The 121896-nt window shown below is 39.9% G+C and overlaps 6 protein-coding genes across 7 annotated transcripts; 3 read left to right on the top strand and 3 right to left on the bottom strand.

Annotated features, from left to right (window-relative positions):
• Window positions 1-36849: 36849 nt before the first annotated feature.
• Window positions 36850-57739, bottom strand: hykk.2 (hydroxylysine kinase, tandem duplicate 2). The gene is made up of 5 exons (XM_012922081.4): window positions 57655-57739; window positions 40653-40961; window positions 39658-39800; window positions 39315-39495; window positions 36850-39076 (listed from the first exon to the last, which is right to left on the bottom strand). Exons 2-5 carry the CDS (start codon window positions 40954-40956, stop codon window positions 38610-38612), a joined length of 1095 nt encoding a protein of 364 aa, XP_012777535.1. The 5' UTR covers window positions 40957-40961; window positions 57655-57739; the 3' UTR covers window positions 36850-38609.
• Window positions 57740-66519: 8780 nt separating this feature from the next.
• On the top strand, window positions 66520-83163 carry nmur1a (neuromedin U receptor 1a). Of its 2 annotated transcripts, none has more exons than XM_076874391.1 (3): window positions 66520-67825; window positions 78627-79565; window positions 81325-83163. In XM_076874391.1, exons 2-3 carry the CDS (start codon window positions 78653-78655, stop codon window positions 81702-81704), a joined length of 1293 nt encoding a protein of 430 aa, XP_076730506.1. In that variant the 5' UTR covers window positions 66520-67825; window positions 78627-78652; the 3' UTR covers window positions 81705-83163. The 2 variants fall into 2 exon arrangements, with proteins under 2 accessions (XP_076730506.1, XP_004562099.2); XM_004562042.3 differs by lacking the exon at window positions 66520-67825 and adding an exon at window positions 70195-70286.
• Window positions 83164-105437: 22274 nt separating this feature from the next.
• On the bottom strand, window positions 105438-111929 carry dynlt2b (dynein light chain Tctex-type 2B). Its single transcript, XM_004561977.3, has 5 exons — window positions 111561-111929; window positions 110891-111024; window positions 109135-109204; window positions 108674-108737; window positions 105438-108598 (listed from the first exon to the last, which is right to left on the bottom strand). The coding sequence occupies exons 1-5, from the start codon at window positions 111605-111607 to the stop codon at window positions 108551-108553; spliced, it is 363 nt and encodes a 120-aa protein (XP_004562034.1). The 5' UTR covers window positions 111608-111929; the 3' UTR covers window positions 105438-108550.
• A 439-nt stretch (window positions 111930-112368) lies between these two features.
• LOC101484538 (receptor-transporting protein 3) lies at window positions 112369-114600 on the bottom strand. The gene is made up of 2 exons (XM_004561976.2): window positions 114361-114600; window positions 112369-113374 (listed from the first exon to the last, which is right to left on the bottom strand). Exons 1-2 carry the CDS (start codon window positions 114504-114506, stop codon window positions 113041-113043), a joined length of 480 nt encoding a protein of 159 aa, XP_004562033.1. The 5' UTR covers window positions 114507-114600; the 3' UTR covers window positions 112369-113040.
• An 828-nt stretch (window positions 114601-115428) lies between these two features.
• Window positions 115429-117300, top strand: LOC101484078 (receptor-transporting protein 2). Its single transcript, XM_004561974.3, has 2 exons — window positions 115429-115739; window positions 116122-117300. The coding sequence occupies exons 1-2, from the start codon at window positions 115591-115593 to the stop codon at window positions 116447-116449; spliced, it is 477 nt and encodes a 158-aa protein (XP_004562031.1). The 5' UTR covers window positions 115429-115590; the 3' UTR covers window positions 116450-117300.
• A 113-nt stretch (window positions 117301-117413) lies between these two features.
• On the top strand, window positions 117414-121617 carry LOC101483807 (5-hydroxytryptamine receptor 3A-like). The gene is made up of 9 exons (XM_004561973.5): window positions 117414-118202; window positions 118532-118695; window positions 118892-118936; window positions 119063-119169; window positions 119460-119629; window positions 119719-119885; window positions 120104-120314; window positions 120785-120970; window positions 121055-121617. The coding sequence occupies exons 1-9, from the start codon at window positions 118196-118198 to the stop codon at window positions 121348-121350; spliced, it is 1353 nt and encodes a 450-aa protein (XP_004562030.3). The 5' UTR covers window positions 117414-118195; the 3' UTR covers window positions 121351-121617.
• The last annotated feature ends 279 nt before the right edge of the window (window positions 121618-121896 follow it).

A 121896-nucleotide genomic window follows, 5' to 3' on the forward strand; every position in this document is an offset into this window, starting at 1 on the left:
TACACAAAAATGCTGCTGCGCACATATAAATCAATCAAAAGCTCTCTTTTCCAATTTCTTCCTTATAATTTCTACCTCTGTTTCTTCTATAATCAATTATTTCTGCAATTCAAGTTTGTCTTTAAATGTCTCTTTAAGTTGTATTTAAAAAGAATGACAGTCACAACATCTTTCTTAGGATAAGGTTTTGTCTCAGCTGTTAATGAAAAAGCTTTAAACCTGACATAGTGTAAATATTTATACATCACAGGGCTTTCTGGGTCATTTATGGTGAAAAAGACGTATGCTGTCGTACACGATCGTGTTCCTAAGACATAAAAGCAGCGATAATGATGTAATAATGATATGGTAAGAGACAGGCAGTTGGGCAAACAGTCTCATTTTCCAGGGGAGATTTGCATGGCAGCTCTGTGACCATGGTGGTGTGGGCTCCAGTGTACTGACCATTTGAAGAAGGAATGTGAAGGCAGGCCACGACTGAAAAAAATCACCAAGTACACAGAACTTTTTGCAGAGGGCAGAGAAAAGTAAAACAACCCAACACTTGAATCTAAAATAGGTTCAAGCTAAATATTTTATTGGTAATGAACAACACCTTCTGTCCTGGACTTGTGACTGAAGTCTGAAATCCTGCATAAAGTTATCGAAAAGGGAACTCAAACAGCAAACTTGTGGCTTTGCTGACAGACTATGAGAACAGGGAGGCATCCTTGCCCCACCACCAGGAGATGTTCCAGGGTAATGTATGAAACACCAGTGGATGTTGACGAAGCCTGCAGAAGCAGTGCAATGTTGATTTTGGTGCAATGGCCCTACCATATTATTACAACTTCTGTATTCATAGCGTGAGGCACACTGGCCCCCAAAAGCATTTTTTCCACACATCACTGGAAAAGGAGAGCCTGGAAAATGAAGATTTTTTTTAAACATTACAGCTCCTGCAAAATCCGGAGACTTATTCAGTCCAATAATATTCAAAATATCTAGGAGAGCCATAGTTTAAGCTCATTTGTGTATATGGAACTGGCAGAAATCAGTGTCTCTCGTGGATTTGTCTGCAGCGGATGCCAATGCACTTGCTCCAGGGGCCCAAGTTTGCTAAAGCATTTGGAATATCTGTTATTTCGTGATGAAGGAAGGGAAATCTTCTTCAGTATTTAGATCACGGCACGACTTTCCTTCAACAACACGAGGTATCATCATGTACCCAGTTTTCTTTAATACAACTAAGTTTCAGGAAGACGCAAGCAAAACTTCAGAAGACCACTGCGTTACATTCAGCGGCAAGATTAGATGTTATTCACGAGCACTGTGGTACGTAGCTAAATTATTGATATAACACCCTCACTTTTGCTTCCTTCCCCAGTTTTTCACTTAATTAAATGACACCAGAATTTGAAAACAATAAATAAATAATCAAGTTAGAGTTCTGTATCTGAAAACACAGACTGACAGCCAGTTCAAGTTAGACTGGCTGAACGCCCATCTGGCCAATCGCAGTCAATCCATCAGAGTCAAAGAGGCAGCTTCTTCTCATGTATCACTGTGATGTTGCATAGTGTTGTTATATCCAGCAAAGGAGACATATGAACTGTTATCCACTGATTTTATTTTTTTTAAAAAAATTACAGTGAAATGAACCCATCATTTCTTCCTCTGGAAAATCACAATATTTTCTTTAGCACATCAAGTGGTTTATTAAAGGGAGTTTTTGGTTTTGCTGCTTAAATGCAGTGATAGATGCAGGGGTTGGCTTTTCTCCAAGCATGACTTATCAGATCTCTTAAGTAAATAAAAAATAAGCCAATAAATTATTAAAAGATCAAAAAAAGTACATAAATAACATAAACTGAAAATTAAACTCTTGGTGGTGTTTGCTTATTTTTTATAGTTAGCTTTAATTTGAGAGCTGATCTGATATCAGCAAAAAAGTAAAGGATGATTAAATTTTGGGAAAAAAAAAACATTTAAGAAAATTCAGCTTCCTTAAAAAAAGAAAGGAGGCGAAAACTCAAAAAGGAAAAACAAGCTTCAAGTGCTACTTAACAAGCAACATGTTGTTAAATTAACAAGAAAAGTTAAAAATTGTTGTTTTCTGTGTGTCCTAAAATATGCTCAGGCAGCTGTGAGTATGCACAGATCTCCAGTCATTTCTAACAGCTTGTTGCATTTAGTACACACACCTCTGAAGCTTCCATCTTTCCCAAAAGCATCTCATGTCTAAATAAGGACTAAATATAGATTTCACAGTTTATTCCAACAGCAAGCCGACAACATTCATCCCTGTCCCCTGTGTGTGTGTATGCTGTGTTTAGATTGCTGCATTGCTGTGCACCTCAACAGTTAATTAGTTACAAGGTGAGTATTTAGCATGTAGACACAAGGCACAAAGATGCCCTGGCATGCAGTTAGCATCGACGTGCATGCATCAACCGCTATCCATTGCTACTGTAACAGTGCAATCCCCAATACAGCCATGCTTTATTGATGCATTATGTCTTGTACAGACTATAAACAAATGCAAAACTCATAGGCTGCCAGACCCTGTGAGTCCTTGTATCCAAAGCTCAGACAATAACTTTCAGTGAAAGCATTGTCCTTAGTGCAATAAATCAGTATGTAAACACAGCCAGTAGTATCGTAGCAGTGTTTCAACACCGCACTGTATTTATGAATTGGGTCTTTAAGGAGTTAACAAGATTCTGTCTGTACTGTATGTATACAGCATGTGATGTGCTGGTGTGCCAGGAACAGGCTTACTGCTCCATTCTTCATACATGAAAGCAGAGTGAACTCGGTTACGCTTTAGGGGATGAATGTGTGTTCTGAATGAAACTGGAGCAGAAATAAAGTAACACATGTCATAGCTCTGGCTTTTAAAGCACCTTAAAACGAGTCAGTTTGATTAATCGCTGATTTTGGGCGGTGGTTCTCAAACGTTTTCTGGCATGGCCACACACAGATTTATCAACCATCAACAATTTCAAATGGATCAGAGTTGAATTTTAATTAAAGGTCAGCACAAAAACATCAGCAAACTCTTGTTTGGTTATTTTCTTTAGAGTACTTTCACTCCATGTTTATCATCTGGTTTTGTGACCCATATGAAAAGCGTTCCCCCGCCCCACAATTTGAGAACCTCTAATCTAGCGGTACAGTTCTCTTCTTGTGCATGAAGTCCTTGGTTCAAATGTCGAATGAGCTCTTAGGAAATGCAGTTTGTATGTCTACAGGCGTGGCTCCTCCAATCTGCACGTGGAAGTGTTTTGGGGGCAAAATAAAGAACCAAACTGCCCCTAATGCATCCATTGTTGTGCGAGTGGGGCACGCGTGATAGATAAAGCACCGTGAAAAATTGGGAAATGTAACTGAGTGGTCAATACAACTAGAAAAGTGCTATAAAAATTCCAGCCCATTTTACCACAGTACAAGTTGCAAACCAGATATTTTCTAGTTAAGTATTTTCAAGTGTGTTGAAAATTGCAAGTAAAATTCACAGCAATTTGAGGATTTCATTACAACAAAGAGCTGCAATGGTGTGTGAATAAAATTGAAGAGGGCAGTTTAAGGAATTCACTATTTATGATGACTCCCGGGGTCATGCCAAACCGGTCTCCATAACGCACATGTATCTTTTGTTTAAAAATTCAGCCTCTTTTAAAAGTTCACATGACGCAGTATGAGTATGACACACTGGCTCAGAGAGCGGTCTGATCTGGCTGCTCCACTTTGACCTTTTTTGTGAGTGAGGGAAACACGCCACCTTTCATTCCCAGACACTTCGTTAAGTCAACTTCCTTTCCCTCCTCAGACCCGTGTTATTGTAAAGTGTCACTTGGTGCTGTCAGAGACAGGAGAGTTCAGTCCGTTACTGCGCACGAGGGTATGTGCATGCCTGCTTTGTGTGTGTGTGGGTCCCACATTGTGTCCATATATCTTTCAAACTGGTTTGTGATTAGTTGTGTGTGTCTCTATGTGCAGGAGTGCGTTTGTGTGGTCGCAGAGGGCATCTGTGTGAGAGCTAGCTATGACATACTACTGCCACTCAGTGGATTGTCACCAGAATGCAGCATGAATGGATGGAAGAGCGAGGCCTTCTTCACCGAGGCTCCGCTGCATAGTTTGGAGCAGCTGTTACCAAAAAAATACAAAATAACAAAACAAGAAGTGTATTAAGTCATTTCTGTGGATAAATCAGAAAATAAAACAGATTTAAACACAGATGAAGAGCCAAATCCACTATGGGAAAGATTCCTTTTAACATCGTTTTTTGCTCACAAATGGACATTTAACCTTTCTGTGTTCAATTTTAAGCGGTTGATGGAGGCAGTATAAATATACAAATCACTAATCCTGTAAAGGCAAACACATTGATTCTGGATGAGAAGATGCTTTGGTTCTCTTTTACACTGGCACGGCTAATATAAAGCAAAAACCAGCACATGCAGCACAGTTTCCTAAAAGATTTCTGGAGGTCATTATTTAACCCTTCATGTCTTAGTTATTTCCTTCGTTATCCATTTGGGATTATTATTGATCTTCTCATCAAACTTTGGGCAAGGAAGAAACAAAGTGGATATAGTGAATCTATTCCTTTTCGAGCTCTAACACCTTTACACCACATTATCTGTCACTATTATACAACTTCTTGCTGCATGCATTAACAGGGCCCTTTTAACACGCTGGATATCTGGTTTCATTTCCACGGCGGAATTTTGATAACACTCCAATTATCTCAAAGAGCTTGAGCAATTATCAGAGTGTAACACCACTGAGGAAAACTTTAGATGATAATAAGTGTGCTAATTTAAACTACGACTGCTGAGGAAACTTTGCTTTGAACCTCGAACATGCTTTCCACCACAAGTCATCCGCACAGTGAGCCCGTGGGTTGCTGGTGGGGAAGGTTATGAGAGAAGAAGGATTCACGGGCACACCGAGGTGATGACAAAGGAGGACGGGCGAGAGAGAAAGAGACGGAGACATAAAGGGAACACTATAGTGAAAAGGATGACAATGTTGATAAAGTGAAATTGGAGATCAAGCCAGCAGATGGAGGCGCAAAGAATGTGACCTGCCAAGTCGCTCGTGGCACTCCAGACCCGGATCGACGGATACATACAGTCAGGAGATAAAAAGGGAGGGAGAGTGGGAATGACAGATGCATGGTGGGGGGAAAGCCAGGGAGGGGGAAGGACGAGACAGCAAGACGTGAGAGAGAGAGAAAAAGAGAGAGAGAGGAAGTCAGACTTACACAAAGGGAGAAATGAGCAGGAGATGAGCGCGCAAGCAAATGGGGGATATCTGCGAAATCGAAATAAAAGAGTACGTGGAAATAAAAAGAGGGCAGATAGTGAAAACGAGTAAGGATTTAGGAGAGGGAGCTCAGAAGTAGTGGAAGAGGGAAGCAAGGAAACAGGGGAGAGGCCACAGCTTGCCTTCCTCCGATTCAGATGTGGAACAATAGCTGCCCATCAGTCTGTCAGCACCTAGAGGCGCAGAGGGAGTGAGAAGTTAGGAGTGACACAGTGCTAGCATCAATGAGCTATTGTCTGTGCATGAGTCTCCGCTGAGCCAAATCTCACTTGGTTTCCTATTAAAAAGTTCTAACACTATGAGTAATGGCTTGAACCAAAGGGACACTGTTCTCCCGTAAAGCCTGTAAACAGAGTGAACGTGAAGATGCGAGTAAACTGCGGACACGTGTGAACGTCTCTCAACGTGACCGGGGCTCAAACATGCATTTACCACCATCTGACAGTTACACACACACACTGACGCGCTCATACGCACACACAGAGAAACAATATTTATGTGTGTGTGTATTAAGTGCATACACACACACACACATAAATATTGAACAATGATGTCCTCTAATGATTTCCATTACCTCCCTCCAAGCGCAGGCTGTTTCGATTTAAACTTTTACTGTTTCTTGACAACACGCATTAAACAACAGAGTGGAAAAGCACCGAAATAAACATCCAGACATTCAAAGTAATTGTCATGTGCGTGTTTATGCATGTGTCTGTGCTTTCCCCTGGGCTACCAATGTACTGCTAACATACACACTGGACTTTACACACAAAAAAATCGTCTCGTTAGTAGCCAAGTGTCAAGTGCAGACGCAGCTCCAGCATTCGAGCACTGACATCTGCCTAAATACTGATGTATGGGAAACATCTAACCTTCTTATCCACATAGAAATATTACACAAAACTATTAAAGCATCACGTTGATTGTTTTCAATCCTCTTTCTGACCTCCACGGAAAAGGAAGCGGCGCTTTACTTAGCTACACAATAAAATCAAAATCCCATAAGGATAACGTTTTGCACAAGTGCAACCTCTTTGTTAAAAGAGGTCACAAGTCTGACCTGCTAATCTAGCCATGGGCATCACTGGCAAGAGTCTTTTCATTTCTTGTAATTTGGCAACAATAGGAAAGAGAGTCAAATGCTCTGGCTTTAAATCTGCTGTAATTCAGCACAACACTACCACAAATGCAAATATCAACATATCTTCACAAAGACCCAAGTCAAGTTTATTTCTATAGCAGTCAACCAAAGTACTGAACATCTAAAATAATCAAGTAACATTAAAAAACATAAACAACCTCAGTAAAAGCAGCACAAACAAAAGTACTCTGAACTCATTTTGAAGAGACAGTTTGTTCCACAGTTTCAGAGCAGCGACTGCAAAGGTGCGGTCTCCTCTGTACTTTAATCTGGAGCTCAGGACAGCCAGGAGCGTTTACTCAGGAGACCTCTGTGATCTAATGGGAGAAAGATCCGAGAGGTGAAAAGGTGCCAACCCCTCCACCCATGCTTTAAAAACCAATAATCACATCTTAAATACTGTACCCAAAACTCTCTCCCTTAGGTTTGCCACATTCTTTTAAAGGACCTTTGCCGTCACGCTGGGTAAGCACCACTTTCAGCACACAGGTTTAATCTTGTAGTACAAAAGCAAAGTAAAAAGCGAATAAAAGGAGGGCATGAAAAAAACGTGAAGTCAAGCAAAACGTAAAATTTGCAAAAGGGGACACAAGCTGAAGTTGTGGCTTACCCACCACACACCAACTTCCTCCCAGCGTCCTGATACAGACTCTCTTTAAAACAGGATCATCATCTATGGGCATCCAATATTGTCACAGCCAGAGCATCAGTGTGCAAATGCCTTGTAAATATTACTGTCCCACAAAGGGCACCCTGACCAAATATGTTGTTCTAGCTTATGTTACCTTTACCTTAAGATCAATAAAGGTCAGTAAAACTCAGCATTTTAGTCCTTATACTTGTATTACAAAGGTTACAAACAGTTAAAGAGGACAAGCTCAATTTCAAAGGTTTTTTTCTTTTTCATAAAGAGAACATAAAAGATTTAAAATAGGTTTTGACAGCTGTAAAGTCTCATCCTTTAGGGAGTTAATGGTTAAATCAGTGTTACAGTCAAACCCTCAGAAATCTTCTCGTTATTGGATCCTTGGGAGGAACGATAAATCTTTTTTATTAGTCCTTTAAGCTATATTTGTTGCACAATCCTAAATCAAACATCTCACTTTTGTTTCACCACTTTGTTCATTTATTTGCACAAAAAGCAGGTGAGCGGTTGGTGTGGGAAATGTTGTGATTATTTACTTCCATTAGAATTAAGCTGTTTTTTAGACACGCTGATATTTGTGTAATTAAAGTAAACTTACAATATGTAAAGTATACGAGCACAGAATTCGATTTACCCTCTAACAGCTCCATCAGCAGACTAATAAGTACAAAATCTCAGAGAATTTGACAAGGTAATCATAGAGAACACCAGGCAAACCCATGCAAGCCAGCAGTTTATTTGACTTCAGCCCACTACATGTAAAAACATGGCTTTCCTGTGACCTACTGCTAATATGGTGCAGTTATTAGTTTGGCTTCAGCCCAGCTTTGCACGAACCCACTCAGCTCATTTCTACATGCTGATCTGCTTTCAGTGGGTTGTATTCAAAGGCAGGGTCAATGTGTTTCTGGTTAGGAAGGGAAACACGGAGAAAAGGAAGCAAGAGGACGGAGCGCCCGGTCGATGTAAATGTTCCTCTAAATCAACATGGCCGAGCACACTTTCCTCAATGATTTTGACATTCAGTACTTTAAACAGTGTAAAACAAATATCTGCAAACAATAAAGGAGCACTTTGGGGTTCATCAGTCCTGTAAGTGAGTATGATAAGCTGAGTGAAGAGAGTAGTCACTGACTGTTCATGTGATTTGTGTGTGGTTATGCTGTATTGAGAATTTAAGGTAAAACTGTGGAGCATAGGGTATACTACTATGTTTGTGTGGTATTCAGCCGTGCATCTAAGGAGAGGTGTGGTACTGGGAGCGAGGAGGAACGTGAAGCAACAGCAGTTCCTTACATGTCCTTTTTAGCATAAATGCATGTTAAAAGGCTGGTGTAAGCAGCCAATCAGTTCACCAGGCATCCAACCAGAAGCATGCAGTAACAAACAGCCACAAACCTCATCCCCCCCCATATTTCCGCCTTACAACTAACAGCAGCTCTCTTTGATTCCATATCAGCTTGTTATCTGCCCACTTTTACAAGCAAATGGGAAATATTACAAGCACTCTTTCCTGGCTCGACATTACTTATGCTCTTTGAAGTGCATGTTTTCTCCCCAAAAAATATCCTTCTCCTTAAAGCGTTTAAGAGTCAAAAAATCAGCTGTTTATTCAAAGCAAGATAGAAAAAAATGTAACCAGTTCCTTTCATTGCAGATATATGCATCTCAGAAACATTGATGACAAATCTATGAAACATTATGTGGCATTTTTGCCATCAATCCAGCAATAGACAAATGATAAATAAATCAAAATCTTTCAAATAACTGGTACATGGTAATACTTAGAAGAGAAAAATATCACCTAGACAATTTGTTTTACCTTTATGACACTAAAACATTGCATATTTCAGTGTTGGGAGAACTACTTTTAAACTCGAGTTGAAGCTAGAAGCTATTCATCCATTCATAAGCTCAGTTTAATATCTTAGCACAAACTATAGACGGCTATACCCCTTTTAACAGGAAGATGTCATGTGCAGTGTGAGGCACACAGAAATGCGCCTAAATATGCAGGACTCACACAAAATTAAACTTAAATGCTGCTTTATTGCTGAATTAACAAATACATTAACCAAGGAAATTACAACAAACCTAAACTGAGATATACTAAACGGACAGAACACATAGCCAGAGGATGAGGACAATCACACAAGGAAACAGAGAGAAATGCAGACAATTTATAGGGAATCAGGGCAGAGAGGTAACACCAGGAGTACCAGGCTGGATAACCTAACTGACAGGACGCACACAGGAAAAATGACTATCAGAATAAAACAGGAAACAGACAAAGACCAGCCACAGGAAAACATAGGAAACACACAGACTCAGACTGACTAAATACAGGGAACAGAGAGAGGAGACAGACACAAGACTTGGAGGACACAGAGCAAAGGGGAAAAATAATACATAATAACTGGCACAGGAAACACTAACTTAACCACATAATTAGGGCTGCCACGATTAGTCGACTAGTCACGATTACGTCGACTATCAAAATCGTCGACGACTAATTTAATAGTCGAAGCTGAAGCTTTGTAAGATCCCAAAAGGTGCAGGAATAAGTAGGTGGATTTAAGAATGTAATAACGGGCTGAAACAGAAGATGGCAGCACTGCATGTACAAGGATGCCAGCTGCCGTTAAACCCCGAAGAAGAAGAAGCTGTGTCCGGTATCGTAGCTGTGTCTAAATTCAGGAACCACATCCTCCTGTGCCCGTATTTGTAGGCCGATTACGTTACAGCGACATGATGAAGACTGTCCAAATTCAAAGACTCCAACAAATGCGGCCATCGTTTCCCCATATTTGAAGGATGGGTCGGGTGTATACTTCGTGGCCCAACCTATCCCAGAATTCATAGTGCGGCCCAGTTCAGTTTCCAACAATGGCGGCAGCTAGTTAGTTTTAATATTACTCGTATTATTCTTTCTGGGTCACAAAATAAACGTTTAACAGATTTTCAGGCGAGAATGTAGCTGTGGAAACTTCAAACATCTGTTCAGTTTACCAAGACACCGCATATTTTCAAAAGCGCTCCGACGTTTTCGGAGACGTCTGTTACCCACTAGCTCGATAGCTAGCCGGGGGCAAGGCTCACTAGAGCCGGTGAGAACACCGGACTCCCGGCACATCGTTTTCAAACCCACCGCCGTGTTTCGCTACTCAGGTTAAACATGATATATAAGTCACTTAGATAACTTATAAGAGCAGATGGATGCTGGTGCAATAAGCTGGACGTTTTACCTCCAATGGATGCATGATCTGATTATCTCAAAAAATGCAAAACACGTAATTAAAATATAAAGATTACAAACAAGAAAAACTCAAAACTCTGGGTCACAGACCCAGGTACCATGACAGAAGAAATCTCCAGCAGAACCAGGCTCAGAGAGGGGGAGCCAGTGTGGGGGTGAGAACTATAAACTATAAAATTATAACGTTTTCAAGTTCATGCATTTTTAAAAGAAGAAAACAAAAATCACACCATTGCTTAGAAAAACACCATTCTAACTGAAAAATGTTCATATATGTTTCCTTAGGTCATTGGTGTGAAATCACCTTGCAGCTGATTTCCATATTTTCAGTTAGAGCAGAGACCATACACACAAGTCAGTCAACCATTCTGCCCCTGCAGACGTTCCATCCCTACATTCTTAGCTGTCTGACAGACCTGCAGTGTAGCAGGAATGGTGGGATGAGCGTTCAAGAGCAACAATGGTTTTCATGGTCACAGACCACTGCATGGGACCCTATAAATGTCATTCCGCCTGGTGGGAGGAGGGGACGAGGATAGGGAGGCAAAAGTAGAATCACCCTGGCGATAACATTTTCCACAGGCAGTGCACTGTAACCACCTGCAGGTTCAAATCAAATCAAATCCCACCATCTCTCATTCCAACTGTCTAAAGCAGTGTTTGAATTGTGAAAGACTGGTTCAAACCCAACGTGCCTTCTGTCTGCAGAATTACAGGAGCATTCATAGAATTTGGGAATATATGAAAGTGGAAGGTAGGAGTGGAGGGGTTGCTTCACAGGCAGGGCTTCTCAGTGGGAGTACGGTTCCAAACCACGCTGGTGTTGCACAGCCTGCATTGTGGACAGCCTGATCCTGGTTAGTGTTGTTCATAATTACAGCTAGCATGAATCAAACTGAGCAGGAGAGTTCAGTAAGATAACCTGGCATCTGGCATAATTCTGGCTTTGGAAAAATGGGAAATTTCATTTTGGAAACTTTGAGGGTAGCTCATGTTTCTGTTTGTGGAGATGTCTCAACGTTGAGTGACGCTGTGGGTAAGGGGAAATCGAAACCAATCTTTTTATTTGATATATGGCCACCTTAAGATTTTCTGGCATGATGAAAGGAGTTAGCAAAGATGCATGTGTCCAAACTGTGAACACACTGGAAAATATGGAGAGAATTTAGGATGCCTTATCAACAGAAGTGCTTTTTGAGATCAAAAGTGTTACTTTGGCAGGCTTTTTCCAAGTCTACAGTATGCTGCGTGACACTGCACAGCGAGTGTTTGAAATCGGCTGGTAGTGCAATGAAAAAAAAAGTCAGCCTGGCGAGATGCCAGGTTTAGGAAGAGGGCTTCATTTCTGCGTGTGCATAAATGCATCTGCTGCCAGCGTTCAGTGTGTTTTTATGTTTATTTATCTACCACTCAGCCTGCCGCTGAGCGTTGATCCACAGCAATCATTATCAGAGGTGTTAATGGTTACTGATAATACCCAGTTATAAACAGTACACAGTTAGCTGCACTGCTCCTACACAAAAACAAACACAAAGAGAGGCTTGAGCATGCCAAGGGAACACATACACACACAGGGACTGGCAGAGCTAATCTAAGCAGCAGGGCTTCTGACTAGGCTTCCACAGGCGATGTTGGTGTCTGTGGCCCAGTGCCCCGAGGGCATCAGCCTATCACTCTGCCTGCAGGGCCTGGCTGGACCTCCGCGCGTCAAGGGCACATGCTCCTCTCCACTATACCCAGCCATCACCTACTCTCTGCTGAATTATTGATGAGCTCCCTTGCCCCGCAGAGCTCTTTGACATCTTCTGCAGTACAGAGTGATTCTACTGTAACAGTGTGCAGCTAGACTGAATTAGAGTTTGGAGATTATAGCATTGGGCGCATGTATGTGCAGACTGAAGGAATGTATACTGTAGATGCATGGGCAGATAGAAATATATGTCTGAATGAATGCATGAGTGGCTTTTGGCTTCTGCACTCTGCTCAGTGAGCCTGTTTAGTAAAACAGTGTGTGGTGTGAAATCACACTGTGGGTCAGGGATGTAAAATGTTGCACCCTGCTCCTGTTTCTGAAGCCACTCTTTTGAGGACCTGGAGAAAATCCCAGTTCCATATCAGCACAGAGGGAAGGTGGAAGGCTTCCTGCGGGATTTGCAAAGGAAACCGGACTTTGTACTTGGGACTGAATCCTGCGATGAATAAAAACAAAGAAAACCTGAATTTTGCTATGTAAAGGTATTGTACATTTGTCTGAGAACGCAAACTTGTGAATGCATTGTACTGTGTGGAAAGATGACATGTAATGTTCTTGTCTGAGAATAAGTTAGCTTCCAGCCAAAAACACTGCAACCTTAGGAGCCTTTAACTGGCAGGAATACCATAAACCCTCCTTTTATAAAGCTATAAATCAATTTGAGTAGACTGTACTTTTCAAATAAACACCGGACTCAGGAGAAGAGGGTGGGGGAAGTGCGGTGGTGGGGGGGGTGGGGTGCAGGAGGGGTCAGATTTTGGGCAGTCAAGTCCTGGCAATGGATTATTGCTGTGACGTCATGAGTTTGAAAATCATCCGCATAGCTGTATATTTGGGGGGTGAGGTGCACAGTTCTGCAGCACTATATACATATGAACAGTATTCAGATGTACAAACATAAAAATATCAGGAAAAAATAAATAAAATAGATAAATAAATAGTGTTATATATTTAAGGTGTGGGTTATTGCACGTAAGTTAAGTATTGCACAATGGTGATGGTAGTTGTGTAGTCTGCATATAGAGGGAAGTCCTTGGATTCGGGGGTGAAACTGTGCTGTCAGTGCATGTGTGAGTTCAGGGTGGTTATGGCTTTTGGGAAGAAAAAAAGCATGAATACTCCATTACCTTTATGCTCAATTTAAACTTGTAGCCAAACTATTCAGCTGCTCTATTCCCTCCTGAGCCCACCATGCTCTCAGAATCTCTTAACAAGCCATATTACATAGAGATTTTCCTCTTCAAATGAGAGATAGCTTATCAGCAGGGGATCGGTTTAAGATTAGAAGTAAATGGGGAACAAGGAGTGGCTATAACTCCAGATAAGTAGAAAACATATTTAAAAAAACAGCTGAAATCACTAGGATTACAGAATGACAAGGAATACAAGAGTTTACTCTCAGAGCGAGTAGCTGGTGTGAGCATAAACAGGATTAAAGGAATTTAACTAAGAGGACTTGAGGCTCAGTGGCATCATTGTTTTGCTTCTGACAGTCAGTGAGGTTACGGTCATATGAAGACAGCGGCTGAGATTATGTGCTGCGGTACACAAACATCTATACCCCGATTTGTAAAGAAGGTAGGGGATTGCTTCTGGGCAACAAGGACAGGTTTGCATACTGCTGCTCCAAGCTCAGCTAATTCTGCCTGTCTCTCTGATTCCCAGTGCTGTTTGTGGGCAGGGAGCCTGGAGACTGAAGCTGTCAGGGTCTCGCATGAGACGCCAGGCTCTCTCTCCCCTGCACTCGCCCACCCGCATTTTCCCTGGCTCCCTTCCTCTGTCCTCTCCACCTCCACCACCACTACCCCTGCCGCTGCCTCAGCCTCCTTAGCCAACAGGCCAGCACGCCTCCTCCAACCGCTGTTTTGACAAGTGCTTTAGACATAATGTCACAGGGAACCCCCAGCCTGCCAAAAATGCTAACTAACCATAACACTAATTAGTCAGCAGGAGAAATGGTAGCTTGAACAGTGAGCAGTGCTGGTGGCGGCCATTGTGGGGAGACTTGGACCCTATCCTGATTGACAGAGGGAAAAACCAAGACCAAGAAGAGAGGTGGGAGTGGAGTCAGGCGGAGGGCCAGAGTGGAATTTCAAGGAGTCCATTTCCCCTGTTCACGGACGGCGAGGTTGGAGCAGGGCTTTCAGGAGGTGGGTTGGGTTTCTCATGATCTGTCCCTGGTGTGTTCCCCGCCCACCTATCTCTAAAGCCATCAGTGTCAGTGGGGTTGCTTCTCCCATAGCTGTTTAATGGTTTCATCACCCATGTCCCTAAGAAACTTCATAAGACAAACAAAGTCTTTTCTCTTGTTACTCACAGGTTTCTGTGAGCGTTGATGCAGTAGGATTTGATGGCCAAATTTTTAGGCCTGCCGGAGAAGATGGATACAGTATCAAAATTATTTAATCGTTAGCAAACTTTTGATGAATGACCATGTAATCGTGCCAGTTGGAAGAGTTTAAGTCTTGCAGATGGTAAAGGTATTACTGTGAAACGCAGTTTTATGGAGTGACCAGTTGCATTTAAGAAAGTTATGTAACCTAATAACAAAATAAACATAATTCTGAAGTAAAATCAGTTACAGTTGAGGGAAAATATTATTTTAAATTGTAATTACATTTACTGTTCAAAATGGTTGCGATAACAAAGGAGTTACATAAGATATCATTTTTGCACGAAACCTAAAGAAAACTTTCATAACATATTTCCAGTGAATGTGGGTCAGCAGTGTACATGTTAGTGTACTGCGATGGCCTACACAGAGGTATTTCTATATATGCAGAGCCTTCATTCATTTGGCATCCACTTGAATCGTGTAGTAGGCAAAGCACACTGTGCTAAGTGAGTCTGCCATACCTGCAAACAGCATATTTTCACCACAGAAGTAGAGTGAGAGGCAGAGCCTTCAGCTGTCAGTCCCCTCTCAGCTCTTGGTCTGACTTTGGGAGGGAGACCCTCTCTCAAATTTACCCATTAAGCTTTAAACTTTCCTTCTGGTAAATTCATAGTTGGTGACCACAGATGGGCAGTAACGCATCACTCTGATTACTTTTTTCAAGTAACGAGTAAAGTAAGGGATTACTATTGCAAAAAAAGGTAATTAGATTACTGTTACTTTCCCGTAAGCACGCTGCGTTACTGAGTTACTAAACCGTGATTTTGTTTGCGAGAGTGTCTCATGACAATGAAGTACGCGAGTGCGACGTTCGTGGCAACAGGTGTGTGCAGATCAACAATGGATCATATATCGAGTGCGGGAGAGAGTATGAGCGTGCAGCGTTTTACAGCTTGGAAGTACTGACCTTCGAGTTTGATTCCGTAAAAAGTGACAAAAACATTAGCGTCCGCTGTTCACTGCGTGAGAAGAAAACTTCTTTGTGAAATTCACAGAGAAACTCGCAGATCCTTCCACTGATATGACCGCTGTGGCACACCTGCACCAGGGCAAATCGCAATTAGTAATCAGTAATTAGTTACTGATTACTTTTTTCAAGTAACTTGACCAACACCGTTGGTGACAATGAACTATCAATTTTGCTGCTAGTTCAGATTGACATAAATGAGCAACTCTCCTCTCTTTTCACCCCTGATGCATTTTCTAACACTACTGCATGTCAGTAACTTTCTTCAGTTTCTTCTAGTCTCTCTATTTTTTTCACCTCACCCCCAAGCTGCCACTTCCCGAGCCAGGTTCTGCAGGAGGTCTCTTCCTATTGAAAATTTGTTTTTCTTTCCTGTGGTCACCAAATACTTTCTTGTAGGAGATCATTGGGTTTTCTCTTTAATACTATAGGGTCTTTACCTTACAGTATAAAGTGCCTGGAGACCACTGTTGTTGTGAGTTGGCACTACACAAATGAAACAAATATCGCATACCGTTCGATCTTGTAAACTTAACTATATTTTCCTTCTAATGTTTGCAAAAGGCTTTAACATGGCCCCGTTTACTAGTGTGAGCAGTAAAATGCCCGGTGTCAAACCAGCATTAAAAGATAAACGGTTATGGATTTTTCAGCTTTATTTTCCAGTTACCATTAAGTAAAACAACAGTCACAATCATCCATCACACTTTGACTGGGTATCTAGTCATTTGTAACTAATAGCATTTCCAGCAAAATTTTGTACTTTTTTATTGCTCTGAAGAAGATACCAGCGTGCTACAATCAATAAATCCACCCAATAATCTCTTAAATAACCTAAAGAAAGAGAGCATTGTATTTTACTTGTTTATCTAAAACACATGAAGAGTTGAGGATTCGGGGAGAATCCCCTGCAGCTGCTTTCAGAACAATAAACACATGTTGTCAGCAGAGTAATGATAGTCTGATTGGCCCCTGACGCCCACAAGAGGAGGACAGCAGAGGACGACACTGTCTCTTAATAATGTCTCCAAGCTTTAAAAAAAAACCATGTGGTTTACCAACAGAATTTTCTCCCTCAGAGTCATCTTCATGGGCACACTAACTTACGTGCTTAGATTGGCTTAGTGCACTCTGTGAGGGAATGGAGACAAGAGTCAAAGCAGGCAATGAACTCTGTAACATGTGACTCATAATGTGCCAAAAAGTAAATCAGAAAGCATTTGCTTTAAAAAACAAAATCTTGTTAAAATATACACAGGACAGTGAGTTCCACCAGTATAAAATACATTACATTCAACAAGCCACAAACTTTTGATACAGTCATGCAAGCGAGAACAAGCAGGGATGGTGTGTGGTTTCTTGTAACACTCTATCCATCAGACTCTGACTAAGAGAAAACGTAATGAAGCAGGGAACATGATGTTTAATGTTTAAAGCTATGGGAGGTTTGTGTTCGTGGTCTGGTTAAATATCATGCAACCACTACCGGACTTTATTGTTGATGGCACCAGATCGGTTGTCAGAATGAGCCACAGAGCCTTTCTGTTCCTCATCCGACTGTCTCATCAGTGTCTCTTCCCGACTCTGATTTTGAACATCAGAAGCTTAACATAAACCTCCCCAATCACAAATGGGAACAAGGCGCCGGACTCAATTATGAATGAAGGAGGAAAAGCTATGTAGTGTTAATTTTGCTTACAGTGAACAATGTGAGCAAAGTTACATTGTTCACTGTAAGGTAAAACTGGGTCATTAATACGATATAATTGCCCTTACAGGCATGCATTAGACTGCATCACAGCTTCTTGAAGCTTCTTTCACTTTACATGTTTGCAGACACACACCATATTCATTCGTTCTATCTCTATAGAGTTATGAATAGTAGGAACTGAAAACCCCTGGCATTGTCCCTACAAAGTTAGTGAATTGTATGGCTGTTGTGGTTATCGCTCATAGGCCAAAGTTTTGGAAAACTGGAATTGTATTACTTGCTATTATTCTTTGCACTATAGCTCCTAAACATACCTGACTTTATTGTTGGCATTTTTTTACAGGGACAGGGAAAGCACATCCTCCGCCAAGGCCAGTGCACTACAGCTGAGATTGTGCTATTGGGTAAAAGTGTTGTGCATTATATGATGTAACAATTCCTGCAGTATTGGCTCTTCTTGTTCTCATTTCAATTCAAGTTAAAGAGTGTAATGTTGAATTCAAACATTTTGTTACCCAATAGTTCTCAGGGCATCTTTCCAGCAACTCTTTTTCTAGATATCACCACTAAGTGCAAATGTTCAGTACAGATTGATCAGGTGTCAGGCAGTCTTTCAACCAATTATGTAGATCAGATGTTCTTACTGGATTGCTGTTGCTTTGAAACTTCTGAAAAAGTAAAACTTCAGCTTTGAATGACCTTTGACACACTTGGACATCCTCCATGTCTTGTTGCCCTTTGTTGCTGTTACTGTGAATCAGTCCCAGGTGAACACAGTTCACCAACCCTTTGGGCCACTGAAAGCTGATGTAGTCCCATCCTAGCTGCAGTCTAAATCCATGTTAGCATAACTGTTATTCAGGGATGCTACAACAAGCTAAGAGGACGTTAGCTAGTGCAGTTAGTAGTTGCAGTTTTATGCATTTTCATCATGAAAAAAGGAACCATATTATATTGATGTAAGTGCCCCACACTAAACAGGCCACTTCACACAGATTGCCCTTTCTTTTTTCACTTGCCCTGTATGTGCCCCTATTAAAGCATGTAGAGAATGAAAATAAAAACGCTGATCTTTGATATATAATATATTTTTACTGTTTTCATATTTTGTCCTCCCTCTTTTAAAAGCTCTGTTAATTATCCTTCACTTGATTAAAGTCAGATTACAGTGGCAGCAGGCTAAGGAGACAATTCCAGCTATCCAGCTCTCCAGCCGCACTTTCTGGTTCTTCTTAGGGAATCCTGAGGCATTCTCAGGCCAGATGACATGCAATCTCTCCAGTCGGTTGTGTGTCTGTCTCAGGGTCTCTTTCCAGTTGGGTATGCCTGGAAAACCTCCAAAGGGAGGTACCCAGGAAGCATCATAACCACATGCTCAAACCTTCCCATCACTCGTGAATAACATCCCAAGATACTTTAACTCCTTCGCTTGAGGCAGTCTCTCTGGCCAAGCCAAGAGGGAACTTCTTTGACACCTGTCAAAAGCCGTTTTCCATGGCTTCTCCAAACTCCTCCCACACTCAAGTGTAGGAGAGATTTGAAAACACCATGAAGGCAGTAGCGGAAGCATACCACTGTGGAAGTATAACCCTGTGCTTCCACAACTGCTGAAGCCACAGCCCTATTGGTACTCTAATATCCATCTGGTGCTTCAGAAGACCCCTCGGCCCACCAAGCCCAGAAAGTCCTCAAGTTGCTATCTATGTTCGCAATCCCTGACATGTATCTCTTGCATGCTGGACATGGAAGTTAAAGATTCCATGGATAGGTTCCTCCACCAAGTGTTCCCAGTTCATCCTCACTACTTATTTGATTTCTCCAGATCTGTCCACACAGCTCCCAGCATCACAGGGACACACAAACCCCTCCAACACAATAAGAGAGGGTTTGATCCATATAAATGGATTTTGACTGTGACTTTTTTTTTTCTGGAGATACCATTATGAATCCTTTTAATCAACCGGGCAGTCATAAGATTCATCCTGGTACTTCACCTTGGAATATCCAAGCATGTCCTGGAAAGTGATTCAGGCTTGTCAAATACTACAGTAGCTTGGAGTGACTGAGTCTTTAGATGTAGCAAGAAATGGGTCAATGCTCGCCTAGGAGCCAACTGGTCCACAGGTTCAGTCCTAGGATTGCAGATTAAAACCCTACATAGTATTTTTGTGCATTTCTACTCAGGTTATATGGAAAATGTAAAACAATCACTTAGCTTCAGTACCAATTCGCTAGTCTATGACTTGAAGTGAAACGATAACCAAGTTTCATTATACTGGTGCTCAACTCCTCGTGCTTCTAATGTCTTATCCTTGGGAGCTTTTCTGATAATGTTTACAGCAGATAGTTCTATTGTTTTCTCAGAATGATTGGCATTGGTAAGAGTAGCATTATCCTTTTGTATAAGTGGGATGCAAGCACTGTTTTCAAAGACTTTCAAACACTTCCTGTTACTGACAGAAGATGAAGAGATGGATAAAAGCAGCCTGGGCCAAAAATAATAAACATTGTTATGGAAGTAATCCACTATCAGCTATAAAGCAGGTGAAATGTTACTTTACTGATGCTGCCACTAATGATTTATTTAGTATTAGACTAAATAAGTTTGTTTATAACTTAAGTTCCTTGTGGCCACACACAAATTCAAATGCACTTTTCTATAGAAAATCTGCATGCTGAAATTACATACATGCTGGTAATGCAATAACCTACTGTGCTACCAAAAAAGTGGTAGTGCTTCTTGCAAATTAATTAAAGGTTATGGCCATCAAATTTTATAATGGCGCACTGAAAAAGACTGCTTGGACTGGTCTTACTGCTCATGCATGTAGTCTGCACAGTGTAGTCTTCCTTCTGCCTTTGTCAAAGTCTTATGTCTTTGTTGTTCACTATGTTCTTATTTTGCATATTGAAAGGAATAAGAAATGATCAAATGATACATCAGGTTGCCAGGGACAGGTTTCAGATGCTGCGTGTCAAGATTAAGTCAGTCTCCTGTCTCCTCCTAGGTTTTTGTCATAAATTAAAAAAACTGAGCTCTATCTCTCTTGTGGTGAGCTGCTCTGTAGCAGTCACTGGAGTCGTGCAAGCTGTCAGTTTGCATGACTACTGCAAAGGCTCTGATGTACCACTATTGCTAATTTAAAGCTCCCATAGGATAGAAGAGCACTTGTTGTGTGGTCACATCTTCAGCTATGCTCTTCCAGGACATGACAAAAAAACACACTGGCATCGTTGCTGCCTGAGACACTACTTAAAATGCTGCTTTGTCAGTAATTCATACAGCGTTAGGGTAGCATATTACAAAGAACTCCATTACTATAATCATGAGCTTGTCTTGAATCTATTAAACACGTAACTGAGCATTTTCACCACTTTATTTTCTCTGAAGTGGTCTTTGGGATGATTTTCACTAAATCCTGCTTTGTGGTTATGGGCTATTAAATAGTATAAAGGAAAGATCGTTTATATTGTCCTTATTAGTGTTAATGTGAAACATGTTAGGTTTCACATTACCCTGTTAATTGGCAATTATGTAACAGTGTGTCTCAGGTGATGTTGCTGGTGAAAAACTAAAGCATTAAACCAACAAAGCAACAAAGCTTGTCAGTAGGAAGGGTTGTCAACACAGCAAAGAACAACATTACTGTCAGCAAAGAAACAAAGAACCACTGAAAACTATGCTGAAGGCAGCTCACTGGACAAGAAACAAGCTTTATCTTTTTTTTTTTTTGTTGCAACGATTAAAAAAACATGTCTCACAATAGAACTCCAAAGCATCAGATCATTCACATGTACACAAAGCAATCGATTTCCTGTCACCTGCACCCTGATTGGACTCCAGCAGATGTGTTCCATATGGAGATGTTAGGCAACCTTTTTACAACGTAAACAACTGTAGGCAAGGGGTACAATGGTGCAGTGGTTACCACTATCACCTCGCAGCAAGAAGGACCCAGGCCAGCAGTTTGTGCGTTCTCCATGTGCCTGTGTGGGTTCTCTCCAGGTACTCCAGCTACCTCCCACAGTGCAAAATACATGCCTGTTATGTAATGCTACAGTCACACTAGGGAAAACAGTGGTTAGAGACCGTGCTCTGACCATGTGCAATAAACTTGTGATCTCATTGCCTTTGAAATGGTTGCTCTGAAGATGAGGACCAGGTCTGAGACCACTTACAGTCAGCTGCCATCTTCAAAGCAACTTTGGTATGTCAAGATGGTGATAAAACATCAGTCTGCTTTCAGTTTGAATTGGGTCAAGTTGGTAATTACACACAATCTGCTTTTGATAATTGGCAAAACATTGCAAATTCTTTCTGTCTACATATAGAGAAATTCACATTAACTATTTACAGTCAAGTCACAGCCAGAACATCATAGATCTAGAAAGAAATCCAAACATTCCTCCACAAATGATGATGTAGTTTCCGCAGGATGGCCATTTAAGTGACAAGGGTGCTCACTAATACAATATAATCAAAATACAAAAAAGTATAGGCAACTTAAGTCGAGTCCTCTACTGCAAAAAGAAGCATCACAGACGAGTTGTGCTCATCAGAACAAATAGATTCAACTCTAACAGGGATTAAAGTTATTCCAATTTGAACTCCACTTTGTTTGAAGACATGTTGCCTGCAACCACGCTTTCTGTGCAGTCGCTCACCACAGGTACTCACAATCAATTGCTGAATGCCAAAAAGTTCAAGGCAGTCTGTAGGCAGTCAGAGATTGAGCTCCTATTTTTGCTCCAGTGTGTCTGAGCCATTAATTGATGATTCTAAATGGGCTGTGCGTTTGTGAGCGTGAATATTTGTTTGCCTCTCTGGCGAGGTTGACTGGCAAAGTGCCTCTCACTGGGATTGACTTAAGCAGAAAGAAAACGGCCTGATGGATGGACAATTGTAAGTCAAAACGTCAACTTTTCGTTGTGACTAACTGAATTGCAAATTTTAATCTTGTTTATAAAACCACATGATTATGGTAAATACAGCTCTAACAACTTTCAAATTTCTTAAATCAAAGGAAGACAGTTAAAAGTAATGAGAATGACAAAATCCATGAATATTAGCTGTTTTCATGCTGCATTATCACACTTATGCACACAGGATAAGACATGCTGAGATTTAATGATCCCTTTGGGGAAATTAACCATACAAGTATGTTTAAACTTAAAAGCAAATACATAAACACCCACACACACACACACACACACACACACACACACACACACACACACACACACACGCATAAACATAGTTCTTATTTCTGTTTGCCTGCTTCTGATCCAGCAGGCCAAGAGACGCCTCTGTGTCCTCTCTAAAAAGTCAGTTTATACAGCTTCTGATTCATGGCGCTGCTGCATGCAGCCAAAACAACGTCTCTGACCTCTTTTCCCACAGTTCTCTCCTCTGTCTGTCAACAGACGTTGAATAGCGATCTCTTTTTTTTTTCTTTTTTTTTTTTACAGTTGGTGCAATAGCAACAGACCTACGTGTGTCACACTGTGTTTAAAAAACACATTTTGGAGGATATTTTGGCATGTTTTGGTGCTAGAGTGACAGGATTTTATACATACCACCACACAAACACAGCCTGAAAGCTTTGATGACTTTAACACCATTTATTATGTATACTGGTAAGTTACCAGAGCTGATCTAAATTGCACTGATGCAGTAATATCTGTGCAGCAGTTTCCTTGAAGCTAACTATGAGGCAAACTGAAGATGATTTTGTTTTAAGGAAAAGCTCACAAATGATCATAAAATCGGCTCAATTTTTGGACCCGAGTATGAATCAGGAAAAGTAAATGAGTATGGGAACAGAAAGAATATCCGCAGAAGGGAGCCTCACAAACAGTAATAGGCAATGATGAAAAAACAGAAACAGGTTTTGAATGAGAAGCAAACACAAGCTCCCGCAGGAATAGAGAAGCATTACTACTGTGAAAAGAATGCACGTAATTGGGAACAGGCATATCAGATCTAACAGGTTAAATGCTCCAAGACCCAACCGGCCTTGTAAAAGGATGTCAGATGTGTTCAGTAAGCCATATAAAAAGGGTTACAGTGGGCAAAAACACAGGTCAAGCAAACCCTAAAATGAGCAATCAGTCAAAAATATCAGCAAAAGAGAATTTTCATGCTTAAACAAGAAAGGACAATGGGAGAGGTCTGAAGCAGTAAAGCTAAAAAGCAACATGGACCAATTGGCAAGACAGAAAAAACACCCATACATACTGGGATTACATGCATTTGACCATTTATACAGGGGATGCATCATAAAATTTCTAATCTTCAAAGCTTGATTTATAGAAATTATATCTTATGGAAAAATCATCTGGTGATTACATGAGTAAATGAGCATTTGGCTGTGATTTGAGAGTGGAGAAAGAAGATTTCCCACCAGCAAACACTCGCTTACTTATGCTCAACACCCCTCCTGAGTCCTCCAAAGTGCTCACTCTTAAGCATTGTCTTAATCTGATGCCAATTGTTTCCCAACTTCTCAGGATCCTATTGGAGTTCTCTGCCATGTATTCTTTGGCCTTGCTCTTCTTCTCCTCCCCTTCGGGTTGACGTCTGGGCTTGTCTGGTGATGTTGTTGCCTGGTTTCCTCAGTTTATATCCTGTCCATCTACAGCTTCTTGTCTGTCCCTTCTTTTACATTTGCTTGCTTCGCATTTTCGAATAAGAATGATTGATAGATCATAAAAAACTTTCACTGGGTGGCTTCTGGTGATAGTCTGTATCTTATTGATGGTAGCCACTGTTGTCCTCCAAGACTGACAGTAAGGCCAAATCAGTGAAATTCAGGTTTATCAGTTGTGTCCACTGAATTCGGTTTCTTCTTCCTTTTATGGTTTTCTTCATTACCCAGTCAAACACTAATAGGAACAGGAATGGTAAACGTGGGCACCGTTGTCTCACCTCTTGATCAGGTTAACCAGCTTCACTGGAACTCCATAGTTTCTTAGCAGTTCCCACTAGTCTGTCCAAAATTATTCTGTTTGGGATTTTCCCTGGAATTGAGGGTAATGTAATTACAGATGGCCCCGCCCCTCCCTGAGCCTGTTTCTGCTGGAGGTTTCTTCCCGTTAAAAGGGAGTTTTTCCTTCCCACTGTTGCCAAGTGCTTTATCATTGTGGTCAACTGATTGTTGGGCTTTTCATCGAATTATTGTAGGATCTTTACCTTTAATATAAAGCACCTTTGACTATTGTTCTGATTTTGGCCTATATAAAAAATTTAATTCAATTCAATTTAATTTAATTCCTTAGCAGTTCTTGGAAAAGACTGATAATAGCACTTCTTTCGAGTCTACTGGTATTTCTTCTTGTTCCCAAATCTCTGGGAAGAGTGGGTAGAGCGTTCCCAATGTGGTATTGAGACCTGCTTTTGGTACTTTGGCTCTTATGTCTTCAACCTCATTATCCATGTTGTGATGAAAAGAATAATAAACATGGTGTACTCATCAATTCAATATGTTCACCTTCAAAGTCAGCTTTCAGTATTAATTTTATCTGCACTTGTGAAGGTTGTTTTTTTCATGTATCAGATAAAAATGTCTTGTGATGAGAGCAGCTATAAAACAGTGTCATGGTCCTCCAGTCTTCACTGTGCATCCCAACCATTTCTCTCCCCTTTGTTCTCTCTCTGTGTTTGTGTGTTTGCTGCACTGAGTGTTGGTGTGTTTACCTGCCGTACAGGGGCGGGATCCTCCTGGATGCACCTGAATCATTCAAGAACCTGTGGATCATCTTTCAATCAGCTGTTTGGTGTTTAAGCTGAGACCTGTTTCTGTTCGGGACACTGAGAGGATTGGGCACTTGGACCCTTCCTCACATTGGATTTTGTACATCTTGGACTTTTCAACTGAGCACTTCAAAAAAGACTTTATATATTGCGCTGCACCAACACTATATATAAACTCACTGAACTTTCATTCCTGAGTCCTGCATCTGAGTTCGGCCAGACAAACCGTGACAAACAGAATTTTTAAACAGAACTGTTTTCTTCTATTTCAAATTTAGTTTAAATAAAATCTTGACCAGGGACCCCATGTCCATGTGTATTCGGTTATTTTAAGTGAAAACCCTCAAAACACCAAAGCGGTATGAAATCCTTTGCAATGATCGGCATATTTTTGTAAATCAGAATGTCCTGCAGGGTCGAGGCTAATTAATTTGGGTATATTTCACAGGAGAACCACATGGGTACTACCCAATGCTGGCCAAACAGCAGAGTGAGGGAAGCCAAGAGTGGACCTCAGAGATTCTGCATGTAGATGGGGCATGAGAGGGTCATCAGAGGTTATGCCGACCTCACAGTTTGGATGTCTACACCTCCCACTCATTCATTTCTCTTTCTCCTGATCTCTTGCCATCACTTTCCCTTTGGTGGTGAGTTCTTTCCGTCTCTGTCTCCACTGTCATTTACTCTCAGACTATCCATCTGTAAACAAATGCACGCATATGTGTCCATAATTACAAGCGCGCACAGCCAAACATCACACCATCACATCAAGGCTCTCATCAGAAACATGTGTCCTGGGTGGAGACTCCTTAGATCCCCCAAACTAATACCAAGTGCTGAAAAACTAATGAACAACAAAAATGAAAAAGTCTTAATTCTGTTTCCTCAATCTTGCCAGCAGATGTGGGGGGAAAAAACTCAACCCCGCATCACCTCAATTTCTCCCCTCAAAGAGTGAGCAGACTTTGCAGAATTACTGGAAATTACATGTTGAATTAAAAGCCCATATTATCTAAAAAACAGAGGGCCTGTGACAGAGACAGTGTATTATGGAGTGCCGGCAAACGCTCTCTGTTTGCTTAACTGCTCTTGCCACCCTGCATAATCTTGCATTACTTTATTGTTTCAGTAAAATAGCTTTTCTCCCTAAGCTTTTCTCTTAATCTCTCAACTCCTTTTTAAATGGATGGCAAAAGTGAAAGAGATAAACACGCTTTCCAGCAAGACCATTAGGCTTATTTTTCTTTTCTTTCTTTTTTTTTAGGTCCAACAACTTTTTGGACTTTTTAACTCTTTTACTTTCACACGACTTTTAGTTTAGTTTGTCTGTAGAAATTCTCCCAATTAAGGTCATGAGTGGCCATCCAGACTGCTGATCACACAGAGGCACTGACTTTAAGCCACGCAGATACATACTCACATTAACCTGAACTAGATGGTGGTGCTTGATTTGTGCAGCCCACAACTCATGTTTCAGTTAATTCAGAGTCCACTGAATCGCAAAGTGTGTTTACATTCACTCCAGTGATGCATCTAAAACTTCAAGTAAGGTGATACTGCAAATAGCGTTCAGGTAAACGCCCTCGATTGTGAGAGCAACGTGCGCTGGGTTTGTTGCCGTGATTTCAGCACACATGCAACTTAACTCATGACATAAAGCAGACGCTCGACATTGTGTTTAATAAAAAAGCGGAATGGCTGGAGGTGAAGGAAAAGGAAACCTTGCTTTCCGTGGTGACAGCAAACCAGCTGTTACAACAAAGCACACGTCTCTGTAAAACAACCCGAGCAACAAACAGCAAAACTCTTCAATTTTCCCGTGAAATGGATTGTATTATTAACAGCAGACTTGTACCTCACAGCTGTGTAAACCTGAGGTATTAGAGGAGTGCTGGTAGTAACTAAAAGCATCAAGAAAATTTTGAGTTAGTTTTACTTAACTATTAATTTCTTTTCTGTGGATACTTTACCAGATTTCCCATTGGAAATACACTAATATGCTGCATTTATCTGACAGCTGCAGCCCAAAGTAAAGCTAGTAAAGCTAAGTACACAATGATAATCAGCTGCAATGTTTCTACATCAGCTGACCTTTAACCGTCAGTGTGAGATGCTTTGTGAATAGCTTTTATCATTACGAAGGTTTCCTGTGAGATATTATATATAAAAAATTATAATTCCTTTGTTTTTTATTTATTATTTATTATTTTGCTCTTGTTTGTTTTTCAGATATGCATTTCCTGGATTGTCACAGTTTACTTTGATTTTGGACACAGTGTGTTTTGGGTCACTGCTCTTGGCACTCTCTGTTGAACATGGTCCTCAACTCGAGCTGCCTGGCACGATGTCAGTGTCAGACAGTAAAGAAGATTCAGCTGTGCTCCAAGGGAAATGTTCGCAGCCGCTTACAGGGGGGGTTTCGCCCTAGTACACCTCAATTGCTCTTGTCCCTTAACACCCCGCTCTGCTGCAACCAAACAGGAGAAAGGAGAGATTAAATAAGGAAAGGAGTGAACCAAATTTATCCATCAGTACGAACACACATGCTAAATGGCATTCTACCATTAAGCTACACTGTAGATCTTATTTTTTAACAATTAAACAGGCCTCTGCTCATCTAATCTAGCTCATGGCTCCTCTGACCACACCCGTTTATTTGTGCACCACAGCAACATGTTGGGAAACTGAATTACTGGAAGTCTGCTGAGAGAGACCAGCAGCAAGTAAAACATCTGAACTTTCAAATTTGGCAATTATATTTTATGTCAAACCACTACAAACATCAGAGCTGGCAGCACCCTAAGGCCTTTTCAAAGGACTTGAAAAGATAAAAATATTTTTTATCTTTTTAAGGATACTGTTAGAACACATCAGTGGAATTTAAATGGTTACTTTGTTACCTAAAAATATCTAAATATATCTTATGTTAGCTATGCTACAATAAGTATTTTGAGATAGCCAAAGAAAAGAGAGCCGGGCACTGGGCAGCTTGCTGCACCTATCACCCCTCCTAGAGGTTCTGGGATATAAACTTGACTCGATCAGCCGGGGGTGTTGCGGGACCAACTGGTCAGCTGATTCTCCATTTCAGCCTTTATACTTCTCATCATCTCCCCCCCCCCCCCCCCCCCCCCCCCCAGTACATTTACCATAAAAGACATGAAGAACAATCCTTATACATCCTTTTCACCATCAGCAGCTAAGTACTAAGCGGTCACAAAGTTTAGACTTTAGTCCTCATGCGACACTGCAAGTACGAGAAAGTTTGAGTTTGGTCTAATCGAATGTTCTGTAGGTCAATAATGTCATCAACAGTGTCTGAATGTTTGCCGGTGTATAAGCAAAACTCGCTGTGCTGCAGGAAGAGTTGGGTTTTCACGACAAATGTAACTGACAGGAGTTGCCTTTGTCTGTGCACTACACTGCCGTGGGGCATGTGGGGGTGTTTGAAACTATGTTTAAGTGTCAGACATTGTGTACATTTTTATATCCTGAGTTCAGCTGTACATTTGCTGCGTGGGTGGATCAAGATTACAATACTGTCAAGTCAGACAGTGTCAAGAATGTGATTCACAGGACAGAAAAAGTTGCAAAAGGACAAAAAAAGATTATCTATATGACTGGAAAGTAAGCAGGATATGGATTTTGGCTTCCTGTGGCTAGAACATGAAGTTTACTACATCAGTTGAGCTGTTGCTCTTTCGTAAAATGATTTAATTGCAAATACTTTATCCATAATTGTTGTATTCTGTAATAATTTGTCCAATCATTTAAAATGGGTAATCCTGCTTTTTTTCTGTTGTTAATGTCCTGCTGCTGTCCCCACCTCCAGCTTTTCATGTGTGCATGTGGGTGATGTGATCTCAGCACTTTATGCATGCACATATAACCACTAAAGGACGGCTTTCAGCACACAACTATGCTGCAAATATAAACTACTGTACAAAGAAAACAACTGTCTATCACTATAGCAGTCCTCTGTGAAAGACAATAGTATCACTGAGCCACAGGAACAAGTGAACTCGATTCATTGCAGACATAAATTACATGGACAGAGGGCAACTCATTTTTCTCTCACTGTTTTCTTAAAAGTGCATATTATTAGTGCATATACTGCTCTCTAGATCTATCTAATATAGGTAGCAAGTTTCTCGGTGGAACCACACAACTTTCTCCTCTTCCTCCTCACCCACAGAGACCCACACACACACAGATTTCCGTCTTTAATTCCACAGTCACCCTGTGACTCAGTCAGCTCAGTAAACCCTTTCTAATCGATTAGCCATCCCTTTCCACGCACCACCCATAATTTTGGATCTCAGAGAGGCCGCTGTGCCTTCAACCTGTTTGGTGCAGATAGGCCACCATGACACTTCTACAGGAAACGTCACATTTGCTGTGGAATACATCGACTAAAAGGCAACGTGATAATGTGAGAAAGTTGTAATGACTTTGTGCCTAAGGCCTTCTTTCACTGCCTCATTGGTGAGTTTTGTACGTCTGATGGAGAACAGTTCGTGACAGAAGACCAGAAGTTGATTCATGAGGCTGAAGAAGCCACCGAGCTAAAATAGTAGCTTACTAATTGAGGCCACTGTCTCCTCTTGAGCTTTACTCCCATTTGTGAGGTGCATCCCCTTTCACAGGATGAGCACCACTATAAATATGCCTCTGTTAAAAAGCTGTCCAAGTTTTTTCATGGCTATCTTTGAAGCGTTCTTTCTTTTGATTACAATTGATAATTAGCATAATTGATTTATCTGTATGTGATAGTGGCATTGAAGTAAATGGAGATCAGTCAAAAACTGTTAATCACATTAAAAAGTGATACATTAAGTAATGAATATAGATTTTGGTGCAAAATCTGCTAGTTAGGGACCTTTCCAAATTGTCCACATAACCGATAACCGAACTTCCAAGTTCCCATGGTGTAAAGAAAAAGACCCATTAGCTATTTGTCAACCCTGACGATTGTGGTCACTACGTATCATCCAGCCACAGATCTAATATGCATTACACAACAGTTTGTCAGGGGTCCATGAAGTGGATTAGTGCTAACAGGTCAGCTTGGTAGCAAAGACAGTTTGGAAAGGCAGCCAAGTGCTTTGTGTCCGATTAATCTTTATTAAAGACGGAAACTAACTGTTGTTTCCAGTGAAACAAAGACATACAACCAAAGACAAAGCAAAGCGCTTTCATTTCATTCATTGCAATGAATGAAAAGGACCATGTGTGCCAACTAATGCTTTTCACTCAAACATTCTAGAGCAGGGGTGTCCAACATAAGAAGTAGGGGCAAGAACCGGTCTGGTAAAGACTCATTCGATGCTTTTGGAAAATATGAAGGATTTTATGGACTTTAAATGTATTTAAATACTGTTTTGCATATTTCCCTCCTAATAAAGACCTCCACCATGCCTTTCATACTACACCAAAGAAATGTCAGTTTTTAACAACAGGGCCACAATAATAAAAATGTATACATGCGAAGAATCGTGCTGACAGATTTCTCTGATTTACTACAACAGCATTACTTTATCATGTAGAAAGCTGTATGTGGCCCACAATGTAAAACTAGGTTAAAATTGCTGCTCTAGAGTTTCAGCCTGCCTGGTTTTATTTAAAACCTGTTATCACACATTTAATGTTGTGTGATTACAGAAACAGAAGACAGTGTAAATAATTAAAACAGTCCCATTGATCACAGCTAAAACAACTGAGGAGCAGTATTTCTATTTGGTGAAGACTATAATTGTGGATCCAGTAGTTTCTTTGGTGTCCAGTTCTATTTACATGGTCTAAAAACTCAAAAACATCTGAGCAATTCATGCTGAAGATATGAGGCTGGACGATACTGAGATTCTACTTTTTAGTTGTAAGTGATCTTCTGTTCCACCTGCTGACTTTGCTTTTCATGTTTCTGCATCTTTTCTCATCGTTTGGCCTTCGTAAAGAGAATATGTACGTAACTCGTAAAAATCATTCAAGAAACCTGACAACAGGGGTAGCATGTTTTTTGAAACGGTAAAAAAGTCACCATATTGGTGATCTTTGGAGTGTAAATTAAATTTTCTATGCTGTCTTTTATAAAGATGTTCAGCATACCCACAGTGCTCGAGTTTGAAATGCCAAGAGGATTTAATGGCGCTGATAAGTGGGGTCGGCGTATTAAGCTAAGTCCTTTGAGTGTTGCCATTTCTGTTTCAACTATAATTTGTGGGATGTGGAATTAAAGTATTACAAAGACAAAAAAAGAGGAATGGGAGATGAGAAAGCATAATAAGGGACTCTGGGTTACAGTATAAAGGATACAGCAGTATAGGGTTCAGCTAGATGTCTCTTTGGGCTCGTTGTACTCGAACAACAGTGAACTACAGCGAAACAGACGGAGTACAAACGTGAACACGGGCAGATATTCATAGACGCACACTGTGACTTTTTCTGCATGACTGGAGGTACATATCACTAGCTGCAGCGGGGGCAGAGGGCAGATGGTGCCTTTGAGGTAGGAGGTTGAAATGTAGGAAGGTAGAGGAGGTGTCTATGTGTGTGCATGCGCATGTGTGAGAGAGGGAGTGCGAAGCCAGATTCTGGCTGAGGTGTGGGCAGCACAGCAGCACATGAAGGTGAAATTCTGCACAAAAAAACACAAAATCAGCTTCACACAATTTCATATGGTTGTGCTTTTATTGTGAAATTTTTCAAAGCTGTAATCTGACTTATTAAAGATGAGGTGACTGGTAGTAAACTCACGGCCACATCTTGCTATGCAAACCATGGTTTCCTCATTGCATCTGCGTCTAATGTGCCGTAGCTCTGATTTGCATGCCGTGATTTAGATGTTTCAAGCTTTTGAAGAGATCAGCCTAAGTTCATAAGCTTTTGAATAAACACAAATTTTACACGGTTACAACACAAGACATAAACTCCCTCTGCCGCCACCGGGCTGTCAAAACAAAACTAAAGTTTTCAAGCCCACAGGTCTGAAGAACTGATTCATAAAGGACGGATTATGTAGCACGGTGGGTGAGTGGGATGATGGTTCCATCTAGTGGTAAAAAGGTTTATATTCAATTAAACTTTAAAATTTGCACCATTTCAGAACAACAGTAATCTCAAGGCACTTTATATTGTAAGGTAGAGATCCTACAATGTTAGAGAGAAAAGCCCCCAAAACACCTATGACCAGCACATAGCAACTAGGGGAAAGAAGAACTCCCTTTTAACAGGACGTGAGTTCTGACAGAACCAGGGCAGCCATGTGCTGCAACCAGTTTGGCAAATGAGGAGAAGGAGATGAGCAATAAAGGAGAGCATGGAGAGAAAACGTGAAGCGAAAAACTGTGGGAGAAAGTTCATGACATGATGCGTTAGCAGTGTATTTTAAATGGTACGATCAAAGTGCCGACTTTCAGCTTTAATTGAAGATGTACAAAAAAACCTGCATGAACCATTTAGGAGTTACAGCATTTTATACATAGTTACCAACTTTCAGAGGCTCAAAATTAATACATTGACTGATCACCAGTTTCATAACCAGATGAGGTCTGTCTCCTCGGGATATCATGACAAGCAAAACAGGTAAAATATCTGAAGTTGGGCAAAGTATTGAATTTGTCTTTTATCGCTTTTCTGTGTAATTTTAAATATAAGGTTGTCAGTGGGGTGGTTGAGTGGTTTCCTTACAGCAAAAAGGTCCTGTGTTTGAATTCACCCTCTGGCCAGGGCCTTTCTGCATGGAGTTTGCACATTCTCTACGTGCGCTCCACCTTCGTCTTACAGTCCAAAAGTCACGCACTTAGGTTAACTGGTGATTCTAAATTAGGTGTATGAATAGTTGCCTGTCTGGCAACCTGTCCAGGGAACCCCACCTCTTAAGCTATGGCATCTGGCATAGGCTCCAACTATCCTTTGTGGCCCCTTATTCAGTCTATGAAAGTCAGTCTGCGCTTTGGCAACCCCCCCCCCCCCCCCCCAAAAAAAAAAACAAAAACAAAACAAAAACAAAAACAAAAATCATTTCAATTAAAACAGAAAGTCTGCACTTCAATCGCGTATTCATAGAGTTAAAGTCCACTGTTGTGTCTTTGTCCATTAATTATGATTCTAACTGTGAAAGCCCCCTACAGTGTGAGTCTATAGCGGCAAATCTGAAGAATGAGTCAGAGTCATCGAATCCAGTTTTATCAAAAAGGAAAGTTTTAAGTCTAATCTTTGAAAATAGAAATGCGTGTCTCTAGCAATCAAACTGGGATCTGGGTCCACAGAAAAAGGGCTCTGAGAGGTGAAGGCGCTGCCTCCCATTCTTCTTTTGGATTCTAAGAACTGCGAATAAGCCTCTTAGGGTAGTGTAATACACGTTTTAACACAGCCCTTGATCATTCAAAACTTTGTGAGGGGTAAGATTTTCAAATCAGATCTGGATTTAACAGGGAAAAAGTAAAGAGAAGGTAATATCTGCGAAATATGGTGTTGCTTTCTAGTCCCTGTCAGTATTTTCACTGCAGCATTTTGGATCAACTGAAGCCCTTCTGGGGAGCTTTGAGAACAGCCTGACACTGTTTTCCAGCATCACTCTGATACAGGATGTTTTTACTTTTAGCAGTATTGCACAGATGAAATCATGCCTCAGTCTGTGCTTTGAGGGTTCTGGCAGTCAGTACAGCACATGGGTGCTGATTTATTTACATGAATATATTCTTCCATCTGCAACTAAGTTTCTGTAAGACAAAATAAACCAACATGTTGATCAGCTGTTTAATCACTCATTAACTAAAGTTTTGTCATGTAGTTTAGTAAGTTAATTGTTCTGAAAAGGTGTTACAGCTTTTCTTCGTGAATTTTTTATGGTTTACTCCTTTTGTTTAGATCTTTATGTAAGGTGGCCTGGAAGCAGACACAGGTTTTATGGGGTAAAGGTTTTGGTGTGACAAGAGGAGGAGAAAACTGCAGAGAGACGTGTAAGACTGCATCTCAGCGCCAGATAGTCATGTTTATAGAGGTTTAATCAAGCCATATTTATGAAACACTGGCACAAGTTCAATAAGGAACACTCTTAAAACTGTAGAGATGACAGTGGACTTCAAGAGAAGTCCCCCCCTCACCATATCAGACAGCCCTGTGTCGACTGTGAAGATCTTCAAGTTCCTGGGTATCACCATCTCCCAGGACCTGAAGTGGGAGACCAACATCTCCTCCATCCTCAAAAAGACCCAGCAGAGGATGTGCTTCCTGAGACAACTGAGGAAGTACAGTCTTCCACAGGAGCTGCTAATCCAGTTCTACACTGCAGTCATTGAGTCTGTCCTCTGCTCCTCCATCACAGTCTGGTATGGTAGACTGCAGCGGACTGTACGGGCAGCAGAAAGGATCATCGGCGCCCCCCTGCCCTCCATCCACGATCTGTACCTCTCAAGAACCAGGAAACGGGGAGGGAAAATCATCACAGACCCCTCACACACTGGACACAGACTTTTTGATCTGCTGCCCTCTGGCAGACAGTACAGAAGCCTGCAGCCACCTTATTCATTTCTGTATTTTATGTATATAAGTTTAGATTAGTTATTTATAGTTGGTTTACACAGCTTTGTGTATGTATGTGTATGCATATATAGACACGTGTGTGTGTGTGTGTGTGTGTGTGTGTGTGTGTGTGTGTGTGTGTGTGTGTGTGTGTGTGTGTGTGTGTGTTTTTTACATTGCTGTGCTTGAGAGCCACCATCTACCAGAACCAAATTCCTTGTATGTGTCTGCACATATACTTGGCCAATAAACACGATTCTGATTCTGATTCTATATTCACTAATCTGTCTGCTTTCCCAGGTGTTTAGCTGCTAGTCTATTCATTACATGACTAACACATTCCCATGCTGTAAAACTCAATGGTGACATCATTGCTTCTTCCTGCCCGCAAGTCACTTCATCGAAGCCTCCAGCATCTAGACTCTGGAGAGTCCTGCCCTAATTTTTGTCACCGTTGAGATTTCATTCTGCTGTGGGCCATCAGAGTCTAATCGGCAAATAGCATCATTTAATTCTGTAGATCAATAAATCATTTTCAATTCCTTCTAATGATTTCTCTCTATTGAATTAGATTTGCTTGACCACCTAAAATTGGATGAATACCATCTCCAGAAAGACTGGAGAAGTATAAAGTTTGCACTGTTTTAAGCAGTTGAGGGATGACATGTGGCTATAAATGCAATCACTGTTCAGATCAGGGGTCAGATTGCTTGAAACGTGTAATGTATCAACACAGCTTTGTTTATGGAGGGAGTGGTGTTAAAAATATCTAAATCTAAAGTCTTTGAGTCATCTTTATCTACACAAGATGTTCTCTGTGCTCACTGCATAATCCATTTGTGCTTTAAAAAGTGCAGAGTTATGAATTACTCTTTCTTTAATTAATTCAACAAAAATGGGCATCCTCAATGGGATCCAAGTAAAAAATGTTCACTATGTTGCCAAAAGTATTCCCTTGTCTGTCTTTACACTTATGAACTTGAGCGATATCCTATTCGTAATCTATGGGGTGCAATAAAACATCAGCCCACCTTTTGAAGCTATAACCGCTTCAGCTCTTCTGGGAAGGCTTTCCACAAGGTTTGGGAGTGTTTATGGGAATTTCTGACCATTCTTCCAAAAGTACATTTGTGAGATCAGACATTGATGTTGGATGAAAAGGCTTGGCTTGCAGTCTCCCCTCTAATTTATCCCGAAGGTGTGCTGTCGGGATGAGGTCAGCACTGTTGTTGAAGACCGGCCCACACAAACTCCCTCATCTCTCTATGGACCTTGCTTTGTGCACTGGTGTGCAGTCATGTTGGAACAGGAAAGGGCCATACCAAAAACCGTCTCCACAAAGTTGGGAGCTGAAATTGTTCAAAATGTCTTGGTATGCTGAAGAACTAAGAGTTTCATCCACTGGAAATGAATGCCCGAGTCCAGCTCCTAAGAAACAACTCCACAACGAATTCACCCCTCTACCACACTTCAACTTGGCACAGTGAAGTCAGACAAGCACTGTTCTCCTGGCAATCTCTGCAATCATCCTGCTCTGTGAGGGTCAGCAGATGGCCTACCACATCGTCGTTACAATGCTGTTGTTCCCAATCGCTTCCAGTTTGTTATAATGCCACTAACAATTGACTGTGGAAATTTCACAACTAGGCACAGGTGGCATCCTATCACAGAGGTCCTGAGAGAGACCCGTTCTCTCACAAATGGTTGTATAACGGAAATTGAAAAAGATGAAAAAAATGGACAGGAAGATTTCTGAACAGAAATTTCAGGTTCAATAATCAGATAGTAGAGTCACAACTGAGCATAAACAACATGAAAGCACAGATCCATCCTGCCTTGTATCAATAGTTCAGACAGGCTGTGGTGGTGTAACTATGTGGCGTATTTTCTTGCCACACTCTGAGCCCCTTAGAACTCTCTGAGCATCACTTCACATCTGATTTCTTCAACATGACAATGAGTTCATTGTACTCAAAGGGCCTCCACAGTCACCAGATCTCAGTCCAACAGAGTACCTTTGAAAGCAGGTGGAACAGGAGACTTTTATCATGGGTGTGCTGCCATCAAATCTGCAGCTAGCATGTCAATATTTACCCAACTCTTCAAGCACTTTGATGGATTGGAGCGATGAATTACAGCAGCACTGAAGGCAAAAGAAGCCCTACTTGTTACAGTGTACCTAATAAAGTGGCCAGTATGTGTATGTCAGTGTAACATTACTCTACAAAGGAAAAACATACTTTTTGAAACAAAAATTACAATAAAATAAAATAAAAAATTGATGATATGATATATTATCATATCAGACTGTCGGTGATGTCAGTGATTAACAGTCAGTGTTTTAGTATTTACCATAAAGTCCTTGCTTCACTAATGACAACCACATGGGGGCAGTATTACACTAGATTTAATCAAAAATACTGTCAGGAGAAAATCACAACACCAAAATACATGATGGACATTTTTAAAGCTACTAAAGGTATAACTTTCATAATAAAATGATACATGACGCATGATAGCATCTGTTAGATCCGATGCTATGAATTATGAGTTAAAACTGCTGCAAGAGAAATGAGTGTAACTCATGTAAAGAGCCCTAACTTGAAAAGAACACAAAGTCATCGAGTCTTTTTTTAAAAAATTATGTTCCTAATACGTGATGTTTCTGCTGCTGATCTATCTGAATTAAACTTGTGTGATGTACAGCAAATATCATCCTTTCACTTTTGCAATTTGAATGTGGTAGAAAGTCTGTGCCAAAAACCATTTTGGCTCCAAAGCCCCTTCAATAACAGAAATAAAAACACAACATGAAATTCTTTAATTTATTTTTAAATTGACATGTTTTGTCTTTTAAATGAACTGTGTAATCTGCGTGATTTCAAATCCATGTCTTCACATCCATGTGTCTGCACTTGGATCTGTGTGTCTGTGATGAGATTTGGAAATGTGTTAACAAATCTGTTAACATCGATTTCTTAAAAGTGTAGAGGAACGTGGATGTGTTTAATTCAGACGTATTTAAGCATCTCTAAACAATCTGATTAAATCACTCTGTCATTTACCGTAATCTGTAAAATAAGATGACAATTCAGTTACTTTTTCCTTTTTAAGTAGATCTGAGGCACTTAACTGTGGGAGTTAGTAATCGCTTTTTCAGTTTCTCATCCATGAATTTGCTAATAACTACCTCTTCTTTTACAGTACTTCATTAATAGTTTTTATACAGTGTCCCAATTGAGAACCAAAACAAAATAGAGGCCCAGGAGGATGCAATCAAACAGATGATTATTGAACACACGCGTGGGAAGATGAACACTGCAAAACATCAGATGTAGATCTCCGCCCAAAAATATACTTCAGATTGCTTTTATAACGTCAGGGTTGGTTAACGCCCCTTCTCGCGTTGTACAAGAACATACTTTGTATTTTAAGAACATCATTTGCATGTTTTATAGACAATGAGCAATCTTAAGAGATAAATGCAGACACTGAAGTTCCCCTCTCTAGCATCTTCTCCAAATATGGCGATGAATTCAGGCTCTGATGTTGATGTCCTCCTTTTTGGCCCATCTTTTGTCACCTGTTACTAAGCAAACTCAGATGCAACAAGAAGCCGGATACATTCAGGCCTTCACTCAAGCCTGTTTCTAGATTATATGTATTATATGTGTTTTGTGAGCGTGTACGCAGTTTTAACCTTCTGTTGCTCCAAGTCACTTTTACAATAGATTGTCTGGACATTGCACCAAACAAAGCTTGAGACCTTCGATTGACTGAGCAGAATACACTTCTTAATAAGCACAAGATGCAATGTGTATAAAATGGTCTTAGCTGTACCTGTAGTAAAAAGGTTAATGTAATGGCAACAGCTTCAATAAATGTTTTACTGAAATGATGATTGATTTGATTAATGCAATGGTAATAATGATGAGTATGAGTAGCAGTAAAATATTTCCCTTATTCCACAACAGTATCTAAATTTCTTCTCAGACACATTATATACTCCTCTAGCTTTATTGAAACACTTTGACGTTCCTTGTTGTTCTGTCTGAAATAAAACAAGTTTAAAAGATATAAACTGTTTTAACTGTGGAAACACAATCTTCGTTTTTGTGGACAAATTGTCGCTCGGTGGAGTCACTGCCTTCATGAACGAGTTTGTTCCTGTCTTTCACTTTTGTCACTGAGCTGAGCAGCAGTCTCAAACCACAGCTTCTCCACCTGCTCCTTTCCTAACTCCCAGAGCTGCTGGAGAATGTTAACACCCTTTCTGGATGAAATCATCAGATACTCTTCATTTTCTGGCTGCAAGGTCAGAGAGTAACGACCTAAAACTAAGGACTGGCAAAAGCGGGACAGCACCAGCAAATATAGACAATCTTTCTCCACCTCATTGAGAGGAAGGACGCTTTCCCAGCCAGCAAGGACGGGTCCACCCACCTCGATGGGTTTAGGGTGCTCAATCATCATGTACATGACGGTGATTGCAAGCTCATGGATGTAGTAGCCACTATTCATGTCGCCAAAGTCCAGAATACCGGTGATCCTATAGCCTTCTTTATCGTTAGGCTGTACCAGGACATTGAGGTCATTGAAGTCGCCATGGTTAACGCCTTTAAAAAAGACATTTGAAAAGTGTATTTGTAAAATCAAACTACTACATACAATCAGCCAATGAGAAGCCAAGACAAGGTAATCAAGAAGTACAGTGCAAACTGTATGAGCAGCTCTCTGATAAACAGTTACTGGTCTTTAACCTTCACAGCTATGCTTTTATGACAATAAATATATTTTATGTTAAGTCATAAGCATGTAACTGATACATGTAACAAGATAATATTGTATACTCACATTTGCGAAAACTAGAGCGTTTGGGATCCACAGAGCTCTTGTACCCTTGGATTACAGACTTCACAACCTCCAGCAGAGGCTCTCCGTCTAACACGTAGAGGTAATCTTCCAGGAGAGCAACATTTGACAGACTCCATTTGAACCCCTCTCTCTCCAGCACGTGAAGATGAGGGTGTTTCATCTTAAATTACACCAAAAATGCAAGACATGTGTAAATGAAAAATAGCTGATAGACACATGTATTCTGGGCAGTTTCACGAAATTCTCTCCCGAAGATTCACTGAAATTCTAACACAGAGTGGACGCCTTTAGAAGAGATTTCACAGGACTGTTACTATGATACCTTTTTAATGACTGTGTCTATTTTAGCTGCAGTTTTCCCCATTTCATACAGCAGCTGTGGAGTTAAAGGAACCTTGGAGATGGTTGTCCCAGGCAAATAGGTCAACAGTCTCACCAGGTACTTCTGACTGCCAAAACCACAATCTGCCAAAAGTAAGGATATGAATAATTATAGGCTTCAATAAACTTGAACATATATGGCAGAGCCCTGTTCAAGGGCACAGGCGTAACAATATTGCTAATTATGCAAACTTCCTTGTGTAAGATTGCCCTTTAGCCCTAAGCCAGGATGTGTTATTCTAGTCCTGCAGATGCCAAGTTTGCCTGTGCCTTATCTTTACAGATTATCTGCGAAAGCAAAGGTCGAGTTCAACTACGCAGCACATTTATACTATGTCACAGAAACACAGTACTTATAAGCATGTGCAGTGTGCCAACATACTTAAGTAATGATGAAAAGTCTTTGGACACTGGTTCACTCATTTTCTGTCAATTTCAGGATTTTGTTTAGGGTCTAGGACCCACAATATCTGATCAGCCGTTATTGGCTGCATTTTGTGTTTCTTTGGTTATCTTTATCCAATAAAAAATGTATTTGGTGATCTGGAACATTTAAATATAAAAAAAATGATAAGAAATCTGGAAGGAGACAAAGATGTTCACAGCACTGTAACATAAAGAAGTCTCCAGTAAGCACACAAAGTCTTTTGGGGGCTTCGTAGTCCTAGGTTTAAATAACACTCTGACATGTTATCTTTAGATGTTACTGAAAAACAAACAATTTCTAATTATAATCACTTGTGATTCAACAGTGAATGTTTACAGGGAAATTGCTACAAAGCATTTTGACATCAGTCAGGATCAATTTGAGCCTGACTGACTGAACACCAAGTGCCAGGCTGCGGTCACACAAGCTTCATCGTGCATGGATGAAATTTTATGTCATGTCAGGTAACGATATTTTTTCAGATCTGAACAACGTGGCTGGTCACATACCAATTTCCTCCAGACTCATTCGCTCTCCTGAGGTGTTGGGCAGCGCGGTTTGAGCAGGAATTCCATTCTGTTGTAGGAAGGACATGGTGTATGTCTGCACCTCAATCAGCAAGGTATTCTTGCTGTCCTCTGAGTTCATTATCTTTAGGATATACTCGCCACCCTCACTGGGCGCCACATAGAAGTTCTGATCATCATAACTGGGCAGAGACTGAATCACTGATGCAGTCAGCCGGTAGAGCCTCTTCACAATCTCAGATACCTGGGAATGGCTTAAGTTGGGCTTGGCATTTTTTGGTGGCATTATTGCTGAAGGAAAACAACAAGCCATTAGAGAAGAGTTGCACTAATTTATAAAATCAACAAATATTATAACATCTTCACAAATTACAACAAATGCAACTGCAAAAAAAGTTAGAGTGAGAGAAACATTTCCTCTACCTGACTACCTGTTTTCATCTGCCTTTTACAGTGTTACAGTATTAATCAGGCACAATTCAATCATTGCCATGCTAGAACTGGTGAATCAGATCTTTTATGTGTTTTGTAACAATGATGTGAACTTCAGTCTTCATTATTAATGTTTACAGTTGAGCCGCACACATTTCTAGTCCTCAATAATAATAAAGGTGTTTAAAAAAGAGCAGAAAATTGCAATACACAACACAGAGATCAGTCCACACAACATGAGGAAAAAGCACAAAAGCCTTTACATCTTTTTTAGACACATACAACCACACAGTACTCACTTTAACAGACCTGAACCTCGCAAAGAAGCAAGAAAACTAAATACAGTAATGCCTTTTCATTAATAAATAAAATCATCATTTAAGAACTGCATTTTGTATTTACTCTTTAGCTAACGTGAAAATGATATAAAGATGTAAAACATGTAAATCTAGCAAATATGCAAATAAAATGAGAAGAGTAAGACATTTTATTGCAGCAGTGCTGTAGCAGATATTTTCCCTAACAAACTGAAAGACAGCTTAAGTTCTTCTCTGAAGATGCCTCTTTGAAAATGGCTCCACAGAAAACAGTTCAGAAAAGGCTTGATCATGCCCCTGACTTGTATGAGCAAACTAATAACAGTAGAAAGCTAAAACATTTTCAATTACTATGTAGATTTCCTATTAATAAATGTGTTATTACTGGAATTGCTGGCTCATCATCACTGGGAACTCAGTAATGGTCTTAAATTTAGTCAGTTTCCATGGAATGGACCCAAATGCTTCTTCTTTCTCAGGACATATTAATGCAGCAAAGTGCAAATGCAAATAAATACTTTGAACAAATTCTTAGAAGTCCATGTAATCCTTGTTAAAAACTCTATTATTAATGTGAGTTGACTTGTTTCAGTGCTAGCAAAATCACATCTGTCATAAATATCTGTCCCAAATTAATTACCGTGAAGCTGCATTCACAGCAGTATCTAGTGGGAATGGCATTTGATTGGGATTCCCCCCCCCCAAAAAAAAACAAAAAAACTCAATTTCAGCCACTGACAAACTGCATAATGTATGCTTCTTTACATTTAAATCCTAATTTCCAATTGAGAACTGACAGGAACCATACGATACCCAGGCCTGCCTTAGACCGTTCATCAGGAAGCACAGGAGAGTTTTTCCCAAATCAGAGAGCTGAGGAAGGTCTGGCAGGTAAAGTCAGCGTTCACAGTCACATAGTTCTCCTTAAACAGCTCAGAGCAGAACTTCACCACCTCCTCACATCTATCCTTCACATTTGGATTTATTCTCCTGCTGGCACTGATAAAGGACCCTTTAGCTGTCTCCCCCACTCAGTCATTTAGCTCCAACATCTGCTGTCTCTTCTCAGCAACCCTCACCCCATCCCTTATTTTTCTACCTCCAAGTCACTGTTCACTTTTTCTCAATTCTTTCAGCACATCCCACCAAACTCTCAAGAACTCAAAACCCTGGCTGTTCTGATTCTGAGGCAGCCAAAAGTCTCTGAGGTTAGAACAGAAAGTAGATTCCTGATCTGTTTGAGTTGTTTCTGACGACTCAAACAGATCCACAGAATCTCTGAGAATCTCTGCCTTCATTAATCTGTTATTGTGAACAGCAGTAATGAATAACCCATTGAACCTGTCCTTCTATCACCTGCAGGCTTAAAAGAACAGATTTGCTAAGATGTTTGAAGATTATCTTAAGCAGTACTGTGCAAAGTCAAATCTTGCACTACAGGTAGTAATAGAACGGACTAAACTGGGCTAACTTAAGTTGTGTAATGGCAAAGCAGCTTGATAATTTAAAAGTATTTCAAGAGTGTGTATCTCTGGCACAAAACATTGAAACAAATGGTGTGTTTTGTAATAAGCTGCTAGCAGTAAAGTATCTAAAGATACAATTTGAGATGGGTTATTTTCTACCTGCACCATGTCAAACTTTCAGTGTGAAGAGGAGGAGACCTAAATGCATCCATGAGACCATCTATATTACCCAACAGTGTTGCAGAACCTGGGTGTGAGTCAATGGTCCTGCTCAAGCCCTACAAATATTTTATTGTAAAAACTTGTTAAATCAACAAATATTGTATTCACACCATAAATGAAAAGAACTGCAAAGTAAAGCTAAGCTGAAGGGAGACTTCATAATGCAAACATAATGTGACAGTTTTGCTTGATCCCCGAAGGACAAACACAGCTGTGATGAATCCAGCTGTGTTTGATTTTTTTAGCTACACCTCATATCATAATATTTTACTTCCAGGTAGCCACACTCTCTTGCAATTTGGGAAAATGGCTGCTTTTCACTTGTTTTCAGAATTTAGCAAACTCACAATTTAAGATTGGTTCTTTTCTATCTTTAGATACTTTACTGCTGGCAGCCTATTACAAAACACATCATTTGTTCCAATTTCTTCCTGCCAGAGATACGTACTCTTGAAATTATCAAGCTGCTTTGCCATTACACAACTTAAGTTAGCCCAGTTTAATCAGTGCTATTACTACCTGTAGAGCAAGATTTGACTTTGCACAGTACTGCTTTTTTAATCTTCAAACATCTAAGCAAATCTGTTCTTTTAAGGTCGTGCAAATCTAGATCCCAGAGCTGCTGTCAGCACAAACTCTGCTGGACTAAAGTTCTGGTAAGTGTATTTTTTTTTTTCAAAAGATGTAAATTGTTGTACTCTGAAACGGAATTTAAATTTTTATTTTCATTTCAATGAATGAAATGATAATGTAACATTGCTTATGAAGTTACTGCTACTGGGTAAGGCTGTTTTTGTGGGGTTTTTTACTGCAAAGTAAGATACTCTTCAGTATCCTGTAGAGATGGCACGATACCACTTTTTTATGTCCGATACCGATACCGATATCATAAATTTGGATATCTGCCGATACCGATATGAATCCGATATAGTGTTTTTTAATCAACAAAACTGTTTTTTAAAATATCTTGCTGCATTTTGCAAGTCTGCAAGTTCATACTCAAGTTTAAAACAACAACTACACTAAAGCTATTCTGTTATACCTGTATACAAAAAAAATATTTCATAGTTCAGCAATACTGATCAATCTAATAAACTTAGACCTACACCATCCTCCCTATTCTGGTATTTTAAAGAGTACTTAGCGTAAATATTAAGCAACCTAACTAATAGGGTTCCAACTCCCAGCAACAACAAAAATAAATAAATAAAAAATAGGGAACCACCCCTCACGCTCCACCTCATGATGCTTAATCAACGTAATCAACCTTAATTTGATGCAGTGTGAAAAAAAATGCACAGAAATCAATTATTTTTCAAGAAATATTAAATAGATTCAACATCTTTCTTCAACAAAATTGCAGACTGCACAGATGGTACCTTCCCAAAGGAAAATGTACTATAGCTTACTAGGGTATATATATTAGACTTAATAGTCACTATATACAGTAATTGACTTCTATTCATTTTACATCAAATTAAAACTTTGGGTGTCAGATAATTATTTATTAAAAGCTCGACATTTTAAATGAGAATAAGAAAGAAAAGTATGTCTTTGTGCCCCCTTTTCCCAGTTAATGCCCTATCGGCCCCCCTGGCTAAACTTTGCTAGATCCGCCCCTGCACAGTTACCAGCCGTCAGCTACGTAGAAAAAGATCCTGGTGTAGAAAGTAATAATAAATAAATTCTAACAACAGCTTATCAAGCTTAAACGTGCTGCTGTTGTTCAGCCGCTGGTTTCCTCTTTCTGGCGCAAAGTGGGCCAAAAACAAACAAGAGAGACTCACGACAGAAAAGCCGATCAGCTGATCATTAGCAGTTTCACGATTGAAGTAGCAGCCGGAGAGCGAGAGGCAGTCGCTCGTTAAGCTTAACGTGGGAATGCTTTACAAACATTCAGAGATGGACTTACACACTTGCTTTACTTCTCTCGGGGATAACTTTGTCGGAGATGAAATGCCAGGTTGCTAGCGAAGCTCCAAATGCTATCCAGACCACCGACAGGTCCCGCATGCCACAGCCGCTCTATCACGTGATGCATACTGCTCCGACGTTCTGAGGCGAGTTACGGCGTGTTGCAAGTTTTGTGAGGTGCTTTCGTGATATTTAATGGATCGGATTAAATTTTTTATTTTTCTCCGATATCCGATCCAGTAATTTAGGTCAGTATCGGACCGATACCGATACGTAATATCGGATCGGTCCATCTCTAGTATCCTGTGTTAAGGTTATCAGGTTCATTAATCTGGCTTTAGATTAATGAAGGTTAGATCTAGTAGTAAATTAACTCTGGTCTGTCTATCTCTGGTACACCACATACTGACATACCAGAGATGGGCAAACACGAGTCTAACAGACTACTTTCCAAACACATTTCCAAATCTGTCACGATAGCCTACTGAAAGGTGACTTGTAACTGACGATTTGTCTGTATATTCAGTGCTTCTTGCAGAACATTGTAAATGTATTTACATAAGATAAGATAGAACTTTAAGAACTTTAAGACATGTTTACAAATGTCATTATAGGCATTCTGAATAAACATCTACAGATTCCTGTACACATGTATAAGTTTGACACAGTTTTACAGATCTGTAAATGTGTAAAAAAATAATAATAATAAAAGTGCAAACACATACACACAAACATACAGATTTTGATACGCACACACAAATCTCTACGCAGACTGAACGACAGAAAAAAATCAACATAACTACAGCAGTAATGGTTAATTGAATAAAATCATTTTAGTTTAATCCACAATTCTAATATCACTATGCAAACATGAGGGTTTCTCTCACATTTGCAACTAAAAATAGTATCTATGAGCACGTGTGTGAGTAAAAAATATTATAACATTAAGCCCATGCAGGCGGCAGGTTTTTTTAACAGAAATACTGCTAAAACAACAGCAGCTGAGAAGATCATGCAGTTCTATTTGAACATGTAGCCAGAGTCTGCCTCTACACACACAGAGTCCTTCAGTTGGTAAGTTCAGGTTAAGTGAGTTTTTTTTTCTAGCACCTATTACTATAATGTAAAGTTAACTTTATAGCAGATTGTTTTACACAGTGAAAATCTACAGTAAAGATACAGAAGTTACATTAAAATTTGCAGATGAACTGCTACCTTAGTCTGTTACAATGTTTCAACTAGACAGAGTCACCTGCAACAAGCAAAGCTGACCTATGAAAATGTACTGGCACAGTAAAACTCTGAGGCACTGGCCTGGGGCTGGTAGGTTAGATACTGAATGGTTCAAATTAATTATTAATTATTAATTAATAACACCTACACCATCCAAAAGTCTGCTCTCTGCAACAGTAAACGTCGCATTAACTCACAGGGCAAACCTCAGTTCTGAGAATGCTGATCTGCTCGCTTTTCTTCATAGCAGACATCACATGCTCCTTTTACGACTTACAGACACACACTTACTAGCACACTTACACGTAGACACACAGCACACACAAAATACACACATGCATGAACACACACCATATACAGTTAGGTCCATGTATATTTCACACTGACACAAGTTTTATTTATTTACCTGTTTACTGAAACATGTTCCAATTATAGTTACAGTGGGGCAAAAAAGTATTTAGCAGCCACCGATTGTGCAAGTTGCCCCACTTAAAAAGATGAGACAGGTCTGTAATTTTCAGGATAGGTTCACTTCAACTGTGAGAGACAGAATGTAAAAAAGCATCCATCCATCCATCCATCTTCATCCGCTTTATCCGAGGCCGGGTCACGGTGGCAGCAGCCTAAGCAAAAAGGCCCAGACCTCCCTCTCCCCAGCCACCTCCTCCAGCTTATCCGGGGGAACGCCAAGGCGTTCGCAGGCCAGCCGAGAGATATAATCTCTCCAGCGTGTCCTGGGTCTGCCCCGGGGCCTCCTCCCGGTGGGACATGCCTGGAACACCTCACCCAGGAGGCACCCAGGGGGCATCCTTGTCAGATGCCCGAACCACCTCAGCTGGCTCCTTTCGATGTGGAGCAGCAGCGGCTCTACTCTGAGCCCCTCCCGGATGGCCGAACTTCTCACCCTATCTCTAAGGGAGAGGCCAGCCACCCTTCGGAGGAAGCTCATTTCTGCCGCTTGTATCCGCGATCTCGTTCTTTCGGTCGCTACCCACAGCTTGTGGCCATAGGTGAGGGTAGGGACGTAGATCGACTGGTAAATTGAGAGCTTTGCTTTTACACTCAGCTCCCTCTTCACCACGACGGACCGGTGCAGCGTCCGCATTACTGCAGCTGCAGCCCCAATCCGTCTGTCGATCTCTGGCTCCCTTCTCCCATCACTCGCGAACAAGACCCCGAGATACTTGAACTCCTCCACTTGGGGCAGGAACTCATCCCCGACCCAGAGTTTCCTTACTAGAAAATGGAATAAAAACAAGACCACTGAGAATCTCAGTCGACCTGGGGCTCCATGCAAGATGTCACCTGATGGGGTCAAAATCATCTTGAGAACTAGGGCTGGGCCATATTATACCGTTCACGGTAATACCAGTATAACGGTCGGCAACGATAGGAAAATGAAATATTGCGATAGAATGTGGGCAAAATGCGCATGCGCAGTGCCTTTGTTTTCATACGCTCATACGCACATGGCAGAAAAAGTATGGCGGCAATGGAGGATGACACGGACGAAAGCGCATCTTTGAATGAAGCGGGTGAACCAGAATTGGTCAGTAAAAACAGTGCAACTTCGGTGGTGTGGAAGTGATTTGGTTTTCGTCCATTGGATACCCATCAAAGCACAATTTTTTGTAGAACGTGCAAGCGGGCCGTGGCAAAAGGAGGAAACACTACAAACCTATTTTATCATTTGAAGCAGAAGCACTTCTTGGAGTACAAAAAAGCCGTTAAAGCACGTGAAGAGTTGTCCGCTTCAACTAGGTGGTGAGACCAAAGAAGATGACTCAACAAACAATCGACGTAGCTTTAAATAGCTGCACGCCTTATGACAAAAGTAACAAATGCTGGGGGGAACTAACTAATGCAGTGACACATTGTTTAGCCAGGGATATGATGCCTATTCAGAGTGTGGAAAGAGAAGGCTTCTAAAAGATGCTTAAAACGTTCCATCCACGCTACAAGCTACCCACAAAGAAATACTTCTCTAAAGTCGCCTTGCCTGCTTTATATGAAGTAGGGCTGCCACAAACGACTATTTTGATAGTCGACTAGTCACCAATTATTTTTGCGATTAGTCGACTAATCAGATCATGCATCCATTCGACGTACAGCGTATAGCTTATTGCATTAGCATGCATCTGCTCTTATATAACTATCATTAGCTTACAGCTTTAAGTGTTTAAGGTATGTGCTAACTAAAAATAAAGACAAGATGATAGTTTATTACATTTTAATGAAATTTGCAGATCGTTTCGGTGAAGTTTAATAAACTCCTTGCTATCTAAAATATAACAGGACACCGGAGTATATTCTCGAGCATCTCACACTTCTGATAATCAGTTGTCTGCTTGACGTTTATTCAGCTGTGTAAAAACTGTAACTTTAATCTCAGCCAAACCGATTTACTCAGGCACAAATAAAATACTAAAAAAAAGCCAAACGATAACATTTTTAAGTTATCTAAGTGACTTATATATGTTTAACCTGAGTAGTGAAAGATGGTGGTGGGTTTGAAAACGATTTGCCGGGAGTCCGGTGTTCTCAGCGGCTCTAGTGAGCCTAGCCCCCGGCTAGCTATCGAGCTAGTGGGTAACAGACGCCTCCGAAAACGTTGGAGAGCTTTTGAAAATATGTGGTGTCTTGATAAACTGAGCAGATATTTGAGGTTTACGCAGTTACATTCTCGCCTGAAAATATGCTAAACGTTTATTTTGTGACCCAGAAAGAATAATAAGAGTAATATTAAAACTAACTAGCTGCCGCCATTGTTGGAAACTGAGCTGGGCTGCGCTATGAATTCTGGGACACAGCTTCTTCTTCTTCGGGGTTTAACGGCAGCTGGCATCCTTGTACATGCAGTGCTGCCATCTTCTGTTTCAGTCCATTATTACACTCTTAAATCCTACTACTTATTCCTGCGTCTTTTGGGATCTTACAAAGCTTCAAACGACGTGTCAACTATTAAATCAGTCGTCGACGATTTTGATAGTCGACGTAATCGTGATTAGTCGACTAATCGTGGCAGCCCTAATATGAAGAGATCCGTACTGAGGTGTCAAATGCATTATCTTCGGTGGAGTTTTTTGCGTCCACCACGGACATGTGGTCAAGCCGAACATCAGACCCCTACATGAGCCTCACAATACATTACGTGGACAAAGACTGGAAGCTACAAAACACGTGCCTCGAAACAGGTTTTTTCCCCGAGGACCATACTGGGGAAAATATAGCCAGAGTCTTAACCCTTTAGAGCCGATCGGAGCGGACACGCTCCATTTTGCGTAACTATTTTTAAATCCCGGTAGCACTGCAACCACGTAAGCTAGCGCAAAAAATTTTTTTGTATATGAAACCGGAGGAGTTGTACTTACATCTTATGCCATCAGCTTGTCCTCGGTCACGGTTTCCTTCCACATAAAGCTTTGCAAAAACTGCATAAAAAGCGCTTGCAGGAACAAAAACATAATATTCCAGAAACACGCTTTTCCGATCCGATCAGCTGTTCATAACACTTCCTACGTTGGAATAGATGTCAGCGTGAACTTTTGCATTTCCGCCATTACCTGCCCGAAACCGGAAGTGACGTCATTTTCGCGGAAATGTAGTCTTTTTTACCATCAGGGCCTCAGGGCCTATAGTGGTCTTTTTAAAAGTTATCTTTGACTTTATGACTTTCTGTGTCGTTTCTGGGATGCTTAGGACTCATATTGCACTGCTGGAAATAGTTTATTTTGATGCATATGCTGCTTTTTTGCAAATTTGCAGTATAATATTTATTTTCGTTTTTCCTGCAGTGTATAAAAATTGGTGTATTTCAAAAATAAAACTATGAAGACACTCAAAATAAATTTCCTGTGGTGGGAAACTATTTTGTGCAACTTTTTTGTATTTACAGTTTTGAGGGATAAGCCTCTTAAATTTCTCTAACTAGAAATATATGTTAAAAAAGCAAAAACGATTTTCAATTTTTTTGTAGTTTATTGCACTTTTTTGCAATTTATGTAATTACTATGCACTTAATGAATACATATTATTAAAATCTGGGCTATAATGGTTGTATTGATGTATAGCAACTTGAAATGCTCCCAAAAATGGCTCCACAGCATGTAAAAATATAATATAAGCTCTGGCGGACTTGGTTCTATGGTAGGTCTTAAAGGGTTAAAAGAGTTCCTCAGCTCGTGGAATCTTTAGGAGGAAAAACAAGTGTGTGTGACGACAGTCAACGGGGCCAACATTGTGAAAGCCGTCGCACTCAACAACTGGACCAGACTTTCATGCTTTGGACATCGCCTGCACATTGCAATAGGTACGTTTTTTTTTTTTTGCAATAGGTAAGTTAATTATAAAGTCAGATTAAGCATATATGTATATATATATATATATATATATATATATATATATATATATATATATATATATATATATATATTAGGGGTGCAACGATACACAAAATTCACGGTTCGGTTCGGTTCGATACTTTGGTGTCACGGTTCGATATTTTTTCGATACAAAAAAATGTTCATGCATTTTTAATTTGTCATTTATTAAAATTATAAATATATATTTTAACTCAAAAGTACAGTTTTTAAATTTAACCCTAACCCTTGTGCGTGTTTTTTATTTTGACAGCGAATGCGCACCTGCGGACCACTTATGTGCAGCCCTGGTTATTTAGCTCGTCATATTGCAGCCACAGAAATTATTTTGTCCATGAAACCATAAAGCTGCACTTTCTTTTTGCCTTATAGTCTGATTTGTCATAACTTCTCCGTTTTGTGGTAAGCTTTTCTTTGGCTGTCACTTCTTCACCCTGACCTGTCTTATTTGGCTCAGCAGAACTGAAATGTTTTTACACACGCACTCACATAAGCTCAGCGATTCTCTGCGCGATCAACCTCTCACATGTTTAAGCTTGCTGCGGGAGATTTCACTTGTCATGTTTGCATAGTAAGCTAACGATTAATAAGACGATGTCAGAGGAATTGGTGCAGAAATTATCATCACTCACAGATCAGTGCTGTCGCTCTCTATACACAGTTCGCACGATTGCAAAGTGAAAGCAAAAAACAAGCGCAAATTCAAACGCGACTTCAATATGTCACATATTGACAGTGGCTCACCGATGCCAATGACATAATTACCCAGCTACATTTCCGAAAGAATGCAAAAGCATTGACATATATTTTTCCTACAATAGCCCGACGGGCAGGGAAGAGATAGATTTTGGTAGCCCGACTGAAAAAATCGCTAGCTCCGGGACGTCGGGCTAGCGATATTGCAAGCCCTGTATCTGATTGAGGAATCACTCATCTTTGGAAAAGAGAGTTTATTACAGAGAAATGTCTCTTTCCAAAATAAAAGCTATACTATCCGCTTCTTCTGGGCTATATTCTCAGCAGCATAAGGAGAATCATGTGCTAACAGCTGTCTAAATGACTCGGCTAAAGTTAGTAGCATGCTTGCTTTTTTTTGTCTGCTTCCACTTGTCTTTGCACTAGGATGATGTCGGTGTAAATGTGCAGTCATATTCGTTGTGTTCCCACTAGTGCTTTCAGGTTAATCTCGTTGAAATGACCTTAACGCCACAACACGGCAAATCTCCGTTAACGAGCTACCGCCGATCGCTCCGTGCATGGGGCTAGACGGCCAACACGTTAACGAGCTAACTGCGCTAACACACTAGTTCACACCAATGTAATTGAGCATTGCATGGCACATCCAACATACTGTTTTACTTTAGTCCATGACTCGCTTACCTTCAGGGTCATACGTCACATGAAAACCAAAATAATTCCAAACGCCAGATCTGAATGAGATTCAATTTGCCTGTTGCAAGGAGAGCTTAACTTCTGTCTCGCTAGCTTGCCCTGCGCTCTTCCTCCTGACTATGCTGTCTGTGTTGAGCGCTCAGTGGATCTGCGCTCGACAGTGCAGCCTAGGCGGAGTAGTCGAACACAGATTCACTGAGCGCTCAACACAGACAGCATCGTCAGAAGGAAAATTGATAAAATAAATTACAAATGTTGTATTGTTCGATACATATGCGTACCGAACCGAAAGCACTGTATCGAACGGTTCAATATCGATACGAATATCGTTGCACCCCTAATATATATATATATATGTATGTATATATATATGTATGTGTGTATATATATACACATAACTGGGAACAGCTAAGATACTGCGCAGGACCCTCAAGCTCCCAGGCCTCTGGTAGAGGACCCGAGCTTGAAGGATAAACCGCCCCCAGGGGCGTGCTGGGTGTTTGTTTGTTTTTTTATATATATATGTATGTATGTATGTATGTATGTATGTATGTATGTATGTATGTATGTATAGATAGATAGATAGATAGATAGATAGATAGATAGATAGATAGATAGATAGATAGATGTGTGTGTGTGTGTGTGTGTGTGTGTGTGTGTGTGTGTGTGTGTGTGTAAATAATTGTGTGTTATACATAAAACGTAAATGTCACACATTCCACACCGCATTAATATTGCTGTTGAGTAATGAACTGTGTTTCCTTTTAAATGTATGTCTTTTAGAAAGAAGTGTGAAGGACCCAAGGATTGAACGAGCAGTTGGAGTGGGAAAGAAGATTGTTGCTGCTTTTGGCCACAGCTGGAAGCGCCAGCGAGCTCTGCAGGCTACCCAAAAGGAACTGGGCCTACGAGAACACAAACTCATAACTGAATGTTGCACTCGTTGGGGTTCAAAGCAGAGAATGATCCAATGGCTGCTGAAACAAGAAAAAGCTATAACACAGGTTTTAGCTGCTGATAAAACCACAAGGCATCTCATGTTGACATGGCAAGACATTGAAGTGCTTGACTCGGTCAGCACTGCATTGAGTCCACTCCTAGAGTTTACAGATGCTTTCTCTGCTGAAGAGTATGTAACCATTCCATGTGTTAAGCCTGTTCTTCAGATGTTTAACAATGACATGTTAAAAGTAAAAGAAGGTGACACTGAGCTGACCAAAGACATCAAAACAGCAATACTTGACTACATGAACAAAAGCTACAAAGACAGTGTCACAGAGAGGCTGGTTGACATGGCTTCTTTCCTTGATCCACGGTTTCATACAGAATATTTCAGTGAGAGTGAAAGCGAAGCCATCAAAGTTCAAGTCATGAGTGAACTAGAGCATCTTGACCCACACCAGGGTAGCACAGCCACAGGTTTTTCAGAAACACCTCATACATCTACTGGTGACCAAACAAGTCAGCGAGCTGTTAAAAAGCTAAAGAAGAATCTCGGGAGTTTTTTGAAGGGACCAGTTAGTGGCAAGAAAGAGGTAACTGCAGAGAGGTTATCATCTGAACTGAGCAGTTATGTGAATAGTCCACCAGCAGACAGTGAGTGTGATCCTCTTTCGTGGTGGAAAGTTCACACAGTAAATTTTCCCCACATCAGCAGATTAGCTAGGAAATACCTCTGCATTCCAGCAACTAGCTCTGCATCTGAAAGGTTGTTCAGCACAGGTGGAAATGTAACTTGTCAAAGGTCCTCCCTTAAGCCCGCATCTGTGAACATGTTAGTGTTTCTGGCAAATAATCTTAAAAGTTGAAATGTAGAAAAACTTCCGGGAGCAGTAGCATAATTTATCTATGTTTTTGTTTGTTTTGTTTTTACTCAAGAGTTTGTGCAATATTATTATTTGACTTATTGATTTTGCACACTGCACTTTTGTTGCAAAGCACCTCTTAAGTTTTGTGGATATACATGATTATGGATAACCATGTATATAACAGTATTCAATTCAATTCAATTTTATTTATATAGCGCCAAATCACAACAAAAGTTGCCTCAAGGCGCTTCATACGTATCATTATGAATACGCATTCATTCATAGTATAACCACTGTTGAATTTTGTGAGGCTGTAATGCACGTTAAAATAAACAGCTGCTTGTTTAAACAAAAAGAAATTGATGGGGTTTTTTCCCCACTAATAAAGTTGTAGAGTTGTATTTTGTTTTGCGTCAATTATATCGTCAGTTATATCGTTATCGCAAATTTTCAAATCTATATCGTTGTTACGGTCGCTGACCTCTAGTGGCTCTCCCTCTGTAGAAGAGGTTTTTTTTCTCCTTTTCTTGTGTTGCAGGTCTGCCTCATGAGCCACAGCTGAGGTGTGTTCCAGCTCGTGAGCCACGGCATATAGTCTGCCATCCTAAACTGCCACACCCCTGCCACTTTCCCCATTTTTGCCAGAGCTGTGAGCTGTAGTGTTTAGGGCAGCGGGCCTTAGTGTGTATGTGTGTGAGAACTTAAACTCTGTGGAACTTTGGTTTTCTTTCTTTTATTGTAAGCAAAGGTGTGCCCTTATTGTGTTAATTAGTTCATCATTGTGGAAGCAGGTAGGGGTTCTCTGCCATTTTGGTTTCAACTGTTTTCTCCTGTTTTTGGTTAGACAGGGAGCTCAGCCATTGTATTTTGTTTTGGTTAGTGAGTACTTGGTTTGATTTTTAGCTAAAGGGGGTGTTTTGTTTGTTGTTTTGGCCTTGGAGACCCTGAAGAAAAGAGCTTCCCTGTGTTTATTTTTACTGCAGTAGTTTTGGGCAATAAATCACGTTTAAATGACATCTATTCTCCAGTAGTTCATGTGTTCTCTTTCACTTTGTGTTACCCCTCACTCCAGTCAACACTTCGTTTTCAAGGGGGGGCGTAACATAAGTTGGGGCTCGTCCGGGATTAATTTTGGATATGGCACAGTTTAGCCTGGGTGATTTTATAGCTAAGCCTGCATTAGACCAGCTTGATGCATGTAGGAAGGAAGATTTATTTGCCGTTGCCGCGCATTATGAAATCCCTGTGGCTAAGTCTATGAAGAAGAGCGAGTTAAAGTCTCTTGTTGTCAGTGGGTTGGTTGGGAAAGGTGTGTTCCCTTTAGACGTGGACTCGGGGGATGACGCGTCAGACCTCGAAACCTCTGATCAGCCTGAGGTTTGTGCTGAGGAGGGGGCGGGGACACCTACAGTGGTCAAACCAGGTGAGGGAAAGCCACCAGCCTCTCTTCCACGGTTTGAGCCCTTCTCTGTCGAATCCAGTAATCCCAGTGTTAGTGCACGCTTAAAGGTACGTTTAGCTCGTCTTGAACTTGAGGCCAAAGAAAGGGAACGTAAGGATGAGCTTGAGTTCAAGCTAAAGTGTCGGCAGCTAGAAGCTGAGACATCTATTAGGTTGCGTCAGCTGGAGTTGCAAGCTAACAAATTGTCTCCTGAGCCTTCTGCTCCATCTTCAGTGAAGGATGAAGATAACAATAGTAATCCTTCAGATAATTCTCCCCCTGCTCGTGCACCGCCGACATTCGATGTAGGCAAAAACATTGCCCTAGTTCCACCATTCAGGGAGACTAAGGTGGAGGCCTATTTTAATGCGTTTGAGCGCATTGCTATGGCTTTACATTGGCCCAAGGAGGTTTGGTCCCTTTTGCTTCAGTGCAAATTAATTGGTAAGGCACAGGAAGTATGCACAGCTCTCACTATCGAGGACAGTCTTGTGTATGACAATGTCAAAAGCGCTATACTCAGAGCCTATGAGTTGGTGCCTGAAGCCTACAGGCAGCGTTTCAGGACCCTGAGGAATGGTAAATGGTAAATGGCCTGTATTTATATAGCGCCTTACTAGTCCCTAAGGACCCCAAAGCGCTTTACATATCCAGTCATCCACCCATTCACACACACATTCACACACTGGTGATGGCAAGCTACATTGTAGCCACAGCCACCCTGGGGCACACTGACAGAGGCGAGGCTGCCGGACACTGGCGCCACCGGGCCCTCTGACCACCATCAGTAGGCAACGGGTGAAGTGTCTTGCCCAAGGACACAACGACCGAGACTATCCAAGCCGGGGCTCGAACCGGCAACCTTCCGATTACAAGGCGAACTCCCAACTCTTGAGCCACGATCGCCCCACTGCTCAAACATTCCTTGAGTTTGCAAGGGAAAAAGGGATACTATTTGATAGGTGGTGTCAAGCAAGCAAAGTTTCAGAGTTTAACGCATTGCGTGAACTGGTATTGTTGGAGGAATTCAAAAACTGTGTTCCTGACCGTACAGTGCTGTACCTGAATGAACAAAAAGTTGCCACTTTGCAGGAGGCAGCTGTCCTGGCCAAAACTACACGAGGGGAACTGGTCAATGACCTGAAGAGAGCTGGGACCACAGTAACAAAGTTCACTATTAGTAACACACTACGTTACTAATAACTTCTGCTTAGCTTTCCGAGCTTCCCTCGGGTCCTCTTAATTGTTGTGATGCGTGTTCGAAATGCAGAGAGGTGCGCTCGATTTGCCACACGGAGCAGCGCGAGAGTAAAGCACGAGGGAGGGGCTAATAATCGGCTCAGTCATTTTTAATGATCGTTGAAAGCCCAGATCGTAATCGTGATTAAAATTCTCCCTATGCAGTTACACTTCAATAGGTCTAAGCTGCTCGAGGCTACCCATCAGTGTTACTTTTTCACTCACCTTTTTTTTCCTACTTCATATGTGTTTATACACCACTCTGCATTTAATCAGTAGTTAATGTTAATTTCTGCCAACATGTCTATGTTGTGTCTTCCTCCCCTCACCCCCAAGCGGTCACAGCCCTGCCTGAGCCTGGTTCTGTTTGATGTTTCTTTCTGTTAAAAAGTTTTTTCCTTCCCACTGTCACCAAAATGCTTGCTCATAGGGAGTCATCTGATTGCTGGGGGTTTCTCTGTTTTATCTTGAAATTGCACTAACTTAAATTAGCTTAATAAAATATATTTTACTCAAGTATATTTTGTCAGTCCCCTTAAAACAACATCAGCAAAACATCTTTGACAAAAAAAAGCCATAGATGCTATATATGCTACATACAGGCTGAATACAAGCTAGTAGCTTTATTCAGACTGTGTTTAATTTTAAGCCATTAAAACACACTCAAATAGCAATTAGAATATGTTTTATATTTGCTAAATTGACTCAGTCTTTATAAAAGAAAATTCCTAAGATAAGCCTTTGAAATAGCTGAAATAAACCAATTTAGCATAAGCTAGAAACCTTAGCTAGTCATCAGAGTCTACCAGAAATATTCAGGATTTCACTCACTGATTCCACTTCTTTGACTTCTTCTAACAGTTAAAAAAATATGTTCATGCTGCATGCTTGTTTCATGTTAGCAGTCTTTGTGTTTATGAACTCCCTACATTGTGTTTTTCATGCATTTGTTCAGGAATCTAACTTAAATAAATTTTAAGTCTTCATCATCCTCATTTCCTAATGTTTAGCTCACTCTCCGTCTGTTTTGCACACTTACACACAGCCTTGTGCACGCTTTAGGAAAAGTTCATAACTTGCTCGTGTGCCAAGTAATTAATAACAAATGCAAAACAAAAGGGAAAAATTCTGGTAGACCTACCTCTGCTTTCTGTATGCCAACTTTGTGAAATCGAGAGGGACTGTGATATTATGCCACTACGTGTAACGGAAAAGCGTCTGCTTCCTGTTCTTTCAAAGTAAAAGCTCAAAGAAAACAAGTTCCAAAGCAGCTTTATAGTGAAGCAATTTATTTCAAGTTTTGTTTTGTTTTTTATAGATATAGTATTTCCTGTTATTTTAACAGTTGTAAAATAACCGTGTTTCTGTTTTTAAATAAATAATGATTGGTTAAAGCTGTCAAAGGGATATTTAGGGCCAGCAAAACCATCCTTTGACATTAAAATTCTATTGACTTTTATAAAATTGTTAAATTTGCTAAATCTAAATAATATGCATATATGAAATACATACAGTAAGGATATAGCAGCAGACCTAGGTTTTCAATACTAAATTTGTAATATAGCTAGATAGATGTATTAAAGTAAATGTATTCATTTAGGAATTTTTATTTCACTCTTCCTTTTTATTCTTACACATTTAATTACACCTGCGTACAACTGCCTCCCCAAAAGCCAGTGGGTAGACAACAAAGGAAAAACATCAGCTGGTCGACCAGTCTTGGAGCTATTTTGTTGCTGCATGTCTGGCATCAGTCTGTCAGAGTTTGTTAGTTTACCCTGCATCCCTCATCATTACGCACCTGAGTCTTCATATTCTTTATATTTGATAGCGCTATCTTCCAGTTTTAATTCAAGAAAGGGGCTTTAAAGAGCCCAGGGAGCTTTTTTTTTTTCTTTTTAGAAAGAGACAGCCCTGTTCGCATGTAGTAGTCTTTTATAGATATGTAACATCTGCATCCCCTTGCAATGGCTGGCATGAACGACTTGGATTCATGCTAGCCATTGCTGTTTCTCCAGAAATTTCTCTCAAGAAGGCACTGGCCACTCCACCTGCATCCTGATTTCTAAAAGAAAAACCTCCACCCATTTTGAGATCATATCAACAAACACCATGCAATATTATAAAATACAATAATATCTTATACCTTCACATTGTACAAGCTCACTGAAGCCCATTTAAAACCAGAGGTGATAGTGCCTTTGAGGGTGTGACACTCAAACTGTGAAACAGCCTTGCTCAGCCAGTCAGGTTGGCTGACTCTGTTATTTGTTTTAAGTGAACGCTGAAAACTCATTTTTATAAGTTATCATTTCCTTAATCCATCCCACTTCATTTGCTGCCATAGTTTGAAAGCACACGTGCATGTTTGTGTGAATGTCTGTCGTTATGGCTGATTATGTGTGTTTGATTTAACATGCACACTTATCCTCAATATGTGGTTTTTATTTGAACTGTGAAGCACTTTCTAACCCTGTTTATTAAATAAATAGTCATTATTATTATTATTATTATTATTATTATTATTTGTAGTTTATCAAAAGGCCTATCCTGGTGTGCCTCTAGTCTGAATACCTGTCCCAGGATTGTTAGTTGCATAAAACAAGAATTGCAAAACATTTTGAGAATAAATTTGGAAACTCTTTGTAAACTAGTGTTGCTGTTGTACCACCATGACTTTTGACACATGCAGGGATAATGAGTAAAATAATGTTTGGTTTGTCATTGGGCCAATACCAGACCTCACCTGTTATATAAGCCCGTGTGGTTTTCCACACGTTTCTGGAGTAGCTGTGATGTGGGCAGTCTGTAAATTGTGTTAGACGAGGTTCGTTTATTTGTGATGTTAATGTTGTGGTCTTCACATTCTGTTGATCGCCTCCCTCTGGCAGTAGCAAAGCATCCACTAACACACTGATCTTGGACATTTACTTCCCAATTTATGATTTGGAGCACACCTGTGCCATTTTCCTGATGATTAACAATGTATTGTCAAGCCACCTGCTATTTTTTATACTATGAGCAATACAGAGTTTCAAACATATGATGCTCAAAAAAAACGTAAAGGATCACCTTGACAACAAATCAGAACATAATCATGCATGTGTTTTCCTCCCAGATCTGATCCAGGGCGTCACTGAGCTCCTGGCTAGTGTGGGGGCCAGTCAATGGTATCACCTCCTTGATCCTCAAGTCCCTACTTCCATATTTTTACCACATGAGGCCAGGCAATGTTGTGCACCAGGAGGACCCCAGAACCCATTACACCTGCATAGGATCAGGATTTCATCCTGAGAACTAATGGCAGTCAGCATACCATTACCTTGCCTATAGAACTTAGATGGATATGCCTCTCCAGACCATCATTGATACACCACCAAAGCAGTTATGCTGAACGATGTTATAGCTTCTCCAGATCCATTCACAAATGTCACATGTGCTCAGTGTGAAGTACAGGGCAGCAGTGGTGAACCTGCTAAGCCTGATATTCTATGGGAAGTGCCAGTGAGACTCCACAGAGTCCGGCAGTTAGCACAGTGCCTACAAGAGCACGCCAGTTCTTTAGGTCACCCTCGTGAAGTCTTTTACTGATTGCTTGGTCAAAGATATTTACACCAGTGGCCTGCTGGAGGTCCTTTTGTAGAGCTCTGGCAGTGCTCATCCTGTTCCTCCTTGCACAAAAGAGCAGATGCTGCAGTCCTTCTGATTGATTAAGGACCTTCTAAGACCTTGTCCAGCTCTCCCAGAGTAACTGTCTATCTCCTGGAATCACTTCCATGATCTTGACACTGTGCTGGGAAAGACTGCAGACCTGGCAATGGCACGTATAATGTGCCATCCTGGAGGACCTGGGCTACCTGTGCAACCTATGTATGGTCCATGTATTACCTCATGCTCCCAGCAGTGACACTTAGCCTTGCCAAATCAGTCAGACTACTGTCTCACTGTTGCTTCCTCCAGTGCACCTGTTACTAATTTCATTAACACCAACCTGCTGAAACTGATTAACAACCCCCTCGGCTGCTTAACTGACCAGATGAATATCCCAGAAGTTAAAATGGTTTGATGCTTTACTCTTATAAAAAAGTGTCCTTTTGATTTTTTTGAGCCGTGCATAACAAAGCAGCTGTCTGTTCTCACATAAACTGCTTCATATTCTCTCTGTCTTTCTCACTAACAGTGAAAAAAGAAAGAAGTACAAATTAAAATGCATCATGACTCCGGCTGTCATTCTGTGTATATTCATGATTTGGCCTTTGGCTTGTCCTGAATAACACATGAAATTGGCACCTTTGATACACAGCAGTGGTTACCTGCATATGAATTTAGGTTCAATTTAGTATATAGAAGGGTCACTGAATACAGAGGGAAAAACACCTAAATGAACCCATTTGACTTTGTATTTAAGCAGAAAAAAAGGGAAGGAAATGTGCAAGTAAAAAAGTCCCGCTTAGATCTGCTAAATCTGTGGATGTGCATGTGCACATGACGCCTTTCTGGCTTATTTAGTGATCAATCCTGTGGCTAAATGCATTAGGCGGTAAAGACTGACTCATCGTGAATAAACTCAACCTGTGTGCCTGAAGAAAGCTGACAAGCTGATGCCTGTGGGACAAAATGTGCTGTCCTAATCCCCCAGCTGTGCCATCCTTTTTGTAAAAATGTCTACTTTGTATTTTTTCAGAGTGTTCTCACTCTCACACTGATGCTAGCTCATGAACCCTTGTTATTAAAGGTTCGACTTTGCTAGGCATATTGTAACATTTCAGATTCTCGTAAGTAAGCTGCTGGTGGACAATTTTTATGGCTCTGACATTATTCCCCCTCCTTCCTCCTGACACAAATAGCCTGACAATATGTTGATCCCTTTCCAGCTCATTTCACGTAATGGCCTATAAGCTGATATCAGAGCATCAAACTTTCTTGTGACAACATCCATGGATATAACATCCTCAAGGAGCTGGTTAGTTTAAGTCCAAGATGTAAAGCTGTTCTGAATGGGAACTAAAAGGCTAAACTGAAGTCCAGTTCTTTAGATATGCCTAGCACACTGACAAAGAAGTCTGGCTCCATAAATTAGCAATAATATGCTCACACTACATCAACAACTTGTAGCATATCCTCTGACTAAAATCATGCGAAAGGCAGAATATTCTCTTTTTCTAACAACAACCAGAAGTTAAGAGAAATCAAACTTTTCCTCAGCCTTTTTTGTTCATTTCTAAAATTGGACATCTAGATTTTCTAATAAATTTGCAGTTTGTGTTTTGTAATGAAAAGCCACTTGTCATCAGCTGTTTAGGCTGGTGTATAACCTCTAGGCATCTCAGCCAGCTACATGTCTAACAATGTCAACAACTGCTGGATTTCACTGAAAGGACAAGCTATCATACTGTCATAGCTATAACACAATCCATACTGACACCACAGTGCCTAAAACAAACTCTGACAATCCAGCTCAGCGTGTCTTTCTTTTCAGTGTCACTGGAGGGACTTGCACAGAAAGCACGCAGAATTAACAGGATAAAACATTGGCTCCAAGAGCTGAAAACAAGAACTCGTTTTTATTTAAATGTTTTTGCCCTACTGAGCACAGCTGCAGGCATACATAAAACACCCCTGATTGTAATGTTTAAGGAACATCTGTGGACATGTGTAATATCCACATCACACACTGCTATTCTTTCTATCATCTGGTAATTGTTTTTTAACCATTATCAAAAAAGACAGACAAAGATATTCTTCATCTTTCCTTCTTGTTCATCATTGTGTTTTTTACCCCCCAGATCATAGTAAGAACAAGCAAAAGGTCAGGGTGATCATTTAATATGGATCTGTCCTGTCAGGTGCAGGCAAACAGCTGCTCAATAAGGTTTTGTCATTCATGAAAAACTAAAATGCCATGAGACGCCTGCTTGCTACTAAATCATTCAATTATTCTCCTGAAATGAGGAATATGAGTTCATTAAAATGCCGGTAATGAAATTACTTTCCAAAGTCCAAATGTTCACTGAATCAGGCTCTGTCAAGCTGTGTGATTCGCCGTGATTGCTGGAATAGATTCAAAGAGCCCTATCTGATTTATCGCTCAGTGAAATGGAATCTTTCACATGAAATTATGTTGCCTCAGCCTTGTGTTTTAATTGATCAGAGGCTGAAATGTTTCATCAGTCTAAATTAGCATATTTAATTTCCAGTGGATTGGAAATTAAATATTTTTGGTCCCAACTGTTTTTGCAAATGATTGAACAAATACTTCTAAAAAGTTCTTTAATTATATGGTCACGAGTTAAAACTGCCTTCCAGATAATCATTTCTGCATTTCTCAAATAAATACAGAGGGACTTGGAAGAGTTTGGTTCATACTGACATGATAGCATCATGCAGCTTAATGGCATGATGGTTATCCTGCTGGAAGCAGGTGTCAGAATAAGAATACATAAAGGGGTGGAGATGGTTAACTACACTACTCAAGTAGTCTGAGGTGACTAAACAATGCTCAGCGGGGTCTTAGAGGGCCTAAAGTGTGCCTAGAAAATAGCCTTTTTGTGTCATGTTAATCATGTTTCCCTCTTCCTGTTTAAGATAGTGTCTCTTTATGTGTTGACTCAGTTGTGTCTGCAGCTGTGTTCCCCACCTGTTCACTATTACCTGTGTCTTCCCCTGTCCTTTGTTGCGTTGTCCCACTTACTGTAGCTGTGTGCTTTGTGCTTTGGTGAGCAATCTGCATTAAAACAGTTTTTTAATGCTTGCTTTCCAAGTTCTGTGTTTGGGTCTACAATGTGCCTGCCACACAGCTGTTTTTATTGGCATTAGCATCTTGAGTTGAGTGACGATATTATTGTGTCATTTTACTGATCCAGATGTTTTCATCTGCCCAGTTACTCCCCACTTTAGATTAATCTTACACTTACACTTTTCAGGAACTAACCACTTAACTCCAAAAAGTAAAGAACATACTCTTTTTCAAACAGCTGGATATCATCTAAATGCAACCCCGCATACTGTGTGTTTTCCCAACTTTCCTTTACATGCCATCTCTAGAACAGTGCCTATGAGAGCTAATAATCAAATTCAATTGAAAAAATGTTGCATAAAAAAGCTTAGTAAACGTGATACTATACTGCAAAAGATTATGGTGAGAATCAGCATGCAGTTCGAGATTCACATTAAGGGCTTCACAGCTATAATACACAATGTGAGACAAAGCAGCAGGAGATAAATGGATAAAGTGGAAAACCGCATTAAAAACATGCAGGATGCTGCAGAGGTTCTATGAATGCACTGAGCCGAAGTAATTGAGGTATGTCATGGGATTCAGTGACATCTTTTCATTGTCACTTTGAATCTGGCTCCGTTCTTTGAAGCGTTTTCTAAGGTGAAGCAGGTGACAAAGCTGCTCCTCTGATAAAAACAAAAGAGCGTTTTCAAGCCTGTAAGTCATACAAGTTTTAGTGGTTTCAGATGCTCATGAAATAAAACTGACACGAGTAAAGTCACATGATATTATTAGAAGAGAGAAAAGCTTATTTTCCATGTTTGCTAAGTTCCTGCTATTTTACTTTTATAAAATGGAACAATTTAACAATCATGATGCAGTTACCTGCTGTTTTAAACCTGGTCATTCAGCTTTTTAGCTATTCAGTTTTCATCAGTATCACCACACACAAACTGCTCTTGTAAAGATATTAAATGATATTTGCCTGAATCCAGACTCAGGCAAACTGACTACCATAGTACTGTTTGATCTTAGTGCAACATTTAACATTTCTAATTGAAAAAGTACTATTGGACAGATTAGGAAATGTGATTGGTCTCATGGGAATGTGAAATACAGATATATGGCATGTGTATATTTACAACACACATGTCATATATCTGTGTTTCACATTTCTCACACTATCTGAAGATTATATATGTGTCCTATGTCCTTCCTCTGAGACTTGGTACACTTTATCATCATACATGGGAAATACCTTATTCATTGTCACCAATGACTCTTGACTCAAATGACCGCATGCATGACTATTCAACAAAGAAAAAAAAACTCCAATCCTTCTTTCAGCTGCTCCAGCAGTGTCTACTCTTGTCTTTGACACTTATTTAGGTATCGTTTGAATCAGTGCAAAATATACAAAAAAAAAAAAAAAAAAAACAACCCAAAACCTATTAACATGGGTAAATAATAATGAAAGTGCTATCAGTATTTCACCACCATTTACAAGAAACCACAGGTGCATCCTGGTTTAGGTCAAAACAACCTTCAAATTGGAAGAAGCAAACAGTAAGAGTAAAAATCCAAACATATCGTTAATTAGACTTGAAAGTGTCATGTCTCAGATTATTGCAATAAACAGTGAAGTGTTAGACTTTATGTCGCCACTGTAGCCAGTTCTTACTCGGATGCATCAAAAGTAAGAAAATAAACTGTAACTGCAGCATGAGTAGTTCTGGAAAAGGTCATATTTAATAATTTGGTTACATAAAAAAAGAAGAAAACACACACACACACACAAACTTTGCTATACAACAAAATCTAAAAAGTGCTTGTTTTTTAAAATATGAAATAACAAGAATATAATGTATATAAAATATATGTAAAAATTCAAGCTGATGTAAGACAACTCCAGGAAGTTACTATGTGTAGTTAGTATGTGCATGATGTCAATTTCAGATTTAAATAAGTCAATTTTTTTTTTATTTGGCCAGTGCCAGACTCAATTAGCAACACAGGGGCACCACAGGGGACTGTCCTCTCCCCCTTCCTCTTCACCCTCTACACCACAGACTTCAGCCACTGCACAGAGACCTGCCATCTTCAGAAGTTTTCTGATGACTCTGCGGTGGTTGGATGCATCAGCAGGGATGATGAGACAGAGTACCGGGCTGTGGTCGACTCCTTTGTCACGTGGTGTGAGCAGAATCATCTGCAGCTCAACGTGGCAAAGACCAAGGAACTGATCGTGGACTTCAGGAAGACCAGGAAACACTTGACCCCTGTTTCAATCCAGGGGGTCAGTGTTGACATTGTGGAGGACTATAAATACCTTGGAGTACACATTGACAATAAACTGGACTGGGCTAAAAACACCACAGCACTTTACAGGAAGGGCCAGAGTCGTCTCTATTTTTTGAGGCGACTGAGGTCCTTCAACATCTGCCAGAAAATGCTGAGGATTTTCTATGAGTCTGTGGTGGCCAGTGCGATCCTCTATGCTGTTGCATGCTGGGGGAGCAGGCTGAGGGTCGCAGATGCCAACAGACTTAATAAACTGATCCGTAAGGCCAGCAATGTTGTGGGGATGGAGCTGGACTCCCTCAAGGTGGTGTCGGAGAGGCGGATGCTGTCCAAGATAAAGACAATGTTGGATAACACCTCCCACCCACTCCATGACATGTTGGTCAGTCACAGGAGCTCGTTCAGTGAGAGACTGAGATTACCGAAAAGCACCACTGAACGACACAGGAAATCATTCCTGCCTGTGGCCATCTCCCTGTACAACGCATCCACTTAACACACTGTTTGCTGCTACAACTACACATGTTTCTTTTCCAACTATTTATTTATAAGTGACTTATGTATGTATGTATGTATATATATGTATATATTGTACTATTCTTAGTTAGCGTATTGTCTGTCTTGTCTTAATGTTGGTTTAAAATGGAGCACTGTAACAAAAAATAATTTCCCCCAGGGATCAATAAAGTATTCTGATTCTGATTCTGATTCTGAATAATCACAGGGCTGAGCAATGAACAACCATACAGAAACGTGCTGAAATGCATTTTGAAAAATATGACAGATTACGGTATGAATACACTTATGTGCCTATATGGGCCATCAGCACATTATTTGAAAGCAATATGAAAATTGCTATAAGCACAGAGAGAGAGAGAGAACACGCTCTTATTTTGAAAGTTCAGCTGGCGCTCACCAGTTAGCGCCCTCCCTTCCTGTGTCCTATTTTCCAACATACGGGACTCTTGGGACGGTCAGCTGGGGATAGGGTTGCCAACCGTCCCTTAAAAAACGGAATCGTCCCGTATTTAGAAACAAAAGTACACGTCCCGTATTGAGCTAATAAGGGACGCACTTTGTCCCGTAATACAGTGAGAATCAAAAGTAGTCTATAAATGTTAATGGAATTAACGCTTTGTTTGAAAACATAATTCCCAGCCCCTCTCCTGCTTTGTGACCAATGAGCTGACAGCACACTTATGACAATTCGAGTATGACAATTCAGATTATCTCATTGGTCGAGGAAAGGTCGCTTGCGGAGAAAATACCGGAAGACAACAGATGACCACAACAACAAGCATGGCCAACAGGGAAACAAACGCCGACACTGCGGTGCACGTCTCGGATGACAGTACACCTAAAGCTGGGCAGACACTGTGCGATTTTTTCAGTCACGTTATTCAGCTCTTGCTCAAACTGCACGATTGACTCGCAGGGGTTAGAAGTTTGCAGGTCACGATGCAGGGTCTCACACTATACGGCCCGATGCTCTGATGCGACCTGAGTGCTCACACTGTGCCTCCATAACATGAAGGTTATAACAGAAAATCTGTCGCTCGCTCTCTCTGTCTTTCACTCACACAGACACACCACCATCAACTTTGCTAAATTGCTAATGAAAAACATGATCAGGCAGCTGTGATTGAGCAGCAGTGTAAATCCAACTATTTTCACGGTTGTTGTGGTCGTGATAATTTTGTGATGCCACATCGAAAAGGCTCGGATGAGCTTTCCAAAGTTCTACAAGTTGTGCCTCCATCACTTGTGTCCAGATCACACGCTGCACAGCCGTGCTGCGCCGTCTTTTTCACCGATGTTTACGTGTTTGCGCATGAGCAGTGTGAGCGGCTGTGGTGACACCCTCACGAGCGATTGATGATCGGGAGCTGGTCGTGAGGTGTTAATCGCTTCTCGTTACCCCACGTATACTACAGGATGCACGATGAAGGCCAAAATCGGGCCGATCACCAAATCGGTCGCACGACTCAAAAATCGGCTCAAAATGGGCCAAAAATCGCACAGTGTAAGCCCAGCATTAGAGCAGCAATGTTTGTTCCCCTCAGAGAAAGAAAAGAAAAAAGGCTGCAAAAGTACAGGGAGGAATGGGAAAGGGAAAAGACCTGGCTGGGAAAGTGCACGATAACACCTATAAAGCGCACTGCACTGTGTGCCGGCGCACTTTTTCCATAGGCATGCTTCTAGTGGTGGGCACAAGAAGAACATGAGGGGCGTGAAAGCTCGGGGAACCCTTAACCAATTTTTTGTCCACCAGGCCACGGCAGAAGCAGATATGGTATGTAAACACTGGTTTGTTGTTTAAACCCTCTGGTTAAGGTTAATATGGGCATGTGCGGTGAATATCAGCGCTATGTGGCCAGAAGTGTAATAATATCATTTATTTTGTGTAATAAACAACTGCAAGGATGGATGATTACAACAAATAGATGAATAATACATAAAAGTAATACATAGATGAATAATGATGATGAGTTAAGGTGCGTAATCATGGGAACAAGCGGGTTTACAAACAGGAGCAGCTGATTAGCATTAGAAAAGCTGAAATAATACCTCAACTGAAGCCAATTGTACTAAATGCACTATATGTGCACTGTTACAAGAATATTTTTCGTTCTATTGCTTTCTATTAATTTATATAATTTTAAGTTAAGCAGGACAGAGTTCTTTTAAAGAAAGATTTACTTATATTCTCAAAAGTTAAGCATGACAGGCTTCTGTTTAAGAAAGAGACCTGTTTTACTGTGTTAATGTTGTCATTTTGAGCTAAAAATAAATGGCTAAATGATCATTTGTTTCCCATATGGTCATATCACAAAGAATATGCATCTGCTTAAATCAAGTTCAAGTCAAATGGTTAAAAAATAATTTCACACACACAAAAAAAGAGCTACCACACTGGGAAGGGTGAAGACAACTGGGTTGCCCGGCCCTGGCCACGAGGTGTCCCTTATTTATTTTTCAGGGAGTTGGCAACCCTAATTGTTGGTCAGGGTGTCAACTTTCTCCATATATTTATGTCTCCCTATATTTCCTGTTTAAAATATATATATTTTAAAAAGTGGGATGCAAATTTGTCCACACAATGGTAAATTAGGAATATATAGATAAATCGTTTTCAGCAGGATCAGTCAGCTACCAGAATCCAGCACAGCACACGTAGCGTTAACCACCTGTTGTGAATGTGCATCCTCTTTATCTCCCATTCAGAAAAACCAGTCAACCAGCAAAATTAGAGGGTGATCACGGTGGGAGCTAACTATGGTTTTGATTATATGCTTGGTGCATATGAAAGGTTAGGTGTGCATACATTTCACCTCCACCCACAGTACTGGACCTTCAACAATTCCCCCAGCTGCACAGTGCCCTGAAACAGTCCCAGATATTGGCACATTTAAGTATTGATTATACACCAGGGCAGAACACACACAAAGGGAGAGCTTTTAAATTAATATTCACTTTGCAGCAGAAACATGGCAATTATGCCAGATGGTAACTACGCTTGTTTTAGTGTGAAGAAAAAACAAAAAGATTTCAATGGATTGAATGAAATTCAGTTTGACTTTTTCTCAAGATAAAAACAACAATAAACAAATAGAATGTATTGGGGTGAACCACAGTTCAAGTTGTCAGTGAGGGAATGTTCTCCCTCAGACACCTCAACAAGATTATGTTATAACTCTACATTGACAGTCTGACCCTGGGAGACAGTTTCACTCAGCACCATTGGGAACGTCAAAGAAAACAAGAAGCATGCTTCTGATCACGCTCATCTCCTGTTGTGTCGTCTTTGGGGATACTGCGGGCTCTTTATCTGAAGACCGCTGATTGGTGCCTGAGTTGTTGGGAGACATGAAAAATGTGTCTGTTTAAAACAAAAGTTGTTATTTGTTTTCTGTGCAGGTCTGCAGGTCCATAGTGAAATTGCAATATATACAATGTGTAACCAGGCAACACAGGACTTTGAGAGAGCTATGTTTGGCTCGTTAGACGTGGTTCTAAGCAGCATTAGAAGACAAAGTGACTAGAAGCCAAATTCAGGTAATACAGTCAGTTTGGGCCTTGTACATTAATTTTGCTTAAATATTTATCCATAAAACTGTGTTTGCAAAAACTGAAGATGAGGAATACACTTCAAACATACAAAAACAGCTTAGTGTAGGCAACCTGTTTAGTCACATATTAATATGTCCACCAAGCTGTGGAGGAGATGAACAAAAGCTAACTAATTTCCGACTGATACTTTCTCTTTGAAAACCACTGCTACGCCACTCTAACAACGAGGTTTAAGGAAAATTACCAGCTACACATGGAATTGTGTGAAAGTATGTTTTACAGTCTACTGAATTAAAACTGAAAGCTGAGTATCTGCAAGGGTTTTTATCCTCAACCTTAAGGGGGTTCTGAGTGAAGGGAGCGCAGCTCGTATTCCTACTTTAATATCATCATAGTCATTCGAATTTAAGTGTTTGCAATGGAAAGAACTATAAATGTTGTTTTAAATATCTGCCTGTGTTTGAACATTCATGTCTGAGAGTCTGACGTGCAGGAAGGATGACAGAAAAGGGGAGAGCGTGTGTGTGCGCGCAATATGTATGTATGTGTGTAACTGCAAGTGAGGCTGGAGGAGAGTGCGACAGACCAGGAGGAGAGTGGAGTGAAAGAGCCGCACATTGTTCAGACTTAAGGCTTCAACCTGAGTTTACGCAAAGGAATAACAACACAGGGACACACTGGAGGTAAGAGCATTTATATCCAGTAAAAAGCTAGAGATGCTCCAGTGCAGAGCTGCAGTAAATCACTGTAATTTTTATTCACTATCTGATATAGGAGGCACTTCATCGTTCAGACTAAAATAAATCTCGGGTGTCATTGTGTAATCAACCAGTTCATTAAACTACTACTTTTTAATTACCTTTGTTTACACAGTAACAGCGCTTTACTGAGGATTGCAGATCTCTCTCTTAATTCTCCCAAATTATTATACGCTACATGTGATCAAGTCAATATTTACTTGAAAAGGAAGAGATTCGATTTCTTTCAGCTCATAGGTTCTTTTACAAGTGTCACATACAAGTTTTTATTGAATCCAAAACAATGCATTTCTGGCTTTTTTGTATCTTGGTGCATCAGCTGTTAATTTACCAATCAATCAGTTATTACGTCTTTACATATTGTAAAGTAGATGAATGAGGTTCAAACACTCGCAGGTCTTTTTCTTGTGGCATTAACTCCATTACAGACTATTACATGATTTGACTTGTTTAGAACAAAGAACGTGTTGAATGAATGAAAATGTGATGTGTCAAAAATGATAAAAGCAGTGAGGTATAAAAATAAATCATGAATACTGCAAGATACAGAAAAAAATACAGAAAAAGGAGATATGTTCTGTGTTCTCTTTTTTTGTCTGTGTTCTCCGTGCCCCCAAATAAATTGAAAAGTGTGCACTGTTATTAAAGTCTGACTTACAGTCAGACATTAAAGTTCCCTGTTTGGCATTTGTATAATTCCTGCAATCCTGTACTGACTTCATGCAGTTTTAAAGCTTGTGAAAAAACACTCCAACCCATCAAGATATGACATTTTTGACTTTCATAAGAGACGGTGTCATGGAGACTTTGCTGAAACAGGTTATTTTTGTCCACTGACATGATTCGGACTCACGATTTTGATTATTTATTAAATCATAGCAGAAAAGTGAAAAGTATGGTCTCTACTTCAGGGACAAAAGCTCTGACAACTGGAAAAAGCTTCTGGGTAACATATGGATTGTGGTGTTGTGTTAACAGCTGCAGACTAGATAATTGATTGCATTGCTCACTGGCCTCAAACAATGATCAATTAACATTCAAAAAAAGGATGCTTTTCCATTTTCCTCAGTGATTTCTATAAGTGGCCAACATGTGATCAAATATACAATCTTTCAGAAAGCGATTCTTACTCATTTTAGGGCAATACATGTTACTTCCATAGTTCATCATTGCTTTCTACACCTATTTAGCATCTTCTGTAAAGTTGAATTCCTTTAATGCAACTCTGTTTAAAACAGTTCAGGCTTGTATTAACTATATTGTATTATCTATTGTTTAATTCAGTTTAATGCACATCAGTTTAATTTGATACATTTCAGGGCTGTGATAGATTGAATTGAAACTTAATTCCATTAAACTGAATTAAAAAGTTTCTTCTACCCGCCTTGAGGTCTGGCATTGTCACGCAGTAGATACATTTGTCTGAATAATTTAAAAAAATGTAATAATAAGAAATTGTCTATAGAGACTTAGAGACAAAACAAATGTGTCTGGCACAACGGGGCATTCAGATCATGATTGTGCCTGCTAAAGCTGCCCGACAGGACAGGTTAAAAAAAAAAAACTACTGTTCACGGCAGTGTACACGCAGGTGTTATGTCAGCCAGAACGATATGGTATTCTGTTCTGGCACCAAACTAAATAAATCAGTCCATTTGCAAGTTTTATACATAGCAATGTCAAGTGGGTTCATGTTTTGCAGCTGCCAGGCAGATATTCAGTCAAAGAGACAGAAACTAATGTTACTCCAAGGTCCTACATCTGCAGTCAAACCACAAACGTTGTTCCTTTTCATCCTTGTCTATGAATTCTTACTTTTAGATGTCAGTAAACTCACAATCACTGTTCTTATATCCAGCAAAGCTACTGTACCTATTGACAAGTAGTAAAGGTAAAAATATTTCCTTTTTATCTGAAGTGGTAGGTTGTTTTAAATGTAGACCTTTAAGGTGTAAAAAAAAATGTAATAAAAAGAAATTGTCTATAGAGACTTAGAGACAAAACAAATGTGTCTGAAATTATAAATATTTTTTTATTGATTGGCTCAATTGTTGCCTCAAGGTGCTTTATGATGTAAGGTAAAGACCCTACGGTAATACAGAGAAAACCCAAATAATCAAATGACCCCTATAAGCAAGTAAGAGTAAGAGAACCAGGCTCAGGCCATTGGCCGTGCCCAGGTGGGGCAGACTGTGGAAGACAACCAGAGTTTAATAATGAATAATTTTAAAATTAGTGCAAGTTTAAAATGGCTATATTTTAATAATGGACGATTTTACGTGGTGCAGAGCATCTTGTGGTAGCCATAGTTACTATGAGCCATCAGTCACACAGGCCAAGAGATGGTGCCGGGAGGTTGCTGGAAGTCCAGAAAGTGATCCAAAAGAGGGTGCTAGAATTGTCTTTGTCTAGTTTATGCCAATAGTTTTCCCGCAGACCTTTCTGGGAGTAATGTTACTATATATCACATACAATATGAAATTCTAATATTATAATATTCAAGATACAATAATTGATGAAATACTGATGACAATTTTGCACAATGTGAAAGAAAACAATCATAGGGCCTAATTTTATATGTGAGACATACAGGCCAATGCATCAAAGGTTGGCCAAGGTAACAACATCCAGAGTACCTTGTTATCCTGCCTCTCACTTTTTTAGGGCTGAAACACTTTACTTTATTCTAATTTTAGAATTAGAACATTACAGGTCATCCATGCTTTTTTGTCTTTAAGGCTTGGTGAAGTGAAACTTATTGTTTCATCTTGTTTCATGGATATAAAAAGCATAGTGTGCAATGAAAGTAGAATATATACAACTGAGGGTAATAATACTTGATGTCAAAAGCATATGTGAACCCTTTCTAACCAATTTTTAAACTAATTTGTACTCCAGCTGCGTTATGTTTGGTCAAATAACCGAATCAATAGACTTTTATGTAACTATGTAGCGTAATTTTTTCTTTCTTCCTATAATAACACATCTGAAAATGCAAGTACAAGATGCTGATTTGCATCCATAGTCACTGGGCAGGTCACTTGAAACTGTAACACTGTATACAGAGTGTACCGCCACCTTATGACAACTGAGATAGGGTCCAGCGTGTCCCGATCTTGAATTGGTTTAATGGAAGAAAATGGATAGATGGAACAGTATATCACACAAAAATGAATTGGCAAGATGGTAATACGATCGGAATCGCTCAGATATATGACTTGTAAAATTCCTAGACAGACAATAGGTCAGCTATAAGCACCAGATCTATTCTCAGTTTTGTATCCAAACTTGTATGGATGCAGGATGTATTTGTTATTCATTGCACTGCGTACACTGTGTTATTTCTTGGAATAGAATGAGAATCAACATATTCTGTGTCATTATATCCAAGCTTCTCTCTAAAAATGCAAATATAGTTTATATAGTTTATATATTTAAATTCAGCTGCTACACCAGGTGCTTTAGCTAATACCAGAGCTATTATAGTGTCTTTGGAAATATTTAACTGTTTATCCACCAGAAAATAACAAATTACCACAAAGGGCGAGTAACAAATACCCTGAAAATTAGAAAAGAAGTTTACTTCCTCTTCTGTCACTCAGTGTGAATACACCCATCACAAACTCAGTCTTTTAAGCTATCTTTGTGATGCCATATTAATAAATAAGTGTGTTGTACAGCTCTCTCCGTGCCCTTTTATGTGATATATTACTCAATATGGTTTCTCTGAATTTTTTTTCAATGTCAACTTTGACCTTAGGCGCTAACACTAAACTACCTAGGTATTCTGCAAGGCCTGATATATTGTTTGAAGTTTGAAGGCGATCGAATGAGGTGAACTCCAGCTTTGGTCGACTCTATTTTTTTCTTTTTTTGCCCCTGTCACAACTTTTTTGAAATTTGTTACTGGCATCGAATTCATAAATTAGCATACAGCTTTCAAAAGTCAATAAAATGTCACCGTCTCAACATTAGATATGTTCCGTTTGATGTGTGCCAATTACATACGGTACAGTCAATGTTAAATAGCTCCTCACTAACAAAATAAATTAGTGTCATTCATCATTTACCATTATGTGGATATTCAAAGAGAGAACTGTATCCCACCACTTTCACTAATCCTCGTCTTTTCCACCCACCTGACATCAAATGGCCAAGGGAATGGAAAACAGAAGAATGCCAGATTGGACACTTCTTGTATTGCAGGCTCCTCCTGCCTCCAAGTGTAGACGTGTCAGCCTGTGCAGGTGAAATAAATCTAAAGAAATGATAAATAGACTAATAAATTGTGCTTGTAATAGTTTTTTTCTGAATGTCAATAAATCCCATGAAAAGTCACAAACTAGCAATTACTTTATACTGCAAGTGTTGCTAAATGCAGCCTGAATCCTTTGCCAGTTCAAGTAATATTTGCAAATAACTGTAGCAGCAAATTGGAAGAAAGAAAAATATTCAGCTCCTTAAAAAAAAAATCCACTAATTTTGTCTTTTTTCCTTTTTGGTTCTTGGCTGAGTGGATGCTTAACAGAGCATTATCGATGGAGCTGCAGCTGAGAAAGTCTCTGAGCGGGCAGAGTGGTTAGAGCAAGCCAAAACAGCAACATCACAGATCTGAAAAACAAATAACAAAAGGAATAAGAACAAGTGTCTGAAAAATCTGTTATTTTACTGGAAAAAAAATGTGATAGCAACAAAATATAGACTGGAAACAGTCGCTTCCTCAAAAATACAGATTTAGTGTCTGTTGGTCCCTCTTTCAAACATCTCTCACAGAAGAATTTGTGCTTGACTGTATTTCACAGACCTGTGTTTGATGTCAACAAAACAGTGTGACTGAGGATGTTACCTTTCATATTAGTTTCCAGAACATCATCACACATCTTAAAGCTTTTAAAGATCTATATGTGCAGGAAACAGCAATTTCAGCTTATTCAACCACTCAGAAGTTAAGTAAAAACAACAGTAACAACTGATGTAATTAAAATTGAGAGAACTGGTGGGGAAAGATGTAGAAAGATGAACAAAAGGTTGTTAAAAAGGATCTAATTTAGATGTCATGACAAATGTGTTGTGACAGAGATGTATAATGACTCACTCATTACTTATTAACTCATCAGTAATTTATCTACTCTACCTCGTTTGTTAGTGTGATACACCATACTGAGCAGCCAGTGAAAAATCACTCATTTTTTCATCATTATAGTTTTTAGTTGACAAACCAGTGTGAATGTCAGCTGAAATATTTGACCACAGAGTTGTGTGGAAAGGCACATTCTGCTTTCATGGTTGATGTTAAATATTCCTGTCTTGAATAATAATTGGAGAAATAAAAAGTGCAGATAGATAACTGCACGTACATGAGTCAGTGACAAAAGTCTCTTTGGCCACATTGAAGGTGAGTTCAACAGTCCAATCTCGCTAAAATTCAGTTCAATTAAATCTTATTTACACAGCACCAAATCACAACAACAGTCGCCTCAAGGTGCTTTAAATTGTAAGGTAAAGACCCACAATAATACATACAGATTGTTATTATGACCCCCTGTGAGCAAGCCCTTTGGTCACAGTGAGAAGGAAAAACTCCCTTTTAACAGGAAGAAACCTCCGTCAGAACCAGGCTCAGGGAGGGGCGGGGCCATCTGCTGCCACCGGTTGGGGAAAGAGAAGGAAAGAGAGAGACAGATTCAAAAAGGTTAAAATAAACACTTTAGGGTATAAAGGTTAATAATGGTTAATTGATAATTTTAAGCTAATTAAGATGAGGAATCATTTGCTTAAAGTAAATTGAACTACTAATTACTCAATATCTGTTTGGTTATAATTGCTAGGGATGGGTAGGTTCAAGGTTCAAGGTTCTTTATTTGTCACATGCATAGTTATACAAGTATAACACACAGTGAAATGTAGCCTGACACGCTCCTCGACATGTGCAAAAATTGGGGGGGGGGGGTGTAGAGGAGGAACATTATATATATATATATATACACACACATATAGTATATACACTGGGTGAATGTGCAGTAGTAGCAGCAAGCAGGTGAATTCTGTACATTAATATGAATAGACATCTGACTATTTTACAGGATAGACAATATAAAAATATTTGAAATTAAAGGAATTGAAATGTACATTGTTCCTTGGTTTAGTGTCTGGAAGAGTCCTGTCTCAGTCAATTATAGATGATGTGAGAGGGCGGGTGTGTGTGTTTAGGGCACGGATGGCTTGGGGATAGAAGCTCCTCTTGAGTCTCTCTGTCCTTGCCCGGAAGATGCGGAACCTTCTACCAGATTGCAGAAGTTGGAACAGTTTGTTGCCAGGATGGGACGGGTCCTTCAGTATCTGCGCTGCTCTAGTCCGGCATCTCCTGGTGTAGGTGTCCTGAAGCGGGGGGAGAGGAATCCTGCAGCAGCGTTCTGCTGTACGGATCACTCTCTGGAGAGCTTTTTGGTCCTTCACACAGCTGTTCCCAAACCACGATGTCATGTTCTGTGTGAGGATGCTCTCCACAGCGCCTGTATAGAAAATCCTGAGGATCTTTGGAGAGACCCTGAACTTCCTCAGTTGTCGTAGGTGATACAGGCGCTGCCTAGCCTTTTTGGTCTGGACCTGAATGTGGGCAGCCCATGTCAGGTCTGAGGAGATGTGGACACCAAGATACTTGAAGGGTCAGGGTCAGATTTATTTATATAGCACATTTCCAACAGCCGATGCTGCACAAAGTGCTTAACAATAACAATAAAATTAAAAACTACAGTGTAATACAATAATATGAAGGACTGCACCCTCTCCACTGGAGCTCCATTGATGATAATGGGCTTGTAGTCTCTGTGCTGACCCCTTCTGAAGTCCACCACCAGCTCCTTGGTCTTGCTGACGTTCAGCTGGAGGTGGTTGTCCTGGCACCACGATGCCAGATTCTTCACTTCATCCATGTAGGCCGCCTCATCGTTGTTGGAGATGGCACCCAACACCACTGGGTATTGATAAGATTTTCATGATTCCGATTCCATTTTCGATTCTGTTTAACGATTCGATTCTTTATCGATTCTCTTATTGATTCTTATTTTTAAAAAAGGAGAACACTAAGGTCGATTAGCTTAGAACTTTGTTTTATATCTTCTCTTTGAACAAGATAGAAATTTAGGAGTAACATGGCCTTACAAACCCAGCAGTGAGATATTAAGAGATCCACAGCTTACGGCTCTTCAATGGGGTGTCACGGGGTCCCCAGGAAAAAAATTGTAAATGTAAAATAATAAAATAAATATTCTTCAGTAGCAATAACAAAGTATAACATAAATTATTCTGTAGCAATTACACAAGAATATTCAGTAATGTCCCTGCCTACAATTAAACACATTCACTTACCGAAAATCGGAGCATCTGCTGTGGCAAATGGGTGCAAGCCTTTGACCACAAACTCAGTCACTGCTCGGTGACATTCGTCTGAAAGGAGACGCTAATGGTAGACTGCAGTGAGAACTGCCAGCATCTGAGCCAGCCAGACTCTGTCTCTCTCATCATGGTCACCTAAATGCACAGTAATGGCAGGTTTTGTAATAAGGAGCGGAATTAAAAACACGACATTCATTTAAGGTTATCACGTGTTTTGTGAGCAAATGCTTTTGCATATTCGTAGTGTTTCCTCCCTTAAATGAAATATCTACTTTTCAAGTATTGCAAGTTGCCCTGTTGTCATCCGTTCTCGTAAAGTATAACCAAACTTTTGAGCGTGGTGAGATCATTCGGGGCGACTGGAATTGATAAGGGAATCATTTGCAAAAATAATACTTGCTATACAAATACATGAGGAATCCAGTAATCAATTCATAATCTGTTGCACAACCTCTGATTTCTTTATATTTTCTTCTTTTCTTTTCTTTCTTTCTTTTTTGCAACATGAGGTTACTTCCTGAAACAGGTGCAAACATGAAAAGGAAAACTCCTTGGTGGTTAGATATAAAGAAATGGAGGTGGCTCAAAGCTTTTGCACAGTGCTGTAATGATTCTCATATACATATAGATGAACATTACCTGACAATTAAGTGATATGGTAAGTGCCAGAAGTAACACTTTCTTTATCTGCTATATAGTCCTGCGTTCAGGGTTGAGGTAGGAAATACTCTTAGTTTAATAATTATCACGCAGTTCTTCATTCTTTCCTTACTTATTTTGAAACTCATTATTTATCCTCACTATTCAGTGTTGTCTACTGTGTGTTCAACTGGATTGATGCTAATAACGGTTTCCTCTACTTTTTTCCAGCCAGTGAGCTCGGCTAAGTTGGCAGGATGTCAGCTTTCAACTGTTCATTTGATTTAATAACTGAAAACGAAGAGTGGCTTTGTCCTAAAGGAGAAGCGTACACCAATATTACTCATGCCGTGAATGGGACCTTTCATAATCTCACACATCTGACAGAGGAGGGGTACCTGGAAAAATATCTGGGTCCTCGTCGATCACCTGTGTTCCTCCCCATCTGCCTGATGTATCTGATCATCTTCCTGGTAGGCGTTGTGGGGAATGTGCTGACGTGCACCGTCATTGCACGCAACAAAGTCATGTGGACACCAACAAACTACTACTTGTTCAGCTTGGCCGTGTCAGACCTGTTAGTGCTACTACTTGGCATGCCATTAGAGCTGTATGAGCTGTGGCAGAACTACCCCTTTCTTCTGGGAACGGCAGGTTGCTACTTTAAGACCTTCTTATTTGAGACGGTCTGCTTGGCATCCATCCTAAACGTGACGGCACTGAGCATAGAGCGTTACATCGCCGTGGTCCACCCTCTGCGAGCAAAGTATTATGTGACACGTACTCATGCTAAGAGAGTCATTCTCACTGTGTGGGGTGTATCAGTTTTGTGTGCTGTGCCCAATACAAGCCTGCATGGGATTGTCTTCTTGCACAGTTGTTCCACAGACCCTGCTGGAACCATAAATGTGGAGATTCCCGACTCAGCCATGTGCACATTAGTGAAACCACGCTGGATGTACAACCTGACAATCCAGATGACCACCTTGCTGTTTTTTATTCTGCCCATGCTCACAATCAGTGTTCTTTACATGCTCATTGGGCTGCAGCTAAAGCGTGAAAAGATGCACCAGGAACTGGAGCCAAAATCTGGTTTCGGACAAGATAGCTGCTGTAACATCCGCACACAGCAGCAGAAGGCACGTCGCCGGCAAGTCACTAAAATGTTGTGTAAGTATATGGATCTGCTAATGTGCCAACTTTTACCTTCTAGTTCACAGTCTTGTTATGTAGTTTGTGCAGAATTGAGTGCTTAGTTAGAGTTAGTTAACTTTACCTTTAGGGACACTGCTGGTGTGATCATATAATCCCATCCCATATGGATAGTAAGTCTGTAGTCTGATATAAATCAATTAAAAAAAAATTTTAATAAGGAAAACAAGAAGAAAGGGTTAACTCAAGTGTCACTTTGTTATATTCTATCAGAAACATAGCTTTGAAAGGGTTTGTCATGGCTCACGTGTGCTTTTGCATCACTCAGTGGTGAAGGTGAAGTTAAATTGCCAATCTTTCTCAGATGTGACAGAAACAATTTATTGACCTCTATTTCAAAGCAGCGTTTGGTTGCATGATAGTAAGACCTCTAGGGTCATTGTCATCCTCCTCTCAGGTCATATTCCTTCAACAAAGTGCAAAATATCGAAGCGTTGTGACTTTGAACAGGTCATAGTATTCTTGGAAGATTTTCATCAATATGCCTGAAAGGAAGAGATCAAAGGAGCTCAAAGAAAGGTAGGCAGTTCGTGCCCAACTGTCAAGAAAAGTCACTGAATGCTTTTGATGAAAGCAACAGAAACAGCTCCAGCTTTTGATACCCAGCAGGGGACTTGCAGTCAGAGCCTGCAAAAAAACCTGTCCAACTGTGTGATTATGAACATCAGTGTGCTTCTTGTTTTTTCAAGCAAACAATATTCTAGATAGTTCAAGCCAAATACAACAAGCTAGTTCTGTCAGTTTATTTGTAATTAACAGCTTCTTCTCAATGTACATCTTATATGCTTTGTAAAATTCAGAACAGATCATAACTATGTGAAGTTACCGTTTTACCTCTTAGAGTACAGTCACACAGACTGAACCAAATTCAGGAAGTGTTCATGTTCATTCATTGTCTGTGCAAAGGTGAGATGTGCACACTGTACAAGACACCTTTGGAATAACAGAGTGTTTTTCTGAACATGGCAGCACTAAAAGAAGTATTTTCACTGAATTCACTTGAGGAGATGATATAAATCCCTGGGAATGTTCTGGATACAGTTTAACCGACCTTTGAAAAGTTGGGCCAAAACAAAGCAGAAGATTTTTTTTTCTGGTAACTGTTCTCTTTTCAACTTACGTCCTCTTTCATTAGTGTGTCTCATATTTTTCTTCAGCATCTATAATATTGCCACTTTTTTTAAACATCTTTTTATTCAACGATGTGACAGGTTCTGTTAAAATAAAAATCAATCCTCAAGTTTGGTGAATAAATTTCCTTGGAAATGTAAATGCCTCAAAAAACGTGTACTCTGCCGGTTAGTCTGTTAAGACACAAGAAAACTGAAATTAGCTTCAAAGTAACACAAAAAAATCTTTTTTTTCATTTCATTTTTTATTAGTTGTAATTTTCAGCCACAATAATCCAGTCGACAAGTCTGCCAGACAGAATAATGTCTCAACTAATTAGAATGCACAATTAAAGTTCAAACAACAATTAGAGATGAGGAAAATGTGGTCTGGCATTTTGAAAAATTCTTGTTGTCTTGTTGTCTTTTGTATGAGATGTTCTTTGAAGTGATGACTGTTATTTGGCTGGGAAAGGGCTAAAAATGAACACAGGTACCTAAATCAAGGTTTAAATACTCATATATTGCATCGGTTAAGCATGAGGAAAACACTAATGTTGAAACATCCCCTCTCATTGTGTTCTTGTCTCTCTCGTGCTGTTTTTCAGTTGTCTTGGTTGTGGTTTTTGGAATCTGCTGGGCTCCATTTCACACTGACCGGCTAATGTGGAGTTTCATCAGTGACTGGACTGACACCCACTTGGAAATCTTCCAGTATGTGCACATCACCTCCGGAGTGTTTTTCTATCTCAGCTCAGCAGTCAACCCGATCTTGTACAACCTCATGTCAACACGCTTTAGAGAAATGTTCAAGGAGGTCATGTGCCATCGGCCACATCCCATCACTCCCAGAAAACATTCGCTCAGTGTCACCCGGGTGACGCTCCGCAGTACCCTGAGTGACGCGGCGCTCAGCAACGGAGCTGCTGTTGTTGAGGCAGAAGACGAAGAAGTGAGAATGAAATATGAGACCAGTTTTTCTTGTTAAAAACAAACAAACACATTTTATGTCATGTTATGGGGGACACATTAAGAGAGACTTGCTTGTTCTGAGCCAGTGCATCCATCAGCTGTCATCAACATCCAGTCTGCACAGAAGCATCAGCAAAATATCTAAAATAGTCTTAAGTGGAAGAGTTGCAGAAAAAAAGTGCACTCCTCTGCTGAAGCTGTCAGACCGCTGTCTGTTTTGAAAACTTAACCCATAACTCAGCAAACCACACACCCCACATGAACACTAAACTTTTTTAAGAGGGGAGGCTTATGCTGATCAAGCTATAAAATATGTTCCATGAATGTACACACCCATCGGTTTATAAAGTTCTCAATACAGGTCACTACTATACATTGCAAAAAAAAAGCACTGCAGTACATGTGGTTACATTACTTTGTTGTTACTCCAAAAAGCACATTGTTACATAATTACCAGTTAACAATATAAACCTCCCAATCTAATTCTGATTATCCTAGGAACCACAAGTAAGCCTGCAGTCTGTCAGTGAAGTGCTCGATTTGGATGATATGATCCTGTGAGGTCTTTAAGATCAGCCTGACTATTTAAGATCTTGCATGTCAGGGGGAGGATTGTAAATTAGATTCTGGATTTAACAGGGAGCAAATAAAAAGTATATATATGTGCTCATTCTAGTCCCTGTCTAGTACTCTCACAGCAGCATTTTAGAATGAAGGATAGCTGGTTATAGCATACTTTTAAATGATGACATCGGTGTATTCTGAGAACCTGCATTCTCAACTTGCACTACAAAAGAGAAGCGTGGAACTCAACTAGTCCTGAAATCTACAGGTTTCTTTATATAATAACGGCAGGAGGCCACTGAAAAAACAGTTTATTTAAGCAGGGCCTTAAACATAACTCCAAAATTTCTGCCAATAGACATGACCAAGATGGCTGCCAAGTGGTCAGACTTGTTTCTATGTGAACCAATAAATGTGAAAGTCAGAAAGAAGCCATATTTGTGTGTACAGTAGAAAATGCTTTAAATGATGATATCATTGAGGAGTAATCTAGACATACAGGTTGCAGACAAAATAATAAAATGACCAGTTGTGTTGAACTTATTTGTTATTTGTTAAAATACTATGAATATAATTTTGAATGTAAAATATTAATGTCTTTTGATGTAAGAGGTAAACTACACAATATGTATATCAAAATATTGGTTATTTCTATCATCACAAACTACCTTGATGTGCATTTGAAAAATGTGTATGTGTACTGCTTATACTGGTGTTTTAATGCTTTGTGTACTTCTTAGAGTTGTAATATAAATGTTCTTTACTCACTGTTGCCGTTCAAAGTCTCAAAGATGTAACATATACACTCAAACCTTTTGAGTGGATTTTTTCGGAGTATTGTGTTGAAAACAAAACATATTCAATCTTGGCTGTAAATGTGTTAAAAATACACATTCAAACCCATTTTTAAATTGAGTCTAGAATTTGTTTGTTTAGTTTTGTATCAGGAATAAAATGTTACTTTCACAGTGATTAGCCCCACTGTGAAATGTAGGAATGGCAAAGCTTGACTTTATATTTTAATTGGTCAAGCATGTAGTGAAAATTCACCTAAACTTTCTCACCAGCCGGCTAAGGTCCCACTTCCACACTCTCCTGTCGTTCCTGTTATTAGCAAAGGGACTTCATAACAATAGCGACTAGGTGAGTGATGATGCGTCACAACAGTTCACGTTATTGTCCTTATTTCAGCCTCACCACACCTGAAAAAGACAAAAAAAACAAAAAACAAATCGCCTCACTTTAACTTTATTTCCGGCAGCCACCTGTGTGTAACAGAAACAAGGAAAAGAAGAGACTATGTGTTGTGGTCAAGAAACACATAACAAGTTATAGGATCCATATTCTCATCATTACGAAGACAACAGCTAAAACAATCTTATCTATTGGGGCAGGGATAGCTCAGTAGGTAAAGTGGTCGCCCCATGATCGGAAGGTCGGCGGTTCGAATCCACTTAACGGCTACCCTGAGGTACCCCTGAGCAAGGTACCGTCCCTACACACTGCTCCCCGGGCGCCTGCTTAGTGGGCTGCCCACTGCTTCACAGAGTGAATGGGTCAAATGCAGAGAAAAACAAGTAATTTCCCCATGGGGATCAATAAAGTATCCATTATTATTATTATTATCTGCAGACATGCAGATGATGGGGTCAACATTCTAAATGATTTTCAAGTCAGCGTGTCCTGGCACGTGTCACATGGTACTCATGGTACTCTCAGTGAAAATTGGCCTCATGTCGATTAATCAGCCACTTACCATTTTATTCTCCCCCCAAAAACAGTTTTGAGTACTTTGTTTCTGTGCCAGAACAACATATCACATAACAAAGCACCTAAAGGTCTACATTAGAAGATAACTCAGAAAAGCTGCAGATTTCAGCATGTTAACGTCACTGTTTTTCCACAGAGGACCCTTTTAGCAAGTGCTGCAGGCTCCTGGGATGCTGAGTGTTGCGCTGCTTTGCAAAACACCACATGTCTAGCTGAAGGCAGTGTGGGGTAGCAAGTAGAAAATAATAGGGTAAGTGCTTTGGCATTTTGGCAGCGTGTGCTTTTGCTTTTACAAGTTTAAATTGAGGCAAATTTTTAGAATGAAACCTCGGACAAGTCAAAAGCTCAGCAGGAGTGAGAAATGCAGCTGATGGTCACAGATGGTGTGAGCAATACAGCGGTTTGTCTTTCTTACCAGTTTACAACCTGCTGTGGCACAACAGGGAAAGTAATGAAAGTTGTTTTGTTTTTTAAATCAAAAGGGTAAAATTACAATAAACGGATTCGACATTTTTCATGACAACACTAAACCAGTGGGGGCGAACAACAGCAGGAAACAAATTTCACAGTCCGTCTCCTGAAATAAAAAGGGGTGCGAACAAGGGGTGTAAAGGGGTGCGCTTTCTTATCTCAAAAAGGACCATTTAGAAAAATGGAAAATACAAGTTTCAGTTAAACTTTTTACCACACACTGCACATGAGTGTCCTCCTGTCTTACTTCTCTCTCGCAGCTGATTGCCCCGCCCCTCCCTGAGCCTGGTTCTGCCGGAGGTTTCTTCCTGTTAAAAGGGAGTTTTTCCTTCACACTGTAGCCAAAGTGCTTGCTCATAGGGGTCATATGATTGTTGGGTTTTTCTCTGTATTTATTATTGCAGGGTCTACCTTACAATATAAAGCGCCTTGAGGCAACTGTTGTTGTGATTTGGCGCTGTGTAAATACAATTGAATTTAATTGAATGAGGACTGTGTATCAGAAAGAGAGCATCTAATAACTTCAAATCTGTTCACTAAAAACTCAAGGGATGCAGATTTGTTCACACTATGTGTCATCACCTCTCAAATGGTCTTCTGTTTAAACCTGGATTTTTTGTGACATCTCAAAACATTGGCATTTTAATTCCTGCCGGCCTGTTATTTCGCTAAAATAACTGTATGACACCACAAAACAATTTTAAACATCTCTATCTGGCTTTGTTTAGCAAGCTATTTGTGCTCAGGGCCAGAAGTCCACTGAAGGAAATTCACACAAGTCATGTGTATTTACAGGTATTAACCATGTGTGCCTCTTCCTTAAAATTGAAAAGGCATTGCTAATAGATTTTCAAGGCCTTTCAAGATAATCAAATCTCTCAGGGCTGGAGGCAGCGTAGTTTTAGCTGTTGTTAAAACAATATCTGGTTTTCAGGCAAAACGTTTCTCCTGAGGAATCTGCTGGATCAGCGTAATCATTACCAACAGGTACCATCAGCCACATGATTCTCTGGAACATCTGCAGTTTTCATATGTACCTACTTGACATATCTGAACAAATTGAAAAAGGTAAATTCTTTTATAATACACATGTAATTTGTGGAGGCGGCTTTTTTGCAAATGTAACACTGTGTGCGAGGTCAGGCTACTTTTTGGAGTAAAGTTGTGCGATAGGAGTGAGAGCAAAAGAGAGAACGGGTGAGAGTGGGAAGCATTTTTTCCTTGTAGTTTTGTGAGATACTTCTCATAATGCTACTTGAATCTGACTTTTTGAGGGGAAAATTTACAAATGTCAGAAATGCAGACTGTTTTATCCTCAGACTTTCATCCACTTACTAGATTTCATATTATATCTAACCCACAACTCTGTAACTCGCTCCATAGATAAACATGTTATGTTACAGCAGCATATTCATTACTGAGACGTGTAAGTATTGTAGATATACAGTATGCACAGTTTCCCTACATATAATGTTTGATCAAATTTAATATGAGAACATTTATGAACGTTTCCACATTCATGGATAAATCATATCATGAGACATAGAAGTTATACTTACTTACTTAGACTTAGTTCCTCCTACGCCGAGCGGCGCATCGGGCAGCTAGTGATCTCCATCGATGTCGGTCAGCAGCGACTGCTTCAGCTTCGTCCCAGGCAATGTCGACAGTTCTCAGATCGTCCATAAATGTTCGACGCCATGTGGTCTTTGGTCGGCCTTGCTTTCGCTTGCCAGTGCGTGGACGCCATGTCGTGGCAATCTTAGCTGGGCGATGAGGGGGTAGGCGTAAAATATGTCCCGCAAAGCGAAAGCGCCTTTCTGCAACAACATCGGCTAATGGGCGGGTGCCTGCTCTTCGTAGGACCTCCTCATTTGTTATTCGGTCCCGGTAGGAAATTCTCAGGATTCGCCGCAAGCCACGTTGTTGAAGCACGTTCAGGTGTTGAATAATTGCACTTGTTGAGCGCCAGGTTTCACTAGCGTAAAGTGCAGTAGGGAAGACGATAGAGTTCAGTAGTCTGATCTTGACCCTTACATTCAGGGAGGTCGAGTTCCAAATAGGTTGGCGACGTCGCAGGACACCAACTGCCTTCCCTACTCTGGCGTCGACATCCCGATCAGAGACCCCGTCATTCGAGATGATGCTGCCAAGATATGTAAAATTCTCCACCTCTTCAGCACGTTGTTGGTTGATCATGACAGGAATGCGGGCACGTGCATAGCCAACTCGGAGTACCTTGGTTTTTTTGGCGCTGATTCTTAATCCAACTTTCGTTGCCTTCCTCTGCAGGGCCGCGGTCAACTTTTGGAGGTCTTCCTGAGTCGAGCCCAGCAGGGCGATGTCATCTGCGAAGTCCAAGTCAGTGAGATTACGCGCTTCGTGCCAGGGCACACCGATGTCAGCTTGGTCCTGTTGGTAACTGATCATCATGCGACGATCAGTTGACCAACTGATCGTCGCATGATGAAGTCAATTACCAACAGGAAGAGGAAAGGGGATAGCACGCATCCTTGTCGGACGCCAGTATTGATCTTGAAGAAGGCTGTGCAGCCGTCATCCGTCCGGACGCAGCAACGGGAGTTGGAGTAGAGACAACGAAAGGCATCTACAAACTGCTGAGGGACTCCATAGTGGCGTAGGATAGCCCATAGAGTCGGCCGGTGGACGCTGTCAAAAGCCTTCTCGAAGTCAATGAAATTAATAGAAATCTTCTTTTGGTATTCCAATGTTTGTTCAATGATCATGCGGAGGGTGAAGATTTGCTCGACGCATGACCGGCCACTCCGAAACCCAGCCTGCTCTTCTCGCAATCTTTCGTTCACAGCGTGTCGTAGCCGATTCAAAAGAGCGAGGCAAAACACTTTCCCGGGTACCGACAGCAACGTGATGCCCCGCCAGAAGTTATACAGTGCATACAAAACAAATATTTACTAGTGATGGCAATTCATAATTCAAGGTTTTTCAATCCTTTCATATTTGAATTGTAATAACTATATATAAAATTAGTTTATATTTAAATCAGTGCAGGACCTGAGGAGGTCTTCTGATCTAATTTAAGATGATGACTAAGTCTAATTGACTGCCCCATCCAGACAGCAGCATGAAACAATGCTCCCACTGTGCTTATCCAGCCATGTAAGAGTAATCCAACAACGTAGTGGTGAATGGAGCCCATTTGTTCTGACTTATCACGCCGGTCTCTGTCCAGATCCATGTGTGCTGCAGGACAGTGAGTCCTCGACACGGTTAAATAAAAGGGACTTGATTGCCTTTTATTCCTCTTAATTAGCTTTGGGACCTGCAGTAATTTAACAGCTGTAGTGAAATATCTACATACTTGAACGAACTTATCCTGCTCTAACCAAAGACTATGATGAGGCAAGAAAAACTTGGTCCCTTTGTTCTCACTTGCTGGTTGGGGTTTCTCTTTGGGCCAGTGTGAAGCAAAGCAAAGAGTAATCAGGAGTCTGATCAAGTGACATCATGTAGCCTTGTAACCTGTCCTTGCTGTATATGGGACCCCAGGGTGAACATCAGTTGGAGGTGTGAAAAGGGAGAGTTTTGGGAAACTGAGTGAGGTCCTACATCAGCAACTCAGATGATGCTAAAAATAATCAGCTGTGTTAGTCAATTCAATTCAGTTCAAAGGTCCTGGGTTCAAATCCACTGGCTGGCTGGCACTTTGCTAAGTGGAGATTTTGTGCTCTTCCTGTGCCTGTGAATAACTGTCTGGCTCTCGCTGTGTGTACGCTGGCCTGTCCAGCATGTATGCTTCCTCTTGCTCTGTGACAGCTGGGATAGACTCCAGCCCCACTGCAACCCTGGCTTGTAGAAGCAGAAGAAAACAGATGGATGGCTAAATGAATAAAACTGTGTGGATCATCTGTGAGGCATGCAATGAGGAAGCATTTATTAAACATTAATACTGACACTATGGGAAAAGGAATTTCCCATTTAGGAGTTTCAGCACCTAGGTGCTTTCATTTGCATGTTCTCCCTCCCTGTCATTCCTCCCACGGTCCAAAGAGGTGCTTATGAAGTTAACTGGTCTAAACAGACTATGGATGTGAATGTGAGTGTGTGATTGTTGGTCCTGGTTGTACCTCACCTCTTGTCCTTTGACAGCTAAGATAGGCTTCAGAAAATGGATAGATGGGCGGTTTGGCTCTGTCCTCACATTTCTTCATTTTATCTATCTGAACATTGTTAAAAAAACAGTCATATTTAATTCTGTAAAGAGTTGGTCTGGTCTTCAGGCAGAATGTAACAGAAAAACAAACATGTTTCATGATTGATGTGCTGGTTTGTATGAGCACAAACTGCACTTGGTTGATAAGTGTGTCACTCTTTGTGGTTAGTTGGTGCATTCACTTGGTCACTTTACTTGATGATGAGCATCATGGGAGAGAAAGCCAGCTCAGAAATTAAAAGTATATATTTTTAATAACTGCAGCCTGTTTTTTGAATAAGACATTTTTATTTCTGTCCATTTTCATCTTTTGCGATAGGACTTGCAAATACCACATGAAAAGGAACTGGAAGTGCAGCATGATGATTTAGAAAAAAACATAAATGAGAGAAGTGGACAATGTCCAGTTGATTCTGTTGGTGTTAATGTGATGTTTCTGCTGTTTTGTCTCCTGCAGCTTATTGGCTTTTCATTTCTACTGACCAGCAGTCAGCCACATTACCTCTCTTCCTAATGCTCTGTTTGACCACAGGTATTATCACCATCATCATTACCTGTGTTGGCTGCAAAATACCCTGGAACAATTTCAATTTTCAAGTGCACCTTCTTCCTGGAGGGGTTCAGCTACATTAGTTACTATTGTAACTAATGTTACGTTAGTTACTATTGTAACTAATGTAGCTTGTGGGAGATTGAGGGAATGGTTACCTCTAAAGGTAAATCTTCAGTACTAACATATACATAAAAAAGCTATAGCTTCAATATGATCTTTTACACTTAACAAATGCCTTAGAACAAACCTTCTGCCAAGATCAAAATAAAGGAGCTAAAGTATTCTGTCTAATAGTGGTCATTGCGCTAACATAGTAATAAAATTGCAATACGATAACATAAAGGTGCAAAACGTTTGAAGTTCTTAGCCTAACTGCATCATCCCAAGGCTTAGCAGCAAGACTATTAAATTTCACAGATAAGATGAATTTTACCTTGATGGGGTGATGTGGGCAAATCGTTGTACCACCCACTTGAAGTGGTAATAATTTAACCACAGCAGCGGTAAAGCTGCAGTCCTGCCATGTTTAATGGCACCACAAAGGCAAAATACACAGAACTCCTAACTGTTGAATATTTCTTAACATTGCAGTGGATTTTAATCCCAGAAATGAGCCTGCCGAAAGGTAATTATTCAGGAAGCCTGGACATGTGACCATAAGGACCCTTCATATCAAAGGAAAACTTGCCTTTCACTGGAGCTCTTAATATACACTCTTTCTCTCGCTCTCTATGTTGTAATATATGCAAAAGTCTTGATCCACATCTTTTCTCTTTACATTTTACTCGTCAAATATATATGAAAATACCATATAGAGAGAAAGTCAGTATTTAGTGTGACCTCCCTTCAGTCTTTTATATTGCTTGAACCTTCTTTGGCAAGCTTTCTTCGAAGCTCTTCTTTGGATGTTTCTGCCTTTTGTTCTATTTTCGGTCAAGACGATCCCACAATGCTTCAATAATGTTCAGTGCTAGCCTCTAGATGCACCAGTAAGACCTGTTGCCATGGATTTTCAGTGCAGTTCTTGTGTAATTTGACATTCTTCAGCCTTTCCCCCTGTTCTCCTTTCCTTAAGTATGGCTTTGTGAAAACCGCCACGAGACTGTAGCAGCATAGCCACAGCATAATTTGCAGTCAAGCAGTTTGGCATTATATAAATAAAATTGAATTGATTTGGAAATAAGATCCAGCCCTGACTATAAACTTTATCAAAAGTACACCTTCAAGCCTAATCTTAAAAGTACAGGGAGTGCCTGTCTCCAGAAGCCAGACAGGGAGTTGAGTGTCCAAAACACATGTAATCCTGCCCTACTGAGATAACTGGACATTATACAAGTCTGTAAGATATTATGAGGTCTTACATCCTTGGAAATATGAGATATGAGAGCATGTTCTGTCTTTCTGTTCCCCGTCAGTATTCTGAATGTGCTACCTTCCTCTAACTGTAATTTCTTTATAAAGTTACTTTAAGTTACGAACAATTGCAGAGAGAAATGGTTAAGTCCACGCAGTCATGCAAAAATTATTAGGAGGCTGGTGCAGTGGATGACAAGATAACTACACGAGGGAGGCATCTTTAACTTTGCTTTGCTCTTACATCTGTTACATCTGTTACATCTGTTTCATAGCAACAGAGCTAAAATGATTCATGTCTCACAGTCACATCCTTTATTTCTAACTAAATACACTTTCTGGTTCTGCAGAAGCATAAGAAGATCTACTGACCGCACCAGGTCATACCTGGAGATCCTCGAGCAATGGTTTGTTGTCTTTTTCCACGGCCCGGGGGAAAAGAAGGGGACAGAGTTTGCAATCAGACCTCAGAAGCGCTGTATCAACCTACAAATTAAGAAATTAGGATGGCAGAGTCAGTTGCTTTATTTAGGTCATGTTTGAAAGGATTCTTTTATAAAAAAGCTTTCCATGATTTTGACTTTTTTTAGTCATTTTGTTTCATTCTGCCTCACCTGTAAAACACTTTGTAATGGTTTTACATTTAAATTGTATGACAAAGCGAAGAACCTGAAATTATTTCATAATGGACATGCAGCTATGACCTCCTTCACACCGAAGTAATCACTTTTTGTTGCTCACTTGAATGTGTTGTTTACACGTCTTTGGAGGGTTGATAGAAAAACAAGCAATGCCATTCACCAAAATACTATCAGTTTTATGTTTACTATTAAAGCTGTCGCGATTTACAATGGAAATTAAAACGTAAATCATATCATCAGTTTAAATTCTCTCATTTGCAGAATGAGCAATGATGCTAATAAACTTACTGACTAATGAACATCTGAAGATTTCATTTCTGATTACTTGATATGCGTGGAGGATTTATCTGTCTTTGCAAGAAGCTCATGAGACACAGCGCATGGCTAAACCCTCAGTCTTAAGTAGTGCACATGTATTTTTCTACTAAAAATTTAATTCTGATACTATTGCACGTGCCTCCTGAAAAGAAATGTTGGATATTTCCATGACACAAATTTCCATCTTGGATACTGCCTATTTTATCTTTTTGCCCCCCGGCGAGGTGAGTAATGATGGCACTTCTCTGAAGGATGTAGCTTAAATCCCTTAAAGCTTGTAAAGGCCTCCAACTGTGCATTTTAGCAATGTCAGAATTTCACCTTCCCCCTCAATAAAAATGTCTGAAAATCACTGAAAATGAAATCTCAGCAGGACATGAGGTCAACTTGAATGAGCCACTTGAAGATCAAAGGAAACACTTGTATTCTATTATTCTATTGCCCTTGCACAGTCTATTAAAGCACTACCTGTCTGCCAAAGAAGCCTGCTGCTCATTTTTCTTTAATGCTCATTTTTCATTGACTCTAAATTTGCATACTGGGGATTGAAAATGTCTTTAAACTAGGCTGGAGCCTACTTTAAGATGCCATAATGGCATAAAGGCTGAGAGGCAGGACGAACCGTGTACAGAGTGCCAGTGGATACGAGGATTAATGCCCCATTCATGCTCATATTTACTAGAACTACTGGTTAACCTAACACATACAGATGTCTTTGGGAGGGCGTCTAAGTACCCAGAAAGGTCCTGCACAGGGAAAAATGGAAACTGCACCTAGTTAGGCTCCAGCTAAGGGTTTGAACCCAGAACTTTCCTGCTGTGAGTTGACATTTCTAACCACTGTACCACTGTGCCGCCTCCTTAAGGAGTATGAGCTGTAGCTTATCCACTCCAAGCTTCGGCATGTTCTCCAGTAACAAGTGGCTAGTTGAGTTGTCGTTGCCTTTCAATCAGCTCAAAGCAATTAGTCCACTCCCCTCTGACCTCTGGCACCAACGAGTCATTTTCAATCACAGAAATGCAATTCACTGGACATTTTCTTCTTTGCAGTCTATATAAACCATACACCACACACAACAAACCATAGTGATTGTTGTGTGTGGAGGTCGCAGTGGATCACTAGTTTCAGAAACACTCAGAACAGTTTGTCTGGCACTAATAACATTTTCTTCCCCATCCTGATTCTCATTTTAACCTGCTGAGTCTATCAGCAGTTTGCCTTCACCATGTCTACATGCTTGAGTGCGCTGAACTGCTGCCATGTGATTGGCTAAATGACATATTATAAAGCAGCTAAACAGATGTTCTTATGAAGTAATCTGTGAATTTGTGTAGCAAATGTAATGTATATCTAACAACATAGTAACTGAAATGTGCACAAACTCAAATAATATCTTATGTCATGATTGCTTAATTAGGCCTTTTTACTTGGTGTAAAACTCAGAAATCGTGTCATTTGACATATAAAAATGGCTGAAGACTTGATGCTGGGGCAGATGGGGGCTCTAGTACTTATCACACACAGGAGTAGACTGACACAGGGCACGTTCTCACCACTTGAAATCCTCTGTTTGATTTAGCCAAGGTGTGACACCTGGATAGAGCATGCAGGAGGCAGGACATCACACCCGCTAGCTTTGAATTTTCTGAATATATTATCTGCTATTCTCCCATATTGGCTCAGTCAGACATTAAACAGACTTTGTTCAGGGGAGCAAGTGCTGCAAAGACTGCTCAAAGATATTCATCGACACACGCAGCTCTGCCAGCTAATGCCTAGAAAGGCTCATGGCTCCCGTGCATGTGTGAAAACAGCTATAGACAGCCATCCCCAGGGGGAGAGGTGAAGACAAGGAAAACAAAGCCTGATGAATTCATCGCCACAACTCTCAACACAGAGTCTGTCAGTACAATGTAAAATGCAAACGCACGACCTTAAACGCAACCACTTAAACCCATCTGGGAGCGTGGAAACAAAAGATGAACCCTCGGCTGAAATTGCCCTGTCAAATAGGAACAACATTAATCTCACACAGCTGACATAAGCTTAGATCTTGTTTGATTTCAAAAAAGAAAACAAGGTGCACAGAGTGCATTATGGGCTCATTTCATCCCCCTTGTGTACTCTAAAGATGTCATTATGATCTAAGACAAGAGTTAGGAACAAAAGGCAGAGATATGAGAAGAACACACTGAGAACTAAGAAGCCGTAATAACATCTGGTGCATCTTGGACCAAAAAAGGAGATTATTTGGTTAATCATGAAAGGGGCTTATTTTCCTGTCCTACTTTCAACATTTCGGCATCAAGGAGACAAGCTGGGTCCTTCGTTATAGGCTGTGACTGATGTCAAAATGTCCACATGAGGGACAGGGAAACCAGCCCTGTTCAGACACAGACCCAGACACTGGCTAAAAATAAATAAATAGAAACATAAACATTTACAATACCTTTATGCTAAACTATAGACTAATTAGTCTTGCTAAAACCAGCGAAGCAAGAGAAAGCATGGTTTCTTCTTTGCTATCTTTTAACAACTGTGTTTTTGAGTGACTATTTTGCATTTTGGTCATGTAAAATTAAGTTACATTATACATAATTACAATGATGCACTTTACTGACTCTGCAGACGCGCATAAAGATAGACTACAAAACAGGATTGCATAAAAAACACTCTTGCTGCTATAAAAATCAAACCATGATACAAATATGGGGGCTAAAAGCAGGAGATCAGGTAGGCTTGGGGCTTAAGAGGTTAAATGTCTCGTTACCAAGGTTACCAGTAAAACAAGGCACTAGTGCAGTGGTGAGTTTTCTTGTCGGCTTTTCACCATAAAGTTTTGTTCGTTCCTTTGTTTCTTTGTTAAGCCACACAAGGCATCTAACACAAGGCATGAACCGCTGTTACATCTGGTGTGTTGTTCACAACAGACAACTTGGCAAAGAAGTTTTAAATTGAACTTTTAGACACTTCGTTACACTTTGTGTTGGGATCTTGTCAAAATTGATGGATTTATGAAAGCAGAAAACTAATGTCAGATTTTCATCCAACCTTTAGTACAACATCTGTTTGACAACAGCTTTATTTTTTTAGTATGAAAATGATCCCAAATACACTGCCAATGCAGTAAAATCATACCTGGAACACTATCCTCCCCCAGAGCCTACAACATTATTGAAGCAGTGTGGGATCATCTTGAGAGAACAGAACAAAAAGCAGTCGACATCCAAAGAATTATATTTTAATTCAATTCAGTTTTATTTATACAGTGCCAAATCACAACAACAGTTGCCTTGAGGTGCTTTACATTGTAAGGTAAAGATTCTACAATATTGCAAAGAAAACATGGCCCCATATGAGCAAAGCTGTGGCGACAGTGGGAAAGAAAAACTCCCGTTTAACAGGAAGAAACCTCCAGCAGATCCATGCTAAGGGAGGGGCGGCCATCTACTGCGACCGGTTGGGGTTAGGGGATGAAGACAGGACAAAAAACATGGTGTGGAAGAGAATGTAAATAACTGAATGCAGAGAGGCGCAAAAAAGAAAAACAAGAAGAGCTTTGAATGTCCTTCAATAACGCTGGAGAACTATTCCTGAACACTACCTAAAGGAAACTTGTCTGAGAAAGTTCAGGATGTGTATTAAAGTATTAAAGAGCTGACGGGATGGCTCAAGACTTACACAATACTCATACTGTGTATGGATTTGTCTTGACTGATATGATTATGAGTCGTGCCAAAAGCATCTCTGTAAAGAAGCTCCTAATCCTCATAAGTGTTTCCCTAGATACCTCTCTTTAACACACTCAAAGATTACCAATTTACACAGCCTTGTCTCTGGCTAACAGATAATGGTAGAGATCATGGTTGCTGTAGAAACCAGACAATATTTCAATAAACTCTAAGGTGAAGGAAAAATGCACCTGTTCCCTGTGCCCTACAAACAGCCATCTATAACAAAAAAGAGTAAATTGCTCTCTGTGGTAATGCTTCCTCCTTACGTTGCCCTCTGGGAATGTAATGTTTTGTAAATTGGCATCTAATCTTTCAATTCAAAGGCCATCACTGATGTCCTGTATGTATCGAAAATTGGAAAAATGAAGCCTGACAAAACCACTTCAAGGTTGTGCTCTGACCTTCCTTTTGTTTGGAGAATTTGGTGCTGTTCTTTGTAATAACGTCTGTCAATCAGGAGACAAAGTAAGCAAATAAATGAAAAAAGCACTCAGCTTCATTGAATTTACATGCACATTGCATTCACCTGCATTGCAACTGGGGCTACCAACCATTTAACCACCACCAGCCATTGCAAGTTAAAGACAGAGCTTAGAGTTGAGTGTTTCCTGATATCACCAGGAACAATCTCTCATAATTAATCTGCTATTAAGTTACAAGCATCTACTAAAGCCCTTTAGCAACTCCCCCCCCCCCCCTTTTTTTTTTTTTTTGAAGGCTTTAATGTAACAGACAAAATATGGAGAGGATTCCTCAGTAACTCTTCATTACTAAATAAATATACTTATAATATGATTTTTTTTATTTGATATAAACTGTACATCTGTGTCCCTCTGTAGTCATAAATGGATTGGTTCTTGTATAGTATTTGTCACATCATTCCCTCACACATTCATCCAAACACTTTTTCTATGTCTATGTCTTTTTTTTCCTTATCTTTCTACTGTAAGAGCTTTCTATTCTATGCAGTGTCTTACCCAAAGATAGTTTGGCATGCAGACTGGAGCAGCCATGGATGAAACCACCAACCTTCCAATTAAAATACCCACTGATTTACTTCCTGAGGCACAGCCACCGCTTTCATCTGTTCGCCTATTCATCCACCCACAAACTCCTACACAGTAGTCAGCAACAAAGGACATGTGTGTTGATTTCTCCCCAAGATGGCAAACTGAAACACTCCACTCCCCCACCCCCACTCCCCTCCCTCCAGAATTCCTACTTAACAGCCTAATATACATATGAATGACTAGCCAATTTAGCTTCCACTTCCACCATTTGACTGCTCTCCGGGTTTTATAGGTAGAAAGGTAGAAGCCTGGGGATGCTAGTGTTAAGACTCACACTAGCTGATTAATCAGAGGTTTTAGAAAGAAAGGACTCGTGTTGGAAATATATTTGCCTGTATTTATATGTACAGTACACTGTGTGTTTTTTTCTTTTGCAGTCTGATAAGCTTAGTACATTTTAAGATTGACCCTGATTATCATCCTGTAGCTTAAGGTGTCAGAAAGACGGCTCTGTTGTTGGACATGAGCTTTGGTTATATTTCTGTACTTATTCTGTAATTGAGAACGAAGTAGATACAGAGCAGAAAAAAAGGTGGCTGGTCTTTGTTTTGTTTGTTTGTGTTTTTTGGTTTCAAAGCAGGTCAGGATTGTTCAAAGTCCAAACATAAAGCAACTCAAAGAAAAATCATTTTCACCAGAAACCTTGATGAGTGACTGCAGCCAATATTCTCCTACAGTAACAGCGGCGCATCGAAGCTGCTCATAAACAGCAAAGTAAATAACAGCAATAAAAACACAATTACTCTGTGGAAAGTATAAAAATCTGATACAAGCAGACAATGTGTATAACACGCTGCATCACTGAGTGAAATGTATAATCAATAAGAAGATTATAAAGTGCATGTAGGGAATGAAAAAAGCCAAGAAAAAAAAGCTGAAACCCAGAGTGTTCACAAAGTGTGCACAAAAAAAAACACACAAACTGCCACCAATAATTATTTTCGCCTAATTATATTAACGACCAATTCTTAATAGTTGGGTGGAACTTATGGTGACCACTGCATCGACTGTGTTCATGCAAATCCTGCAATCCAGTAATTATGGCTAATTTATAAATATAGCTACTGAGAGGGAGTTTGATTATCATTGTCAGCCACAATGATAATTACAGGTTGTCAGATTAAACTATGCAGAGGATATGGCAGCGTATAAAAAGACGACACAAATCTGAGCTACATCGAACAGTATTTTAAGACTTCTTGTGGATATGTCCTCCTCCTCTTTCAAACTCCCGTTTTTGTTTTCTTCCCTCTCCCGGTTTGATTTATTGATGCACTTAAATTGATGCTATTATGTTGTTCTAAATGTAAACCTTACCAAGCACCTCCAACAATCATCCTTTTTAATGAAGTATCATAGAGCCAGAAAAAAAGTTTATAAAGACATGAAAGGAAAAATGTAAACAGGATTTTAAGTCAAGATTTAATGAACATTCCCTCCAACTTCATTCAGTCCCCATTTATTGATTTATTTATTTCCACATGTTTGTCCTTACCTGATTTGAGCCAAAGTAGTTTGAAATCATTTCTGAGGGGCAGGTATTTAGGTGCATCTGCTGGCTTTAAGCCGGAAAAGCAATTAAGGCTCAAGAGAAAAGTGTTTACTCTGAAAAATCAATAGACCTGCTTAATCACTGCGTATGCTTTTGGGAATAGGCAAACTAAAAGTGAAAGGTTTAAATAACACATCCAAACATAAACTGTGAGGAACGCTGACCAGTCCATTATTTTTTTTTAAATAATAGAAAATGTGTCTGTGGTGTTTTATTCAATGACCTGGTGTAAACGTCATGTGATAAATGGCAGCAGTTTTCACCAATAAAGGGCCAAGTTTTAAGCATTATTAGTATTAGTATAGTATTAATAGAAGTGCTTGCTCCAAGGGGTCATATGATTGTTGGGTTTTTCTCTGTATTTATTATTGTACGATCTACTGTGCAATATAAATCGCCTTGAGGCGACTGTTGTTGTGATTTGGCGCTATATCAATAAAATTGAATTGAATTGAATATTAATACCTGTGACAAAGACAAAGGCACAGCTGGTTCCTGTGATACAGCTTTAAAACCCACACCGTGATGTCCAGTAAGTGGTGGTTGAGACTATTTTAAACAGGACATAATAAGCAACGCTTCTTCTGGGCTGCTGTTCTCAGCAAATCCCATTCAAAGACTAAAAGAAAAACAAATTGCTTGTTAGAGCTTCCTCACCACTTTCCAGCCTCCCCTAGTGTGGCTCTCAGCTCTAAGCCCTTCCCTCCTACTGAGAATATAAATCTTTAACAACTGTTCACAAACATAATTGAATTAAACTCAGGAAGTCGTTTTTAAGTCAAAATAAGATCACTGTTTCCTCCCAAAATCAAGTGTCTATAAAATATCAATGAAAAAAAAAAGATTTGCCAGTCTTTTAAATCCAGTATTTGATTTTTTTTTATGATTATTTTAAAGAATTAAATATGTGAAGGGTTTCACCACTCGGTGAAACACTGCTTGAATAATTTAAAAAGAACCAAAATGTGAATTTTGAATTCATATGCCCATCCAAACCTCTTTTTTAATGAATTAAGGATGAAACACAGGACTAACTGGACAACATAGTAATGCAAATGATCCATGCTAAAAAAAAGAAAAAAGAATCCCTGAGTAAAGCATGTCAACCATTTACTACATTCAGGCACAACATCCTCCAGGTGTATCTAGCGTAAAACATAATTATACTGCTTCCAGAAAAGCAGCCAGTAGGGTGATGAAAGCAAATTATAATAGAGGGTATGAACAAGATGCCGCAGTCGCTGTCTCCTGAGTGACAAACACACAGCAGTTAGTATTTGCATTTACATAAAAAAAAAACTAGATCTAAATCATTTCTTACATTGTAAAGTCTCGCTGTGCAGTTCTTGAAAAAACATACAACATACAACAGAAGCAATGTGAGGAGGTTTGATGTTTTAGTGCAATGTTAACAAAGCTCACTGTTTTCTGAATGAAACTAAAAAAAAAGTGCAGATTTTTCACATGATTGTGATCATTCACATCCTGTCAGCTGGACGTCCGTCTGAAGTTCATCAACTTCTCAATAGCACTGTCTGTCTTAATATTGGTATTGGTGAAGAAAAAGGTGGTTGAAGTTTAATTAAAAGTAACCTGCACTTTGAAGACACTTATATCCTATTATATTAAAAATCTTCGGTTTAAATCTGATGTTTTTAAAAACTATAGAACTTAATTTTCATAATATTTTTAACAAGCTCAAAACTCTCGCCCTAAGACAGTTGGGATAGGCTTCAGCGCCCCCTGAAAAGGAGAAGCAGAAGTGAATGGATGGATGGATATTTTTAGTTTCCTTTTCCTAGCTGACAGGAGTGGCACCCGGTGTGGTCTTCTGCTGCTGTTCAAAGATGCTGTTTTGCATACCTTGGTTGTAACAAGTTGCATGTGAATTACTTTTATCCTTCCTATCAGTCACTTAAATCATCGTTCTGCCTCATTCTGATGCTCAGTTTGAACTTATTTACTTACTTATTATTTTGTTGCACTGAAAAGCTAGATTTTTTTAATCTGGCTGTGAAGCACAGCTGAACTGTAAATGAACTCAAATACATTATAAATATATATATTCAGTTTTATCAGCTGTGAGATGATTAGTGTGAATGGGATGCATTTAAAAAGCAGATGCTTTAATTAGTTAAAAAGATGCAAATATATGCTAGATTTGAGTTCTTGGATGAATAATAATTTAACTGGTTTCTGGGTTTCTCCTACTTACAAAGTTTACAGAGCATAACAGGAAAATAAAGATTAGGCCTAAAGATTAAGCTTCTAAATATTCAGACTTTTAAATTAAATAGACTGACAACCAGTCTACATGTGTTTTGTGGACTTGGAGAAGGCATTCGACCGTGTCCCTCGGGGTGTCCTGTGGGAGGTGCTACGGGAGTATGGGGTGTCTGGCCCATTGCTACGGGCCATTCGATCCCTATACAACCGTTGCAAGAGCTTGGTTCGCATTGCCGGCAATAAGTCGGGGTCATTCCCGGTGGGTGATGGGCTCCGCCAGGGCTGCCCTTTGTCACCGACTCTGTTCATAATTTTTATGGACAGGATTTCTAGGAGCAGCCAAGTGGCGGAGGGCTTTCACTTCGGTGGCCTCAGAATCTCATCTCTGCTTTTTGCTGATGATGTGGTTCTGTTGGCTTCATCGGGTGTAGGGATGGGTACCGGTATCCGGTGCCATAATGGCACAGTGATCTCATGGGATCATAGTCACCAAGAAAACAGTTGGTAACATACTACGCCGTGAAGGACTGAAATGCTTCACGGGTCTCCCTGCTCAGAAAAGGACATGCATAGGCCCGTTAGAAGTATGCCATTGAACATCTCAATGATTCAGAGGAGGACTGGGGGAAAGTTAGGTGGTCAGATGAGACCAAAATCGAGCTGTTTGGCATCAACTTAACTTTTGGAGGAGGAAGAACGCTACCAAAGACTCCAAGAACATTGTGCCCACCGTCAAACATGGAGCTGGAAACATTGTGCTTTCGGGTGTTTTTATGCAAAGAAAAAGAGGACAACTGCACCACATCACAGGGAGGGTGGATGGGGACAAAATGTAGATGAGAATCTCCTTCCCTCACCCAGGGCATTGAAAATGAATCATGTGTGGATATTCTAGCATGACAATGATCCAAAACACACAGTCAAAGCAACAAAATATTAGCTCAAGAAAAAAGCATATTAAGGTCTTGGAGTGGCCTAGTCAGTCTCCAGGCCTTAATCCCACAGAAAATCTGTGGAGGGAGCTGAAGGTTTGAGTTGCCAAACATCAGCCATGAAACATTAACGGCTTGGAGAGCATTTGCAAAACTAGTGGCCATCTACAAGACACGTCTAACCTCTGTGATTACCAACAAAGGTTTTACTGTACATGAGTCTCTGGGTTCATGCTGCCCAGAATACCCACTGGATAGTTCAGCTTGGCTGGGCACTTGTTAAGACAGAAACATATATGAAAGTGACCTCCAGGGTGATATAACACAACTTTTCAATTTCATCGACAAACTGAGACAGAAGAGATCTCAATTCCTTAACTGATGATCTTTGTTAAATAACTCCTAATTGTCACAACTGATAACTGCTAACTGTGGTTAAAGGGAACTTGTTGTGTCCTTGGGCAAGACACTTCACCTACCGCCTACTGGTGTTGGCCAGAGGGGCCGATGGCGCGATATGGCAGCCTCGCTTCTGTCAGTCTGCCCCAGGGCAGCTGTGGCTACAACTGTAGCTGCCTCCACCAGTGTGTGAATGTGAGAGTGAATGAATAGTGGAATTGTAAGGCGCTTTGAGGGCCCCAAAAAGCGCTATATAAATGCAATCCATTATTATTATTATTATTAAAATCCAAACTGTGTTTTAGCCCACATTTTAAAAACTGTACATCAGGAATGTAATCAAGTAAAAGTAAATACAAATGTGTCTCACTTGTTTTTGATCTAATACCTTTAGAACCACTTTAAAAAAAAACTGACTACATCAAACAGACTGAAAATGGCACATGTGACAGATAAATGGCTGGTAATCACTGGGATAAGTAAGATAAAGTATGTAATGGTGCTCACAGTGAAAGCCACAGTAGACCAAAAGATCAATAAATTCATTTTAATACTTTAATATTAGATTAAATGTATTTAAAGAAGTTTTATATACATTTACATAAGTGCCGCCTGAGTCATTTCCATCTGTGCAAGCAATGTTATATGAAATAAATTCCCTGTTCAAACTCAGTTGTTTTGTTAATTGTCTGTTTGATCTAGAGAGGTATGATTTCAGACATCATTTAATGGTGCCACTGCCACTGTGATGCCACCATCACTGCTGGATTCTAACTGATCTTCCATCAGCTCTAATTTCCATATAACTCAGTGAAACAAGGTAATCAACTCATCACACCTTTGTCTGCAATAACCTAATACATAGCTAATACAAGTCAATTCTGCCATATTTGCCAGTCATACACAGGAGTAAAATATTGTTTCACCCAGTCCACAAACAAAATAAGAATAATTCAAAGTTAGAAGAATATGAATTATGCATGTACAGTAAAGGTTTGAGCCCACGAAGTGGTCCATGAAGAAGACCAGGGGGACAGCAGTGAGCTTTCCTGCGCTATTTACTGTGCACTGCAGTAAATGGCGCTGCTGCGGTTCGAGGAAGTATATTTTTTGAACCACACAGTGATGTAGGTAGTCAAGATGCTTTCAATTCTGCCTCAGTAGAAGGAGCACAAAATCAGCACCGGGGCTCTCGCTCTCCTCAATCTGCAGAGGAAGTTTACTGTGTGTACTGTCTTTTTTGACCATAAATGCATTTTTGTTTGTCCAGGAAAGGTCATCTGTGTTATGCACATCCATAAATTTGGTGCTGCTCACCCTTTCCATAGCAGAACAATCCCTTTTGTTGTCTCCACATTTAAGAAGTCATTATTGCCACTGTACCACACGACCAGTTGGTTGGCCTCTCTGTGTTGTTTTTTTGGTGAGACCACATTACGTTTGTGCCATCCACAAAGTTAATGAAACCACATGCTTGGAGGACTGCAGTGCTCAGCGTGATGGTGGTCGATGTGTTGTTGTCGACCCAAAGTGCTTGTGGTCCCCCATTGATGAGGTCTATTATAAAGTGAGGTGTTCGGGCTCAGCGGGTCCAGTTTGCATACTAACTCCAAGGGGGATGATTGTGTTGAATGCCTAGCTAAAGTCTATGAACAGCATTCTGACATAAGTTTTATTTTTTCGTGTGTGTGTGTGTGCGCATGTGTGCCCTGGTGGGTGAGAGCTGAGTGGAGGAAAAAGGAAGCAATGTTACTGTCAAAGGTCTCTGGTGGGTGTTTGTAGTCCGTGGTGATCTAAATGCCTTTCCCCAGACTCCTAAAGCCTTTCCTATCTCTGTAGGAGTAGCGGTGTTTGGCTCTTCTGATGCGACATGTGACAGGTTGACCCTGGCTGCCCTCAGACTGTCAGCAGATCTGAAAGCAGTATCCCTGGCTTTAAGTAGTCTGTAGACTTCCTTATCAGCCATGACTTCTGAATTTCCTGTATACTGAATATCCTGGTGTGTCATACAATTATTATATTTGGTCAAAGTGTCAGTGTTGTTGGTTAAGTAACTGTGTGCTTCAACATGACCCAGCCTGTTGAGAAAAAGCAGTCCTGAGGTGCTTCAAATACCAACGCACTTAAGCTTCTTCTGCTTTGTCTCACAATGTTTGCAGTATTTCCTTTCTGAATGGAAAGAAGTTACCAAGTTTGGTGTTGTGCTGGGCTGGCAAAGTAATGCAAGGCCCTGAAGTCATTATGTTAGCGTGCAGTCTAAGTTGTTATTTGTCATTCCGTTGATGTCTGGCAGAACCCAACTACTACACAACTATTTGCATACCAACAAAGACAACTGTGACAACCTTGTGCACGTTTGACTTGGCCTTATCTGCTTCACACTTAAGATTTACAGACTGTTCACAGGATAACAAATAATTATGTTAGTGGTAAGCTGATCATAAGCCGATCATTTAACCTGTGACTTAAACAGCTTCAATCAACATCTGAGAGCAGCCCAAGAGATGACAGAATACACAGAGAGACTGGAGGAAGACAGTTGAGCAGTCTGGCTAAGGAACACAAGTAAGCCTTTGAAATAGCTTTTTAGGATTTTCTGGAAGAAGCTTCCCTCATCATAAGCACTCACCCTCCCTTTTATAGCCACAATCCAGGTCACTCAGGCCAGCCTGATCTTAATGGAACCAGGGTGATGGCTTAAAGTTACACCTCTATGTAATACCTGTGGCCACAGTTTAAAGGTCTGTCCTATAATCTCAGTAAACTATACTGCTTTGGTGAGAGACCCCTAATCTCAGAGCTCCAAAAGCAAACCCAACTGAGTTTCTGGAACAGCTTAAACATTTGAAGGTTGCTTGGCACTCCGAGTTTTGAGGACGAGAGACAGGTGGGCTGTTTAAGCAAAGAAATGTACATTTTTCAATTTTCTAGAAAAAAAAAACAAAACATATTTCATTTATCTGGTGGATATCTGTCTTCATATTGCATTCCACAATTTCTGCAGCATGCATGAGTTATATTGACTGTATGAAAAATAAGAAAGTCACTGCATGCACCATTTTCTGTGGATTGTTGCTAGGTGACCAAATAATTACCAAAAGCCATACATTTAACTAAACCTAAGGTATTTTGTATAGTGCTGTGTAATTTGTGGACTTTATGGTTTTATTATTGTTTTAAATGCCATTATGGCACTTTTATCATTGCCATCAAATTGGTATTTATTTTGTTGTTGTTGTTGTAAACTATAGTTTATTTTAAAATAACAGTAATGCAGCCACACCGGCGAGCAGAGTGTAGGGACAGTACCTTGCTCAGGGGTACCGCAGGGTAACCATTCAGTGGATTCGAATCCCCGACCTCCCGATCATGGGGCAACCACTCTACCTGCTGAGCTATCCCTGCCCCAAATATGAACTAATTAGTCAGTTTAGAATGTTTTGTATCATTTGTACCATTTTTTTTAATAACCAGTGTACCATATACCCATAACAACCATTTCTGCTAATTCCAGTTTCTCTACTGCAAAAACAAGCCTGAACTGTGTAATGCAATCATCTGGAGTTTACTAACCTTTTATTACACAACAGTCCCATATCTTGTATATGTTAGTATAAACTGATATATTATAGTCCCTAAAATGTTAAATTGCGGACAGAAAAAAGACTTAAAGGAAACATCTTAACCCTTGACCCCTGTCCTGAGTGCTTCTTGAGACTTTGTTGTGCTGTGGTGGATATTGTGACGGGTTGACTTTTTCTTTCCTTAGATATAAGTGTCACTGCAAATCAATAAAACCTTTATCTGTAATCCAATGTATTCAGTTACTGAACAGGTTTATCCTGATGTGAGAATTCGCTTCCAAACTGACAATGCCTCCATCCAAAGGGCAGATGAAACCACATCTCAGTCCAATTAAACACCTATGGATTTTGTTGAACGAAGATCTTACATGTTTTTCACACAGACAGAAACACCTGCAATTCACTTTATTTACAATAAGAAGCCAGGGGGCTATGAGTGTAGACAGGGTGTCAGTACTGCTTCTGGCCACAGTCCAGGGAGACTTCTGGGCACAAGTATGGAAGATGCCTACATGTCATCAAGATGGAAAAAAAAAACTTTAGACATGACACTATGCCATATTTTTAAAACTAAATGCTAAAGAGTTTAATTTAGTATTAATGACCCAGTAACTAACAATTAGCTAAAGTGTCATTTAAAATTCAAGCTACAAAGTGATGGAACCAGCCTGATGATGATGAACGTAATGACATGGTCACAAAGTACAGGGAAGCTTTTCAGGCACGGTTTGATTATAGTGCTGTTCTATCCACACACAGTATTACTTCTGCAGCTTTATACAGTCCATTTGTCTTTGACATAAAAGGATGAAAAGACAGTCGAGCATGCAAAGCTATGATCACTTCACTTCTGAAAGTGCTGTTAAATAATCACAATAATGAAAACACCACAGAAATAATGTTCGCAATAAGCCAACAAACTCACGATGGCTGAATCTGTGATGCACTAGATCGCAGTCAGACTGACTTTGATTCAGGAACCAAAGGAACACTGAACAACCAGACAGAAAAATGTGTTGACGTCAATGAATTTTAAATTGAATTATTCATTCAGAATCCAAGAACATTCAATGCTTAACACGAGATATAACATAAAATGGTTCATAAATTTGCTACGGGCCATTCGATCCCTATACAACCGTTGCAAGAGCTTGGTTCGCATTGCCGGCAATAAGTCGGACTTGTTCCCGGTGGGTGATGGGCTCCGCCAGGGCTGCCCTTTGTCTCCGGTTCTGTTCATAATTTTTATGGACAGGATTTCTAGGCGCAGCCAAGTGGCGGAGGGCTTTCGCTTTGGTGGCCTCAGAATCTCATCTCTGATTTTTGCAGATGATGTGGTTCTGTTGGCTTCATCGGGTGAGGGCCTCCAGCTCGCACTGGAACGGTTCGCAGCCGAGTGTGAAGCAGCGGGAATGAGGATCAGCACCTCCAAATCTGAGGCCATGGTTCTCAGCCGGAAAAGGGTGGAGTGCCCACTCCGGGTCGGGGATGAGTTCCTGCCCCAAGTGGAGGAGTTCAAGTATCTCGGGGTCTTGTTCGCGAGTGATGGGAGAAGGGAGCCGGAGATCGACAGACGGATTGGGGCTGCAGCTGCAGTAATGCGGACGCTGCACCGGTCCGTCGTGGTGAAGAGGGAGCTGAGTGTAAAAGCGAAGCTCTCAATTTACCGGTCGATCTACGTCCCTACCCTCACCTATGGCCACGAGCTGTGGGTAGTGACCGAAAGAACGAGATCGCGGATACAAGCGGCAGAAATGAGCTTCCTCCGAAGGGTGGCTGGCCTCTCCCTTAGAGATAGGGTGAGAAGTTCGGCCATCCGGGAGGGGCTCAGAGTAGAGCAGCTGCTGCTCCACATCGAAAGGAGCCAGCTGAGGTGGTTCGGGCATCTGACAAGGATGCCCCCTGGGCGCCTCCTGGGTGAGGTGTTCCAGGCATGTCCCACCGGGAGGAGGCCCCGGGGCAGACCCAGGACACGCTGGAGAGATTATATCTCTCGGCTGGCCTGGGAATGCCTTGGTATTCCCCCGGATAAGCTGGAGGAGGTGGCTGGGGAGAGGGAGGTCTGGGCCTCTTTGCTTAGGCTGCTGCCCCCGCGACCCGGCCCCGGACAAAGCGGATGAAAATGGATGGATGGATGGATGGTTCATAAATTTCCTGCATCAGTAAATAAAACTAAGCATTTAAAGATACAACTTATAAACATACAAATGAAATCTTTTCTTTTCCTGCTCTTTTATGACCTGTTTGTCAGCGGAGCCTTGTGTAATTAGCTCTCAGCTTGATGCCATCACTGTTCAAAACGGCATCACTTAATGAATATATGTTAATATATAGTAAAGAATAATTTGTTAATATTTTGTATATTTACAGAAGGTGGGTTTCCTAGGCAATTCATGATTTCTTTTACTTCATCTTGGAAATACTTAGACAGTCTCTGAGCTCTTATTTTGAAAGCTGCTGACCAGTTATCACATGGATAGACATTCATACCGAGGTTTCCTAAACTAACTCCATCATCTTAGACTGCAACTGCTGGTGAAATTCTACCATGAAGTTTTTTTTATAGCTAAATCCAACCAGGACCTAAAACTGTTTCCGAGTTGTTTCGTGCTCTGTGCAGAAACAGGGACCAGGAGTCCCGCCGTAAACTGCTGAACAATTTGTTTTTCCTTTGACGAAGTCGGGACTCGTGGCGGTTCCGACCCGAACACACATAACTTTAATTTAAAAAAATAAAATAAAAATCCGTGCATCTGGATTTTGGCGATTACAGGCAGATACTGACCTCTGCTGGACCAGTTCTGCTCAGTCAACTGCTCGAAATAATACAATCTTTTGTTTTTTCACAATAACATTTTCCTGTACCAACAATAGCCTTTTGTATGTCTTTGATTCACTTTTTGTTGTGATAGTTGAATTTCAACAGTGTGGGATAAATAAAGTTATATTAACAGGTGTAGAGGTGAAAAATTAAAATGTCACCAAATATATTAAATCTGACCTTTATTCATTTGTTAGGTTTACTGCATAAAACAAACTAAAGACTCTTGTGAAACTGTATGAAGATAATGACACTTTAAAGGCTTTTGGCTTGGAATAAACCTGCCTGGCCTTTCTCTGTGCATAGAGCAGATGACCATGTTATTACCTGTATTAAAAAATGCTGGAAACTGCACATTGAAAGCAGTCAGCTTTCAGAGAACTCACAGAGCTCAGATGTTATTCTCATAAACAGTAACTTGGGCATATAATAGACCCAAGTGAACATAAAGTATTGTAACCTTGTATACAGTAACAATATATGTATCATTTTAAACAATTACAATGTTTTGAGGTAAAAAAAAAAAAAAAAAAAAAGCCATAACAAGTCTTTGTCCTTAATAAGTCACAAAATCTCAATGAGGTTTTTCATTTTTAAGACCAGATGTGCGTCGCTTCTTTAGTTGAGGCCAGCTCATTTTCATGTAAAAGTCTTTTTTTTCCTGTGGTCCATCCTCTCTTCCTCAGTAGTAATAGCTTCCAAAAACTGCTACCACACAGAACAAGCTGTCCTGTGGAAGGACAATCAGAGTGCTTTTTAGAAAGCGGACTCGAGTGATGAAATTGTGACTGAGCAGAGCACTTACATTCATGAAAACATCCTCTGCATAGCTGTCTGTATCAGCATCCCAAAAACACCTGGAAGACATCCTGGGGAGAAAAAAACACACAAACAGAGACCAAGCAAAGAAAATCTTAAAGTTTGAACTACTTAAAAAAAAAAAACTACGTTGAAAAAATGTAAAATAATGGTTGTGTCTTCTTGAGACGGTCCTACCGTTTGCTTTTACTGATACTTCAAATTTTTAGTAACTTTGAATCACTACAGTTTTACCTTAATCAGGTGTTTGCTGATACTGATGATGTAAATATGAAGAGCAGATCTTTGATAACAACCTAAATGATCCGGTCTCCGTTCTCTGGTACAACATATGACATGTCTAAAAAATACACTGAGCCCTGAGCCCTAACCGTAATCCCTGTGTCAAAGTCAGTTTCTGAAAGTCAAGAGCAAGACTAATGTTTCCAGTACCAAATGAAGACTTACTTGACTCCCTGCCCTCGTTGTTCTCCAATGACCACCTGCACAACAAGCTTATATTTGTCAAATCCTGAATCTGTTCACAAAGAGAATAGGATAATATTTTATATGTACATCCAAAAGAAAAAAAATACTGTGTAATATGAATATTAGTCAATATTTTTTACTAATCAAATTTGTTTTAAATGGGAAATAATTCATTAACATTGTGGGGCCAGGAATTTATGGTGTTATACATTTATTGCTCCAACAGGCTGTTGTGAAGATCCACAATCCTTTTAGTCTTGTCACTGCTGCATTTCCACTGCTGAAACTTTCAGAAATGTTTGCATTCAAACCATTGTGGTACTGGAGCCCTGAATAAGTCAACACGCATCAAAAAGCTAACACCGATAGAAAAAGATAGATCCCCAACACCACTGGCTAAAAATACAGCCCCCAACCATGACAGAGCCTCCACCGTGTCTTATAGATGTGTACACACTCACTGTTGTGTCTCTGTTCTGACTGTCCTCTGTCTATACATACTGATGGCTTGAACCAAAAATTTCAAATTTGGATTCATTACTCATTAAGACATGTTGATTTTCAGTCCAGATCTTGTGTAATTTGGCGTAATTTCAGCCTTTTCTCTCTTTTTCCTTTCTTAAAGAATGGCTTCCTGACAATCACCATTCAGTGAGACCATTTCTGATGAACCTTCAGTGAAGAGCAGATGGATCAGCAGAAGGGGCAGTTCCATCTCTCAGGTCCTGTGTCAGGTCTCTGCAGGATTTTTTTTCCAACTTCTTAAGGAAAAAACCTTATTTACCTAAGGATGTCTTAATGACTTTCAGATACAGTTCATCTGCTGTACATAGTTTTTTAAGCCTGGCACGTCTTCTTTTATCTTCCACTTTGTCAGTTTCCCCAATATAATGCTAGCACACTGGACACTATCCTAAGATATTCTTGATTTTGACAAAATAACTTGTTGGGAATCACCATGTTGGCTCAAAAAATATTTTATGACTGTCAAATTATATGTTCATTTTTCTTATATTCAACTAAAGTAATGGGAACAATCATGTGTTTTTGTGACAGGCTGCTTGTAACAAAGTGCCTAAAGACACAATTTAAAACGAGTTCTTTGGCAAGTTTTCTGTTATAAGTAGACACAAACACTGGTTCATCCTCTGAATGGTTTATAGATCAGTGCTAAGTAGTTAACTAGTAGTTAAGTTAAAAATTACGAAAATGATGCAAATGGTCAGGTAAAAAGGACTGGACTGAAAATGAGAGAATAAGTTGGCCATGGCATTCAGAAAGCCTGGAGAACTATTGCTCAGGACCAGTTTTTAAAAATGTAAAAAAGTTTGGCTCCTAAGAAGAAAAATATGAAGAAATGCGGGATGACTCAAGATTTCTGCACAGTACTGAACCTGGAAATCATGACACATATTGGCCTGAGATGTAGTGGTAGCTGCATGAAAAAAGTTACATGCAGCAGATTAAAATGCCTCATCTTTATAGGTCTGAGTACCACAGTGGAAATGCAGAAAACAGCCGTTTGAAGGAACCTTTCAGTTACTTGGAAAAAAGTGCCTATGACACCTGGGTACCTCTACGTGAAACACAAGTTTACTGTTATTTAAACAGATACACAGATGGTTGCCACATCCTATAATTAAAGTGGTCATTATAAGCTGCGGCTAAAATTTTTAGAAATAATTGAATGTTCTGTCCTTTTGACAGCACATGAGAGCGACAATGCTTCACTCACTCTTTACTTTGTCCTTCACAGAGTCTGCCAGTGAACGGGTCAGCTCTGGGACTTCCTCTGGATTGTACTGCACCCCAGACAGTCGCTCCCTCACAATTTCACGAATACACTCCTTCACAACAGCTGGCCTGAACCTGCAAGATTTACAGGAAAACAACAAGACAGCAAATGAACCTTCCAACGAGCACAATGAGCCTCTGATACACAAATATCTTAATAATGGCAACATGCATGCTAATAAACGTCATGTGAACAATACATTCTATATTCAATAGGCTATACGTTTTTTTTTCATTTGCATTTTAAACTTATTTACCTATGGCACTGTATATTGTAACTACATGCCTAAAGTAATCACATTTGAATGCCCTGGTACATCTGCATTGTACAGGAAAAATAGGTAAAGTTCCTGCAGATAAATCTGCATGAACGCTGTAACAGACTAAACTTCGGTTAAAAATTCAAGTTTGCACACGTAACCACATTATTTTGATTGACGATTGGTAGTATTTATACTACTAAATTAAGTTTGACGGTAGATGTCATTTATTCAAGGCTGGAACAACTGCGCAGCTAAAAGTAGACCGCGAATCAGCTAGCTAAAATGCTAAATTCTAGTTTTCTTTACTTGTGTGGGAAAAAAGCCGTTTAACCACATGAATCAACTCACTTCTGCTGATGGTTGGGTCGTATGTGGTAAGTATCGGACTCCCCCATGGTATATGAGTACTCAAACTACAGTATCGAGCAAATAAATGTGAAGAGCGTCTTTAAGAAGCTAGCCAAATGCTACCCGTAACCATGGCGACGTTTTCCCTTGTTTCCTGTTTCAAAATAAGAGTACCGCTTAGCTAACCGGTTCGTTTTTCTTCCGTGTGTACATTAAAGTTGATCAAAAAAGCACGAAAATCACAGATAATGGCGCTACTGGACACTCTTCACAGTTTTTAACACTCGATTGCAGTTTCGATTTAACTCCGCTCTTCTCGGTGACTAGCTGAAAGATCAACAGCAGTAGAAGCTGTAGTAGGCCTCAAACCGGTTGTCAGTGACACTGCCCCCTGGTGATCGTAAACAGCTACAACATGTGGACAGCTGTCTGCAAGCCTTCCTTCATCATCTTGTAAACCTAAACATATAAACCTTCTACTACTTATGAAATCGTTTCTGTTTCCACCTAATGCATTTATACTCTGTCCCCATTAGTGATGTTTTACTGCCTTTACTCATACATGATTCACACTGTCTTAAAATGATGTTTTTTAATATATGTAATAATTTCAACTGCTGGGCTACTCATGGTATCTGCGTGACTTCTGAATGCAGCTGGTTCTAAGGCCTTTTAGCTGCAGCCTGATCAAATCATGCTTCCCATTGCTCAAAGCCCCTGAAGAAACAGACCCAAAACTGATAAGATGTGAGTAAATTTGTCTTTAAAGAACAACTTCCAGCTCTGGCAATATACAGATGCAGACACATTTTCAACAGCGATTTCAAAAGTTTTAATTCATATTTAATTTATGCTTGCTAAATAGTGTCATTATATGTGCAAAATCTGCATCTTTTTGCAATTTTTATTCTTACTTTAAACCACAGAGGTTGTTAGCAAAGAGGCACAAAGATGCACTTGTTTCATTTCAGTTGCTCGTTATATAGAACACTTCAGACCAACAGGGGACAAAGAAAAATATAAATCTTAATAATAATAATAATATACAGTTGTATATGATCTTTCATGTCATTTAGCTTACTTCATTAAACAGAAGACAAATAAATAAATAAACTGCTATCCACCTCAACAACAATGCATTCAACAGAAGAAACAATATCATAAATTCCCAAATTCTTATTGCAACATCACCACTATGTTTTTTTTTATTTTATTTACAAATCATTTTGACATAGTGACATTATGCTACATTTACTGATAGTAGACAATTTTGACTTATGTGCATTTTGTTTGTAAACAGTAAGTTTTCACATGTCTAATCACAAATGGACTTCATGTTTTGCTTGTGCAGAATTTGTGAATTGTATACCCTTCAGCTTTGAAGTAATGACTGAGCACTAACATTACCATTATTTGAGGCAAACAGCATAATTAAAGCCCCCGAATCAGATATTGATAATATAAGTAAATAGATTTAAAACTACAGATTGTTTGTACACACTCCTTTTATGCACCCCTCACAGTGTTCAGGCTCATGGGGACTTTTGACTTCATAGAGTCTGAAAGGTCGGTAGCTTTCCTCAAGGTTTTCATGGTAGCACTTTTGTTTTATTTTCTCCACCAGTTTTTCCATGAGGGTGTTTATGTTCTCAGATTCCACGCTGGGATTCTCCATTGGAGCATTTGGGCACTTCTTGCAGTTCTGACGTAAGGGCCTCACTTTGACAGTGCCCTGCCCATTTCTCAGGCACATGTGGAAGAGCACTTTCACCTTGTTGGAAGGCCACTTTCTTCGACACATGGAACATTTGAAACTTGAAATTAAAAAAGAGAAAGAGAATGTCTGTTTCAGTAGAAGTCAAAATTACTTTTAAAAAATTCAGAATTTTTCATTTAACCACACAAACTTGCACTAAACTCATGATTTGTGTAAAAGCTGATAGCTGCCCTATGTGTTGCACTCAGAATCACATCTGTAAGTAGTAGAGATGTTGGGTGGAATCAAATGCATTTACAAGGGCAGTGGGAGGAGATATAACTGAGCTTCTCATGCTTAACTGTGTCCCTTCTGATGGATGAATGTGTGATTCATATGATGTTTATGTTTAAATTTGTTTTAAAAAATTACTATCGAGCTATGAAAGTTGAATATATTTCAAAGGGAAGAAGCTTGTGCTTTTTATGTTTACTCAGCTTTTTTGTTTTATTTAGAGAATACTCAGTGGAAACTTGTGGATGGATAGGTGAATATGACCATAGTATATTCATTACAGTGTTACAGTGATGTGCCACCACAGTAATACAATACATGTCATAAAAGAAAGAGGAAAATCTAATAAATATATCTTTAGATGTAACTGAGCAGACCAAATTATTAGCTTTTTGGCTAATTAATAGTGTAATAATGACATTTGAAAAGTGAAGAACAAGAACATAAAAGGAAAACAAACCATCTGATGTTACTTATTCCAGTTTACACAATACCAGACAGAGCTAGAATCGCTAGAATAGCTCTTAAAGGCAAGTATTGGTAGACTAAAATCTGTATTTTTAGGTAAAGTTGTATTTATACCACTTCCAATTATTTTCCATCATTCAAACTCTGGAATTGTACCAAACAAGGAATGAACAAATATTCCTTAATAACTAAAATGTATTGATGGTGTACTTTTATCACGCACATTGCGTAATGTAAGGCATATTAATGTAACACAAATATACAATAGTGTAAATATTAACACTCATGCAAATACTCAATGCAAACCTGCTGCAGTAATTAACAGTTGTTCAGCATACTGACCTTGCACTTGTGTTCCTGATGTACTCCTTCCAGTCCAAGTTTGGCTTATTAGGCTCAATATTTTCATCATATTGTAATTCCCAGGAGTCTCCTTGCTTAAGAGCTTCTGCTTTAATCTGAAAGATTTGTGTCCATTCTGGTGACATCTTTTCAATTAAATCGGCTGAAGAAGAAAGAAACCCCTAACAGCTGATCTGTACTGTAAACAAGGAACTCGTGAGAATGACTCCTCAAGCTGCGAACTTTAAATAAGGCTGTACCAGCTGAGAGGAAACCGAAAGCTACCAGTGCAAAGCAGGCTTCCTTAAGTTTCAGTTATGGTTTATACAATGAACATCAGAATATTAGATGGCGAATCATTAGATTGTAAGTGAAATGAAACTGAAATGTTTTGTAGCAACACTGGAACCTGCTGGTTTATGCTGGTTTATGGTTTAGCCTTTGTGCACACATTTGTTGTCAGTCACTACTTTGAGTGAAATATTCTCACTCTGGCAAAAATAAATAAATAAATAAAGTTGTGAACATGTAAAATTAACATCTTTTTTGCTCTTATGTTACCAGAAAAAGCAAATAAATAAATGAATGTTATATATTCTTATTCTACATTATTATAATTAATGACTCCATATTGTAGAGTTTCACACATTTGCTTAACAAGCAAAAGATTACCTGCTTGAACATGCGCACAGACATATGCAGAGCTACCTGCTACCAGGGAGAAGCTACAAAAAGAAAAACAAAATCAGTAGAGTGCAGGTATAGTGCTGAGTTGAGTTATAAGCACGATGATAAGAATCACGTGTTCACTAATGTTTTTTATCAGCTCTTTTTCCCACTAATGTTCACTAATGTCTTTTTTTTATACACAGTGAAAACATTTTGCACATTTTCGTCACACCGACTAAGTGCAAAAAGTATAGCAATACAGAAAAGCCTTCTGAGTCTACCTGGGCAAAGAGGAGCATGGAGAGCAACCAGAAGGTGTCAGTGTTGCTTAACAAGAAACGCTTTCAGTATCGATTGTACAAAACTGTAACTGAAACTTAAGATAGCGTGTTTTACAGTTGTAAGTTTTGTCTTCCCCACAAACTCTTCTGGCAGAGCCACAGTCAAAGTTCGCAGCTTGAGGAGGATGACTCATTCTCACCAGCTGTTTGTTTACTGCACACATCAGCTGTTAGAGTTATCCTTCTTCTTCAGCTACCAGCGACCACTTTAACCTAAAAGATGCTGCCACCTGAATGGATACGTATCTTTCGTATTAAAGCACAGAGTCTTAAACGAGGAGACTCTTGGTATTTAGAGTATGATGAAAACATTGAGCCTGACAACCTAGACATGGGCTGGAAGCAGTACATCAGGAACACAGGTGCAAGGTCAGTGTGGTTTGTATATTCAGTATGGTATATTTCATAGGTTAATATATAAAAAATATAGTTGCATTATGCCAATTACTGTGCATGAAGATTGCAACATTAAAGATGAGGGAATAAATGTAGTTGCTAAGGAGGCTTAGTTCATTAAAAGTAAAAAGAATATTCCAGAGTTTCAATGATGGGAGCATATTTTTTAGACTAGCAACACTAGAACTGAAGATGTAAGATGGAGCTGACATCATTTGTTTCCTTTCACTTCCTTGCGTGGGTGCCATCTCGTTAAAAAACAATTCGATGCAAGTTTAAACTCGTATTAAAAATAATCATATAATCACTCTAGACTCTTCTAGTAAAGTAACACATGCTCTTTTTCATTTCCAAGGTTTAAATGTTCCATGTGCAGAAGAGAATGGCCTTCCAACAAGGTGAAGGTGCTCTTCCACATGCGCCTGAAAAACGGGCAGGGCACTGTCAAGGTGAGGCCCTTACGCCAGAACTGCAAGATGTGCTCCGAAGCTCCAATGGAGAATCCCAGCGTGGAATCTGACAATGTGCACATCCTCATGGAGAATCTGGTGGAGAAAATAAAACAAAAGTGCTACCATAAAAACCCTGGTGGACGGAAGCGGTATTTCAGAAGCTTTGACGTTGACAGCCCGCATGAGCCCACACATTGTGAGGGGTGCATCAAAGGCGTGTGCACAAAATGAGCTGCTTTTAAAGTCAGCCTGTTTCTGTTCGATCATAACTTTGCCTTCTTTCATTCTGTTTTATTGTATTTCTTCTTTCTGTAATAAGCAGATGCACATTGTTGTATTTATCCTTTATTTGTGCTTGGTAGCAGACAGCTTTAGCTAATATATTGCTTTCTTTGTTAAAAACGTTAATTAGCACAAAAGCTCTCATACATTTACTGTTACAAATGAATTAAATAAGTCAAGATTTAAATATGACATGAAGGTCTACAGGAGTCACTTTTCACATTTAAATTCGTATTTTCTGATTTTGTAAATAAATAATACATATTTTTGAAAAAATAAGCATGACGTTATTGTTCAAGAGAGGTGGGCAACATCTTCTTTTTTAATTTGATTTAGAGCCACACACACAGCTTACACATGAAGCATGGTACATACCATGAATTTTGGTAAATATAATACATTGTTTTACAATGAGCCTGGGTAATTTTTTCAAAGAGAAAAAAACACCATTCTTCAAGAAAAAATATGCAAAGATATTATTGGATTGGTATTTTAAGAACAAACATGTGCATGTTCATAAATATTAATAAGTACACTTTCTCTTATGTTACTTTTTTAATTGTAAAAAAAAAAGGAAGGGGGTGAACACGTGCTGTTGTCTCAGACGATATTGTTTTCTTACAAAAATTTAAAAAAATGAAAATCTTCTGGAAATGTATTTTATTTCTCCATTTTTTTCAAACTCGTCAGTGCAAGAGGAGACTTTAGTGCGTCATGTTTACTGATCCTGCAACTGTAGTTAAACTGCCTTTATGAAGTGTTTGTAGTGCAGACAAAGATAATACAAAGAATAAATAAAAATCTGCCTTTAAATTATAACTTACTGTTTTTCATGATTTAGAAAAAGATATTCAAACATCAGTGCAAGCCCCCTAAATCTTATAACTGGTTATGTCATCCTTTGGCAGCATGAACTGCAATCAAGCATCTGTGGTAACTGCAGATGCGTTTTTAACATCACTGTGGAGGAATTCTGGCCCACTGTTCTTTGCACAATTGTTGAAAAAAGGAAAAGGTTATCTGATAGGAGGTTTTGCATGAAAGCAAAGTCAACCTGTTTGTCACACAGCAACACCTCTTCATTTGCCTGTGATCAGCAGGTGTGGCACTGACATTGCTGTGGTCAGTCCTCAACATTTTTCGAGTCACACACTGAGGTACAGTACATTAACTGTGGTTTATCTGCATGTTGTCTGAAAACACCTACAGGCAAAGCACTTGCCCTGCCTTTAGTTTTGCCTGCTCCACAACTTTTCCATGGGTTTGTCCACATCACGTTTTGTTTAGTGACATTATGTATATCTTGGCCATGAAGGCTGACTTAGACTTGCGAGAGTTAGTTTCCCAGATAAGTAGAGACACACTTTAGGACTGTAGGCGCTGACTAATAGGGCTGACAGCAAATGAATGTGTCCATTTTTGAGAAGATTATTATTCACTAGTATATCAAAGAACAGTTTCCAAAGCAGCTGGAATACAACAATTTCACTTTCAAAATGGTAAGGTATACCTGCATTGTGTTTATGTTATGTTATTCCTTAGGATCAATAAAGCACCACCAATTCAATACATCCTCTGTTACTTTATTTAAACATTTCATCATTTAACCATCAGACCTTTTGATTGTACTTGCTTTTATTCAAGGGTCTCCTGTCATCAATCAAGTCTACCCTGATTATTTCCCTCAGTATCTTCATGCCAGGTAAGAATTTTCTGAACCATACTATGAGTATTTGAGTTTCATTTTCAACAACAAGTCAGCATCAGTTTCAAAAAGAAAAAGTCTAGAAGAAAGTTTTTGGTGTCTACTGAACAATGTTTGTGTAACATAGTAAAAGAACTTCAGGATTAGTGAAATTATCTTGTACTGAGTTATAAATTGGAAATTCAAATCAATATAGAATTCATTAAATTCCAAATGATTTCTACAAAGTACAAAATAAACACAGATTTTTTTTTCTTGTTAAAATCTCATTGCAAGCCAAACATTGCAACATAATTACACTCAATATTATTTCATTGTCTCATCAGCTTTTTGCAGTAATTACACCATTAGCTGCTCTCAGCCAACCCAACCTGCCCTGCTGGAGGCTCTGTCTCCGGTCTTTGACTTGAATGACATACGGCCTGTGAGGAACATGTCAACATGCACCAATGTCACTATTTTCTTCACTCTGTATGGGATTCTAGGGGTGGTATGTTCACCGATCAGAACATCACATCACATAAAATGTAACAAGTGTGTATACAGACTGCACTCTAAAACTCTTTAAGTAAAGGCAAAATACTTAGAGAAATGGATAAACCATATCCACATTGCTCAAATGATTCTCTTTCCATAGCAACACCAATGTTTTTTAATCCCTTGGCATGTACTGGGTTGTCTTTCAGGATGAAAAGGCACAACTCTTGACCGCTTACATTTGGCTACAGTGTGTGAGTACTGCAATGATCCGGCTACGTTTGTTCTTCTGTGATACAGGAATAATCATATTTTTTAAAACATCATGATTACGTGTAGCATGCGTGATCTATCCATTGTCATGAGTTTTGTTCTTTTAGTTGTGGATAAATGAATTTGTCAGCTGGGACCCAGTTCAGTGTGGTACAGACATGATGGCTCTTCCATCAAGCCAATTTTGGATTCCCGATATTGTAATCAATGAATTGTAAGTGATATATTACCAAGCCTGTGCCTCTCAAAGCATACACATATTATAATCTATGGAACCAAAACAAGTCTTTTCCTTATATTTTCCTAATAATAAATACATTTTGTATTTGTCTTTGTTAATGTTTGGCCATCTTACAGCAATATTTATTACATGTAACTGTGCAGTTGCCATGTTTTTTATAGGTCCATAATTGTCTAACTACTAGACACTGTAATTCTTACCAAATGTTCAAATAGGTGCCATGTTTGTTATTCACGCCATCATTTTTCTAATTGTTCTTACAGTATGGAGGAAAACAAGGCACCGCCTGTTCCCTATCTGTACCTGTACAGTAATGGTCAAGTGAATCTCGCTATACCTGTCAGAGTTGTTAGTTCCTGTAACCTCAATATCTACACCTTCCCCTTCGACATACAAAACTGCATTTATACCTTCAACTCCTACTTGCACTATGGTCAGAAAATATTTTATACATATACATTACATGTGGACAATTAGTGAGCTCACCTTTAGCTCAGTATTTTCCTCTTTGCTTTTCCACAGCATCGGATATAAAGATTTATCTTGGAAGATCTGCAGAACTAATAACACAGATCTCCCAGAGTGTGATGGCCACCATGGGTGAATGGGAGCTGCTGGAAATCACCGCCAATAAAGTCAATCATGATGGAGAGAATGAGAATCTTTATTATGATGAGCTTGAATTTCAAGTAGGTGGATTGCAGTGCCAATAAACTGCTGTAATTAGGCAGAAAGGAGCACATACTTGGGCTTGTTCACATACCTCGTATTAATGTGTCCATAATGCCTGTTTTGTAAATCCAACACAGCTAAAATTACGATTTGCTTACATACACGATCCACTTGGTCACGATAAGAAGATTTCACAGCACAAACATACCTGACCAAGTTTTCCCTTATTGTACAGATCAGATTGAAGCGCCGGGCCACTATGTATGTGGTCAACCTCCTCCTCCCCAGCTGCTTTCTCATCACAGTCGACCTCTTCAGCTTCCTGCTGCCACCACAGAGTGTGGACAGGTCCGCCTTCAAGATGACCCTCATCCTCGGCTACACTGTCTTCCTGCTCATCATGAATGACCTGCTGCCGGTCACCGGAAACACCATACCCCTCATAAGTTAGTGACACTCAACAAAATGTCTACGGTGATTTCTTGAAACTGTTTGTAGTTATGTTTTTTAATTATTAACTTATCCTATACTAAAATATATATATATATATATATATATATATATATATATATAATATGAAAGGTACTGGTTAAAGAAAGTTAAGGGAACCCTTACATCCCATATCAGACCTCGATCTTATAGAGTCAAGTTGAAAATCTGTACTCACATACATACTGTAATGCAGTATTAGCATTGTATACTTATATACTTGTAATAGATACACATACATAACATGTGTGAAATAGTCAAATCAATATTATTATGTCCAAATTTGTAAATAATGTTCACTTTTTTTTAAACTATATTTACATGTGCATTTAAAGAACAGCTTTTAAGATAAAAATATATAGATTAGTGACTTAGACTGTGACATTGTAAACTTGTATTGTTTCTGGGTTCCTTTGTCTCTCTGTAGACGTGTTCTTTTCTCTCTGCCTGGCTCTGATGGTGGCCAGTCTGCTGGAAACAATCCTCATCACCAACCTGCTGTGTGGGTCTGCTGACTTCTCTCCTGTCCCTCACTGGATGCGAGTCCTTGTTCTGCAATTTCTGGGTGTTATTGTTTGTATGCCACGAATGAATAAGAAGCCAAGAGTTTCAGGTATGTCAAACATAAGTAGCGAGTTTAGAAATCTAAGGTTACAAGATTAGGTGACTATGAATATTTCTTCTTGACTTTGCTTAGAAATAGACCTTAAGACCAGGACTGCTGTGGCAGCAATTGAAACTTATGTGGGGCTTCAAGAGCCAAAGGGGCAATCAGCGGAGGACCTGGCTGTGTATGAACTCAAGAAACTGGGCAAGGACCTCCAGGCCATTCGCCTGAAGGTTGATCAGGAGCTAAAGGACAGCCAAAGCTCAGAGGAGTGGATGCAGGTGGGTTTCATCATAGACCGCCTGCTGTTTGGCCTCTACATTCTCTTCATCTCGGTCAGCTTTATCACCATCATCATTATCTGGGTGAACTCGTACAATAAGTAGACAACTGCCATGTGTTTTAAAGCTCTCCATTTGTGCTAGTGGGTTGAATGTTAGTGCATTTTGACCAAAATTTTGTCATTTTTGTAGATGGTGTGAAAAACTACCTTCTTAGAGCACATTTATGCAGTATGTATAGTATAGTTATACTGTATTTTGCATTATTGTTTCATACTGGACTTTAAATTAGCTCTGCTGCATTTATAATCATTCATCTTTACCCTTCTGTGTTGTACTGTACAATTTTTAAATGGAGGAAACCACTGTATACAAAATAAAACGTCTGTAAAATTTAATTCAATTTGTGAGTGACATTCATTTCGAAACGCACAATCATATCCCTGTGTAGATTATATAAATGGTATCATATAGTATAATGGTTTCCTTCTAAGTACTTCAGACTACAAGCTGCACTTGAATCATACATTTAACCCTCTTTAGACTGTGGGAGGAAGCCAGAGCACCAAACCTATCGAGTCACACAACATAAAAACTTCCCACAGACAGGTCCCAAAGCAATCACGTTCAAACAGGGAATTTAGCTTTGAG

The sequence above is a fragment of the Maylandia zebra genome, linkage group LG15 (assembly GCF_041146795.1).
Source record: "Maylandia zebra isolate NMK-2024a linkage group LG15, Mzebra_GT3a, whole genome shotgun sequence".
NCBI classification, from domain to species: domain Eukaryota; kingdom Metazoa; phylum Chordata; class Actinopteri; order Cichliformes; family Cichlidae; genus Maylandia; species Maylandia zebra.

Bases quoted from the DNA above. Each gene is read 5' to 3' on its own strand.
- hykk.2 (XM_012922081.4), bottom strand. From the start codon at position 40,956: ATGCCACCAAAAAATGCCAAGCCCAACTTAAGCCATTCCCAGGTATCT. The intron at 39,496-39,657 runs GTATCATAGTAA...GTGTAATTTAAG, and splicing joins TAGACACAGTCATTAAAAAG to ATGAAACACCCTCATCTTCA. The intron at 39,077-39,314 runs GTGAGTATACAA...TCTTTTTTAAAG, and splicing joins ACGCTCTAGTTTTCGCAAAT to GCGTTAACCATGGCGACTTC.
- nmur1a (XM_076874391.1), top strand. From the start codon at position 78,653: ATGTCAGCTTTCAACTGTTCATTTGATTTAATAACTGAAAACGAAGAG. The intron at 79,566-81,324 runs GTAAGTATATGG...GCTGTTTTTCAG, and splicing joins GCAAGTCACTAAAATGTTGT to TTGTCTTGGTTGTGGTTTTT.
- dynlt2b (XM_004561977.3), bottom strand. From the start codon at position 111,607: ATGGGGGAGTCCGATACTTACCACATACGACCCAACCATCAGCAGAA. The intron at 109,205-110,890 runs GTGAGTGAAGCA...CTTTGTGAACAG, and splicing joins TGTGAAGGACAAAGTAAAGA to ATTCAGGATTTGACAAATAT. The intron at 108,738-109,134 runs GTAAGTCTTCAT...TTTTCTCCCCAG, and splicing joins CAACGAGGGCAGGGAGTCAA to GATGTCTTCCAGGTGTTTTT.
- LOC101484538 (XM_004561976.2), bottom strand. From the start codon at position 114,506: ATGTCACCAGAATGGACACAAATCTTTCAGATTAAAGCAGAAGCTCTT. The intron at 113,375-114,360 runs GTCAGTATGCTG...TTTAATTTCAAG, and splicing joins ATCAGGAACACAAGTGCAAG to TTTCAAATGTTCCATGTGTC.
- LOC101484078 (XM_004561974.3), top strand. From the start codon at position 115,591: ATGCTGCCACCTGAATGGATACGTATCTTTCGTATTAAAGCACAGAGT. The intron at 115,740-116,121 runs GTCAGTGTGGTT...TTCATTTCCAAG, and splicing joins ATCAGGAACACAGGTGCAAG to GTTTAAATGTTCCATGTGCA.
- LOC101483807 (XM_004561973.5), top strand. The intron at 119,630-119,718 runs GTCAGAAAATAT...GCTTTTCCACAG, and splicing joins CAACTCCTACTTGCACTATG to CATCGGATATAAAGATTTAT. The intron at 120,315-120,784 runs GTTAGTGACACT...GTCTCTCTGTAG, and splicing joins AAACACCATACCCCTCATAA to ACGTGTTCTTTTCTCTCTGC.